The 144179-nt window shown below is 40.7% G+C and overlaps 1 protein-coding gene across 3 annotated transcripts; it reads right to left on the reverse strand.

Annotated features, from left to right (window-relative positions):
• Positions 1 to 41819: 41819 nt before the first annotated feature.
• Positions 41820 to 89401, reverse strand: RB1CC1 (RB1 inducible coiled-coil 1). Of its 3 annotated transcripts, none has more exons than XM_033155199.1 (24): positions 89248 to 89401; positions 82263 to 82381; positions 81152 to 81281; positions 80453 to 80579; positions 80198 to 80368; positions 77828 to 78030; positions 76445 to 76880; positions 75022 to 75192; positions 70535 to 70719; positions 69198 to 69384; positions 69011 to 69092; positions 68688 to 68749; positions 67937 to 68040; positions 65792 to 65918; positions 61834 to 63740; positions 54854 to 55007; positions 53939 to 54047; positions 53599 to 53839; positions 52301 to 52355; positions 50144 to 50191; positions 47022 to 47080; positions 45548 to 45684; positions 43932 to 44002; positions 41820 to 43054 (listed from the first exon to the last, which is right to left on the reverse strand). In XM_033155199.1, the coding sequence occupies exons 3-24, from the start codon at positions 81220 to 81222 to the stop codon at positions 42977 to 42979; spliced, it is 4785 nt and encodes a 1594-aa protein (XP_033011090.1). In that variant the 5' UTR covers positions 81223 to 81281; positions 82263 to 82381; positions 89248 to 89401; the 3' UTR covers positions 41820 to 42976. The 3 variants fall into 3 exon arrangements, with proteins under 3 accessions (XP_033011090.1, XP_033011092.1, XP_033011091.1); XM_033155201.1 differs by having other exon boundaries at positions 45557 to 45684; positions 89248 to 89400; XM_033155200.1 differs by lacking the exon at positions 89248 to 89401 and adding an exon at positions 88173 to 88441.
• Positions 89402 to 144179: the final 54778 nt, after the last annotated feature.

Raw genomic sequence — 144179 nt, forward strand, 5'->3', positions numbered from 1 at the left:
TTAAAGACTGTCCTGACAATAAGCGAAATATAAATAGATGGTGATTGTTTTAAAACTCCTGCTGCATGGTAGGGCCAATCCTTTTTTTCAGATAAGTCATTTTCAATGCCATCTTTCCAGTCAAATCCCATTCAATGCAGCTCCCATTGCATAGTAATTGTATGTCTGCAGCTTTCTCTTTGCAGTTCTGACTGCACTCCCTGATAATTCTCTTCTCCCACTGTTTTTTGAGCAAAGCAAATACTCTCAAATCATTATTTATCTGTATTTAGTGTTTTATCAGGTGCAACACCATGATAGAATACAGGCTTTGCCAGATTAGAATATTGATAATTGCTTTGGTTTTGGTCATAATTTACCCTTAAAGCTTATCTCATAACAATATCCTTCAGGTCAGCCGATAAGGATGGCTTCAGAGCAAGAAATAAATGAAGGGTTGAAATTGGGAGAATAGAGTATTACCCCTCAGGCAAGTTATGCACCAAGAGTGGGGGCACTTGCTGAAATCTTTGCTTTCAGTAAACAGAAAGCTGTTTGGATAAGTTCAGGGTGGTAAGCCTTTCCAAATTGCTGGAGATATAATTGCAAATAGGTTTTACAGGCAATTACAGAAAATTGGATGCATTGAGTTAAGTATCGGTAACAGGACAATTCCTCTTGAAGTTGCAATATGATCTGGGTTGGGACAGGGTTAAGGGGGAAAAGGGGGGATCATTCATCCAATTCACCACAAGCTCTCTGGCTTACAAAATTATGATGGTCACCTCTCCATCCATATGACTGACAGAGCAAACAGAAGCACCACTGTGAACTGTTCAGCCTATACAACTAGCACCCTGTGTTGGCACAGGGGTACCCCACCACCTATCTTTCTAGGGAAGCTTTCCATAGCTCCTTGTTGTGCATTAACATCACCAAACTGGGGGCCTGAGAAGCTGTACAAAATGCATGATTAATTTGGTGGTGACAGTGCACTGGATGTAGGAGTGTGTACACATCCCAAGTCATCAAAACATGCCCTCCTGGTTGCGCTGCAACCTGTAGAAATCCATTTGGCTGCAGCCAGGGGGAGAGCCTTTGGGGTAATGACCCCTTTTCCTTGGAATCACCTCCTCTCTAAACTAAGACAGGCACTGATATTGTTGCCATTTTGACACCTGCTAAAAACTTATTTATTCTCCCAAGCCTCTGCTGGGCATCAGTCCCAGTTGATTGTAAGTACTTGTTTTGCCTGTTTCGGCCTGCTACACTGTCTTCTATTTTATTTATTCTGCAATAAAGTGTAAATGCATCACACTGCATTGCGGTGCTTAAGTGGAAAGTGGTATAGAAATCATGTTAATTGATAAAGAATAGTAAATATGTTTGGTTCACTAAAAAGTAAAAACTGTGTTTAGTAAATAAAATATTTATTGTTTAACTAGCCTTTCTAAAGTTGGATGCAATTAAGCCTAACAGTCCAATTACATCCCATATGTTTTTTGTTTTGTACATTGGACATCCTGTACTGTTTTGGACAATGTTACAGTTCTGTTTCATATGAAATATTTTTGTTCCTATGGTGGAAAAGAAAACCTCAGCTATATCTAGTTGGCATTTTCAAAATTCTTTACATATTTTGTTTTTACTGATTAGGAAGCAAAGTTTCCGTAAAATCCCTCCTGACACACGATTCTCCCAGTTTGGTGATGCCCTGTGTTCCTTAACCTTCCACTGCCAACTGAAATAAGTCTATAAGGTGCTTTGGAAACAACTGCTAGAGTTTAACACTCAGATCTACTGCTGCTGCTATGTCATAATATACCCAAATCACATTTAAATTCTACTACTGCTTACCAAAGCCCTATAGAGAAGGAATGTGGAGAGGAGATTGCCTTAGTATTATTATTTTAGTGTTTTATTTATTTATCACATTTATATATCACTATTTCCCACCCAAAGTGGGAATACAAGTTTCTCCCCTTCCTCATTTCACCCCTACAAGAACCCTGTGAGGCAAGTTAGGGTCAGAGCGAGTGACTGGTCCAAGACCACCCAGTGAGCTTCATGGCCAAGTGGGGATTTGAACCAGGGTATCCCAGGTCCTAGTCTGACACTCTAACCACAACACCAGAGTGGCTCTCTAATGTTCTATCTCACTGTCTGGGGTAGTGTATGCCTCTGAATGCTGGGAATTGTTAGTGGGGAGAGTTGCTGCTGCACTCAGGTCCTGCTTGTGGTTTCCTAGAGGCAACTGGTTCGCCACTATGTGTACAAGGGTCTTTGCACTGTGTGTACAAGGGACTAGTTGGGTCTAGGAGGGCTCTCCTTCTGTTTTGTTGTGTCCTTCTGGGCTGTTAGTCTCCTCCTGCTAGTGTAGGCAGGAAACAAACAACAATCCTTTGCTTAGCATTCCATCTGAATCAGGGATGGTGGTATGTTCCACTCCAATGAACAATGATCAGTAAACCAAGAACAACCATGGCAATAGATGGTGGCTTGTTAGGGATTGAAACAAACATAATATCTGGTTCAGATGTGATGCTAAGCAGGGGCAGATTTTGGTCTTTCAAATTTCAGTGTGTAAAGCCAAAATTCCCCCTGCCCATCTGTCACCTTCCATTCGGCTCAGTTCAATATGTCATAGTTGGAATGCCCTGCTGCACAGATCTTCGGTTTGGTGCCCAGTGTGGGGAAACCAGTCGTGCTGCCCTAAATCTGCCTCTGAGCTAAGCCAGAAACTGTGGTTTGTTTCCTCCTAATGCAAACGAGGAACAGGCAAGTGGTCAATATTGACATGTTCAAAATGAACCATTAACTATAGTTACCTGCGATGTGTGAACAAAGCCATTGTCTATCATGTATGTGTGATATAAGATTGCCATCATTTGTTATATGCCATAATGCTTTGCCCTCTTACAAATAAGATGCTACAGCCCAGATCCACTAACTGCTCGTGGGTGCTTCTTCTAAACGTTTAGTGGGAGAGAGTGGATCTATATAGTCAAGGACATTTTCAACCTGATCAGAACCGGGTTCATTTGGAAATATTTCAGTGGGACTTCCAAGTAATAAGGATTGGGAACATGATGCAAGTGTGGTAGGAATACCCTGTTATGCGGTCACATTATGCCTCTCAGATAAATGCCACAGTTTCTACAACTCTGCATTGATGAGAAGGTAATGCAATATTCCATTTATTATCTACCAACAGATGGCAGTGATCCCCTAGTTTGCTGCAAGCTTAATAAAACTCAGGTGTGTTCAAGTGGTCCATTGCATATGGATCAACATTAAACCCAAATGACGTTTTCTTACCTGTGATTTAATGTATTTGTGTAATTGTGCAAACATTGATATATTTTCCTCATTTTCAGAGATGAGAGACCAACTTAATGCTATGTCCTAAATAGGTTGATGTTGGGAAAGATTGAGAGCACAAGGAGAAGGTGATGACAGAGGACGATATGGTTGGACAGTGTTCTCGAAGCTACCAACATGAGTCTGACCAAACTGCGGGAGGCAGTGGAAGACAGGAGTGCCTGGCGTGTTCTGGTCCATGGGGTCACGAAGAGTCGGACACACCTAAACGACTAAACAACAACAAATAGGTTGTCATTACTAGTTTCAAGTTTAGAATCTTTCCTGCTTCAACTTTATATAGCCTGGGCTAGATCCAGGCTTAGTCATATTAATTTAAGTTAGTCTTGACTAGCTTAATTCCCTGTAGTTCCAGTGACTTCCCCTAAGCATGATTTAGCTTATGTTTGGGACTACAACTCCCCTCACCCATAAGTACTGGTGATGCTAGACTGGTGATGGAATTGTAGTCCCCATCATCTGGAAAGCACCACATTGCTCTGTGGTTTAAATCCAACTTCCTATGCATTTTTCCATTGTTTTAGTTGGTCTTTAGAATTACTTTTCTTTAATGTACTCAGTAAACCAAACCTGTCGGGGAAACCTCTGGTTTTTTCCTCATGTTTGTTTTTCTCATCTTTCTATGGAATATGGCTGCAAAGAACAATTGGCCACTAATGACCAGCCAATATGGTTGGGAGGGATCCCACAGTTGAATGTCTGCATGTACTTAGTTTTCCAGTGAAATGTTCCTGAGCCATGACTGATTTAATACTTGTTTCATTCTGTCTTCTGCTTCCTTTTTGTCGAGATGCTTAAACAGTCAAAAAGAAGCAAACAAATGTCAGTTCTGCTGTGGAGCCAACATCAAAAAAGGAAGAGAGAGAGAGAGAGAGAGAGAGAGAGAGAGAGAGAGAGAGAGAGAGAGAGAGAGAGATCCTATTTAAATCATATCCATCAATTTGACTGATGCTGAGGAAAGACTCAACTTTGTACTTGAAGCACTGATGAACTCATCACCCTGATTAAATAAACAATTCCCCCCATAACATTGGTGAAAGAATGCAGCATAGATTTCTGCTCTCTTCAAGAAGAAATTTTTGGGACTGTGTACAAGAAAAAGTTCAGAAAATGATGCACAATTTGGGAAACTGGACACAGGTAAAAATTTGGGGTTTTCTTTAATGCAGCTTACTGCTAAATTTGGGAAGGGATCACTGTGTACATGCACACAGAAAAGACATGCCTATGCTATGACTCCCTTTCTTGACTGAATCTCATGAGCTGAATTCTTGTTACTCACCGCTTTTTTTCATAAATTGTTCACTCACAATCAACGCATTTGCATAAAACATTGGTAGCATATCAAGACATTCCTGTCTCTAGATAGCAACAAGGAAAGTGGGGAAACATTCTTGTAAATTAGTCAGTGTCTGGATATAATTTCCGATAACCAAAGGTTATTTTAACACGTTTTGGGTACGAAAACAGGAACCTCTAGACATGCGGGAGTAAGTATCTGTCTGTGCAAATGTCAGTTTGGCCCAAAGGATTCTAAACTCTGACTGGTGACCATACTACAGAAAATTCATGACCTTGACATGGCCCATAAAAGTGTACAAGAAGCGCACTTCTCATCTTAGTGTGATTTACTGTTGCTACGAATTATCTGGAATTCCTAAGCTAGTGCAATGTGTCAGTGAAAGGATTTGCCTTATCTGCCAGAACACTGGAAGATAAATGGAGATAATTATGAGGTTACTTTGCAGCAGCTTCAGCTAAAAGAAATTTTGAAGTGAAACACTTCAAACACAGAAGCAAATTGAATGGGACAGTTTCCAAGCAGTTTTGTTTCTTTCATGAGCTGAAACGTAAAGATGTAACAGGAGTGAGGGGAGGGATGCTGATTATTTTTTGTAGAATTTTCAATAGGCCAGATCAGGCAATATTTCTCCCCTGATCCCCACACAAAGTACTTGCTTGGAGTTCTGCAACTCTAGGTTGACCATTGGCAGACTTTGGGCTCTAAAATTTTTGTGGTACCCTGTGTGACACTAAAATTTGGTGCCCCCTGCCTCTCACTCTCTGTTCTCTGTCATTGTCGCAGTGCTACCTGTAGCGCCAGCACCCAGTGTGACCGAATTGGTCATGCCACCCTAAAACCTTCTCTTGATGTGCTGTGTGCAGGGCTGTGTACAGTGCCAATTATTCTCCTCACAAGTATAATCAGAGACTCCACAGTGTCTCATGTCACTCTGTCACTTTGTTTTTCTGTACTCTCTAGTTTGCTGTACACATTATTTGTTTTTCCATGTCTCTATGTGTCTCTGCCAAAGGTTTTGCAATAAGTGATGTAGCACATGGCCTTTTAAAAAGTTATTTGTAAGCCATTAATAATAATAATAATAATAATAATAATAATAATAATAATAATAGCAACCTGAAATGCATTTCTGCCCCATCCCCATGACCGATCTCTCAAGCACAACTGCTCTTGCATTTTATGGTTATTTCAGAGTTATCACCTTAAGTTATAGGATTTGCATCACAGTAATTCTTCTCAGTGCTCTCCCACCGCCTTTTACTACAAAACAACACATGCCACATGGGCAGGGATGGCCCAAGACATTTTGGCATCTGAGGCAAACCACAGAATGGTGCCCCCCCACCCCACCAGGGAAGAAAGCATGAGTGAATATCTACATCAGGAACAAGCGAGAAATAAAGATCTTCATCAGGAAGAAGGAAGGTGGAATCAAATCAACCTTATCCAACAGCTGAAGTGGGAATCCAAGGCTGCCCCAGGGGGGAAAGGGGCCTGCTCTGAATCATGTCAATTAGATGAAGACCCCAGAAGGCAGCCCCTGCCATTTCCTGCCTAGGGTGGAAGGAGACCAGTTGAGCCTCCTATTCACCGAGAGACCACTGTAGAGGCGGCATGGAGGAGGGCTGCCAAGGAGGAAGCAGATCTGGCCTCCAAGGACAGCACTGCAGCCCTTGCTTTCACTACAGTAACACAGCAGCAGCAGCAGCAGCTACAGGTGATGCTTTCCTTGGAGGATGGATCTGCTGCCCTGTGAATTCTGCCACTGGAGATGGTTGCCTCACCTTTCCTCATGGGTGGGCCATCCCTGCATATGTCGAAGCTGGAAAGTGTCTAGGACAATCACAGCAATCATTCTTGACTACCAATTCAAGTTTCTAGCCGATTCAGAGCCAACAGTCTTGTATAAAAATTCCACAAATAGGATTAATATTGGGAAACAGCCTTTAACTATGGCCAAACCACAAAACCACAGAATAATGGCCAATTTGCAAGCCTGTTTTACTGTTTGGAGCACTAGCATGGGAAAACATGGATAGTGGCCTCAATAATTTTGGTCATGTTCCCAGAAGAGAGCCACTAATACATCCTATTGGATTCAAAGAATGCCTTGACATGGTCCAGGATGGAGTGACTTTTTCCTTCTCCAGAAGCTATACTCTGGTTTTCATTGCACACAGTTTTGAAGCTGTTGCTGGGGTGGGGGTGAGAGGACAAAGTTTAGTGCCTCTCAATTGCATGGCTATTGTGAGGGACCATGCGGAGGAGGGCTGCAATGAGAAGGAATGGTGGGAGCCTCCCCCTCCCCCTGCTTGTGATCAGGATCCTGAATCTTCCGAGGAGCAGGAGGAACAGTGGTTTGCACAGGCACATAGTTCAGAAGGCAGAAGCTGGGAAGTACTGGGTGAGGAACAGCTAGGAGGAGAAGCACTGGGAGAGAGAGAGTTAACAGACTCATTGTCACTGGAAAGTGTGCATCTGCTCAGCCCAAAGTCGAGAAGAGCAGATAAGGTGGCAACACAGAAAGCACAGTGGTTGCGAGATCAGGTTGCAAGATGCGAGAGTGATGTGGGTGACTAGGGAGGAAGTGGGTGGAACCCTGAATTGGGAGCACCTTCATTCCTAGGAATGGATTCTTTGTTCTCTCGCTGTGATCATTAAAATTTCTAAGTGGTAAAAGACTCCTTTCTCTTTGTTCTGCTTATCTAATGCAAAAGGGATGGGGGGGGGGGAGAGAGAGAGAAAGCCAAGTTCCTGAAGCCTGACAGCTATTTACACCATGGCCTATGTATCAGATCAGCATCTTTACCATGTAGGGGGGAGGAGGAAGGATCAAAGCGGGGGGGTGGTGGATGAAAAGCCCTATGAAAAAATAACCAACATTCTGTTTTCCCGTGGTGTAACTCATCTGTAGTACCGGTAGTTGAGAATACATTCCTGTGCATGCTTACTCCCAGGTAAGTATGTACAGGACTGTATTCTCAACTACTGCAGATGACTTGAACCCAATGGCGCTTACTTCTTCTGAGTAGACATGTAAACTGGGATTCACTGCTAGACTATTACAGATTCTTCCTCCCTTTTAAACTATACAACAAACAGGCCCATAGGAACCTCTGAACCACCAGCTTTTCAAGATTAGGTTCCTTGGAGATGTTATTTGAGATATAACATTTTTTTTTTAATTTTGATGTCATTGTTGCAGATGAATGTTCCTTCAGTATGTATAAAGTGCATAATAATACGCAACCAACAGTGCTTGAAATGACCATGCATACAGCAACACAAGCTGTAATGAAATCCTCAAAAATGACAGGCGGGAGGGGTTAACTTGGTTATTTTCAATTCAATTGTATTGCCCAAGGACAGGACTTCACTGCAAATGATTCATTTTAATTATTCCATCACACGAGAAATCATCTGCTGCTGTCAGCAACATATGTCTTCCATGTCAGAGTTATATATAGATTCAAATAACAAACTTATTAACAGAGAAACAAGAAAATAATTGTAATTGATGTCCATATTGCAAACATATCTTCTCGTTTTAATTAATTAATACATGCACCTCTCTGTGTGTGTACGGTGGTACCCCGGGTTATGCACACTCCGTGTTGCGGACGTTCAAGTTGCGAACGCCCGCAACCTGGAAGTGTTTCCGGACCGCGCGCGATCCGTGCGCGACCCCCGGATGTGCAGAAGCGTTCTGCGCACTTCGCGCATGCACAGAAGTGCTCAAATCACACTTCTTCCAGGGGGTTTTGTGTGTGTGTGTGTTCGTGATACGCACACCCATGTTACGTACTGCGACCTAAAACAGATCATGTATGTAACCTGGGGTACCACCGTATTCAAATTTTCATTTTATCCTACTCAGTATCCACTAGCGCTTTTCATAGGTTAAATGACTTTGAAAATTACTTACCTTAAAAAAAATTATACCACTTACCTTGGTAATTGAAGGATTGCTTGTTTACTTACTTATATCTCGCTTAATGCCAAAATAGGATTCTAAGCAGTTTACCAGTATAAGAACCAATTACATAAACTTTAGACTATAAACATCCAAATTAAAACACATAAGAAAACTATCCCATTAAAACATCAAAATTTGTATTTGACTCAAGCGAAAAAAGCTGTATGATTAAAACTTGCAAGTAATGGATAGGGGTCATATTTTCCTGTTTCATGAAACAGTTTCTGGGATGTGTGCTAATCTCATTGGGTAGGCAATATGTCTGACTCTGGCTATTCCCAAGTTATAAGATGCCTGTTTTCAGGCATTTTATTTTTGCCTTCCTACAGAGCATCAGAATATTGGCAGGAAGGCAACAGGGATGCAGGGTGGCCTTAAATGCCTTTGTCTGAAACGTCTGTAATTGTTTTATGGCACAATCTTATACATGTCTATTCAAAAGTAAGTCTCATTGAGTTCAACAGAGCTTCCTCCCAGGTAAATGAGTATAGAATTATAGCCTTTGGTATCTTTAATTTTTTTCCCAGAGAAACAACAACTAACATGAAAGAAAATCTTAAATGGGGCCTTGATGAAATTACTGCTTTCATTCTGACATTTACAGCTGCTTTCCTAGAATCTTCTACAGTTCAGCCAAAACAAGTGAAGGGGTTACCACAGTTCTTTCCCTCTTGAGCTAATGTTGGCGTCAGGTTCAGCAGAAATACTTGGGCAACGTCATCAAATAGTTCTGGAGGCCTTACAAAAATAAGCAGCTTTCACAGGCATAAGTGGCAGAAGGTGTGGGTGATATCCAAGTAAGTCATATTCGGGGGGCGGGGGGGGGGAGAGACCAATTGAAATCAATGTACTATTGGTTTATTGATTTCAGTGGATCTACTCTGAGGATGACTTACATGGATACAACCCTATAACAATGGATGGTATTGAAATCAGGCAAGGTACAATAAGCAGGTGTGAAGGTTGGCTGCCGTCATATTAGCCATGGCAGAAAAGTCAAAAGAAAAATCTTACCCAGGCTGGTCTTTTGCAGAGTTATGATACTGCACTTGGCCTGAGCCCAATGCTGCCTTGATGCTGCTTGATTGGTATTAAGATTTAGAGAAAGCATTGCCAATTACCCTGATTACACTCTTCTCTTTCCTAATCTCATCTCTTTAATCCAGCTCCATTCTTAGTGGGCGAGTCTTGCCTCCAAAGCCCAATTACAAATTGTCAGTAAAAAAGAAAGCATCAGCCAGAAGCAAAGGAACTTCAGCATGGCTTTATTTTATTCATGACGTTTATATCCCAGCTTTCTTTCATCATTATTTCCAGGAGGTTTCTCATCCAGGTGACCAGACCCAGACACTCTCTGCACCAACAGGGGCACTATATCATTTGGTTGGGCAGCTAGGAAAAAGTAGCAAGCCCCTATCTTTTCCTTCCTTCCTTCCTTCCTTCCTTTCTTCCTCTCTGTCTCTCCAAACCTTTCTTAGGCATTACAGATATAGACCATCTTAAAACATCCATATACAAAAAATTAAAATATATACAAAGAAACAGCCATATAAGATATATAGTAACAAAAAATTTCATTAGAGTGTCTTCCCGCTAAACCATGCCATTCACCACTCTAAGAGATACTATTGGCAGAAACTCAGCCACCCTTGCAGTTACCTCCTGGTTAGTATTAGACAGGTAGAATCTGAAATTTTCATTGTGCCATGATATTAAACTACCCAAATAGGGGGATAACACGTGCTTAAGTAGCTGGTTGTACAGTGGACAGTAGAAAAGAATGTGTTCTACAGTATCCGGCACATTCAAATAACATCTGCAATGTCTATCATTTAACTTTATCATAGTAAAGTTCATTCTGCAATTAGGGAATGGAAGCCAAGTTCTAGCAGTTTGCACACTACTACCCAACACTGTGGTTGTGCAAATTTGGGACACTATGACTTGATACTACACAATCTTTTTTAGCTTTCATGGACACAAAGGTGTTTAAAATGAGTGTGAAATAGTCAAAGAAAGTAGACTGCCATCTAACTACCCTTCTAAAGAAAAGAATATTAATATGCAGTCGATCTCGTTCTAAGCTGTAAATTGCTATAAGAGCTTAATTAAATTCAATGTAAAACTTTCATTTGGAAGGAAAAAAAAACTCTGAATGAAGTGGCTATCAGAACACACAGAGAAAATTGACCTTAGTAATGGGTAACATTTGAAAAACCTGCTGAGCACTTGAACCTCTAGTCTTTCTGATATGCCCTTACATTTATAATTTATTGTAACACTGAGGAGACCCATTCAATCAGGAATCTCACTGGGTGACTGTGAGCCATTCACTATTCGTCCAGGCTAACCCACCTCACAGGGTTGTTGTGAGGATAAAATGGGTGGATGGAAACCATGTAGACTGCTTTTGTGCAGACTTCTAAGTGCCCTCCTGTTAATATCATGGACAGTAGTGGCACTGTTCCAGCTTTGCTTTCCGATGCTCCTGAATATAATTAAGTGAAAGGGCATTTTTGCAAGCCATATTCTTCTAAGAAGTATTTTTATATGCAACAGATCATTTCTTTATGTTGTTAATGCAATACAGAAAGCCACTATTGAATAAAATGTACATTGTTCTGATCAATGTAGCCCTTTTATGTGTTTACAACTGTGGGAAATTCAGATACTCTTATTAGCACCACTTGTCCACAGTGGTTAAGTGCTTTAAGGCAGTGGCTTTCAAACTATGTTCCAGGGAACACTGAGGTTTCTTAAAAATCTCTTAGGCATTCCTCAATGAGAAGATCAGCAGTTGAAGAGAAGCTCCACTTAACAATAGTTTCCCCATCGCTACCAATCTTCCACTACAATTCACAATGCACAGGAGAGTTAGGTGTACTGGTCAAGGGCAACCTCTTTGTTGATGTGTTGTGACACAGTGAGGCACAACACGCTTGGCTAGTGGTACCAGGCAATGGTGGACAAGGGTTCTGTGGTAGATGCACAAGTGTTAGCAGACAAAGCAATGTGAAAAATGATTCATTGAATCTTATGAAAAGCTCTAATGAAACTTATGAAAGCTCTACGTTTGTCTCACTTGGTCTGACACCAAACAGATGCCACCAGTCAAATCTTTCGCAAACCTAGACATTAGCTAATGGGTTTTTGGAAACCATTCTGTTCTGCCGTATTCTATAGGCCAGGCATGTCCAACAGGTAGATCGTGATCTACCGGTAGATCACTGGACGTCTGCGGTAGATCACTGGTAGATCATTGACTCCCCCCCAAACAAACTGAACAACTGTGTTTCCCCTAAAAAAAGTTGAATATTTTATCTCCCTGAAAAAACTCAACAACCTTGACCCAAACCCCCCCAAAATGGGCCTTGCTGCTTCCTTAAAGAAAAGCTCAACAACTTTGACCTGAACCCCCCCAAAAGGGGGTAGATCACTGCCAGTTTTTAACTCTGTGAGTAGATCGCAGTCTCTTAGGAGTTGGCCACCCCTGCTATAGGCCATGGAAATAATTGTGAACCATGGTAATTCAAAATGGCAGCACCTGACATTTCCACTTGAGTTAACATAACAGTCGCAAAAGACAGAGTTGCAATAATTCTTCTCTTCATGCCATTTTGACAAGTACACAATAAAAGAGGCTTGAAAATCACCATACAACTATTAGTGAAGTGCCTTAAGCATATAAGGAAGACAAGATGTGAAGAATGATAAAGCAGGAAGGCACATACTTTAACAATTACTCAAAGACTTCCAGGACGCAAGTGAATCACAGTGTGTGTGTGTGTGTGTGTGTGTGTGTGTGTGTGTGTGTGATATATATATCATTGCCATTATGAAATCAGGTCACTGCAAGCTTTTTGGGGTCAGGCATAAATTATCAGCTAAGACAAGGTTTTGAAATTACCCGGATTTTTCTTCCATATCTGATCATGATGACTCTATCCTAAAACCCCACAACAGATTACTTAAATTATCAGTTGGTTGCTAAATTGTTGGCAGATTATGAACACCCCCCCAAAAAAAAATCCATAATTTCATCACTTAGGAAGTAGCCTCCATCAGTAGCAAAGGCTCCCTGGTGCAGAGCTTCCAGCTGAAATATGTGAAGGACAACAGGTTGCAGCAACAGTGGCATGATGGGACTACACAGACAACACAGTGATGGCTGTTTTCTTCTAAATAAAACAGCAACTTAGGAAGGGCCCATTCTGAGTACTGAAGCCTGGTAGCAGAAGGTCAGTGTCTAAGTCAGGGGTCCCCAAACTAAGGCCCAGGGGCCGAATCTGGCCCAATCGCCTTCTAAATGCGGCCCGCAGACGGTCCGGGAATCAGCGTGTTTTTACATTAGTAGAATGTGTCCTTTTATTTAAAATGCATCTCTGGGTTATTTGTGGGGCATAGGAATTCGTTCATCCCCCCCAAAAATATAGTCCGGCCCCCCAGAAGGTCTGAGGGACAGTGGACTGGCCCCCTGCTGAAAAAGTTTGCTGACCCATGGTCTAACCCTTTCTCTACTGCCAGTTTTCCTGCTTCTGTCTCTTCCATCCCAGGCAGTCTTCCAAAGGTAGATAGGCACACGCTAGAAACAATATATGGAGAAAAGCTGCTGGCAGTGGAGTGGAGGCCACTTGGAGTGGGGAAAGGGATGGTGGGGAAAAGGTTAATCCCCCTCTCCCCCATACAAGATCTATTTTCAAAATGGGCCCCTGGCAGGAACTGGCAGGGCTCTAAAGAGTATGTGGTGGAGGCAAGGGGTCAGGGGACCAACCCAGGAGAGGGGGCCAGTGATTTATGGGGTCTGGCACTACCTGCAAGGCAGGAGCCAAAGCAGAGGGAGGAGGAAGAGTCTGGGCAGTGTAAGATGGAGGGAGACACACAGGATGTGGCAGAGGAAGAAAGGACTGTGCAGGTGAGGGACGGACCAGTAAACTCCCCATCTTCTGTTCTTTGGCAATCAAGTAAGATTGTCTTCCATGAACATGGTCTTAACAGTGAGTCCGTAAGTGACTGTGGAGATTCTGGATCCACACATCCTTCCACAGTGGGGACATTGGTTTCCTGGCAGGAGTTGATCACAATGAGGGTTTGCCAAATGTGCCTTCCTCTTTGCTCATTTCTCCTTTTTGCCCTGAGTTTATGCTTTTTCAAAATCCATTACACCTTTGGTAAAGGCTGTTCTCCAGTTGGAGCGCTCGCTGGCCAGGTTTCCCAGTTATCAGTGCTTATACAGTCGTACCTCGGAAGTTGAATGGAATCTGTTCCGGAAGTCCGTTCAACTTCCAAAACATTTGGAAACCAAGGTGCGGATTCCGGTTGGCTGCAGGAAGGTCCTGCAGCCAATCAGAACCCGCAGAACCCACGTTGGACGTTCCAAAGTATGTTCGCCAACCAGAACACTCACTTCCGGGTTGGCGGCATTCAGGAGCCAAAAGGTTCAAAAGGCAAAGCGTTTGACTTCCAAGGTACGACTGTACTACATTTTTTTTTTTTAAGATTTGCTTAGAGAGCTTCTTTTGTTTCTCACCAGTATTTCACTTTCCATTTTTAAGAAGGGAATAGAATAGTTGTTTTGGAAGACGGCACTCAGGCATCCGAACAACAACTCACCACCATACCCCACCCCACTGTCTCCTAAAAGCATGAGGGGTGTGTGTGTGTGTGTGTGTTCAAAACACAATAAAAGTGATAAGTGTAACCAATACAAATGCATCCAGAAATACAACAGGGAGGAAAACTTGAAAGCAACTGAGAATACAATACAGCATTCAACTATCACATTATTATTTTTAAAGGGGGGGGGTGAGTCAATTCAGTTCTCAGCAAAGCCTTTCCACATGTTTATCTGTGGAACAGGGGGTTTAGTGGGCTGTTTGAGTGGGTTAACATAAGAAAAAAACTTATACCACTTACACCATGTCAAATAAAAAGGATCTGTTTTTAACGAACCATTAATAACTCTCTGTTTATATGTCTGATGTTCTGACAGCACAGTGTCCACAGCTTGTTTTCACCTGGAACTCACCAGAACTTGGTTCTGGCACCTCTCAAATTGGCCCCATTACCATTTTAAGAGAACAAGGGAGGTGTTCATGGTGAGTTCCTGCATCTCTTTTTCTAGAAAAATAGCACGGGCAGTATCCCATACTTTTGCTAGTCACTTCTCTCAGGAAGGAGTTGATTTGGATTTCCAATGGGAGGCAACTTCTTCTTCTTCTTCTTATTATTATTATTATTATTTAAAATGCTTTACTTACAAGGGGCTTTAAGAGGGAAGAGTAGTAACAGTATCCGTGTCAATGGAGTCTCAGGTTGTGTGCATGTGCTCAGTCAGATGAGGGCACATAAGCTCCAGGTTGGAGGGGGGACATGATTCCCCTGTTGCTACAACAGCTCTGCAAGGCACAGACCTACAGACAGCTGCCTAGAGGCTAGAAGTGTGTGTGTTTGTGTGTGTGTATCCAGATCACCATGGAAGCTGCTGTGTGTTTTTTTGTCAATTAGCTATCAGATGTGTGCCTTCCTTGGCTGAGAGGTACCCAGGACAGCCCCCCCCCACAAATATGCTTTTCATCAGAAAAAAAAAACTGCCGTGGGGACCACATTACTGTATTTTCTGGTCAATGTGCAGTTTGCTCCCAGATAGAATCAGATAAACCATCTCCGAGGTGAAACATTCCCTTTACATCAGAAGTATAAACTATGCCAGTTCTTCAAGAATCTGAGCTGTATGCTACTTGTTAGTCTCGATTTCATTTTAAAATAACTGGTGTGCTTCAAAGTATGAATATTTCACAGTTTAAATAATCTCTCTCTCTCTCTATTAGATTGGGAGTTTATAGGGCAATCCTGCTATATGTGTCTTCTCAAAAGCTAGTCTCTTTTAATTCAACTGGGGTTACTCCCAGGTAACTGTGTATAGGATTGCTGCCTTATTCTTGTGATAAATGGACTCCATTGTTTCTAGATAACATGAAGACGTGTCACGTGCATTTCCAATCAGCAGAAATATATTCCTTCTCAGTTACATGAATTTAGGAAGCAAATCCATAAAAAAATCCAGAGAACTGAGATCAATTAATGTTTATCTGTTGCCAGGAGCAAGCATATGTTAGGACACAATGATGTCACTGGTGGTATCTGCAGGATTAAGAGAGTGTCATGTTGGGAGAGGTAAAACATAGCTAACTTTATTTTCCTTGTTGCAACCTCTAACTTCTCTAGTGCCACCTACTGGCCCTTGTGCTTTTACATCTAAAGCCACAACATCAACCAACCCTGCACAGCCCCAGGCAGGGGTGCCAACTTGAATAAAATATTGTGGGGGCCCAGGTAAGCCTCTCCCCACATAATCAATCACATGACACAGTGCACATACACCATTTGAATGGGAATGCCCATCAACTTCGTGGGGGCCAAAGACCCCACGGTGCTCCTATGGCCCCAGGGAGGGGCAGAAACACAAACCTGCTCCCTTGTGTAGGGGACCAATATGCAATGAATGCTTGTTTTCCTTTGCTACAAAATTCACTAACCTCCTCTCATTTAGTGTGTATGTGTAATCTATCCCTTTCTTCAAAATTCAAACTATTTGGAGCAGATTCAGAGGCAACTAAACCAAACAAGCTCATTTACATTATACAAAATTCTACAATCTTACATCGACTTACCTGAAAGCAATCCCCTTTGCACTCAAGGACAGGTACGTCTAATAAGTTGTGTGCAATGTGGTGCTGTTTGGGGATTTTGCAGAAAGCTAATTCAACACAAGTTTATATGACTCTGGAGGCAAATTCACACAGGCAAGCAGTTTCCACACTATCCCTTCCAAATGTCCCAAGTACAGTGATTTGTGGGGGCATGTTTTAGATGAAATAGTCCTTCACACAGACACCCCTGCTTTGATTTCTAGGACTGCTGTGACGAGGTTGCCCATTTGTGCATCACCAGAGGGGGGAAAATGTTATTTTAATCTTTAGGTACAGATGCAAATTAAAAAATAATTAGTAGTAGCTGCAATACAGCTGTGGACACACTATACATTTAAAGCATTTCCCCCAAAGAACCTTGGGAACTGTAGTTTGTAAGTACTGGCACATTTTTTTTCTAGAAAACAAAGCACTACGTATAGTAATTGTCAATCTATATTACATCCCTTGGTGGCTAGATCTGTGAAGGCACCTCATGACAGCAGGATGTAACTATAATAAATAGCTTAGGAGATGTGTGTTTAATTGGAGCTAATTACAAATCAACAGTTAACCCCTTAGGTGTCCTAACAGTGTGTATCATGTAATTAGCAGCTTCTTTTTCTTCTTATTTCATTGCAAATTAAAATAATATACCCATGAGACATTTGTGGATGCATGCTATTTTTTATGTTTTAGCTTTTTGGATACTGTAATGTAAGCTAACTCACAGCATTAAAACAGATGTAGTTATTATTTTTAAGTAAAGTCGTGTAAATGCCCATGCATTTGCTCCCTATTTATGTGCAAGTAAAATCAGGGAGACCTACATTTCTATAAGGAGATCTGACTACTAGTACAGTGGTACCTCGGGTTAAGAACTTGATTCATTTTGGAGGTCCGTTCTTAACTGTTCTTAACCTGAGGTACCACTTTAGCTAATGGGGCCTCCTGCTGTCGCCGCACTGCCACCACCGAGCAATTTCTGTTCTCATCCTGAAGCAAAGTTCTTAACCCGAGGTACTATTTCTGGGTTAGCAGAGTCTGTAACCTGAAGCATCTGTAACCTAAAGCGTCTGTAACCCGATGTACCACTGTATAAGGTTACCAGACGTCCCTGTTTCCTGGGGACAATCCCTGGATTTACAAATCAGTCCCCTGACAAAATCCATCTATTTATTAGGAAGTTGAAAAGTGTCCCCGGATTCATTGAAAAAAATCTGGTAACCTTATACTAGTACTGCTATGCAAAGAAATGTTAGGACTGATTCTTGCACCATAGTCCACACGGAGCATGTTTGAGTGTGTAATATGCAACCAATGAGACAAAGTTCTAGGCTCCTTGTTCAATCTTTTATGTAAGTGCAAATTTGAAGAAAAAGAAGAATAAATTATGCAATTTGTACAGAGTTTGCCTTTGTGACCTACTAGATACACCCTTGTGACTTTGTGGTCGTTATTTATAGCTAGCAGCAAACATAGAAACATAGGTTCTGAGATTCTACATGCATGACCAGAAATCACTAGGTCATGTTTTCCATAAAATACCAGAATGTTACTCGTGATTTTAGCCTAATATCACAATGCCAACTATCTTTAATCAAGTTATGTTACTTTCATGCTCAGATTTGTACTTTGTGTTCAGCAGTCAGCTGCTCCTCATGTAGCAATGCTGTAGTATTATTGTCAGGGACTGGAAGGAAACTGATGAATGTGCACCAAGAAAGGGGGCTAAAGTCTGGCTCAGGAGAGGGGGAAATGGTTTGTGGGGACTTGTACCAGCCAGAAGGCAAGAATCAGAGGCAGAAAAGCAGCGGGAGGAAGAGGAGGAAGAGGCAGGCAGGCAACTGAAGGGCCAGGTACTTCCCCACCCTCTCCTGCACCACTGACTCCAAAACCCAGGAGAGAATCGAAGCAGGAAGAGCAGAAGAAGAAGCCTCCACACTATTTGAACATACTCTCTGTTTGAAGGATGTCCAGTCCAAACCATAATTTGGAATCTAGACAAGTAGAAAAACTAACCCCGATTCCAATGCAGTCATAGTCATACCATTTGTGCAAGGACTTCAGCATGCACAATATGGAACTTCCCTTCTCTCTGCTTTGCCCAATCTTTTCCAAATCCATTCTGAGTATTCTCCTAACCTAGAGCATATTTGGGGAGGGGGCATGAGGAGAGGGAGGGCAAGTTCTGCCACACAAACACAATACCACTCCTGAATACAACCCTTCAGCTACATATTCTGTAATGCCTGACCAATATGTGTGTGAAGGGTGGAGGGAATATAGGAACATTACACTTTGCTAAATATAGCCTCTATTTGCTAGATTAATGTTGCTTTTACTTTTGACATAGCTTAGGTGTGTTTATTAGCTTTTATTCGTTCTGGGAAGTTCAGTGGAGTTAACACCAGCAGCAGGGTGTTCAGACAGGCTAATGCAACAGGGCCCTCAACTAAGAAGATATCAGCGCAATGGAAGCTGTTCCACATCTGGCATTTGCTAGCTGAACTGAGACTAGGTGCACAAATGAAGAGATCCACACAGTAGAGGCCACTCAATTGCATCTCCCCAGTGGTCTAGTCTTTCATCCTGTTTCAAGCCAAAGTTCCCCTTTAGCTCTGGATTCCATTAGCACACAGTGGCAAAAAGTTGTTTGTATGGCTTTTTATTCTACCACCCCCTCTCACACCATGGGCAGCCTAATCCAACGAAACCCCACTCTGCCAAAAGAAGCTCTAGCTCCTTTTAATGCTTAGCATATGCATTGCTTCAGCCCGTGAGATGGTTCAGTTCAGGCGCTTAAACCTGTATGTTTGTTGATATGCTCTGTAACATAACAGAGCTGGAAAGTGCGGGATCTTGCAGTATTAAGCCATAAGAATAAAAGGAACAAGTTTGCCCTGAGTTGGGGCGGGGGGTGCTACACAATTGATTCCCTCCCTCATAAAACATACAGTATTAATTCAGGGTAAAGTGTGCATAAAAATGCATGTATTAGTGAAAGCATCATACAGAAGTACATAATATGAGAGAAAAATGGTTTGCAAAAATGTGTAGAATAGGCAAAATTGCATTAAAAATGTGTATATATGGGGGGGATGCGCTAAGGTGCCAATGAATTTTCGTGGACATGAATTTGCAAACTGATGTGAATATGTGGAGAACCAGACTTAAGACTGGACGCATGAGAAATTAAGAGAAACCAAAGTTGGCATGTTCTCCCATCGCTACATATAGATCAGGTCAGTTTACATTGAAATTTGCAATTGTCATTTCTCTAATTTCCACATCCCGCTGTTTCCTAGAATTCCCTACCACCCCACTACTGCCTTATTACTACTTTTGCATAGTTCTCAGATGGACCTCTGGCTTTTATTAAGCCCTGCGCTAAGTGATCATAAACCTTCAAGCAGATGTGAAACTCCAAAACACCTACCCAGTAGTTCAAGGTTAATTCCCCAGCAGCTACTTCAGCTTGCAGTGAATGAGTGTGCAATGCAATTTCATGGCAAATCAGGCTTAGCCCATATGTATCCATTTACTTATATGAACATTCAGAGCCATAGCATGGGGGGGGGACTGGAGCGGCCATTGCCCTGGGTGCAGTTTAGGGGGGGGGCGTCATGAGCTGTCGTGTCCTTCTCAGCTGCCCTCCAGCTGGAGGATGGCTGAGAAGGATGCAACAGCTCACGGTGCCCTGAGTCCAGCACTGTTTTTGCAAGTCTTGCAAAGTGATGCTGGGCTTGCAAGGCATTGTGAGTGCACCCCTCAAAGCTGGCTGGCCAGTGTGCAGGTGTTGCTCTGGCAGTGCACCCCACCCCCATGGCAGGCTGAGTGTGCATGTACCAGGCACCGGCAGGAAATGCTCCGTCACTGTGAGCATCTTCAATCCCACTCTCCTAGTGTCCATGGCACTCAGTGCAGCTCTTACCAGAAGGGTGCAAATGAGGACAGGGCAGCGCTCTTGCACCCTTCTGCCCTTTCCCCATTAAAAAAACAAACAAAAACACTTTCCTCTCCCTTTTGAAACAACAGGAAGGAAATAAATGGGACTAATTTACACCAGATCCCGAGCTGGCCATAATTGCTCCTCAGGATTGCACAGGCATTGGCTCCTTCAGATCCAAGCCTTCTTGTGGTCCTTCTCTGAGGCCTGCCCCCTTTTCATCCTGTCAGTGCCAGAGCTCTCTTTTCTGTAGGGTCAGGGCTGCAGAAATTGCCTCAAGGAGCTGAAATCTGACATGAGCTTCCCCTCTCCATGGTCAGAGCTTTCTTTCCAATCTTGGAGAGGAAGAGCTGATGTACCATGACACCCTCCCATAAAAGCATAGCTGAAAATACAAGAAATACAATGACCGCTCCCCACATTAAACGGGGGGGGGCGCCGTTTGCGTGGTCGTGCGCAGCCCCTGAATTCCTGGGTGACACCTGGTAGTTCAGCTGGCTGCGCCCTCCCCCAAAGGGATACCTGGGGTCTCTGCCTGCCCAGTTAACCATCCAATCCCGCCTGGGGGAGCCGTTGCCAAGGGATTGGCCAGGTAAGGGGAGGGACTACCCAGCCCACACAATACAGATTGTAGTTTACCTGAGAAGCAGCAGCCGGCTCCAGACCTGCTCCCACCCTCCACTCCCTCAATTCACGCTTACTTTGCAGGTTAACCTTTTTTCCACAGGCACACAGGCATGCAGGCGCTGCTATGCCTGTTGAAGGGCTGGAAAGGAATTTCCCTGCATTGGCAGGTTTCGCCTTTCCAGTAGCAATTCGTCACAACTTTGGCAGTTTCAGGCCTTGGGCAGAATCCTTTAGTCATCTTCCTAAATGGGGAGAGGGTGTGTGGGGTGGTGACTCTGCACCCCCAGTGTGGTGGCGATAACAGGGTTCCCTGTTAAAGGGGTATTGGGGGGAGGCATTGTCCATATGCCGAGAGGTTGTAATTGCCCTCCCCCTCCAGCGACGGTGAATGTGGGGCGGGCTCTCTGCTTGAACATATGTTCTCCAGAGCCAGCCCAACCCCCACACATTCTGGGTAACCCTGATGTTTCCCAGATCCCTGGCTGGGGGCTGGGAAGGATAAACGCCCAATGCCTGAGCCAAGGTCTCCCTACATCTGAATCTTAATAAAGTTGTGGCCAATTTTAATCCCATAGCACGTTGTCGTGTGTCATTATTCTGCTCGGGGGTCGCCTAGGGTTTGGGGGACTCTGCCTGTCTGCGCAATAATAAAAATGCATAAAGTACAAAGGGGGGGGATTTTGTTTCCTGAGGGTGTGCCCCACCAATCACCAATCCCCACTCATCCTTTATCTTGCCCAACCAAAGGTGGCAACCCTAGAGAAGGACATCTGCTTCTGATCTTAGGAAGTGGACAAGATTGTATGGGAGGAGAACTCTTTGGTCTAAGCCATTAAACACAGATTCCTCTCTTGGATCTTCATTCTACCTAGATCTCATTTTTAGGGGCATAGATTTAAACCCTATCTTTAGTTGTTATTTTGTACTGGTTTTAGCTGTTCATATGGTATGTTTGTAAATAACCTTATAAAAGAGAATTCATATATTAAATGAAAAAGGAATTAAGGGCTAGAAGTTATTATATACAAAGCACCTATTATTATATTACAGTGTAATATTATGCAAGCTGACAGTGCTCAGTGGGCCTTGCACCCTAGTAAGTGTACATAGGAATGCAACCTTAGCCTCAGATTCTGAGTTGTAGGGTTTTTTGTTTTTTTTTATAACCACCTGATAGACAATGCTGCAGCTGAGCATATTTTGTATAAAAAGGCTCACTGGACCGTGGTATTTAAGGTCAAATATGTGGCATCTTGATCTATTTATTTAATGAGTTGCAGTGATGTGATCAGCACTTTCATTCCATGCATTCAAGGCAAACAAACACTGTGTGTAAAATTGTTTGCATCATACAGATGGCTTGCTGAGTTATCTAACACTTGCAATTTCGAATTTGGCACTCAGAATAAAACACCAGAAAGCTTTCAGAAGCGTGTCAGAATTATGACATTTCTACCTTTGAAGGACAATTGGGTTCTCGCAGAGGAATCTATGGGGTAGCAGAAGAGTTGTTTCCAAGGAAATAATCTAATTTAGGTTATAACATGCATGTGGATCTTTTACAGCAGTTTGCATTCTTGCTTCAACCCCAGGGGATTCCTTGGTTAGAAGGTTTGTTTCCCTCATTTCTCACTTTTGTTGTTTGTACGGTACTGGAAAGGAAAGAGGCAGCGGGAAGGGGAAACAGCTTCTATGTTTTGATCTGCAGGAAGCGTGAAAAGAGCGCACTATCCACATTGGAAGGTTACAGCGGGGGCACTTTGACAGGAGGGGGCTTCCATTGTTACAGCCCCGCTTGCTCTGTGAATTAACACCATCCTTGTGGCAAAGTTAAACAGCGGCTTGGTTTATACCAGCTGACAGTGCAGCAAATATTCAGACGTTTCTATATTGCTGTTTTACTGGTTCTAAGTTGAGGTTTTGTTTAGTGTTTTTTTTTAAATGCTTCAGTGATATAATGTGTTTTAAACTGTACACCACTTTGATACTTTAGAAATATTGAGTGGCATAAATGTGCTTTAAAATAAATAAAATAAAATAAAATAAAATAAAATAAAATAAAATAAAAAAAATAAAAATAAATCATCCATTAGCAGATCACAGATGATAGGGGTCAGGAGAAACCCCTGCCCTAAGACCTTGTAGAGCTGCTATTTGTCAGAGAAAAATTACTGGGTAAGGTGGACCTACTGCCTGCTTCAGTTAAGTAACCTCCTCTGTTCACTGATAAAACAGGTCCTGGTGAGGTCATACAAATCAAAGAGCTAGTAATAAAACAGAGCTCATACTAGCCACCTGCAACAAATCAAAGCCATTCTTCCAGCTGTCTCAAGATTATCTTTGGCTGTCTTAAACGAAACTTGGAATGATGATACGTGTTCACAAAAACAAACTCTTCTGTCATCAGCTTCCTATGCAAAAGCTAGACAAATTCTATGCAAATTCAAAACTAAATCCACTGGGTTCAATAGGGTTTACTCTCAAGTAAACCTAAGTCTGCAGTCCTGGAGTAAACCACAATGAAGTCAATGGGACTCACTTATGGGTAATCATTATTCAGTTATGCTGTGGATTTTTTTACAGCTCCATTTATAAATACAGTTACAGAATAGAGGTGGTGGTATATTTCTGTTTAGATCTGAGTTGTTGTTTTTAAGATTCAGCCATACTTAAGTGGCAGGATGGAGCATTTGTCATTCATACATGACAGTTTACTCAGGAAGACATCCTTGGCATAAACTATCAATAGGAAAATGAAATACAAGAGATTCCTTTCTCCCCAGTGCACGCCACACATTAGTGCCACAGCACTTAAGGGATGTTTCCTACATTGTGTGAAATGGACCTCCAGATAAAATGCTGTCTGCAGGAGGCGCTCATCTGCAGAGTGCACAATTAAGTTGGGTATATAAGGGGTCAGCCAATGACAGAGCAAGAAGGTGGAAGATGAAGACATGGACACCAGAAACTGGGGAGTAATATTGCCAGGTCCAGGCCCTGAAAAGGCTCCTGTAAAATGAAAGTCAGACTGAATTCTCATGTGCGACTTCCCTGGTAATTTCAGCACTTTGAAAAGAAAATTGTACACGGTCACAGTCTCTTTATAGATGTTATAGAAGTTCCTTCAATGCCTTGGCCTAGCAACCAAGCAATGGAGGCATAGAGACATTGACTAAGCTCCACATCTCACTACTGAAAACTAGTCTACTCCGCCTCTGCAATTGGACACTGAACATAATTTTTTCTCAGCATTCATATAGAGTAGAAATATTTTGCAAAACAGTAACCGATTCGCAGGAATTGCATTGCATGTTAAGAACATAGGGAGCTGCATCTTGTCATATCAGACTATTTGTCAGTCCAGATCAGCATTATCTTCTGTGACTGGAAACAGCTCTTTTGGGGACATGGGCAAAGGTATTTTACATCATTTTCTACTTGATGCTTTTTGCCTGGGATCAAACCTGGGATGTTATGAATGCTCTATCTCTGAATCCTCCCTGGTTCATTGTGCAGAAGATATGCAGCTCTGTAATTTAAGTGTCAGGGCTATTTAGCTACACTTGACAGGCATATTAAGCGACAATCTTATTTAGGCTGTCAAATTAATGAAAACTAAGGCACACAATATCTTCTGTGAGTTTGCTGACTGCTGTTTCCAGATCTAGGTCTGCAGAAACTGGAAATGTCAGTGGCTCAGCTGTACAAGATTTAGATGGAAAACATACACTTGAGTACTGACTGAAAAGGTCAGAACCTTGAAACAATGTTTCCCCAAAGCCTAATTTCGATGCCATTGAATAATTGCAAGAGGAAAACCTTTGCTACTTAGAAGTATATGCTACTATATGAACACTGGTCTAACCATAGTTGTGCTACTTATATCTAGCTTTTTACATTTGATTAATGTCACTACAAATAAATCTCTCCCAAAGAGGTGCCTTGCAAAATGAAATAGGAATATGTCTTCTATTCAGAAAGAGCTCAGTGACACGGCATCTCTGCATTCTCTCTATTGTCCTGTTTATGTTCAAGTCTTTTCATTGCTCAATACGTCTGGGAAGCAAATAGCAAGTTAGTCTTCTTAATTCATCTTTGAGATGCTGCTGAATAGAGTTGGAGTGAAAAGAAGCCAGTCATTGTTAAGGAAACCACAGCTAAAGGAAGGAGAAAGAAAAACGGGCAACCATAGACTGGCAGTTAGGAAGAATAGGACAATTAAGTGGGGCTTATGCTGGGCTGGCATGTGAGCAGAAATGTGCAAATTACATACCTGGAAGCAGCTACTTACGAAAGAGCCTATTCAAGTTGTGTGTTCTTCATACAACAAAATGAATCCACTATACCGCCTTCCCCAATCTGGATCCTTCCAGAAGCTGCTGGACTACAGCTCCTATCAAACAACTTGGGCCCAAAGTACCTTAAGGACAATCTGATCCCATGCTCCATCTCAATCACTGAGATCCTCTGATGGGGAATTAGGGTAGTTCAACACACTCCTGAGGTTTTGTTGGCCTTTGCAAGGGACCAAGTTTTTAGTACTAGGCAGGGAAACCTGGTTTGGATTCCCAGTGGATAAGTTAAGTCCTAGAAAGTGCTGAGTGGTTGTTCTTGGTTAGAACACTGATAGCCATTCTAGGTGGGAAAAGTCTACCTCTGAGACTTGGTGTCATGAACTGGCAGGATGATGGGGAGAAGGAAGAGGGTTGGAGCCAGGACTGGGACACGCTGGGAAAGCAGAGGATGGGGAACAAAGTACACACAGGGCAATGGAGGTTGGGGAGGGAATGAAGGTCAGTGCATAGAAACCAGAGCAGCAGGACTCATGACCAGAGGGGCCCCTGTCCCCACGAACACAGCAGACTCTGAGGCATTGGGACCCTTCTTCAGTGAGGCTGTCTGTCACGACTATATTGTGAAAGTAACTGCCCAGGTTTTATTTACATTAACCAAAGGGAAGCAATGCTAGTTTTCATTCTCTGGTTGTATTTTGCTCCTGTTGTAAATGTATACCACCCTGGAATATTCTTTGGTTGGAAATGATTGTTGCTCAGTAATACGTCAGCACATTTCAATTTACCAAGACCATGATCAAGTGCAGCCAAACTCACCCCCCCCTTGTGAAGCAATTTATTTAAGGCCTCCTTGAAGGCTCTTTCAGTGGACCTCACACAAAGGCTTTCCAGCACATTTATTCTTGAGAGGTTGAGTCAGTCACAAGGAAGTTTCACAATCCAATTTCTCCTTCCTTAAAGTAACCCATTGAAAAGGGCAAAAGTTCACACAACCCACTACTGTGACCTAGCACTTGAAGCAGGATGTGCAAACAGCCAATGCAATGGTGACAGACTTGCTGCCTATGCTCCCCAGTTTAGCAAAAAGCTTATTCACAGCATTACCTTATTTACCTGTCATTTCAGAAGCAATCGTAGAGGGGAGAAGAGCTTCAGAGCAGAGTTTTATTTAGTATTGCCTCTCTGTTGGCAATGTTTTTAAAATTTAAAAAGTTGAATAAACATTTATTCTTCCTCTTTAGTGCAATATCCTGAAAGGACAAGTTGTCATCAGCTTTGACTATAACTATAAAACATAATTTGTTCATGGTTTTTATATTATTAAGGACAGACTTGCGTGCTCAAGTCTGGACTTTCACAATAAGAGGAAAGTGAGATAATGAATTTAAAAGAATGCATTAGGACTCCGTTAGATGCCAGAAAGAATATGCTAATACACCCATTTTGTCCTTTCCTTTAAATAAACAAAGGGATTCCTTTGTGATGTCATAAAATATCCCCAGTGGGATTTGCACCATGTTTGTAGATACTGCGCTACTGAAATAGAAGCTCATAAACAAGCATTTGATTTATGTCATTCCTTTGGGAATTTAATAATATTTTTTCCCTTGGAATGGAATTTTGGCATATTTTACATTACAGTATGTTTAGTGTTATTAAACACATCCCACAGGAAAGCATTATTGGTCGTGAAAGCTTGCAATTCATCACAGATACTTTCTGCATGCAAGAGTGCCCTCTAGATATGGCACAATATTGCCATATGCAAAGACATGTCTATAGCATGAGACTAAACTAAAAGGTATCAGTTTCAAGAGTTACAGAAAACCGATATACATAATGGGTTGCACCTATTGACAGTGGGTGGCCATTTAATCTGGTGAGTTGGAGGCAGGCCCCATCACACAATCTGTCTGTGTGTGTGTGTGTGTGTGTGTCTTTCTCTCCTGACACACACTTTTTCTATCCTCCCTAATGCTAGCACACACTCATGCACACACACACGGGGGGGGGGGAGAAGTGACAGTAAGTTGGCAGTAAACCACACTGTTCAAGTTGGAATTAACTCTTGATTAGCAAGAACACAGTCAAACAATAGGAGACTGCCTGCACAAAGCTGATCTTTCCATGCCTCTTCTGGTTCTGGGAGACAAGGGGAGGGGAGCCTGTCACAGTAGGAAGGGGAGATACCCAGCCTGGCTCATCTCTGCCTCTTGGCCTTCCTCATCTCACTCTGCTGCTTCAGCTTCTTCCTCTGATTCCAGACTACTCTCTGCCACAGCCTCTTCCTGCTTACTAAACCCTGCTACCTCTTCAGCTTCCAACACCTCCTTCTCTTAGTCATCCCTCTCTTCTCCCTTTGACAGGTCATCATTAGCCCACAACCAATCCCCTGGCTCTGAGCCTTCTTCCCTTGGTAGTTCCCTAGCTGGTTCCTCCCACCTTCCCTCTGCATCCAACCGGTCCATGACCTGAAGCTAGAGTCTGCGAGGAGGAAAAGAATAAAGCTTGGGAAGGAGAGCATTTATATAGTTCCTGGTCACCAAATTGCACATGCTGTAAGCAAACCAGAGGAGCTGCTTGGGGAAGAAGAGGACAGCCTCCCCTTCTTCCCTGAGCAAATCACACCCTTTCTTCTGTGGCAACAAATACAACATCTCTCGTTTAGACCAGTTTTCAGAAGAAAAGCTTTCCTCAAGGCTTGTTCTCTGCCAGAGTGAGTTGCAGCTGACTTGGTCTCTTTTCACCTCATGAGTGACATCTTTTATTTCAGTCAGATTCAGTCTTCCATTTCCCTTCCTTCTACTGCTGTCTACATTTATATCTTTTTCTACTAAAGTTGTGCTCAGGTTAATAAAAGTGAAGCTTGGTTTACAGGAAAGTGTAGATGGATAGATGTTTAGTTGACGTGTTAAGCCTTAAGGCCAAAAATACCAAATATTCAAGTTCTTCTAGCTTTATGAAAGACTGGGTGTATAAGAGTGCGGCAGAGGGGAAAGTAGCATTGTGACATTAAAGGAACATAGGTGCAGTATAAATTTATGTAAGACAGCTCCCTTATACAAACTGGTAGATAATAAAATGAATGAGGGTTCAAGGGCTGGCTGCGTACTTTTAGTCCTGAGAGATACAATGTACATGTGGTTTTCATTTGGCAGTCTGCCAAGCAAGAGCTAGGCTAGTACAGTTTCTAGAGGTGTCTATGTGCTTTCAATGCATTTTCTGTTATGTCAGTTGTCATTAGAGACTTTTTTTTCTTGTAAGGTACAGTAGGATCAAAAAGGGCAGACATCTTTTAGTGGGCATTGCATTCAAACTCATTGGTCCTTAGTTGCTTTTTAATGACATGTCAGAGGGTAACTTTTGATTGGTTAAAGAAAATAACATGGCAGCAACTAAAGGAAATAACTGGTGTTTCAACATAATTAGAGAAGGACTGTTTCCTTTGCTATATATAATTGACCCTATCCATGAGGACTCGTGACAAATAATTGAAAGAGCAGAACTCTGGCTGTATTAAATGCCAGGCATGTGTTCATGGAATGCATACAAGGTGCCGCTGATGATGAAAAATTAAACACTCAATAAACCAGGCAATAAAGCTTCTTTTATTAAAACGCTCGGACAGCTGTTACAAACCAAATGCATTTTCCTGACATGTAAGTGGAACCTTGGTACAATCTAGTTGGGACATTCCTTTTAGCTATGCGCTGGCAAAAATAAGAAGCAATTCCTAGAAGCTGTTTTGCTATACAAATATCCAACAGCAGCTGGCATGGTGGGTCAGAGATACCCAGAGCTCCCTCCTGACACCAGCATTGCTACAGCAATGGATGGAGATGGAGCAGCTCTGCCCACTCCTGTATCATCCAGGTAAGGTGAAGCAGCACCAGTCATGGGGTGGTGGGTCTGCCCCATCACACTGGCTGCTACTGCAATATTAACAGATGTTGGCAATGGCCCACCTCAGAAACCAAGGGGGACTTTGAGACTGCACTCCTACACATAGAAGTCTCATTGTACACAATGTGGCTTAACCCCAGGAAAACAAGTGCACACAGGATTGCAACCTATATCCCCCCCCCCGTAGTACAGTATTCTGAGGAACTCTGGGATTCCTCAGTTAAAAGCTCAATAGTGGAAGACTATCTGCCTTAAGGGCTTTCCCTAGGCATCTGGTTGGCCACTGTGAACAGGATGCTGAACTAAATGGGACTTTTGAATGGATCCAGCAGGGCTCTTCTTAGGTTCTGTGCTTCAGAGAAGCTTGTCCACCACAACTGATAGTGGAATGAGCTGTGTTTTCTTGAAGGACAACTTTCCCTCCATCACTCCATCACTCATCTCCCCTTGCAGTGCACAGCTGCAGAGGATTGTTGGATATGTTCTGGAACATTCAGTTTCCACAACCCAATAGGCCAATCCAGTGAATCAAGAACACATCCTAAACCATCCTCAAGACTTTTCTGTGGTTATGTAGCAGATGTGTAAGAATTTCTCAGCAGATCAATAATCTGGAAAAGTGGTTTTCTGTAGACTGAAAATGTGAAAACCACTTCTGTGCAGTACTTTGTTCCCTTCTATTACTATATAATCCCCTTGTAGGAAATATATAAATGTTTTAAGTCTTTCTTTTTTACACTGGACACAGCCAAGCCACAGCCAAGCCCTCGGAAGTCCTACTGATTTCAAAGGGAAAGTTAACCCTCTCATGCATAAATGAATCTGATTTCGAAGCACTTTGCTTTAGTTGAATTATGTCCATGGTTTATTGTATTTTACAGTCTTGTTTTGGTGCTATTGGTAGGGAACTCTGTAAATAACAGTCACTATTACTGCTACTCATTCAGAGATATACAAAAGTTCATACCCATTACAAGTATCTTTTTATAATACCCTGAAATAAATCAGCTACTTAATCTAAAAAAGAACAAAGGCATGAATAAGAAAAGAAAAATAAGAGAATGTGAAAGAAAAAAAATTAAAGAAAGATAAAGACTTCCGGTTCTTTGCCCTGCAGCTAAATATGGTATCCACTCATTAAGAGCCAACCATTCTATCCTCTGTAGACCAGTATTTTTTTTCAATCTTCAAATCACTATACTACAAGTTCATTTTCTCTTTCACTCAAGAAGTCAGTAAGAAGTTTCCAGTCCTGAATAAATGTCAACAATTATTTGCCATCTCAGCCAAGTTTAATAATTTTATCAGCCAGGGATGTATTTTTTCATCTTTGTGCATATAATAATCTTGCCACTGTAATCATACATTGGAGTAGTCTTCTATAATTCTTTTCCAGTTCTGTATCCATTAACCCTAAAAGAAAGAGTTCCAGCTTCAATTGAATACAGCATTAACCTTTAAAATCTGCTGTATCAATGTATGTATTTGTAGCCAATATATTTTAGCCTTTCTACATGTCCACCTTGGAAGTACCATTCCTTGAAGGCAAACACATTTCTTGCCACTGATTAGTGTCTGAAATTATTCTTGCACAAAAAAAATTGATTGGGCAGCACTGACTCTTGATGCACAACATTGATTTAGCTTGACTGCTTTCTTAGTGTTGACCTATAGGTTCCCTGGTGAATTCCAAGTACCATTAGAAACAACTTTTCAGAGCATCAAATGAAAAGGGAGTTACACTTACAAAAAGCATCTGTTGCCATGCAGGTTTAGGTTAGGACCATGGCGCAGGAACGAAATCCAATCATTTGCTCCCATACTAGTTCCAGAAGCAGGCCCATAAGTCTTCTCTTCCATATGTTCCCCGATGTGATTCAGGGTCCAGTTTGGCATTTTTGGAGTGGCTTGGGATGATCTAGGCTCCAAACTGGTTTGTGGGCCTTTCATAGCCATGCAATCGGGGGACATGGGAGAGATATGCCTCCCCTCCCTCCTCTCTGGACCATGTATTTAATCAGGTTTTAGGACTTTGTGGTCAGGGGTGTGATGGAGAAGGAGACACATACAGGCTGTCTGGGTGTTTCCTTCTGTCCCACACTGTTTCTTGCTGCCAGACCATCTCCCCCCTTTCGACAGACCTACATCACTCTGGATGGATCTGACCTGACCCAGAGTAATCTGGGACTGCTGAGAGTTATTGTCCTATGTTATTTATCCCAAAGATGCTGAGGATTGGTACATAAATAGGGATGTTCCTGCTTGAAAGGGGGAAAGTAGCAGCATAGAGCAAAGCACCAGCAAGAAGAATGAAATCAACAATAATATAACTAATAAATAAATCAGAATTGATGTAATGTTTGTGAAACCAGTGGAATGTTTGTCACACATAATAAGTGTGGGATCCAGCAACATTTTTTTCTCCACACATTTGTGCATAAATTATGGCAAACCATTCTTTTTTGGGATTTTGTAGGATTGCAATGACCAAGCTACCCTGGGACGAGAGCTCACTAGCTTGGTTATCTTTATAGGCTTTGAGTTCTCATATGTTCTTAGCTTAATTTCTGTCTTTGGTGAATATTTTTGGCAGGGTGTATTAAATGTTAAGGTGGTTGGAGTGTCTAAAGTGTCCCACAATGGATTGAGATCATGAGCACACCAGATGTTTCACTAACATTATTTGCAGTGGTGTGCTAGAGTTTTATGCATTCTATAACATGTCTCTTATAGGTTTTGAGTGCCTCATTTTAGTAAGCAAGACAGGTCATGCTATACTTCCCTGCTACAGAATGTAAAGGTGACTACTCTTCAGCTGAAGTTAAGTTCTGTATATAAAAATATTACAAGGGAGAAGGATCACAATGCCTAATAGAAGATATGAGGATGAATTCTGAAGAGCTCTTATGACTAAACCTAATGTAATTTACAAGAAGGATTGCCTTTAGGGAATGAATTGTAGATGCTTGGGTATTAGAAGGGGGAGAGTAGCAACCGATATTTGGATTACTTGAAACTTCGTTTTACAAAATGTCAGGAGGAGTTTTAGAGAGCTCTCATGCCTATGCCTCTTACTTAGTGCCCCAAGACAGATTGTACTCATGGAATGAAATAAATGATAATTCCATGTGGACATACGTGACATCCTGCACTAGGTTCAATACAAAAGAAACAAGATCCTCTTTGAAATGGTGAGGTGACCATCCAGAAATGACAGCTGAGTAATTTGCCTTGTGATTACCTGCTCATGTGAGTCATAGAGCATGATGCACACAAAACATTACTCATGTTTGAAAATCAATGGGTACAAAAATAAAGAGATGGATTCTAAAGCCAGATAAGACCCAGCTTTGCCATGGCAAATCATACCACGTCCTCCATTCTCCAATCTGCAAAGACTAGTAGTATTATAAAGATGAACATGAAGTTGATAGAGTACTGTAAGTGTAATAATAAAGCGGTTGCTACTACTACTAATTATTTTTAATTAAACAATTTTACACCACAGTTCCATATTAACAAACCCTGGCTCACATTATTTCAAGTAAACCTTTTAATACATCTCAACCATTTGTGGGTTTGCAAATTACAATAGCAATTTGGACACAGGACAGAATCTTCAGCACTTCCACCCATGCCCTCTTGGCCGGAGGAAACGGCCCTTTTGCCATCAGTATCTGAAGATAAGCAGTTACAGGTAGGTAGCCGTGTTGGTCTGCCATAGTCAAAACAAAATAAAATAAAAAATTCCTTCCAGTAGCAATAAATAAATAAAATAAAATAAAATAAAAAAATCCTTCTAGAGTTGGTCTCTAAGTTTGTTCTTGATATGAGCTTTCGTGTGCATGCACACTTCTTCAGATACACAAAAGCTCATACCAAGAACAAACTTAGTTGGTCTCTAAGGTGCTACTGAAGATAAGCAGCATCTCCAACATTCCCATCTTGTAAAAGGTTGTGATTACAGAACAAGGGATCCTGCCCCTTGTCCAGGCAGCTCCCACAGAAGGGCAGGTCTTTCCAGCTTTCACAAGGCTTCAAGCAGCATCTCTGCTATGGCAACATCCCTTTATTACCCACAATGAAGAGTGGGAGGAAGGGCTATAGGCAGAACTCACTGGGAGCTATCCATGGTCCTGATAGGGCTGCCTGAATCTGGACATACCCTGCCATGTCAAGCTATAAGTTTATTTAATACACAGCCTTGTAAATATGTCCTGCATGTTACAAACTTTTTGTGGGGTTTTATAGTCAGTGCTTCAGTTCAAAGAAGCACTGTGCCAAATAAGTGCATGCCCGTGCACTTAGAAATTGCATGCCTTGTTGTTTGCAAAGGCCTCCACAAGTCAGGCCACCTTTTCAATGACATCCACCAAAACCGCTACCCAGGCTGCACCAAGTCCTATGCCTTCAACCACTTCCCCAAAAGGATGGCATTGAATAGAGACTTCTGTTTGAGCTGCTCCCTGACTTCTGTCTGTGACAATAAGGGGAATACTAACACACTTATTAAAACTTGGCTATTTAATTTGTTACAAGCAGACATCAGTAAGCACAAACTGGTTGTTCCTACACGTCAGTGTGGAATAATGAGGTTAAGCTAATGGCAACTTCAATCGGAGCATCTCTCTTAAGTTCCCACCCTTTGTAGGAAGCTGCTGTCTCCTGGATGAATTTAGAGCTGATTTCCTTGTGCATTGATTAGCATCTGAATAACAGTACAATCACATTCTGTCCTCCCCTGCCCCATTGCTCATTCACGTACTCTCGGTATGAGGCAGCACTCTTTCCTTGGAGGTTTATAAGCACAGATTGGATGGCCATCTGACATGTATGATCTGGTTGAGATTCTTGCATTGCTGGGGGTTAGACTAGATGGCTATTGGGATTACTTCCAACTCTGCAATGGTATGACAGGCAAGTTATAGCCCTTCATGTGTCACTATAGAAATGGCAAACATGCAGGCCAGCACTTCTACTACCCCAAGCACTTGAAATAGTTTGTAGTTTACTGTGAGGCTATTAGTGTGACATGAGAATAGCTATTGCACCCTCATGGGTATGAATTTTTATTTCAGAGCCGAGGCTTTAAAGGTAGTGTATGCAAGGGAATGTATTCCTTGTGACACTTGAACAGTGTTATTTGCATTCTGTTGGTGAGAAAATTCTACTGGTTCAATAACATAAGTTAATGATTTTCATTTGCTTTTTTGCAATACGTGGGCTGGGTTTTCTTCATGGGTGCTGCTAGTGTATTTTCTCCTGGAGCTTGAGACACCACATAGAACAGATTGTCTCCTTTTCAAAATGGCTTTGATTTTCTGTGGTGAGCCGCTACATGCCAACAGTTTACCACAGAGACAAATGCTATGTGATGTGAAGCAGCCTTCGTCTTGCAGCTGTAATGTGCGCAGCAATCTTAACTTTAGTTATTTTGGCTCCTCGCTTGACTTCTTCGGCTCCTTTTCTTTGCCTTGACACTATAATATGACCCCTGGCTTGGCTACTAGGCTTGCTCATGGAACTGCCAAAATGTACTATATGGACTGGGATTTCTCACTACAGCTTGCTTTCACATGTTACACCCTAAAGATGTCTTATACAGACATTGGGCCAACTAGCTCAGTATTGTGCACAATGACAGTCAGTAGTTCTCCAGAATTTTAGACAGGATATTCTTGGCTCTTCCTGGAGATGCCTGAGACCTTTTGCTCTACCACTGAGCTAAGACCCTGAGTATACAAAATCATTTTCTGCTACTGCTGTTCTGCAATGAAAAGCGTTGTGGCGTTTGCTTTTCTAGGGAATACATATAAGAGCAGGAGTGAAAAAGGGGTTAAGTGGCTGGCCCTAGGCTGTCCAATAAACAGAGGGGGGAGGAGCTAGGGGCAGCTGAAGGAGTCAGTTAGAGTTAGAGAGCAGGGAGTAGGGGGAGTTGTTGAAGAGCAGTTGATCGAGGGAGTTGGTTGGTGGGTGGTTGTTGATTGGGAGGGTTGGTGGTGAGGTATAGTGGTGAGCGTAGGCAGGGTTGTAACCAATATCTTAAGTTGTTGAAGTTTTTAAAATAAACACTTATTATTTTGTTTAAAATTGCACCCTGACTGTGAAAGTTATTACCAGGGAGGGGATCCTGGTTGGTGGCAGCGAAGCGCGTGGTGGCACAGGGATCAATAGTCCGTCAAACGACCGGGGACCCTGTGTGATCGCCACAAAACTGGTGGCAGCGGCGGGATAAGATCAATACGCCGGCAGGAGACATCAATAAGCCCGTGGAGGGATATTGAGATCGTTGTGCCTGTTCACCACAAAATTGGCAGAAGCAGCTGGGGGTTAAACAAGACACCTGGAAGGGGAAGGGTAAATCTGTGAAGTGATAACCTAGCCCGGGGGGTGTAGTTGTGGTTACCCAAGGACGCTGCAAGGCTAAGATAACAAAAGGAGAAAAGAGAGCTCACAAATCTGTTCTGGCAGAGGGTTTTGACTTGGGGTCGGGGGAAGTAAGCTTAACGGGTAGAGAGAAGACCCATAGCAGAACTTTGAGACCCGAGTCTGGAGAAACCTAGCCAGGGGGAACAGTGCTGAGAGGAGATTTCTCTTATTTTGTTAATTTAACTGTCAATCCTCAATCACACAATATGCCACCTAAAAAGACAAAGAACCCTGTGAGGGAACCAGCTCAAGATAGCTCTGAAGGGGAGGAAAATGGGAATCCTCTGAGGGAAGAGCAGAGCTTAGAAGATGAAACTAATATTGTACCTGAGGCGAGAGAGCCACAAGTTTCTATAGAATTAGAAAAGTGGAAACTAGAACAACAATATAAATTAGAATTAGAAAAAGAAAGAATTCGAGCTGAGAGGGAAAGTGAGAAAGAAAGAATTCGAGCTGAGAGGGAAAGTGAGAGCGAAAGAAGTCGAGCTGAGAGGGAAAGTGAGAGCGAAAGAATGCAATTTCAGTTGGAAATGAAGAAACTAGAATTAGCAGCCATGGAGAATCAAAATAACAGTAATAACACCAGTAGTCAAACAACAGGGAAGGTAGATTTAAAGCGATTCCCTGAGTTCAAGGAGAAAGATAGCCCAGAGGCTTTTCTGATATCATTTGAGAGAGCCTGTAAAGATTTCCAAGTGAAGGATGAGGAGAAAATGGTGATCTTAAGGGCTAGAATTAGTGGGGTACTGGCAGAAATATACGCCCAAATGACAGAAGAACAGTCAACAGATTTTGAGATGTTTAAACAATTAATTTATACGAGGTTTGGAATTACCTCAGAACAACTAAGAAAAAAATTCAGGAGTGTGACAAAGTTGAGAGAAGAAACGTATGCTCAGTTGGGGGCAAAAATTACGAATTACCTCAAAAAATGGTTAGAGCAGGAGGGTGCGGATTCAATTCAAAAAATCAGAGAGGTTATTGCGTTGGAGCAATTTTATGCCACCATAACTGGGGAGCTGAAATATCTTGTAAAGGAAAGAAGTCCTAAAACCATCCAGGAGGCAGCAAACATAGCTGACCAAATTAATGAAATTAGGGACCATGGATTTGATAGTCCAAAATTTGGCGGGAAATTGTGGGGGAACCCCAGAAACCAATTTCAATATGCTAAAGGAAGCTCTTCTCCGGCAATGAAAAAGGGAAACATACCACAGTCAAAAAGCCCAAGTGACGTGGGCCAAACTAACACCCATACCTCTGAGGTAAAAGAAAATAAATCTAATTATACTGGGGGAAGAGATATGAGGTGCTGGTCGTGCAACAAACTGGGCCACAGAAGCTTTGAATGTAAGACTGGTGAACAAGTTAAATCTGGGAGCACAAACACTCAAAAACACTCTTATTGTATCCACTCAGTAGGGCAGGGTGAGGCTAAGCAGGTTGCCACGGAAACCGAAGCTTTAGCTAGGCCTGAGACAGAGGAGATTCCTGAGGCCTCAGTAATACACTGTTACTTGATTAAACAGAATGATTTGCTCTTGAGAAGGTCAGGAGAAAATATTTGGATTGAAAACAAAAAATATCTAGGGTTAAAAGATACCGGATCCCAAATCACGATTGTTCATCCTGAGATAATCAATCCCGAGAGAATAATTCCAGGAAAAACTATAGAATTAAAAGGAATCGCCAAGGAGCCAGTTAGACTCCAAATGGCTGAGGTAAACATTAAGTTACATGACTGGAGTGGAAAGTGGCAAGTGGCCATTTCAGAGGAAATCCCCACTGCGGTGCTTATCGGTTGGGATCTCCTGGAGCATGTACAGAGTGCGTTTGTTATTACCCGCTCCAAGGGGGGCCAACTGTCAACTGATACTGAGGGAAGCGAAACAGTTGCCAATGAGGGCAGGACTCAGAGTCCTCAAGTTGAAACTTTGAGTGAGCCAGGCTTCCTAATACCTTTTAAAACTACTCAAAAGACTAATTTCTCTCAGGAACAAAAGAATGACATGGGACTAAATGGCTGTTTTGAGGCAGCAAAATCTACTGTTCCATTAACCCCTGATTGCCCAGAGAGGTTCTGCCTAGAGGAGGGGCTGTTATATCGTGAAGCCCTCAGCACACCTTATAAAGGGGGAGGAGGAAACCGCAGACAACTAGTGGTTCCTCACATGTACAGAGAAACAATCATAAAACGAGCCCATAATAGTATTTTTGGGGCACATATGGGGATAACTCGGACCAAACGAAGAGTGGCGCAAAATTTCTATTGGCCAGGCATGGGGAAGCAAATTAGAATGTATTGCCAAGCCTGTGACATTTGCCAGAGGCAGGGATCAGGTCAGGACAAAACCAAGGCAAAACTGTGTCCTTTACCTGTAATCTCCACACCAGCCCAGAGTTTAGGACACGACGTGGCACAACCCGTGCCTAGAGCAACCAAAAAGGGGAATGAAATGCAACTAGCCTGGGAGGAACCATCCCAAATCGTGTCCAAAATAAATAATGTAAACTACCTTATCCAGCAGGGGGATGAGGGGCGCAAGGTAGTTCACGTAAACATGATTAAGCCTTACCAGAAAACTGAAAGCTGGGCTCCCTGTGCTATCCGGGATGACCCAGAAGAAGCAGAAATATCATGCTGGGAAGGGAGAGGGGAGCAAGAATGTAATATACAAGAAGTTGAGCTAGCCCCTACCTTAACCCATTCACAGCAGGAGGAAATAAGAAACATCCCACAAAAATTTAAAACGATTTTCAGTAATACTCCAGGACTAGAAAAAGGGGTAGTCCATCACACTGACACCGGGATTGCAAAGTCTTGTGATTTCATATTTGCTATGCCGTATGATGAACAGAGTCAGATGTGGTTGCAATGCAAAGCCAGAGCCAATGCTCCATATAACCACACCATAATGGAATATGAAAAATACATTCACATGGGCATTAATCCAAAGAAGATTGTGATGGGTGTTCCATGGTACGGCTATGATTATACCTGTCTAGGTTCAATTAAGGCCCGTATTTGTTCAATTGCAAACGTTCCTTTCCGAGGGGCTCCATGCAGTGACGTGGCAGGACGTCAGCGCCCATATAAAGTAAACATGGATCTAGTAAACAGTTTTATTTCCGGGATCCTGTGGGATGAGGAACAGAAAGCCCCATATTTAGAATGCAAGGTCTTTATATTTGACATTGGGGGGCAGGCCTGGAAAGTTTATGACTGGTCACATCTTACCACAGTGGCGATTTTTGGAAAATATGACCCTGAGCTTATGGGTTACGCCCATTCAAGAGGAGTCAGAGTTGTTTTAAAAAGTGACCTATCTGTGAGATCAGTTAGAACAACTATTCAAAGTTATGATAAAACATTCATCAGTTGGAAATATAGAAAGAAAAACATACTGAAAGTTATAGTTGCCAGGGTGTCCCATCAACTTTCTATGAAAGTGAAAGTGTTTCCTACACTAGAGGTTGTGTGGTGGGAAGTTGGGTACCCTGCTGCTCATGCAACACAAATAAATGCCCAAGATGAACGTGGTTACACAGCATTAATGTGGCCACCACGTCAAAGACATAAAAAAGTAGTCTTCAAATTGCTTGAAGTGGGAACTGATAATTCAACACAGACCAAAGATGGACTGACAGCCAGGGAGATTGCTAACAGCAATAGGCAATCAGAGCTTTTTAGTCTACTTTCATTGAGTAAACACGTTTGTCCAAAAAGCTTCAGCAAGCTGACTAAAAAAGAAGCTATCCACAAACTTCTGAAAGCAGTTCCCAATGAATTCAAAAGCCAGACAACCAGTTCTTATGCAGCTTTTGGTGACATGGAGACGTTTGTACAAGACCTCAGGCTTCAACACTTAACAGAGATCCTGAAGGAGAGAGAGGGTGATCCAAGAGAGCTTTTGACCCTGAGAAACAAAGACTCTACACAGATTGGAATCCACAATCGTTACAGACGCATCGACTGCAGGGATCGGTGTGGGACTGTGTCATTGGCGGAGGAAGACAACTCGCATCCCATCACGTGTGGCAGAGAAAAGACTGGTGCCCAGAGAAAGACACTTCTTGTGGCGGTTAAGGACAATAAGGAGCGTGAAAGGATCCTGGACATCGTTGCAGATGCCTTATCACGAAGACCCGAAGGCAAAGATTAAAATGGACAGTTACAAATTTTCTTGCAGTTAACTAAAGGTTTAATATTGCATGATCTATTGTATATAATGTGAAAAAAAACAATTATTAAGCCAGTATAAGATGAGGAGTTAAGGTTAGTAAACATAGAAAATGTTTGTTTGAATTAAGGTGTCACGCAGTTTGATCAGGAGAATAACTCTGTGCAGTTATCCCTCCTGAATCAAACTTATTTAAGGGGGGAGGTATGTGGCGTTTGCTTTTCTAGGGAATACATATAAGAGCAGGAGTGAAAAAGGGGTTAAGTGGCTGGCCCTAGGCTGTCCAATAAACAGAGGGGGGAGGAGCTAGGGGCAGCTGAAGGAGTCAGTTAGAGTTAGAGAGCAGGGAGTAGGGGGAGTTGTTGAAGAGCAGTTGATCGAGGGAGTTGGTTGGTGGGTGGTTGTTGATTGGGAGGGTTGGTGGTGAGGTATAGTGGTGAGCGTAGGCAGGGTTGTAACCAATATCTTAAGTTGTTGAAGTTTTTAAAATAAACACTTATTATTTTGTTTAAAATTGCACCCTGACTGTGAAAGTTATTACCAGGGAGGGGATCCTGGTTGGTGGCAGCGAAGCGCGTGGTGGCACAGGGATCAATAGTCCGTCAAACGACCGGGGACCCTGTGTGATCGCCACAAGCGTTAATGAAGGACAGTTGATTAGCTACATATTTTACTATGATCAAGAGAATGCATACTAGCACTTTCTCATCAGGGACTGATACAAGAAGCTAATGGAAATGAGAAACGTATATAAATGGCACATGAGAAATGGAAAGGAACCACTGAGTAATTCAATACCTCCTCCTCACTGTGCGTGTGCTGTTTATTCAAATTACGAAGATACAGATGACGTTTGTTGTTGTGGAGTTAGATGAAGCAAGGTGGCAGTGCATAGCACTCATACTTCCATAAGCTAGTCAGGCTGCGATATCCAACAAGTATGTAAACTGCATATTTTTCAGCTGACTGTTCAGAATCATTACTGAATATGTTAGGGTTTTGTTTGACAGAATTTCCATTTTAGACACACATAAAGATTATAAAATGAAACAGATGACAAATATTCCTGAAAAGCCAAGGCCATCACTGGGTGTTTATATTTTAAATCTATGACTTAATATTCTTATAGCTCTTCTGAGAGCCTGGTGTAAGCAAGGAACAACTTCTTCCCAGGGTGAGCATTTACAGGAATGTATGTTCCGTTCTGAGTAATTTAAAAGAGGAGTGGCTTCAAATGTTATGAGAAATGCTGATAGGTGGATGCACAAAGTGGCACCCGCTTCTGCCTTCTCACTTTCAGTGTCCTCAATTAACAGGGTTCTTTGCAAGGAGGAAGTGCAACTTTAGCTACAGATTCCCTCTCCACACAAATTATCACAGCCAACCGCCACTTTGAGACCTTACAGTCTAGGGGTGCCCAAACTTTTTTCAAAGAGGGCCAGATTTGATGAAGTGACCACAGCTGTTGAGCTATTTTTACAATTTTAACCCAAAGTTGTTGAGCTTTTTTTTTTTTTTTTAAAGGATTTAACCCCAGGACATATACTGCCACGGGGGCCGGATTAAGCCCCCTGAAACGGACTTTGGACATGCCTGCCTTACACAGAATATGCAAAAGGAAATATATCCACAAACCAAGGTATGAAGATAGGATCTGACCCTGGCTTCATATCATAGCTCGGCAAGAACTCTTGAGTCACAGTTACTCAGTTTGGATGTCATGGGAAACTGGGGAATTAAGAAACAACCAAAATATTCACTGAAACCAGGGATGCAAGGACACAGCTTGTTTCTGGCCCACTGACCCACAGTTCATCAGACTGGGATAACATTTGAAATGGGCCACTGCCATTTTTGCTTATTTTACTTCTGTGTGGTGAAAAGAAAAAGTGCAGTAATGTGTATCTTTGCCATCAAGTGTCTATTTATAGTGCCCCTATATCCAGAGCAAAGAGCTCAGGGTTACATACAGTTCACAATATTTCCAGAAGTTTTGAAACTCTTGGACATTAAATGTAGATTGAATTCTACAATTATTATTCTATGGAATTACAAAGAAGCGTTAGGAAGATACTGTGCATGAAGAAAAATGGTTAGAACAAACACTATTTTGCCTTGTCCCAAGCAATTTATTTGAACCATTTTACTTAAGATGTTTTGCTGTGCAAACATGAACTCTCATTAGAATTATGAGCTTTGCCATACACTGAAAGTTTCAGAATGCTGTTTCTTTTGAAATAATACAGGCATTTTATATTCATACAAATTATCTTATACATTTAAATTTTAAATTTACAAGAACAGTCTTGGATAGAACTGCCGTACCACATGGGCATTTAAAAAGCATGCAGACCATTTAGACATTTACAGGTTCAAATCTTTATTGTTTTAAAATTCTACGTGTCTTTTACAATACAATAATTTGTTACTTCAATGACCTTTTCATAGTTAATGTACAATGGATTCTTCTTTTTCCTGAACCTCAGCCATGAAATATAATTTTATCAATATGATTTTTTTCTAAATAGATTAATACAAGACTTCTCTGTGGATTGGGAAGGTTCAGGTGCTTCGTTTAAATACAAGAGCACATCTGCTTCCCTTCAAAATTCTGTGATCAATCCTTCGAAAAAGCTTTCGAAGACTGCAGCTTTACCTATTGCTGTTTCGTATCAGTCTAACATTTTTCTTCTCTCACTTTTCGGTTAAAGGGCTTTGTAACGCAAGTTGCAGTAGTTACCTTTTCATCTACTGAGGCAAACTCATGTTGAAGAAACTTATGATTATCTGCATGCAATGAACACTCCTCTTTAAATAACTGATGAATTTATACATATTATAAAGAATCTGTTAAAGAGTGCAAGTATTTTGATAATGATTTCACAAAAGGTCATATGCTGGTAATAATGGTAGCTAACATTTAACACCTAATAGGAACTAATGTATATTTAACAGGCAATTAGCATGGCTAGTAAATAAGCCATGATATGTAAGATTTGCCCTTTCAGAAAATGAACTCATTTGGTCCACACTTCTAAAGTTATCCGGGTAAAAAAATAGGAACAGTTAGGCCAGACGTTGTGATGAAATCCTTGTTTCTAAAATGTAACACATTAAAAAGAAAGAAGGGGGGGGACAGTATTACATTGTGGAGCATTGTCATGGGACCTCAGTATAAAAAGATGATGGCCTGCTACTTGGGAGTGGTGAATGAGCACTGAAGGCCAGGCCAGAAAAAATGGTGATGAGGAGTTTCCATCATGTGTTATACTTTCTTGTTCCATGGCACTGCTTTTACTCTGTAGAATTTTGTACCCAAAGGAACTTTAAATCTGTTTTGTGCCTAAAGCAAAAACAAAAACACACATATGCAAAGAATTATTTGAAATATGCCAGAGCTAGACAGAAGACAATACTTTTTCATCTCATTTCTTTGCTTGGTTGAGCTGGCTTTTTTGCGTGGCATTCCCCCCCCCCCCCCAGTCCATAATCACAGCTTGTTTTATTCACAATAATGGTTCACTAATTCATGCAAGCACAGTAACACTAGCTAAATATAAATCAAGCATCCTTTGACAAGCTTAGTATCTGTGAATGGGCAATGCAACTAAATCTACCCAATTTAACAGAATAAGATATTTAATGTACATTAAGTGAAACTGAATCTCCTTTTGAGGTCAGATAGTATTTCACCATCTAGTGGGCTATGGGTAAAACAATGTAATTTTGTGACACCTCAAAGCGCTTGCTTCTTGATTAGCTATTGTCAGCAGCTCAACAAATTACTGAAGTACTTGCCCCAAGATAATTAAAAGTATTTCATGGTTAGCCAAGCTTTTAGACTTAAGTTGATCCAGAGCACTTTCATAAAAATAGTAGTGTTGATGGCTAACTACGATACGTGCGGGATGAATTAAAAAGTTAACAATTACTGTATTTTTCCATGTGTAAGAGTAGGTTTCCCCCCTAAAAAATAATGTCAAAAATTAGGGGGCGTCCTATATACAGATACATCTCCCCCATTTTCTTAAATCTGAGTCCCCCAAAATAGGGGGCGTCTTATACAGAGACAGAAAAATACAGTACTTTAAATATTACTCCTACAACTGAGTTTAAAACAGAGTTATGAGTAAGAATGATGGTAAGATTCCCTCTTAACTTAAAGGAACTCTTGCAACTATTTTCAATGAGCCATGCTGAAACTGAATATCTATCCTTACCTTTTTTGCCTGACAATATTCCTTTTCCATCACTTTTCCCAACACCCAGGGTCTTCGAGATGCTCCTGAAGCTGGAAGAAGAATATTTATTATTTATGGCATGATAATATCCAAACTACTTTAGGCACAAAATTTATCTAGCAGGCACATTATAATCTTAATTTTAACTATCTGCCGGAATAAAAAACTTCCGTATACAAAATGTTACCTCAAATTGGTACAATATTCTAAACTCATAATCTTGCTTTTGAATTTGAAAAAAGCATATACTGGCAAAAATGTGTATGGTGGCATATTCTCATCTTTTTGCGACAAACTGACAAAAGAAATTGGTTTATTGCATGGTGTGAAAGAGGGATCTACTCTCACCAAGGCCAAATAGAAGATTAAAGCAGGCAGACAGCTCACCTTCATCTCTGCTGCACTTCCGTTGCCCAACCCCGTACCATAGGAAACTTCCTTAGGCAACTTTAAAGCTACATGGACATTTATTAGTGGGGCATACTTTGATTCTTCATATTTTTCATGCCAACTTCCTCAAATCCATCCACCCACAGATATTGCTTCCTTACTACTCATTAGAGAAGCAAAGCATTAAACCTTCCTCCTCAATGCTGCTCAACTAATCTACCCAGAATACTTAAGTAGCAGGAGAAAAAAGACTGCGGCTACACCCTCATTCCCCCACTGCTCAGTTCATCGGCAGGAGGAGACACCACAAACTGCATAAAATTAAAAACAGTGGGCTGCACGTAGTATGTGGCAAGGGATTGCCCACCTCTGTACTACAGATAGAAACAAAGGGTATGTTTCTTGATACATATGCATAAAGGTAAAGGGACCCCTGACCATTAGGTCCAGTTGCGGACGACTCTGGGGCTGCGGTACTCATCTCACTTTACTGGCCGAGGGCGCCAGCATACAGGTTCCGGGTCATGTGGTCAGCATGACTTAAGCCGCTTCTGGCAAATCAGAGCAGTGCACAGAAACGCCGTTTACCTTCCCGCTGGAGCGGTACCTATTTATCTACTTGTGCTTTTGAACTGCCAGGTTGGCAGAAGCTGGGACCGAGCAACAGGAGCTCACCCTGTCGCGGGGATTCGAACCGCCGACCTTCTGATCAGCAAGCCCAAGAGGCTATGTGGTTTAATCCACAGCACCATCCGCATCCCTTCAATACATATGCATAATGGCTGGCAAATGTGCACATTGCCCAGAAAATGTAAAAAATGCAGTTAGGTTGTGTACAATGCCCCACTCAAATACCTTTGGAGATAATACATGGAAAATATATGTACAAAATAGTATCAACTTGTAAGCATTCAATAAGTCCTGCTGGAAAGTATCTATATTGACTGGAAAATGTCCACAATTCCCTCTTCGTGTTCACATTTTTCATAAGATGTGGTAATCATGCACTAGCCAGCTGTTACATATACATGTTGGGGCATATATATATATATATATATATATATATATATATATATATATATATATATATATATATATATATTACATTTATTCATATGTTCAAACATAAATTTTAAGCAGATTATTGCAAGACTGAATATTTAAATGCAGATGAAAAACATTCTCTTGAGAGTTATGACACTTACCACACTCACCTGGTTTGAGATCCAGTGCAGCAAGAGATTCCGAGTGTAAGAAATACAAAGTTGGGCTAACAGTAAATAATACATAGTTGTCGTGACGTTCATCCAAAATAATGAGAACCAAATCGCCAACCTGAAAACTGGATAAAAAATACAAGGCTCAGAAGAAAAGCAGCACAATCGTATTTTTGTTTACTCAGAGGAAAGCCCTACTAAGTTCAGTGGGCTTCCTCCTAGGAAAGGGACCACAAGATTGCAACCTGAGTCATTATGCCCTTTACACACTTTGGTGCCGTGATATGCTTTTGAAGCATTATGCAGTTTTTGCTTTCACCAGCTAGGTATGGACATGTTGCCAGAATAGGGGACTTTTGTGTTGAACCAAAGGTGAAATGTTCTGGAAGGCCTGCAGATGCTGTCTTGGTAGTTAAGATAATCCCAAACTAATTGGCAGTTGTTGCACAAATGAGCTCATAGATGTTTATATTCACTTGCTTTGATATATGCTAACTGGCTTGCTTTGATGCTGTGCTTATCTGTGGGCTTTGGGGTGCTGGGTTCTAGGCTTTGGACAGTTGCCACCTATGGCCTCACTGGCCAGGTGTGATGGGAGGTTCTGGGTAAACTCACATATGTTGCTTTGTGTATAAAGGATGTCTGCTTGGGTGCGGACAAGCCATCATCTTACTGTGATGTCCATCCCACTTCTGTAAAGGCTGGGAGACCTGGCAGGCTGGTTGGCTGCAAGTCCCCACTTTTTTTAAAAAAAAAAATAAAGCACTATAACTGGTCACTCTGGTGTTTTTGACATCCTTCTTTGGTATCCCTGCATCTGACCAGTCCCACAAGCCCTCCTTTGGGCCAGTGGATCAGGACAACTTTATAAAACAAACTGCAACCCATTATGCCTTTCTATATGACTTTGTAAAACAAAAGTACATATGTAGTGGGCTGTTGTTCTAAAAAATACAGCCAGTGCTGTGCAGTAGGTAGAATCGGACTAGAAGTGGGAAGACAGGTTCAAATCCTCACTTTCAGTTGCACAGTTGTAGTGTGTGGGGAACCTCTACTGGAGAGTACTCCCTTAAGGATGCAGACCAGTATCTCTTGAATGACATCAACCAGGTTTTTTTGTATTTGGCAGCAAATGTCCCCTGTCTACACACCCACCTATTATGTCTCATAAGCAAGCTGTTTTCAAAGAAACAGTCTAAGGCAAGTTTAATTCTAGAATATTATCTATCCCAACACAAACAATGGGGTGGGGCAATTAGATGCTTGCCTAAAACAACAGGTACAATTAAATAAACCAAGGCAGAGAATTAACTCACTCAATAGCTTTTCAGATATACTGTTTTCAGTCTGCACTCAATTAGAACTTTTAAAAGCATCTACCAGAGGAGGATTTAAAAAAAAAAAAAAAAATTCAACAAAACAGAAAAAAAATTCCTTGACCGTTATCAACACCCATACTTACTCTCTGATTGCAATTTTCTCAGAATGTCTTAGAGACACCGAAGACATGCTTTGAGACATCTGCAAAAATGAGACAGCATTATTATTATCCTTTTCTGAAGGGTTTTTGCAACATATTCTGGCTATAGGGTCAATATTGTAACATATTTCTATTACCACTTATTAGACTGCCTAGGGACACACCAGAGGAGGATTTCTTTCCAGTATGAATGAAAGCTTTAAAGGAGTACTCTTTATCAGGACCATAGCTGGAGAGCTCTTTAACCAGGAGCCTGGATGCAAAACTGGTTCACTCTCCACGGGCTATTTTTGACAGATGAGTGGGCCCACAAAGATTCCTACCAAAAGCACATCTTGCATTGGCGCTAGATTTTCTGCAGGGATCAACTACACTCAGGAGTTCCAACTGGGAGTCTGCATATGGTGATGATCATTCACCTGTACTGAATTTAACTTTGAATGGCATTAACTGAATAGCTGGTGCTGTACTGACCTGCCACTGTGAAACTTAGTTTTAAAAAGGAAGGCAGTGAGGACAGAGGCTCAGTAATGAAACAAAAATGTGTGAATGCACTGGGATAGTGGTGGTGGCAAGTTCATTTTTACTATTACTTGTATGAGAAAGTGTGTGATGGGAAGGTTGTGACAAGGTTTCTGTGTGAGGATGTGTGTGGCAGTAGGGCATGTATGTGCACTTGTATCTGAAGAAGTGTGCATGCACACGAAAGCTCATACCAAGAACAAACACAGTTGGTCTCTAAGGTGCTACTGAAAAGAATTTTCTATTTTGTTTCGAACAGAAAGTAATGGGGGGAAATCACCTCTTTTACATTGTAAAAATCTTTCATGGCATTTTCAGGTCCAACCACCATCAATAACTTTATTAACATGCTTTCTTATTTCATCATAATTTTAAATAAGGCTTTTAAAAACATTGGCCTGGATTCAAAGATCTACATGCTCGACAGGGCCATTAAGAGGCAACCAATTTGTGTTCTGCTATATTGACACTGTAACTTTTTGTCCATATGGAACATAAAAGCTGAATATATATGCTTTTGCCTGGTCACCCCACACCTTTTAGAATCTTTCCATTATTTTATGACATTTAAACTCAGGGTTTTTCATAGTCAAAGTCACAAAAATGACATGTTCCAGTGACTCTAGATGAAAGAGGTCTGTTTCCTTACTGCATCTAACAGATACTAAGAGGGTCCTAAAATAACACTCAATCAATGGAAAACTGAACTTAAATCCTTGCTCTCACAGTACATCCGAGCTGAGAGAATGTACTTCACATCTCTTCTTTATGATGACGTAAATGAAAGGAAGTATTTGCTGATAAAAACTTGGGAGTATCAAAAAAGAATGAAGTCATGCTCTTCGCTGCTTCATTAGTTGCTTCAAAACGAAGTAGTAGCTATAATTACCACTGGCAAAAACTGGCTTTAGATTATTCGTGCTTACTTGTGAAATAATCAAGTTACTGTTTTCCTCTTGTGAAACTTCTGTTACTGATAAAAAACAGTCTTTAAATCATACATCCAACTGCTAAAATTCTCTCTTGTAGCTTTGTTAGTGTTCAGTTGAACACAATTCAATATAAGATATATTAGACTTCACACGAGGGGGAAAAGGAAAGTTTGCCATTAAATGATGGTTTGGTTACAAGCATTTAGAAGCAAGTTATTTAAATCAGTGAGACGTACTTTTCAAGTAAAAATGGATAGGATTACATAGGATGGTAGTCAACTAAATAACTGCACTCACACAAGGATTACCATTAACACAATGGGACTCACCCAGTCCCATGGCCTGCACCATCCCCAAATCTGCTCCAGAGGGTTATGAGAGCCTCAGATCAGATTTAGGGGGTATACAAGGGGAAGAGCAGGGGAGAACATTCTGTTGTGCTGTTGGAATGTTCATCATAGTACTATGTTGGATCCAACCAATAGTATTTTAGAATGCCAGTGAAAAGTATCTCCAGTGAAAACTACTTTTTTACTGCACTTCAACATCATTATTATGCAAAACTATTATTGTATCACGGATTCTTAGTTTCAAAGTAATTAGAAACCTTCTATAATACTTCTATTCCTATAAAGTGGTTACAAAATCTCATTAAAGGAACCAGGCAAGACTCCAGCTTGCCTGCTGAATATTCTGTGTTTTGCAGAGCCTTCTGGGATGCATCAATAGCAGGGGTAGCCAATGTGGTTTCCTCCTGATGTTGCTGGACTATCATTTCCATCAGTCCCAGGCAACATGGCTGACTGACTACAACACCCATCATCCCTGACCGACTACATCTGGAGGGTGCTCTGCTGGTTACCCGTTCTAAGGCATGTTCTCTATACTCCCAGCACTCCTTGATGGCTGTACACTGTAGGGAAGTTCAGCAATGAGGGACAAGCCTTCTTGAAATAATATTTAATCAAGAATGATTTAATCAACTGATCAATCAATTCTACTGCCAACCATCCCTAAATGAATTTGACACACCACTGCATACCTAGTCAAAGTCCTTTACACAAATCACAAACAGAAACATAAATAAATCTAATAAACACTCGTAGTGCTGCAATACCAGCATCTTTCATGAGTGCTATGTGTTCCAGATCCCCATGTAGCCACATCTCTCCTGTTATGACATCATACTTCTAGACTAATGCATCACAATTCTAGATCATACATATTAGACTAGATCAGCTCCTGGCAAATCCCATGGAACTGCTTCTGGCAAGGTTGTTCCTCACTATATATCTTACTAGCATTATACTCCCATCCTCAAATTCTGAAATATTTTTTTAAAAAGAGAAATCAAATAAAGATAACAAAAAGAATTTTTTTTTAAAGCAATTATTTGCTCTCCCCACCACTTTGAAAGCATTGGTTTAATTATTATTTTTTACTCCTCAACAGTTTTCTTGGGCCTCTCAATTACAATGACCATCACATCCAAATGTAGCCTGGCTTAACGCTGTATTACAAAGGTATACCCTCTTGAGTTAAGTCTCATTGCCACAAGCCAAGAATTCTAAGAGTGGCAAAAACTTTGATTTTAACCTACCTGTTTAACCACATTTGTTTTCTAAACACATAATTTTGTTATATGCTTACCAATCTTTGATTAAGCCTCTTATTTTCCTCCTCTTTCAACTGCAACGTCTATAAAACAGCATAACACAAACCTTTCAACATTTTGTTTAAATATAGTTTTACATATATTAGTTTTGTAACTTCATATGCATGTTTTCAATATTTTAAGACTGCTGTTCTATATTTATGTGGGAGAGGATGGCTCATTTATCTCAGTGTGACTTAAAATCTGAGTAAACAGGTTTAGGATTGTGTTGCTAGAGGCTCAATTTTTTAAAAAACTCTATAGGTGTAACTGTGTGTGTGTGTGTGTGTGTGTGTGTGTGTGCGTGCGCAGTTAAGTGTATGACCCACCCTGATTTATTGTGTGCTATATACTTTAGTGGGTTTGAATATCAGTTTCAGATCAGATCTGGCCTACTGGAACAGAAGTTCATACCAGCTGTGCCATCTATTAAGTATGACCTCAAATAATGGTGTTCATAGCTGAATCATTTTTCTTTTGAATAGTTACATAACTTGGAAATTACGGTAGCTTTGATTTTATGAAAGTTAAATTTTCTCTCATTGACTAGCAAAGAAGTTGCATGATAGAAGAAATTCTAAAAGCTTTGATGCTGTTAAATTAATTTGGCCCATGGTGTCCAAGCTTCCAAGACACCTCCCAACCATAATTTATGACCTACAGTCTTGAGGGCAGGGGAGGAATTTGAAAACAGTCATCTCTATAGATGAGCTCTCCCACCAGCACCACACCAGCTTTAATTGGAGGTGGGTGAGATCCAAGTATTCATCTTCCCTTTTTTACTGGTATATGGCTGGGTAGGCGAGATCTGTATTACAAGTTTAAAAACCAGTCAACACATCTACAACCAGCAGTTTTTTTGACATCTTTTTAACTGCAGATGTTAGGGATTAAACATGGGGCTTTCTGGATACAAAGCATGTGTTACATCCCTGAATTTTCTCAGTAACCTATGAAATGTGTATAAATTGGAAAGCCAAAGCAACCACAATAATTCCTATGTTTCGAGTTTTAACAGGAATCAGTTTAAATGTCCTCATATAAAAGGGTAGTATTGACTCTGATCCAATAGTTCTAAGCACCTAAAATGAGGAAATGCTTTCAGTCATCCAGCTGCAGAATAGCAGAAGTAACAGTTGTGTTACTACTCAGTAATACTTAAAAAGATGTTTGTCAATGTAAAACTTTGGAACTCACTTGATTTAAGAATGGGACAATTAATTTACATTAGTTAAGAATTAATAGGCCACTTAACTTACAGATTACATATAACACAGTAACAGGTTTGCTCGATAAACAGCAAACATGGTAGCAAGGTAGGCTTGTGCAAAAAACAAAAACACAACAGGCTCCTGTGAGCAAAGGTCATGCTGCTGTGAGCATATCTTTGGCTGACCAGGATCCACATGTGCAAACAAGTGCGGCACATGCAGTTCCTGGGCTAGATCTCTGCATCTTGCACTTCGAACTGCACGCACAGTTTTTGTCAGTGCTTTGGGAACTGTTTGTGCTATGTCAAATAGCAACCCAGGCTCATCATGCATCCAAAATAGAATTCAACGTCATTAAAGCTGCTGTGTATGACTCTGGATAGGACCAACTGCTTATGAACATGGATGAATTTGTCTTTCTTCCAAATAAGCATCTTCAAGTATCTTAAAATCAGAGGGTTCAAGGGTGGCATCCAATGCACTCACTCCATTAACACAAGGATATAAGCTTGCACAATGGAATTCCCTTCTCCGCCTGAGCACAACCCACACCCTTCCCAAATCTGGGATAAACTCCCAGAACAGATTTAGGGTGGAGGGGAGTAGAGTTCAATTGTGCTAGTGTAAACACTTGCACTAAGGGAACAAGTCGCTTAGCACTACATTAGATATAGATAGCCCTTACAAACATTCTAAGCAAGACAACAACCTGAAATCACAGGCAAACATTCCCTAAATAACCAGTAGCAGTATGCATAAGAAAAAGGCAACCACAGTGGACGAGAAAAAGTTAGGACTTTTTCTTTTGTTAGCTCCCATGTGGTTCCAGCCCACCTTATTTTAGCAAATGTATGACAATACATAAATACATGAAGCTGAACAAAGCGATTCCTAATCTCTCTTGAAGGCAATAAATAGTTAACCAGAGCAAAAACTACTCACTTTTTCTAACATCATTATCCTCTGTTTTTCCTCTGACAAAATCTGCACATTTTCACTAAAAATAAAATAAGAAATGGTTAACAAGATGTGCAGCTTCATTAATGAGAAAATATGTCAAATAGAGGGTTTTAGTAGATTAATATGTCACAAGAAAATGAAGATAAGACATATTATATTCATCTTGACATGCTACACTGTGTCTCGTGTATCTGACATGCTGTATATTCCCCACTCCTAAATAGCAGATGACAAAAAGAATGAGGAATCCAAGCACATTAATTAATCACAATGCCTTTGAAAACATGCATGGTATTTCTATTGTGCTCTTTTTATCAAAGGCAGTTCAGCAACCATTTCTGAGGTGGAAGAGTGAGTTCTCTTTTTAGTTTTTACATGATAACACAGTTCAGTGAAAACACTTCCATGTGCTAATATAGTAGGGCTGTGTCCAGAAGAAATATTACTCAGGATCTTTCTGGTTGGTTTGAAGAGGGGGTTGCTTTGGGTCAGTGGCTTGTACTGACATGATGTTTCACTCTGGATCCAAGACATAGGATAAAAACCAACAATTCCTATAACATCTACATTATAGTCTAAATTTTCATTTTTTAAGACAGAATTGTATGATATTTATAGGCACAGTAGTCACGTCTGAGGGAATGAAGCTCTCAGATTTTGGACCCTTTAAAGTCTGAGGTGTTTTCATTTTCTAAAAAAAAGGTCCAATGATTTCCTATGTACTTTTGCAAGCAATTTCCATGAACATGACAAAAAAATGAAAAGGTGCCACTTAAGGTCCCTGCAAAAATTATAGAAGGATGGTGCATGGGTTAGAGTGATGAATACAGAAAATTAGTTGAGGCATTTAAAAAAAGAGTATTGTTTTCTGTTCAAATTTGCACTAAAGTCACATGCTGCCAAAGAGGAAGTGTTTTATCCCTCACAGCAAAATAAACACTGTAACCGGAAGTAAAAGGAGAAAGCTGGGAAATAAAGATGTCATTCACAAATCTATATACTCCTCTCTCTGTCTGTCTCTCTGCCTAGTGTTTTCCCATTCTTGAAGAGCTTGGAGGAGATGTAAAAATGTATCAAACCAGATCAAAATATAAATACAAATTCCCCCGAGAATTCCAGGTTGTCTGAAAGCCTTGCACCCACAGCCTATTTCACTTCCGATTTGAGTTGCTTCACATGACAGCGGAGTGGGGGGCATTTCCAAACATTTCAAATAAGGCATTCCAAACAATGCCTACTGACATTCAGATATACATCTATTTCAAGACTTGTTTACTAACTTTACAGCCATCATGCTTGTTTCCAGTGTGGAATCCATCTTTCCTTCTTCTGTGGTATCTGAAGTTAATCGCTCAGTTTCTGCTGTAAAATCAGCTGCACAAGCTCCGGGAGGTTCTGAAGGAGGAGGTAAACAGGGTGGTGGAACAAAACTGCTACTTCTCAGCTTATTAACCTCTTCTTCAAGTTTCTTCTTCTCTTCGAGTAAACAGGCTCGGTCTTCAGAAAGACTTTCAATCAGATCTGAGCAAAAGGCAGCCAACAAGTAATATTCAACATTCTGATAATCTGCAGAGCAATTAATTGGATTCAAACTAGAAAACATTTTGCAGCAATGCATACCCTTATCCCTTTCTTGCTGCTGTATTATTGCTTTTAATTTGTCACTGAGATCATTTATTATGTTTTCCTTTTTCATTTTCTCTCTCGTTAGAACAGTGTTAAACGTCGTCTGAAAATACAGAATCAGCATTATTTTAAGCAATACAATGTACATATACATGACATGGAAAAAAAATAGGTACTGTAACTTTTCAATCTCTACAACGCTACAACATACCAGCTTTGGCCTCCTCTTTCAGCAGCCAACTATCAGAAGCCATTCCATCAGGTACAGGAGAGGGAGAGAGGTAAGACTGAAAGACTGGGAACTTTTGGCTCTGCTTCTTCGTATTTTTCAATTCCAGCTTGCTTTCCCCACCTCCTTCCCCGTTCCTTTTCTTTTTGTGCTATACCTCATTAAAACTGTGAGCCTGCAGGGACCGTCTTATCATCATCAAAATTTGTAAGCTGCTTTGTGAGCCTTCTTTGACTAAGCAGGGTAAAAATGCTTTTTTGAAATAATAATAGTGATTTATTCCTTTTACTTTCTAGAAGCATAACCCCAGAATGCATCCAATTTTGATGTTCTCCAAGCTGCTCATTTGTCTCCTTGTGCCAGCATCTTTCAGATGTAGTGGCACAATTGCCAATCATGCAGTGGAAGTTGTTTGGGACCCCTGTGAAAACTCCACTCAAATGAACAGGGATTGTTTAAGAACAGGTAGTGGCTGTATGTGACATGTCAGAAAACCAGTACTGGCCTGAAATGCTAGGCAATAATCCCTTTGCAAGCTAAAGACATAAGGAAACCATCAAAAGATCCTGGAATTTTGAGGAATGGGAATTTCTAAGAAGGCTGTGAAAAACAAAGCAGCTTCCAGTTACTTTAAAGCATCCTCACAAGTGTATCTAATCTGAAATCTTGAAAGAGTCTACCTGCTGTTCTGCGGTGAGTGATGTTCGAATGTTCTGCATTTCCTCATTTTTTCTTTTCTCATGTTCTTCAAGCTGCTCCAAAAACTTCACCTTTTCTTCCTGGAGTTTTTCTTGAAGTTCTGCAACTAAGCTTGATGCAGATGATTCAACCGAACTAGGAAATGGAAAACATTGAATATTTAAATGACCAGCCCAGTATGTTACGAACAAACTACAAAGGGAAACCTTAAACCTCAATACCACTTTATCTGGTGTTTCCCTAGTTAAGAAATTCAAAATTCTGACTAGTCAAGGGGAAACATGCCTGATAAAGGTATGAAAAAGCCTTTCTTATTTTTTTAAACAAACAGAGCAGCAAGATTCTTAGCACACGGTAAGTGTGTTCATCTTTTTCTTGACTTGGCAGGAGAAAGTTCAGATACTGTGCAAATAATCTGTGTGTTCATGGAAAGATAGGAGAGTAAAAAATAACACCTAAAAATGAAACTAAATCTTGAGGTTATAGGGACAACAACAATAAATTTAGTTTCGATCTAAACTTGCATTAATCCCTATATTACAGTATAATAGGATTGCAAAGGTGGAATTCACTATCAAGCAGTTTGCTGCTCTAAAGTCAGAGAAATTCAAGAGTTAATAGCTGTCTAAATATATTCTACTACAATAGCAGGCAGGGAAGCCTTTCTGAATCAGGTACACCACCAGCATTATTCAAATGCAAAATAATCCAGCTACAGACACGTCACACAGTGGTCTTGACATGCCACATAGGGAGCACAATGTATATTCTTGTTTTAATAAAGAGATGGGGAACACTCTGTAAAAAATGGATGTGCTTCCAATATTGTCTTTCTTGAATATTATCCAAGATTCATTTCTCATATGTTAAAGACAGCTAAATTATTCTACTTGTAAAGGTAAAGGTAAAGGGACACCTGACCATTAGGTCCAGTATTCTACTTGTAAAGTAACGTATTAAGCAAGTCATTTCAATTACACAGTAAAAACTCCAAGCTTACTGAGATTATAGTACGGAAACACTTCAGTCCGGTATTACACAATTCCCATGCAATTCAACAAACTCAACTCACGAAAATTACATTTAGAATTTTAAATATGATGAAACAACTTGGCAATAAGCACATTATGTCTTGATGTGGCCATGCCTCACAAACTGGCTTGACCCCCAACAACTGAAAACGTACTATTTTTGCTTTTAAAACTTTGGTACCAATGAATCCCTTCCACAATCCCCTGAGATTACATATAGTTCAATCAACAGACATATTAAAAACAAAACAATATAATAAAGCTCAATTAAAAAAAACTAAGTTCTATAATCTACAAGTTAAGGCTGCAGCTCTGTGTTTATTTCCAGATAAGAAACAAAATCCATGTGCCTCCCCTTTCTCCTAATTCCAGGACTTCTGCCAAGGTTACTTTCAAAGAATCTCAGGCTCGCATTATGTTCAAACGAGGAATCCTGGTTAAAAATAAACCCTGCCCTTCCTCCAGCATGCATAGTTCCTTTCCGTCCTCATAACAACTCTGTGAGACCTCCCCATCCTGCCCACCTCTCCCACTTTTCTTCCTAATGTCTCAACAAAACTGATGTGTAAAAATGTTACATGGAAAAAATACGAGAGACACTGCTCCTTTGTAAATCAAGAAAATCTCTAATAAAAAAAATACTTTAATAAACAACAACTCTGCGAGGTATGTCACAGACTCAAGATCTGCCAGTGATCTTGGTGCCTCACTAGGGACTGGAACCAGGCTCTTTTCAGTCCTAATCGGACCCTCTAACCACACAATAGCTCGCCACCGTTTTGCTTCTGGTGCTTAGCACACCCAGTTGCAAACAGGACAGAAACTGGAAGCTGTATTGTCCCACCACGTTCCCACCTGTCCCCCCTCCTCCAAGTATTCCTGCACCCAACTATATATATGCGCAGAGAGGTTAGTCTTCATCTGAACAGTTGCCTGGGCATGGCTTCTCTTCTTGCTCTATTTGTCCCCAACAATGCCTCGGACTATCTCTACAAAGCACAATGCTTTAACCTTCTAAGTGGGTATAAGTATGAACTTTAGGGACAAATAATCTTCTCCTCTGACCAGGAGGAGTGGTGAGCAGATACTCAAGGATCTTTGCCATGGGGGCACTGGCTCCACTCAACCATGCCCTAAAAGTTTTGGATTGCCTTTATCCCTAGAAAGCACCCCAGATTACTCCTGCATCGAATGGTCTAAAGTTGTGTACTCTTGGAATGGAGGAAAAGGACAAAGTTCTCTTTCCCCCAAGTAAAAGAGAGAGAGTATAAATAGATATATACAGATTTATATAAAATAAAATCTCACTTGCATCTATCCTATCCCCCTGGACTCTGGACTCACACTTTGCTGATTAAAAGGCATGGGGTTGCCCATGTGCAGGGAGAATAATACATTTTCATACACACACACCCCCCCCCCCACAAACCACCACTTTGTGTCTATACAGAGGATGACTGCATAAAATTTCACCCTAGATGGAGGTAGCTGGCTCAACTACTAACAAGATCATTGAACAAAGTTCCTGTGGCAGTCCACGGCCCCAGACTGCACTATGTGAAAAGTTCCACACAAAGAGAAAAATGCAGGCTGCCTAAAGAAAATCATTATGTCTGACTTGACCTGCATGTAACAGTCAAACTTATCACATAAGGTTTCTTCAGCTTTGAGTAGAGAATGGCTTGGATTGCTAGTTTGTTTGTTTGTTGTTGCTGCTGCTGTGGTTTTAAAAAACCTTTACTTCATTAACCCATAATACGGTCAAAAAGACTTACATTGTCAACACAAACAACTTAAATTCATACTAAAACCAACATAAAGTACATATAAATTATTAGCTAAAGAACCTTGAAAACAACTAAGTAGTTGATAATTAATAAAGCTATCTTAGACTTACTTTTCATCATTCATGTTCAACAAACTATTGACTCATGGAAGAAAATACTTTGAGTGGAGATGGAGGAAGTCAAAGTCTAGCTAGCTGAGTAGGTCAGAGTTGTTAGGCTAATAATGTCAAGGTTGTGAGTGCAAGGTCCATACGAGTTGGGTGGGGTGGATGGAAGCCTGTGAGATTTTCTTTGGAGTAGAATACATTGCCCACCTGTTCTGGACTTTTCCTTATGGCACATTTTGTAGCTTTGGAGTGCTATAAGATCTGCCACTTACTTAACAGCCTGCGACATCTGTGGTACAAAGTACCTAAGGCTGCTGCACAGTTTCGTGGGTTGTCCAGATACCACTGAATTGTAAGATTTTCTATGAAGATTAGGGTAATCTGCATTTTAAAAAATAAAGTATGCCCTAGGTATATGATCTAATTTTGCATTGGTGGACATGTGGGTTTTTTTTTTTGGGGGGGGGGGTATTTCATAAGGTAAAGGTAAAGGGACCCCTGACCATTAGGTCCAGTCGTGTCTGACTCTGGGGTTGCGGCGCTCATCTCGCGTTACTGGCCGAGGGAGCCGGCGTACAGCTTCCGGGTCATGTGGCCAGCATGACAAAGCCGCTTCTGGCGAACCAGAGCAGCGCACGGAAATGCCGTTTACCTTCCTGCTGGAGCGGTACTTATCTACTTGCACTTTTTTTTGACGTGCTTTCGAACTGCTAGGTGGGCAGGAGCTGGGACCGAGAAACGGGAGTTCACCCCATCACGGGGATTTGAACCGCCGACATTCTGATCAGCAAGCCCTAGGCTCTGTGGTTTAACCCACAAGCGCCACCCGTTTTTTTCCATAAACAAAGCTAAAAATTGAAACTACCATGCTTGTCTAATATTTATTTTCAATTGGCATCAATTCATTGTAAATTAACAACTTACAAAACAGGCATTTTTTTGGCCATGGAAAAATATCCACCCCACATCACTACTATTGTGAGTGTTGGGACTCCTTGGTGGACAAAGAATGGTTATAGTAATTCAAGCTCTAATATCAACCAATGTGTAAACTACAAGGTGTTGTACATGTGGCTGCCTCTGAAGACTACTTGGAGGACCATGACTATTCCAAAATACATCACCAAGACCATTGATAACAATAGATTTCTTTAGTTGAAACTAGCTTCCCTAGCTCAATATAAAAAAACAAACAACAATGCTGACTTAACCTATCGCACACACAGCTTGCAGTCTGAGGAATAGCCTGATCACATGTGAACATGTTCACTCATTAACATTTTCCTCCAAAGCCCTTCCTCTCTGTTACCCCATTAATAAAAAAATGAAAAGCAGTTGGTGGTATTGCATTCTCTGTGTGGGTCATCTATTTAAAGAAAAAAACAGCTGAGTTTTCCACTAGGCTAGCAGAAGCCCCTTGTATTAGCCAAAACAGCTTCTTGGATTTGTAGCCCATGTTTTTATTCATTGCAAGCAAATTCTTCTGTCCAGAGAAACTTGGTTGGAAAAAACACACACCTATGCATACACTTCTCTTTCTTCTTTTCCTTCTTCCACCACCGCTACCCCACCTCCGGCCCATATAATAACCATGCTACTACTGATCACTTGTTGGAAGATCAGCATGCCCGGATTTAGACCCTAAACATCCCCACACCCGTGATCAACATTAACAAGCCTGATTACTACTTACAGACATATATGTAATTGCTCTTCTATATGCTATCTAATGAAGCGAACAACAGAAGAGCTCTTTCAGTTGCAAGTAAGCAATTGTACATAGTGCTTTCTTATTTTCTGAGGAATGCCCCTTCAGGCATGAGCACTGCATGTATTCAATGCATGAACATAAATGTCTAATTTATATAAATTGACTATCATAAATGGCCTAACATCCATAAAATATACATAGGACATCATTAGACTGCATGATTTTTAACAATGTATCTTCGCTACTGAAAATTAGTAATTATAACAAGCACAAATACCTAGCTCTATATCACATCACATTTGAATATGGCCCATGATATTTCATTTGAGGAAAAGAACATAGGTCATAATGGCCCTTTATGTATAAAGAACCTGTTTAGAACATAATTTTAGTTCAGGCTACTTCTGAACTGTAGAAGTGAATGCATTTGCCAAATTTTCAGCATCTTAAGTTTTTCAAATACAGGTATCTGGGTTTTGTTTTGGTTGTGACATTGTGGTGTCCAGTGATCTTCGTAAAGTCACTTCTGGCCTCCCAGAAATAAAGTATCAGCTGCTCCACTGATAACTTTACTTGTAGAAAAGCTGAAACAGTTACCACTATTATTTTGCTACTATATGCTTCAAAAGGTAGGAAATGAAGCCTGAACATATTTTCGTGCCACTTTAAAGACTTTGATTATTGCTGTTGCATTCATTTTCATGAACCAGAGTGCGCCATCTGACTAACGTGGCAACCCTTCAGGAACAGTTCACTGTATGGCTCATTTAGAAGTAACGAGAAACCACAGCTTGTTGCTGAAAAATGGACTGTATTAAGGCTTGGGCTTCTACACTCTCTTCCCCCTAGAGTTTTCCATTTTAAAATGACAGTGGTTCCCTGTGACATCCAAACACAAATAAAGGTAGTTTGCTTAAATGACGGCTTGAGAAGCCTCAGTTTAACCTTTGCTTATTTTCATTAACCAAAGTTTAAAACAAATTATAGTTCTTAAGAGTTCAGAAGATACTGTTGAAATTTAAACCAGAAGTTTTTCATCTCCTTTTATGGGTAACAAGAGGGGTGGAAAGGGAGAACCAGGCCTATGTGGAGTGTTCAAATTCCATCCATCAATCAAAAGTTCAATTTCACTCTTGGATAGGGGAGCTTCAAAATCTAAAAAAAGCAAAAACACCACTAATTCCTAAAAGGTATCTGGGGAATAAATGTGTCCTTTGAATAGGACAAAAGCAAGTGCCACGGTTTTTAAGCAGCCCTATAGTTATATTTTAAGAGCAATTTTGTGTAGTATTTTCTCCCTGATAAACTTCCAGACTGATTTTTAAAAAACTCCCTCATGCTGCTTTCCCATTAAATTATAATTTTAAAAAGCCAGATTCTCAACTAATAAAACTCACTGAATCTTAAAGCTCTTTGTGCGCAGCGAGAAACATTGTTATAAATATTACTTTATGCTGCCAATGACTGATCTTAAAAAACAGAAATATTCTTTATTCATTTAAAAATGTTTTAAATCTTTCACTTAAGGCATTCAGTCTGCTCAGCTTGGACGGATGTATCACTCCCCTTCATGATCAATAAACATTATGAGCTGGATCCAAAGGTTCCCTTTCACTATGGGGAGAATTGCTTTACTAGAAAAATGAGGGATTCTTCCCTATCAATCAAAAAGAATTTTGAATTTAGATGTGTCAGTTTTAAAATAATGCACATTGTGCTTGATTAATGTGGCAAGATTGTGTGAAGGTGCTTCTCTTATCCAACAACTTTTCACCCTTGGGGAAAGGTAATTTTAAAGTTATTTATTCCACACAGCTTGTGTTTAACATAGGGACACCATTTTCATGTGGTGATTGATTGATGGATGGCCACCTATTCATTAGAAGATGAAAAAGAAAAAAATCTACACCCAACAGGAAGATGTGAAAAGCTGTATTAAGGAGGTTTGCATTAGTCCTCAACTCAGGAACTTGAACTATCTAAAAAGCAGAAAAGCTCAGCATTTTTGCAATCACAATGCATACTTACTAGCTTGAATACAGAAGTTCAATAAAAAAGAACTATGTGCCCCTGAGCATAAGTCATGCAATGATGGAATTAGGGACTGGTTTGAGCGAAGGGAAAGGATAAAGATATATGAGGAGGCAAGATGTGTCTGAGCAATAGCAGAAACCAGAGATCCAAGAATGGAGAAAACCTTCTATAGTTTGAGATTGCACTTACTCAACTGACTGCATGCACTTACTCAACTGACTACAAATTATATTAAGCATTGTTGGTTTATTTTATTTCAAACGTTAGAGGGCAACTTAATTCATACAGTACCTCTGATTAACTTGCATCTCTAGTTGCTGGATTTTCCCCAAAAGTTCTTTTTCAACAGCTTCCCTCTGCAATTCAAATTCTTTAAGGGCATTTCGGACTGCATCTTCTTTTTCACAGTTGAGCTTTTGAACAAGCAGTTTCCTGTCCTGTTCATGGTTAGCTAATAGTAGCTCTTTTTCTTCTGCAAATTTATTGATAGAGGCTTCATATTTCTTCTGCTGTTCACACAATACCAAATTTTCTTCTTTTTGCTTTTCTAGGGCATTTACTTCCAATTCTAGCTTACCTTGCAACTCTGTTATTTGTTCTTCCAATCTTTTTTCTGCTTCAAGAGCTTGTTGGTGCAAAGAAGTTACTTTACTTAATTCAGTTCTAAGCAAATTTGTTTCTTCTTCATGCCTATCAATTAATTCTGAAATGCACTGATCTTTCTCAATTGTCACTAAAGTTCTTAGCTCTGCTAGACCCACCTGATATTCATCATTATGAATTTGTATTACATGGTTCAAATTATCAATCTGTTTTCTTAACATTTCAGTTTCCTTGTCAATAAGACTTTTTAGATTATCTTGCTGTTGAGTTTTGTTTTCTTCTAAAAGTATTTTCATTTCATCTGTTTCTGCTTCTTTCAGTGCAAGTTCAACCTCTAATTTGCATCTTAAGTCAGACAGTTCAGAAACCTTGACCTTTAATTCCTCAATCTGTTGTTCTTTCTCATGGACATTTGCAGCATGAGTTTCTTGCATTTGTTTAAGTCGGAGTTTATTCTCCTTTTTCAACTGCTCTAAGCAATCATTGTGTTTAGCCATTAGTTCATCAAATTCTTGTGTATGTCTTTCCTGTAGATTAGATTCCAGTTCCTTTAAGTGATCTTGCTCCAAAGTCTGAAGTTCTGCTCTCAGAAGCTGCATTTTTTCATCACTTTCAGTATGAAGTTTTTTCAAACTCTCCAACACCCTTTCACGTGACTCTCTTAGTTCTTTAATTTCACAAGTCTGATTCTTCATTTGACTTTCCAATTCAAGCAATTTTTGCTCCTTTTCATTTTGTAAAAAAACAACTGCCTCCTTTTCATTCTTTACTATTGCAAATTCATTATCTTTATCATGCAAAACATCCTCAAGACCTTTTAAGTCACCTTTTAATTTTGTGATCTTTTTTTTGTTCTCTTCACCATCTTCAACTAAAGTATTCATTTTGCTTTCATATTCAGTTTTTACCAATTGCAGCTCTTTCTGGTGTTTATCTTTTAGCGTTTGTTCAAGAGAAAATTTTACTTTTTCTATAATATTCTTTATTTCTATTGAAGTACATTTTAAAGAACTGGAAAAGTCACATTGTTCTTTTTCTACAAATGTTCTAAAATGACAAAGGTCTTCTTTTATGTTTATTAAATTTAACCGAGATTCCTCAGCAACATCTCTACATTTTTCCATATAAACATTTATAGCAGAATTTTCTAAAGCTTCCGCTTTTGCACATATATTTGTGTCTTGCATCCGCCTGCTGTCAATTGCATTGATAACTGAGGAATAGAGAGACTCCACCATCATTTCTGGACTTTGAGGATCACTTATCACATTCGGTGACGTTAGGTTTTCTTCTATTATGAACTCATTAACCGCTGACATAAAATCAGATTCTGGACTTTCTGCCAGTGAGTCCAAGTCTAATGACCCTTGCTTAAGGGCTTGTTCAATGCTTGGATGGGCAATCGTTTCAAAATCAAATGTATGAGCATCAATACTGTCTGGGGACAATTCTTCTAAAGGACCTGGGGGGCACACAGGTGGGCACAAAGGACCATGAAGACTGAGTGGTGGTGGAGTTCTAGGAGAGGTAGCAATTGTTGTACTTTCCATCCTTGGTGTAGTGACAGACTGTGGTGAGGCTTGACTGTTGGAAGCCTAAAAGTAAAAAACACAGGCCAGAGTTAAAATACTATCGTTCAATAAACATAAACAATTTCTAAGATAGGCCTCAAGCCAAATATAGCGGGCTCCATACATGTGGCAGTATTTCACTTTAGAGAAGCAGGAATTCATAAAACCTTATGACATCTTACTGGCAGCTATATGTAGCAGAAAGTAAAACCATGGTTAATCCAGGGCACACCAGCAAATCAGTACCCCAATCTCATTTCATGCACCTTCTGAAGCTGCCTCATTCTTGCATCCCATCAGAGTTCCTTTCATTCTGTTTCATCCTTATTGTTCCTAGCTTGTCTCCCCCATCCACTTTTATATCGTTTCAGAATATTTGAAACGGACAGTATTTTATCTGATAAAAAACAAATGAATTTCTAAACAACTTTTTTCCTGCTGGCATACTTTGGAGAAAATAACCCCCCTTCCAAGCTGTCAAAAAATAAATTGGTATGCTTATGCTCCATTTCAGTGTGTGTGTGTGTGGGGGGGAATTATTTTTACTTCCTTTCTAAAAAGGGCCTGAAAACTATATGTTTGTTGTACTAAAAACAAATGTTTTTATATGTAATGAGAAGTAACATCAAAACCAGTGGGGCTTATTTCTGAGTAGACTTGTAGAAGAATAGAAATTCTAATCTGAGGTAGCCATAATGCTATTTGTGGCAGGGCAACCTTTATTCTAAATCAGTTAAATGAGAACATTTTTGTCTCTGGTTCCATCGACCACCAGCATGCAACCCACAACAAAGGTTGCCCACTCCTGTGCTAGAACATTATGTAGTAAACGGGTCATAATTAGTGTATGATAGAGGTTCTGAAATACTTGTCAGATGGAAAATTACTCTTTATTACTGGGATTTGCCCGTTTACATGCATTTATAGAAGTACAATTTTATTTAATAAGTGAATCACATAACACAAAGATATAAATGGAATCTAGCCATGATCACTCTCTGTAATTTCTACCTTAGTTTCTTTCAAGCTGTATCTCCTTAAATTAATTGTTTATTCAGGTTTTATGCCGTGCTGACAAAACAAGGTGCAAAGACTGAGTTCAGAAAAAGCACACTATAACTAGGATGTGGATTCTGCTTCATTATAATATTTTCTTTCCATTCAATTAGTATATTAAAGAAAAATATTTCCAATATTGGCTATGCAAGCCTAATTTAGGCTTGTAGCAAAATGCTTCCCAATTAATATCAATAGTAAATTCCCAAGAAAAAATATCCTGAGAAGCAGAAATATGAACATAAGCAGCCCTTATGCACTGAAAAATAACACAAAGACAAATATTTTACAAATTTTCTCCTTGATTTAAGTCTCTCCATATGTTACCTTTCTAGGAAGGGTGGTGTAATAAACAATCAAAGGACGGACCCCTGATGAGGTGACAAGCTCACGGATTTGCAACAGATGCTTTCAGAAATACATAACTGACACTTAACTATGTTTAAACCTGAAACGTTTTGTGATTAAGTATGTTACTTCAAATAAACGTTGTGAATAAGAGGTCCTAGGTACTGTACTTCAGAAACCCAACATATAAGCACCACAAAATATCTTTGCAGGTTAGGGAAAGCAACTTTTAGCTGACTGTTCCAGTATGTCCAATAAGTTGTGTTAACTTTACAAAAAAATATGAAAGCATTTAAAAAGAGGTCTATTGTTTGGCAAAATGCCAAGAGTCAAAGGATTGAACCCTTCTAGTTTCTCAATCAACGATTTCAGGGCAGTTGATTGAGATATTATATAAATTGTGGGCAATAAGCTGCCAACTGCAGTTTGCCTTCTTGCAGAGAGAAGAGACACTCTGCAAGAAACATCTACTGAAAGTTGGGTACTCTCAGGAAAGGCCGGGGAACTTAGAAGCAACTTTTTTTTTTTTGTTCTTGTTCACAAAATACATTTCTCAGAAATATTTCTCACTGATTCACTTCACAGCTAAGTTTATTTCTAAGTAATTGTGTTTAGGATTGGCATTCAACAATTTATCCATATACGAAGTCACACACATAATACAATGATACCTTTTGTTCATTCAGCAGATCTGTAATGGTCTGTGACATTTCATCCAAACTTTGTGCTGCTTTGACCAGATTATGTAGAGCAAGTACATGCTGGTGGAGAGGTTCGAAATCACAAAGTATAGGAACCCTTAAAAATACAGAGTAATTAACACAGATTACATTAAACAGATATGAACAGATTACAAATGTAAATTGTGTTTAAGAATATTTATTTATATATAAAATTATACCACTTAGAATATTCAAACTCTCTAAGTAGTTTAGCGGTCGTGGATTTGAGTCCCACGTTGGGCAAACATTGCAAGGGGGTTGGACTAGATCAGTGTTTTTCAACCTTTTTTGGGCAAAGGCACACTTGTTTCATGAAAAAAATCACGAGGCACACCACCATTAGAAAATGTTAAAAAATTTAACTCTGTGCCTATATTGACTATATATAAAGTAATTCTCTTGAATTTTTCATTTTTTTCCCACGGCACACCAGGCAACATCTCACAGCACACTAGTGTGCCGCGGAACAGTGGTTGAAAAACACTGGACTAGATGACCCTCATGATCCCTTCCAACTCTACAGTTCTATGATTTACATAAAACAACACAATATTCAACAAAAATTTCCAAACGCTAAGATAAAAATGACAAAACACAACTGTATGATCACAAATAAAACCAAACCATGCACAAAACAAAAATAAACCTAAAAATCAAGAGTTAGGATGTTCAAAAGTTCACAACTGTCTCTGTCTTACCAATTATTCAAAGGAGGGCAATCCTGTGCTATCATGAAAAAACTTGCTGCCACAAAAGTGTTAAGTTTGAACCCTAATTGCTAAAGATCAGGGATTCTAATACATAGCCTCTAAAACTAGGTAATCAAACCACACAAATACCTGGCCAAAGGAAATAAATGAATACTATAAAGCAAGGCTAGTTATGGCAGATTTTTTTCCTTTGAGCCACCTTGACTATGTCGACCACAGCAAACCATGGCAAGTTCTTAAAGAAATGGGAGTGCCGGATCACCTCATTTGTCTCCTGAGAAATCTCTATGTGGGACAAGAAGCTACAGTTAGAACTGGATATGGAACAACTGATTGGTTCAAAATTGGGAAAGGAGTACGACAAGGCTGTATATTGTCTCCCTGCTTATTTAACTTATATGCAGAATTCATCATGCGAAAGGCTGGACTGGATGAATCCCAAGCCGGAATTAAGATTGCCGGAAGAAATATCAAGAACCTCAGATATGCTGACGACACAACCTTGATGGCAGAAAGTGAGGAGGAATTAAAGAACCTTTTAATGAGGGTGAAAGAGGAGAGCACAAAATATGGTCTGACGCTCAACATAAAAAACTAAGATCATGGCCACTGGTCCCATCACCTCCTGGAAAATAGAAGGGCAAGAAATGGAAGCAGTGAGAGATTTTACTTTCTTGGGCTCCATGATCACTGCAGATGGTGACAGCAGTCCCGAAATTAAAAGACGCCTGCTTCTTGGGAGGAAAGCAATGCCAAACCTAGACAGCATCTTAAAAAGCAGAGACATCACCTTGCCAACAAAGGTCTGAATAGTTAAAGCTATGGTTTTCCCAGTAGTAATGTACGGAAGTGAGGGCTGGACCATAAAGAAGACTGATCGCCGAAGAACTGATGCTTTTTAATTATGGTGCTGGAGGAGACTCTTGAGACCCCCATGGACTGCAAAAAGGTCAAACTTATCCATCCTTAAAGAAATCAGCCCTGAGTGCTCAGTGGAAGGACAGATCCTGAAGTTGAGGCTCCAGTACTTTGGCCACCTCATGAGAAGAGAAGACACCCTAGAAAAGACCCTGATGTTGGGAAAGATGGAGGGCACAAGGAGAAGGGGATGACAGAGGATGAGATGGTTGGACAGTGTTCTCGAAGCTACCAACATGAGTTTGACCAAACTGCGGGAGGCAGTGAAAGATAGGCGTGCCTGGCGTGCTCTGGTCCATGGGGTCACAAAGAGTCGGACACAACTGAACGACTGAACAACAACACTGCAATTTTACTAGTTTATTGTTATGGGAACCACTGCCAATCTACTACAAATTGCCCAGAGATCTAGCAGAAGATCCCAATCTATTTTCTGCTTGCCCACATGCTTAGGAATTCATTTTACCTGAGTAATGGTTGGACTTCTGAAGGACAAAAGGACTGCAAAAATTGCAGATCAGATAATGAGATATCAGGAAGTTCACCATCAAACCTGCGAGGTTTTCGGGTCTGTATGTAAAACAAATCAATGTGAACATGATAAACAGCAAAATAGATTGAACAACTGAGATATTTTTTAAGCCCATAAATAAAGACCATTGAGATATATTTTAATTTCCATTTATCAGTTGAAAGACTGTGCAGGGCGCTTGAAAGTCTCCTGATCACTAGAACAGCTGCAGCTAAAAGTAGGAACATCTGAGGCTTGTAAACAAATCTACAAAAGTAGCTTGCCCACAAATAAATTTGTTAAACAACCGACCTGATATTTCTAAGAAAATAGTATTCAAGGTTTGAGAAGCTTCCCAACCTGGTTGCTTCTTCTGTGCCTCAGACAGCCAGGGTAGAGACTATTTATAAGCCTGAAATATTTGTCTACACTTTTAACTGAAAACATACACATAAATGGTTATACTGGATGAAAGATCACTAATCTATGCTACCAGCGCAATTACTGTAGGGCAAGTATAATATTAAATCAAGAGGCAGAGTAATCATTCTATACCACCAAGAACCTAAATACCCCCTTCTTTACAAGCTAGTTAATACAAAAAGTAGCTACACACTTGCTTCTAAATTCAAATTATACTAATTCCTCAAAGTGTTTGGGAAAAGCCAAAAGTCTTCATTAAAAATAAAAAGCATGGTATACTCACACAAAAGGATGGGGGCCAGGCATCAAGTCCCCTGAACAAACGATTTCTTAGAAAAGATTTCCCTGTTCAGAGAAATAAATATTACTTCATTTATTCACATGTGTATGTATCTGTATGTGTATGTCTCTGTGTATGTGTACACATAACAAAACAAACAACAACAGAAATGGGGAGGATGATGATGAAGGGACAGTAGGGGGGAAATTGAGCCCAATGCATTTCCTAATAGTTCTTTCTCAGGACACTATTAAGAGGAACAATATAGAACTACATTGCAAGTTATTTGTGCAAATTTAACAGGGGCAATTTCATTTTATACTTACTAAATAGCTTTCCAAAAGATTCCCTTTTGGCCTTTTCTGCATCATAAAGATGTTTCCCATCTTTTATTAAAGCACCAGCCCACTATAAGAAAAAAATATATATAATTATATTAAACGTACATACACAGTCATGTTCCCTCCTCTAGTCTTCAATCCGAGAACTAGGTTCTGTACTCAAGTTGCTTACCTCCCTGTAGTGTTTTACAAACATCTTTCTCCTTACAACTTCAACAACAGCCAAGCAGTACATCTGAGGGACATTACTAAGCTTCTCTACAATCTTCACTCTTTCTAGCAGCTCTGTTACGAGACGAAGCAAGGCTTGAAGTTTCTCTCCATCCTGGTCAGCATGAAGCATTACAAAGCAGCACCACCTATGGAATAGAGTTTCACTGTAGCATACTGAATTGTTAACAGCAATAAAATTTCTCCACTGGATGTGTCAGGGAACTGCCACCTGGCCCGCTGAGGGGAATGGAGGGTCCGTTAGCTTACAGACACCCCCCAAACCCTTTTGAGCAGCAGCGCCTCTTCCAGTGCGCAGAGCAGCCACACCTCCAGTGGGGAGGAAGGGGAAGGGGCAAGGCAGGAGAGGAGAGGGCTCAGGGATGCTGCTGAGAGCCCCAGCACCTCACCTCATCCTGCTGGTCCGGAGGGGAGCATGCCATTTCCAGCACCCCAATTGCACAGAGGGGTGAAACGCAAGGAGGGTAAGAGGAGATTTGGGGTGCCAAAGCTCTTATGCTGGGGAAGGAGCAGGAAGGGGCCACTCCCGGATTCTGCCAGCGACAGAGACATACATGCCTTTGTAGCTCTGCACTGTAAATAGTTTTCCACAATAAAACTGCCAAAGGACTGTTTTGGCTCCTGCTTCGTTACTCGTAAACACCATCACGTGAACCTTACAGGATGTTTCTACCAGAACTTCTGTTTCCAGCATTGTATCAATTTGCTCATTTGTAAACAAAAGAGAAGTCCTATGTTCATTTTCTGCCCCAAACCAGAATATAATACAGAGTGCCAAAAACCAGCTCTACAAATCTACCCACAGTTGCTTATATGGCATATTTGTCAAGCTTCTATGGCATGGTAAAAATACAAAAACGAAACATCTGAGATTCTCATACAGTTGATTTATGCATCATGTACCAAGTTCAAGATCCCAGAACTGTCCCAATAAGTCACATTAACAAAATTAAATCTAAATACAGGTTTGACTGTCGGATATGAACTAAATACATTTCTTGCACAAGACTAAAAGCAAGCCCCCACCCCACCCCCCAAAAAAGATGAGCAAACTTTACGGATATCTCCAATCTTAGCACCTAGTACTTAGATTGGTGACAACAGATCTTTGTGCTTGACATAGGCTATTTAGTTACTGACAATTACGAATTGGAGTTTCCCATCCCCGCATAAAAACATAATTTTAGTAGCATTGCATGCATGACAAGCTGGTGACAAAAAAACAAAAAAACAAAAACATGGTTGAGAAGCATATAGCACTGCAGCAGCATCACTTACTTCAGCCGGACTTGTAGATTATTTGCAAGTTCTTGTTTGGCAGTAGTACATTTCTGTTTAATATCTAAAAGTTTCCGGTGGTTAGTTAACATAATCATCAATTGATTTGCATGACTCAAGCACAAATCAGGTAATACAGAAGGATCTTTCAAGTTCTCTGCTCTCTTCTGATTAGCCAAAAATCCCTGTAAGAAAACAGGTTTAAAATTCATTGTTGTGACAAGATATCAAAACAAAAGCTGGACAAATACACTGTCTGGTCTTCACAGCACATAATCACTTAATTATAAAACATCTAAATGCTCCATGATAGCCCAGAACCATGCATATCCCCAAACCAAGCTAAACAGTGTTAGTTATTTGAGCTGTCACATTTAAAACAAGACATTGTGCAGTTTTATAAAGAAACACAATTCAATAGACAGGGTAGGACTCAAACTAATGGCTTCAAGTTACAAGAAAGGAGATTCCGACTAAACTTTCTGCTGATAAAAGCTGTTTGACAGTGGAACAGATCCCCTTGGAAGGTGGTGGACTCTATTTCCTTGGAGATTTTTAAGCAGAGGTTGGATGGCCATCAGTCATGGATGCTTTAGTTGAGATTCCTGCATTGTAGGGGGATGAACTAGATGACCCTTGGGATCCCTTCCAACTTTACAATTCTCTATTTCTATGTTTCATTTGTAACCCACTCTGCGACATTGAAATGATGAAGGATGGTATAAAAATGGAAATTAATACATATTTATTATCTTGTCAAATGTTCTGCGCCAGCTTCATATACGCAAACCAAGGACAAGAACACTATTCAGATCATTTAGTACTCCATGCAAAATGGGCACATCTTCTGGAAACCATAACTTAATTTCTGGCCTAGAGTAAAAAACCTCATTTGTTAAAACCTACTTATATAACTGCATGACATTAAAATAGAACCTCTGTCAACAAGACTAACAAACCATACTGTTCTGTCACGCAAACTGCTAATTTTAAAACTTATTTTTCCTACTGTTTCAAGGATCTTACTCCATTTTAGTGAATTATTACTAAAAGAGTTTCAATTATGTTTTTTACTTCTGCTACAGTGCAATCTTATGCATACTCAGAAATAAGCCCCATTGAGTTCAATGGTAGTCCCAGGTAAGCATGTACAGGATTGTATACACAGCTACATAATGAAATTGCAAACTACAAAAATTCTACATCTTATTTACATGAAGTAGCTTTTTTAAAAAAGTAATAATCCATGGTTAGCTTCCAAGGTAGCCAACAACAACAAAATTTAAACCACAAAACAATAAAAGCAAGAAGAATAAGACTGTCCATTAAAAACTAAGGAAAATATGGTTGTCTTCTTTTAGTGCCAAAAGGTAGTGAAGCGGACAGTAATGAAATGTTTAAGGAAAACATTGCACCATCAATTGGGAGTCGCCACTGAAAAAAATACACTAGACAGCTAGTAAACATGTGGAAATACATATGAAATCATTTTATACTTATGAGGTGAAGCTGAGTATTTGTCTTCAAGAATTATGTTCCACATAGTGATTTCAATTAACACAAATATTGGGTGTTGAAAGCTACACACAGAGTGTGTCAATTGTGGACACAGCTGTCAATGGCAGAATTGCTAGCACATAACCAGCTGATTGTTTGAATCCTTCAGAACTTCATATGTCTCTACATAAATATGGGAGAAGGCATTGTATTCTACATATAGAAATGGCTGGATTTTGAATAAAATATAGCTTTTAATATTCATAATACAAAGATTTTAAAGAAAAGCAAACAATCAATGCTGTATTCTTTCTAGCAACAGGCTTCAACCTTTTTATTTGCCCAGGGATTTTAAACTGCTGTACTTTTAACTGGCTGAATAGTTTATTCCTCTCAATTTTCCTATATTTTTGTTTCACGACTTTTCAGTTTATTTCAATATTGAGTTTAATTTTTATGTACGCCACCTGAAAGGCATTTTTGGATAAAAGATGTGGTACCGTGTTTCTCCTAAAATAAGACACCGGCTTATATTTTTTTTCGCTCAACAAAACACAGTATGGCTTATTTTCAGGGGATGTCTTATTTTAACTGCGTTGCATCGGTACGCTACATAGCCACGCCTCTCCAGGCTGTTTTAATGGGAGGTACCACGTCACTATGGCTTATTTTCGGGGTATGGCTTATTTTTGGGGAACGGCTTATATTTCGCAAATGCATAGAAATCCTGCTATGGCTTATTTTATGGCTATGTCTTATTTTAGGAGAAACAGGGTATATGCATTACTGAAATAAACACAACCAAATGAAAGTAACAAAATGAAAGTAAGTAGCACAAACATCTCTACAGCTTTACATTTGATTTAGGAATTGAGTGGAAGTAGCCTTATTATGCATTGCCACCTACTGACCATATTGATGAAAATCTAATGGATGAATTTCTTTATAAAATCAAGAACTTATTTTTATTTTCACTCTGTGTCATGCACAATCCACATAGCTATGTGGAAAATTTAAATAATATTGTCAGCATTTATTAATGGACCCCAGTTCCACAAACAGGATCGAATCCAGTTCACAGCCAATCCCTGCTTTGAGGCAGCAGCTTCAACACATCCTCCTCTCACAATAAACCCATGTGGCTCAGGCTCACTGTGGCAGAGAAATGTTTACTGAAGAGTAAAATCAGGTGGCTTAAAGCAAGCAATTAATTACAGTTGCTGCAGGAGCAACAGAGGTGGGGGTTATGGGAGTGAGAAACTCGAATCCCAATTGTGCTGTAATACTGTAACCTGCCCTGGGACCTTAGGGTGAAGGGCATGCAATAAAGAAATAAATAATGGCAACAGTGCTGGAGCCTGCTTCACTTTCAAGAAAGAAAAATGCAGAGAACTGGTGCCACAGCATGCTTTACAGCAGGGACACAAATTTATCCACAAATCTCAGTGACTAGGATACAGGAGGAAGAGGTGACTTCTCATATCCTTGTCCAGAACTGTATAGGCTTTTTACAGCAGTAATAAGAACTTGGATGTAGCTCAGTAGCAAATTGGCAGCCAGAGCAATACTTTAAGTAGAAGCTTTATTATGTTGCCTCAAAAAGCTACCATGCAACAGCCTTTTTGCACTAGCAGCAACTCTAGATGAAATTTAAGGACAGCCCCATTTAAAGTGGACTATAGATCTAATAGTACCATTGTGTGTACCACTGTCACCAAACTATCCTTGTCCAGAAATGGTTGCAGCTGGTGTTATCAGCTGAAACTGGTAATAGCCATTTCTAGATGCTTGGGCTTCCACTGGCAATGCTGGATCAAGGATCAACCCCCCACGTTATGCACCTGTTCTTTCAGAGGAAGTGCAACCCCATCCAAAAGAGGCAACAGACCAGTTTTCATGTCCAGTATCCACTCACGCACAGTGCCTCTATCTATCTTTGCTGGTGTTTCATTTCAGTTTGCTGTCCCTCAATCCAGGAACTGTTTCAGGACTTCCACAGCACCTCTTGATTCAGATGTTACCGAGAAATAGAGCTGTGCTTCAATACTTCGTAATGACATTTAATCCCACTGGCCCCTTATACTGAATAGCACCATGGAACTCCTAGGGAACTGAAAGGCATCACCCAATGCTACCTTCTGCAAACAGCACTCCCTACTCCTAAACCCACAGTGGTGATCCAGTGGTACCAAAGGCCACCAAGAGATCTAAGAAAATCATTAGTGTAACCCATCCCTGGTTTCTCTCTCATGTGACTGGAGCTGGTAATAAAGACTGGAACTGGCCTACAAAATCTGTCTCATTCACGAGTGCCTGGAGTTGCTCTGCCTCCACCCCAGAGCTGTCGAGACCTGTTTTGCTGCTTGAGGTGAAACAAGAAGTACCACCTTTACCTGCCTAGCTTCTCTCACCACTGCTTCTCTGCCAGCCCTGACACCAACACATATTTTAGGGGAGATTCAGTGAGATCTTGCACACTCACAAGATCTCATGTTATTTTTTAGCCAATACAGTGGTACCTCCGGTTGCGGATGGGATCCGTTCCAGAGCTCCGGTCGGATCCCAAGGTTTCCGCAACTAGAGGGACCGCTTCTGCGCATGCACGTGTGGCGGTAGAACGCTTCTGCACATGCACGCACAGCAAAACCCAGAAAAATACTTCCGGGTTTACCACGTTCGCATCCTGAAGGATATGCAACCAGAGGTGTGCATATCCAGAGGTACCACTGTATCAGCACAGATGTGGCAGGGCAACTATGGGGCTCCACTTTGGGAGCTGTGTTTTCCATCACACAGGCTAGCTTCCAAATCCATGTTCTGATAAAATACAGCACATTTCCTAGCCTGGGTTGCACTAATCTAGAGCTTAATACTAAATTATAAAATAGTGATACTTTAAAAATAGTGACATTATTTGGGGGGGGATACAGTGGCCTTGGGAAACTGTATCATCCACCTGCCACTCACATAAAAACTGAAAGAGTCATTACCTGAGCAAGTTCTTTTTGTTCATTTACCAGTCTGCTACAACTAGCTATCATCTGGTCCAATGCATAAAGCCTGTCCTCAAGTCCCTTAATGGCTTTCATGTTCTGATTATCTAATTTGGCAATTGTTTGTCGACAGTCTGCCAAAAAGGGCTGAATAATCCTTGGATCAAGCTGAAAAACAAAAAGGCAATTGGCATGAATAATCACTTTTAGTGCAAAAAATACTTTGAATGGATTATGGAAAGATAATTTTACAAATGCAACTTTAGAAACCAAAAGCTTGAAAGATTTTAAACTGCAGATGAAAATGTCATCTCTAATTAGTTCCTTAAACCTTCTGATTAACAACACAATCCAAATGCATGTTTACTTGGAAGCAAGTCTCACTATGGTCAGTGGAGCTTACTCCCAAGAAAGAAAGTGTGCATAGGATTGCAGCTTCAGTTTCATTTGAACAAAAAAAGCCTCCAAAATATGCTTCTTTTGGTCTTTTTTCTTAAATCAGGCCTCTAAAGCTTTCAAGCCCATGTACCAATCAGGTATGTGCATTGTTCAGATGAATCTGAACTGAATTGGGTAGATTATGAGAGATTTGGGACTTGTCCAAGGTGAAGTGGGCTCCCTCTGAAACAATTCCATTTCAATCTGGTTTCAGGAAAAAGACTACTCTGTTCACCTTGGTGGATGATCTTTGCTGGGAACTGAATAGAGAGAATGCCATCCCTGTTGGTTCTAGCAGACCTCTTAGAAGCTTCAGATACCATCACCTACAACATGCTTATGGACTGCAAGATGGAGTGGGACCATTTTGCAGCGGCTCCAGTCCTTCCTGGATGGAAGGTTTCAGAAGGTGGTCCTGGGGACACTTGCTTAATGCCTAAGGTATCCCACAAGTTTCTATCCTGACCCCATGCTACTTTTTTAAAAAAGAAATGCTAACAATGGGAGAGTCTATTTTCCCATAAAATAGTCTTAAAATATATTTCAGAGTTAGCATCATGGGCATATTGTGACAACTTAGTCAAATCTGAAGTGGACCCAAGGCTCATTTCCATTTTCTAGCAATGACAATAGTAGCAAGTGGCCACACCTAGCCTCTCAGAACATGATTGGCTACTGAACAAGAAAGGAAAAGGATATTTGTTCATTACAACTCCTACGGGGAGTGACTATGTTAGAGAGAAAACAATATCTGTTCATGAACAGTGGCAACCTCGCTCAAACCACAACCACAAACCACAGCAAGATCATCATGCAATGTAAGGGTAAGAAAGAGGATTGTACAACTATTATTAAAATCTGATTCAGAACTCCTTGTAATAACATCTCACTGTATTCCTATGAAGAATGCTTAAACTTGTAGCAAGCTGCAAAGCCAGAACGCAAAAATAACCCAATGGCATTATTTGAGGCATTAACTTACTCTGCTCATGGAATCAAAACATTTTCTGACTAAGGATTCAACATCATTAGGTCTATCTTGAACATTTATCCAGTCTAAAAGGGAGACATTGAAAGAAGGCAGATCAGACTCCTTAAGTTCCATTGAAGCATCACTGTCCTGAACAGAAGGATTTTGACTGGCTTGGCTGTTTTCATCCACTTTTTCGGAGGATGTGCCATCTGGGATTGCGTGCTCTACCGATTTGCAAAATGATGCTAACAGCGATTGTTTGTTCATTTTAAGCATGTCAGGAGAAAGTGCCACTTCAGCTGACTTCTCATTCTCAGTGTCTTCACTTTCTGTCCCACCACGTTCAGCAGAATAATCTAGTCGTTCTAAACATTCCCGGTAACTGTGTCTGGTTAAGCTTTCCAAGAGTGGGATCTTGGCCATTATCGTAACAGCAGCCCCTAAACTTGAGAAAAGAACACCAAAAAAAATCTATTAAGTACTGTACAAAGAAACTGAGGTACAGTGACAAACATAATTTAAAAATATGCTCTCAACTGTGTCCTCAATACAATTTAATACTCAAGTCTTCAACTTTTTCCAATTAAGAAATGCTTCCTTATAAAATTAAATATTCAAACATATTTTGAATTGGACTATGACTTGAGCCTTATTCAGATGTTCATTAATTGTATCCATGGAGGGGTTGCAGTGACCCTGCTCTCTCCACTCAACCACCCAACATTATGAAGGAAGGTCTGATGGGGAACTGTAACTGCCTCCAGCTGAATGTGGGTACAGTCTTCCATGTGACTGAGAACCCTCTGTAACTGGGGTCAGCTGAATGTGCTTACAAGCCCCTTTCAGAAAGGACAACAGGGAAGGGGCAGGGCTGTCACAAACAACCCTGTGGATTCAATTACTGGATTCAATTACTGAATTGGATTATTTTTTACTAGAGCTAAAACTTTTACATATGCATGTGCAACACTATTTAGCAAACGGTTTCAGATGACGCAGTGTAGTGTGATGGTTCGAATACTGGACTACTCCTTAACTGTGAAGCTTCCTGGGTGTCCTTGAGCCAATCACAGTCTTGCATTGGAATGTTGAAGAAAAAAAGGTTAGGAAAATTTACATTTTTTTTAACAGTGCAATCCCAGTACATATCTACTCAAAAGTAAGTCTCTTAAAATTCAGTGAGATTTAAGTATGGGTTTATAGCCTTAACTCCAAAATTAGATCTGTATAAATAATATCATTAGCACTATTTATTATTTCAATTAGTGCAAAGACACTGGAACTGGATTAAATTTAATTTACTGTAAATGTAAAAAACCATAAAACCTTAGTTTTCAGTAAAGCGACTATGCAGAGGTAGCTTCTTATTGAGGAGTCTAATGGTAAACCTACTGTGTAAGTTTCAGTTTAATATCATCTATGGACTGCAGGTAACTTGAATATGCATTTTCAAACTTGAAAAGCAGCTTTTGGTAAGAATATGTGCAATCTTCCAAATTTGCCATTATGGCAGCCCAGCCTTGGTGCTGAAGATGTTCATCATGGACTAGGCCTTCACAGAAGGAACAAAGTTTCTTGGCAATCTCATACATTTCCTGTACAAAAACAATATAAACATTAACGTGTTAGCGCTCCAGACATACATATCAACTTGTTGCAAAACATGATGCAAAAAACTCTGACATTTTCAAGTTAAGATATATGGAACACTATAAAAGCATTTATTAGATATTCCTTCAGAGGAAAATGATTCATTGGTGCAAAGACAAGATGTGAAGTAGAAGTCTCTGCAAAAGGAATTTGAGTGGGGGTAGTTGTTCTGGAAGGCTCAGAACAACACAGGCTCAAATGCCTCACCCCCTGTAGATCACTTGTCTGCCTTAACAAGGTGATATGCTGTGCAGTTTCCAAAGCCAGCCAACACATCGGCACTGCATGTTTTGTTAATATGCAAGAAAGCATCTAGCAAGAGCAAGAGAAAAATCTCCTCCAGCTTATGCCTTTTTCAGATATTCCCAAATCCTGGCTAGGTGCCAAGAAGCATTTCCCACCTACTTCCAGACTGTGTAAAACTCCAAGATCCTCTCTGATTGGCCCTCATCAGTACATCAACAACAACCAGTTCTATTTTTCCATAGCATGTGAATCAGGTGTGGCAGTGCAGGAATTGCACTGATGCCTGGGTGCTGCAGTGAGCTGGATGAGGGTCAATAAACTAAGTTTGACTCCTGCTATGATGCTAGCTCCTTGTAAGCACCTGTCCCTTGGAATGCACTTTCAGCGAACATCAGATAGGCACCTATTACATTGGTATTTAGCACCTGTCAAAATCTATTCATTTCTGTGCAAGGGGTGATCCACCGATGTTGATGTATTAATCAGTTGATGTATTAATCAGATATACTGACCTGTAATATATTTTGTATTTGTTTTACGAATGAATTTTTATTCACTTCAAGCTGTTGATTGTTATATTTTTTCTTAATGTTGGTGGCATAATTTTTTTTTGGAAATAAAACCAACTGACTTCATTAAATATGATAAATTATCCTCTTTTCAAAGAGCTCAGGATCACTGAATGAAGGTGACCAGCAGCAGGCTCAGTGCAAACTAACAAGAAGAAGTACATTTTCCTATAGTAAATTAAGTTTATGAAACTCATTGTCACAGAATTTCATGAATGCTAGGGTTAAATAAATGCAGGCAGGACAAATTGCTTTGTTCAGAAGTAGCATACCTTTGATTACTCACTGTGAGGGAGAAACGGGATATGACTATAGGAGCATAGGAAGCTCCACCAGACTATTTGTCCATCTAACCCAGCAGTTACTTTGACTGGGAGAGGCTGCACAGGGTTTCAGAAAGAGTTTTCCCAACCTCCTGCTAGCTGATCTTTTAACTGAAGATACCACACATTTTACCTGGAATCTTCTGCAGAAACTGAGCTATCAAATCACCCTTGTCCATCACATGCTACTTGTTAAGCTTCTTTGAAACATTTGGTTGACCACTTTTTGATGCACTTTTGGAATGTACTGGATTCCCACAGTATCAAAGGATTTATCCACCCAATCAAGGCAAAATGAAATCTGTTCTTAACAAACCATCTAAAATACCTAATTGCAATCATATTTATTCCATAAGATTTACCGTTATATACCAACTTCAAAAACAACCTCAAAGCATTTTACAGAAAGTTATGAAAACCTATGTAGTTTTCATGCAACACATATATCTATTTGCACTTCCATAAACAGCATAAAGTGCATTTGCATCAGAAATACCACTTCTGTTGCAAACATGGTGGTCTTCCATTCAAAGAAAATGTAATTTTGAAAAATACTCAAGAGAAAATGGTACTACTAAAGGCAGGTGCAAATGCAATGTTTTCTGGGCATTTACCAAGATTAAAAGTTCTAAAACAGTCTATGGGATCACACATTTCTGTTTCATGCCACAATCCCTTTCTTCTTCTACACCAGTTCACCCTCTCATACCATACCAGCCTTCTTTATCGTTACTTCTAACCTTCTACAAACAGAGGACATTTCAAAACTTGTTTACAGACTCCTGGATTAACACAGTATGTCAAAATCCAAAAGATACTATTCCATCCCCACAAAATGAAACAGAAGAGTATCAAAAGTAAAACTTTACACCATGAAAGCAGCTACATGTCAAGCTAGCTTCAATTTGAGAGAGTTTACTGAGTGCTCAATGCTTTAATACAGCCCAATTGTTAAAGGGTCTGAAATTGCTTACCACAGCAAGCTGTGTCCGTGAAGCTACCGTGTGAAAAACTGCAGGCATCATAAGAGATTCTTCCACTTTTAATTCCATCTCATTTTCTGCTGAAAATGTTGTTTTTGGAATAGCTGGAGGACGTTCACACAAGATCATTTCTTTGTTGAAGAGAAAAATTGGGTTTGTATCCTGTGTTAAGATAAGAAGTATTACTTTCTTCTCCTTCCAGTCTTTTAAAAAAATGAAATAATGGAAAGAGAAGTGAATATTTACCGTTCCAGCACTATAACTACAGACTTTCCTGTCAGCTGCCATACACTCTCCTCCATTGACAACTAATACTTGATGTTGAATAGCGATCTTGTACTTAGTTTGGATAGCTTGTTTAAGTTCTGCCACACTGATTAAAATGACAAAAAAAGTTTCAGTATCTTTCACAGATCCTTAAGAATTATGCATTTACAGAGTACTCTAAATGTTAAAGACTTAATATAGATAATGCAAAGTTCAGTTATTAAACTGTTACTTCCTACACTAGGACAATGACAGAGGTAGGAGTAGCTGCCCTTTCTCAATCCATCACCAATGGCATTTTATACAAGAAACCATCCCAATTGTTTAAGGACAGAACAGGCAACTTAAGTTGGCCCTGCTGCCTTGACCATGCCATATATCCAGCACAAGTGCTCTTACTTTAGAGTGACTGGCAAAGGAAGAAGGATCTCAAACAAGGATGAAGGGGATGAGCTCCAACAAGGTTCATGTAATGGTACAAAAACCACATTAATAAGAGAATGTTTATTAAATTATCTAAGTGTCTCAGAAAAGCTGGAACACTACAGGTTCATTGTAATAGCAGTTTTGCTTAAACTCACATTCCCTAACAAAACATATACTGTGAATTAAGAGATGATTTTGCTAAGAACAGTCCAGCAACAGACTACTCACAGAAGACCAGAAAGATTTACTTACTTCTGTACGGCAAGTTCTGTGTCAAAGGTAAGGGTGGTTCCAGTGTTGACCAGAAATACATATAACTTCATGGTGACTTCTTTAGGTTCCGGAAGTTTATAGCTTCGACTCTGTGATTATTATTTAAAAGCTGAAAAGAAACCCAAGTATCAGCTTAATAATAACACATAATATTTTTTTTCAACTTAAAGGCTTTCAGTGTCAACACGTAAGGCACATTCATAGTAGCATACAGCTATGAACTGATGCTGCAGCAGTTCAAGGACATAAGAGAATCATTCCATGACAGTATATGTATGTGTGGTAGCCTTTAGCAGGGGTTGATTTGCTTTGTGACATTTTGGGGGAGGTCAGAAGCAACTGTGTCAGTGACCACCCCACGGCTATTAGTAACCAAGGCATGGTAACATGGTACAGGGTATCACTGTATTCCTAGCTTATTCTGCCTCTTTCAACCATTTCTTCCATGCATGCCCTTCCCCCAAAAAATCCTGAACACAAGAACTAACTCAGATCCCGATAATTGTATGTCCTCCTGGGACATGCAGATGACATTATTTCAGAGTAGACCCACTGAAATTAACATACCCAAGCTGGTCTCATCCACCCATTTCAATGAGTCTTCTCTAGAGGAGGACTAACACTGGATACAACCCCATGTGTGTGGTACCCTAGGGGACCGACGCTCTGTAAAATCCTGAGAATTCCAAATTTTTCACACATACTTTTTCATATTTTTTTGCAAAAGAACTAGGAAACAGACTGCTTTGTTAGCCTACTGTAGAAAGGTAATCTGTACATTTATTGCTTCACTCACTTTCGCCTCTAGCCCCAACCATCACTGGCAACAAAGGTTCTATACCCAGATAGGTTATATTTTTAAGATTTTAGAGGAATTGTTTACATAACTGCTACAATTACTTCAATGTCTGGATGATCAGGAGGAATCATTGTAATAAATTAATTAAAAGAGCAAAACCTGGCAACTTTAATTTGTTTATGATGACACCAATCACTTAGAACCAAATTCTCCAAAAAAAAAAAACTGTAGCAAATAATTTGTTTTGAGTTTAAACTTGAAAATATTTGCTCTCCGGAATGAAACAGTTACCTTCAGGCACTGCATGGAGGTTCCACCGTCTTTAACAGCTGGGTTGCAAAACCACCTATTTTCCTCATTTGACTTTGGCAAGAGAATGAAGTTTCTATTAAACACAGAGCATCAAAGACCTAAAAAGTAATGGGGGGGGGGGTGAGAGAGAATGAAGGGTGAATATTTGTGCAACAGGAAGCAAGTTAACAATGACTATTCAAATGTTCATAACAATACTGCACTTCAAAAACTACTATTAAAGCACTTCCCCCCCCCCATGCCAATTGTATACTTTGTACTAAACAGAACAAAAAACAAAATTGCCATAGAAAGTTTACAATAAATATTAGGTGGGGAAAACTAGGTGACTGTAGAGAAAAGAAATGTGAGACTGATTAATACTGAAAAACCTCATTTAAATTATTTCTGTACTGCATGAACACAACAATTTCATCTAAGCTGAAATAGAAAACTCATACTCATGAATACCACACGTATCTATGCTAGTAATTTGGTGTATAGTGGGATAGCTCAGTCGGTAGAGCATGCAACTCTTAATCTCAGCTCCATGGGTTCAAGCTCCACATTGGACAAAAGATTTCTGCATTGCAGGCGTTGGGCTAGATGACCCTTGGGGTCCATCTCTACAGTTCTATGATTCTAAGAAGAAGGAGAAAGAGCAACTCTTCTGCAATTTACAAACACTTCCCTGTCTAGTTGCCTGGAGGAGAGACTAAATTACCACCAGTGACCAGGCTTTGTTATTTACAACTGAACAAAGCACAGTCCTTAGTTGTCATCCTATCCAGAACCACTGTGGGAAGAAAAACAAGTGCAATATAGCACTGGGATATACTTTGAGAGGCTTCATTTGAAATGCAGTACAAATACTATATATTCTTGCCCTAACCTGGTCCAAATCAAAGTTCTGATGATGATACCGAGATGAACAAAAAAATCAAGCACATCCAAACATAATCAGATCACAGGTATATTATGAACATTGCTTGGAGACTTTCGAGTTGCATCCAATCAAACAAGTTTCTCTCTCCTTCAACCACATTCCACCCAACTCATTTCCAGAGCTTCCCAGAGTTCCCTGGGAAGAAGCATCCATTGTTAAACCACTGAAAGTGTAGCTTTGGGAAGCGAATGGGGTTTCCTAGCAACTCTCAACACCCTTAACAAACTACTCTTCCCAGGATTCTTTGAGCGATTCTGTGACTGTTTAAAGTAGTATGTTTTCAATGTACAGTGTAGATGGGGCCTGAATCCTGAGTAGTGCCCTGAATCAGATCAAGGATGTGTTGCCAAACCTCTTCTGAAGAGCAATTACAACTCTATCAGATTCAACACACACATGAGCAGAAAACTGCCTAGCAAGTCCAGCACAGTTATACTTCATTTCAGAAGAGGCAGCTCTACAAATGGGAGATGATTTGTTTAAAGTAACTTGGTTTGGAGATACAACGAAGGCCCAAATCGTCCCAGAAAGCTTGGAGGTTATTCAAACCACTTTAATAAAAATTCAATAAAATAAGTACATAAAATAGAAAGGATAGGAAAGGAACAAATCCAAGAGACTATGTGGTTAAATGTCAAGAACACCGTAAAATGCAACAAGTCTTTTTTTAGAAAAATGGAAGCACTGTTCAAAAGAGGTAAATTAACCAGATTGCTTACTGTGGCAAATACACGTTGAAGCAAGCAAAGAAAGATGAACAACAACAAGAAGAGAAGAGTTTGGATTTGATATCCTGCTTTATCACTACCCGAAGTAGTCTCAAAGCAGCTAACATTCTCCTTTCCCTTCCTCCCCCACAACAAACACTCTGTGAGGTCAGTGGGGCTGAGAGACTTCAAAGAAGTGTGACTAGCCCAAGGTCACCCAGCAGCTGCATGTGGAGGAGCAGAGATGCGAACCCAGTTCCCCAGATTATGAGTCTACCACTCTTAACCACTTCACCACACTGGCTCTAGGATATAAAAAAACCCACAAGCACTTAAGTTAAGATATTAAGTGCAGAAAACCAGTAAAAGAGGCATTAAGAACCTTGGATAGCAAATGGGTGAAAGAACTACTGTAAGAAGATTGGAGACTGCAGTGAAATAAAATGAGTTGTTTCCACTAGTATTCATTGTAAAAAAAATGCTGATGAGAGCTCCATAGTCAAACCACTCCTTTCGGGGAAGAAACAGCTATTCCAAATAAAGGTGCTAAACAATCTCATTATAAAGTTAAATGTCACATCAGAAGTTTAACAAATCACTGGAGCAAGATAGCATTCATCCAAGACAGGCATAGGCAAACTCGGCCCTCCATATGTTTTGGGACTACAACTCCCATCATCCCTAGCTAACAGCACCCGTGGTGAGGGAGGATGGGAGTTGTAGTCCCAAAACATCTGGAAGGCCAAGTTTGCCTATGCCCGATCCAAGACTTCTTTACAAACTCAAAAGTGAAAAGTGCCAAAATTTCACAAAGAATGCAACTTATTAAAACCAGAATCAGAGGGTTAGAAGGCTATTGGTGTAATTAATGCCAGTATTTAAAGGGAATCTAGCAAATTACAGACCAGTAGGCTTAAGTAATGTTCTAAGTAATTAGAAGAAAGCATGATTAAAGCTAGGACATAAACACACCTAAAAGCATAAGCCTTGTTGAAGGCAAGTCAGCATGGCTTCTTCAGAGCTTATAACTTGCCACTTTTATTTCAGAGTGTCACAAGAATACTGTATACACTGGGGTAATCAGTTAAATTTTATGTACCTGGAATGTCCACAGAGCTTTTTTACACTATTCAAGTGCTTCTGAGCAAACTTAGCAGTCAAGAAGCAAGACCAAGGGGTACTCTTACAGGTTGAAAACAGGTCAAAGGACAAAATGGCTGGAAAAAGACATTTTTTTACAAGGAAGGAAAATAAGCAGTAAGGTCCTCAAAGGCTCCGTATATAGACCAGTGCCATTTCATATTCACAAATGATCTGGAGATTAACAGTGAGGTGCTTAGGTTTGTGGATGATCCTCAATTGTTAAGGATTGCTGCAACACGCGTAGACTGAATTGCTCCAAAAAGAGAGCTATCCTAGCTGGATGGACAACAAAATAGCAAATTAGTTTCAAAGCAGTATTATATTATAAATCACTTCAGGATTCCTTATGGGAGTGATTCGTAAGTGAAATAAAAACAAAACACAAAATATTGGTTACAGCTTGTGGTTAGCAAGGAGACTGTGTAACTCACAAATCCTGGTTTGATGACAAACCATGGCTTAACTCAACACAGGGCAGCAGCAAAAAAGGATCAGGAGAAGAAAAGCAGCTGCATGCTCCTCTCTCGGAGCCCACATTTGGGCAGTTTCAGTAAGCTATCATTTGGCTTAATATATTGTGTGGTCTAGGCCAGTGTCTGTACTATTCTTACCAAGGGTGTGTCTAAATAGAAGCAATAAAAACTCCAAGAAAACTAGAAAAATCCTAGGCAGCAAAGTGTTTTTAAGAGCTGGAGCCCAGGAATTTCATTACCCCCAACAGTAAAATACAAAATGTGCTATTAATATTGTTTTGCTGTGTGGAACACAAAAAACTGCACCAATTCCAAAAAAATACCGGTAGTTTTCTGTTAGACAGGGTGGGCGTGGGTCAATGCATAAGACTAGAGCTGGGAAACGAAAATCAAAATTGTGACTAGGCTATGAATTCATTCATTGACCTCAAGCAAGTCACAACATTCTCATTTGTGACCTTTGCCTGCATTTTGCAGACAACAGCCTATAAGCAAAACTGTTGTGAGAAGAGTTTGGAATGCTAATTCACTATAGAAAGTAAGTACCGGTATCTAGCCCTCCTAGAAAGAAAGTTATGAGGCAAAATGTCCAGTATGGTGTGGCCACCTTGTATATTTTTCTTGGTGCTGAGGAATGCTCCCATTTCTATTAGAAAACAACACTGTCAGTGTGTGTGTAAAATTGATATTGTACAATCTCAACAATCAGGACCAGCAGGACATAGCTGACTTCCCATGGTAAGCATAAGGTTGTTGGAGGTTACTGTTTCTCTAATTTAGTGTTATGCCATGCAGCCATTTTGCACTACTAGCAACTATTTGGTGACTAGTGACCCCAGAACCCTTAAAATTCAAATGCACCTGGTGGTCAAAAAAAGTTGGCAACCCCACACTATACAAATAAGGTATTCTGTCAAGTAACAATTCACATTTGTATGGATTCTTAAGATTTATGGATACAATTTCTTCCCTCCCCCATGCCAACAGTTTAAATTCTTTAACAATTCATTTACATGTAATCCCAAACTCTCCTATTGCAACCAGTAAACCTATTTTTACTTTAAAATGTAAGCATCATGAAATTTCATTGATAATAACCATTATTTTAAAAAAATCACCAAAGTGTTTATGGATCAAGACAGATACATGTTGGATGAAAACATCTCTCCATCCATACTGAAATTACACCAGAAGAGCAATCCTATACATCCACTTAGAAGTCAGTGTTGTGCTGGGATTTATTCTCAGGAAAGTATATATAGGATTGCTCAATAAGACCTCCATAAAGGAGACCCACATAGGGCGTCCATGAAGATTCCTAATGAGAATCAAACAAGCAGAGAATACATAGGACAGAACACCTTACATGGAGCATTAGTTTCTCAATGATATACTGGAGCTGTTCAAAAACAAGTACATTACAAATTAAGGTGAAATACTTCACAACTATGATACCTATACCTCTATATCAGTACAGTTAATGTAAACTATGAGGCCAATTGAGTCTATAGCATGGTACAACTGTGAAACCATAATTTCATTCAGGCTATATCATTGTCTGGTGTGTTCCTGTATCATGGGAATACTTTAATACCAACATATTAAATAGTTTCTACGTCAGCGCTAGACTAAAATGTCTGATCAATAAACTATAATAAGCACACAGGTACAAGCAAGTTCCTTACCCTAAATAATAAATAAATCCAAGAAATACTTGAATGCAGCCCTTGCCTATTAATACACCTAAGATTCACTAACTGCTAGTACTACAGCAGTAGTTGGTTATGTAACTGCTATGTACTGTTCTATGTTACATTAAGACAATACTGTGACAGTTCACATTAAATTCCTGATTTCCCAAATATATTGTAGGACTATTTGCCTTTACATAGTTCCATCCTTATTACAGACATCATGATATATCGATATATTGCTATGTTTAGCTGGTAGATATATCATGGTGCTCAAAACCTGTAGGTTTAATCTTAAAGAAATGTCTAATACTATACAGTACTGTATACAGGAGGAAAAATGATTACACTCTAAATAAATAAATAAAAATAAGTCCACACTGCCAATGACTAAAATATTTGTCAACTAAACACAGTTTTACAAAAAGAAACACCAGTCATTGGAACTCATGTGAACACCACACTATGCTTCACAGGTTCATAAAACTAAATTTAAAGAGTGCAATCCAAACTCCCATCTCCTGCCAATGGGGTTTTGCAGAACAGTGGAGCCACTGCCACAATGGAAGCCCTGCCACTCTCAGTGGACACAGTGGAAAGTGGGGACACAACAACTGGGCCTGACACCACTGAGCAACAGCAGTCAGAGGCAGCTTGCCACCTGCTCAGCAGCAGGTGTAAGTCGGGAGGTAGGCAGAGGAACACCTCCACCTAATGCAACCCCCACCCAGCATAAAGGGGAGGAGATGTTGGATTGCTCTGCTTGCTGTTAACACTGATCGGGAAGGCTATTATTCTTCACATTCTACATTTGGCAAAGACCTACAATGCACCTCAAAGCTTCAAAACTTAAGGACACAAAGAAATAGCAGCAAATTTTGCAATGCCACTGTCTGAAGTTAAAGCCAGTGTCCGAAGTTACAAATAAAAGCAGTTGCAATGCTACTCACACTGACAGATGTTCCAATAGCTTTCACTTCACAGTAGAAAAATTAAATACTTTTTGTAGTATTCATGGTAAAAAAAAGGATTACAGTGATTTACTACACACCAACTTTTCATAACATGTTCAGCATAACCTACATATCACTTAAACCAAACTACTTTCACCTGACCCAGTGTCAATGAATTACATTATGGTGTCAATGAAATACAATGTTCTATTATGCTTATCTACCAAACAGTCATTTAGTTGTCCCAAACAATTTCATCTTGTAACAGCATGCTTATGTGTATTTTGTCAACATGCTCAAACCTACAACATAAACGAAGCCTACAAAGAGGCAATCGCCTGGATGGTGTGAATATCACCCAGTCAGTGACACACACTCTCACACACAAACCGTCAATTTGGGCCAAGCCCACCTAACTTAGAAGACCATTCAGACCCAATGTGACTTGGCATTCACACAGGGCCTTCAGCGCAAAAGGAAGGGGGGGGAGTGAAAGTTGGGGGTGGTGGTGGAGATGGAGCAAAAAAACAAAAAACAAACTAGAAATCCTTCGCTAGCATCCGTGCCAATTAAGGCTTTAGGTAATAAGCCTGCCCTGGGTGAGGAAAGAAGAAAACAAAACCACCCCAGCCACCACCTCCTCGGAGCACGCTGCCTTTTTCGCAACAAGGTGCTGTGGGCGGGGCTGCGAGAAGCGCAGATGGGCTGAGTCATCCCCCCTCGGAGTTAACTTCAGGACGAGCCGGTCCCCTTTCCGAGCTACGCGGGCCAGAGGCGGGGAGGGAGAGGAGGAGGAGCCCCAGCTCTGAGCCCCCAAACCTCGAGGTTCTTTAGCCCACGGACGGAGATAACTCCCCACCCCACCCCGACTTGAGGAGGTGGCGGCGGCGGCTCCGCCTTCGCAAGCAGGTGCGCCCACCCACCCCACCCCCGTCACGAAAAGAGGGTCCTCGCCCCTCCCCTGCCGAGGGGAGGAGGGGGAGGACGAAGAAGGCGGGCCTTGGTCGCCCCGGCGACAGCAGCAACTGCCGCGGCCGCCTCGCTCCCCCACCGCGCCCTTTTCCCGACGTACCCGAAGGAGAGCGAAACAGCGGCGGCGGCGCCAGCGGCAGCAACAGCTGGGCGGCCCCGCGCACCATCCCGCGCCGGTGACCGGCGGCCGCGGAAGCTCCTCCTCCTCCTCCCCTTCGCTGCGGCTCCACAGGGCAACCTCAGGCGCCGCCGCCCGGAAGACAAGAGCGGGAAGGGCGGCGGCGGCGGCGGCGGCGGGGCTCCCTGACAGGAACAGGGAGAGAGGGAGGCGCGGAGGTGGCGCGAGGGGAAGGGAAGCCACACAGGCGGGGATTCCGGGCGCTCTTTCTCAGGGCCCCCCGCTCGCTTTACGCGCAGCCCTCGCCGCCGCTGTTTGTTATTGTCGTCACTCTCTTCCGCCGCGGTGCACGCTGGGTAAGGCACAAGCCGGAGGACCTGGAATGGGGTGGGGGGAGGAGGAACCATAGAGAGAGACGGTAACTCGGGGGATAGAGTGGCACGGAAACGTCCTCCTCCTCGGCTATGAAGGGGAGGTCCATATAGTTTCCCTTCCAAATGCTGGAGAGGTCGGCTTTTGAAGAGGGAAATTGTCCCTCCTCAACTCCCCACCCCAAAAAGGAAAGGAAATGGGTAATTTACCAGGAGCAGAAGCGTAGTTTGGCAGTGACTCGACGTAATATGTCATGTGTTGTCTATCTGAGGATGTATTTATCTAATTTTGAGTCCTGCTAAAGAACAGGAGATTGTTTTTATGTCTTCATAAAACCACAGAATTCAAAGAAGATGCCCTTTCTTTTTCCCATGACTGTAAAACCAAGGTCGAAACAAAATAGAAAATTCTTTTCAGTAGCACCTTAGAGACCAACTGTGTTTGTTCTTGGTATGAGCTTTCGTGTGCATGCACACTTCTTCAGATACCGAGGGTATAAGAAAGAGGGAAATTTTGTGGACAGGAAAAAATACGCTTACACTCCCCATTGCTACCATTCAACATGTGAAGAATACCTTCCTGTAAGACAAGACCAGGACTGCAATTCTAACCCCACTTAGCTGGGAGTAAGCTCTTAAATTCAATGGTGCTTGCTTCTAAAGCAACAAGGGTCCCTGACCAAAGGGTCTGCAATCTACTGCTACCAATTTATCTGAATAAATTAGTGCTGTGCTGAGGCATGAGGTTACCTAATTAGAAATTAGGCCACTATGAATAGTGGGTGTTGTTTTGTAGAGCTGAAGGTGCAATTATGTAATATTTGATCTATATTTTATTTTCCCTCAGCTTTCATTTAAAGAGAATGTAAAATGATACTGTCTCTTTTGGTTAAGAATGAAAACATTTGGGCCCCAAGATTCACAATTCTGGTCTGTTTCTGAGCCATTCTTATGTTCTTTTTCCAATCTGAATTCAGCTCATGAGCTATTCTGTATAAAACAAAGCTCTGAGTCCTCATACACTATAACAGGGAATATAAACACAATAACTTCCCTTTGGGCCAAACTGAATGAAATTTGCTGGCACAAGAATCCTTATAGTTTGGATTAAGTCTCCCAAATACAGTAGTACCTCAGGCTACATACGCTTCAGGTTAAGAACTCCGCTAACCCAGAAATAACGCTTCAGGTTAAGAACTTTGCTTCAAGATAAGAACAGAAATCGTGTTCTGGCGGCGCAGCGGCAGCAGGAGGTCCCATTAGCTAAAGTGCTTCAGGTTAAGATTTTCAGGTTAAGAACGGACCTCCGGAATGAATTAAGTACCTAACCAGAGGTACCCCTGTAGTAGCCAAATAGGTCCAGGGGTGTTGGGGTGGTGAGAAAGTAAAAAGGATTCACTTTCCTAAATAATAATCCCTTACGGGGAGAGTGGGTTTTCCCCTCTTTCTAATTTTAAAGTAATTCAGAGGTGGCCAAGTGATGTGTATTCTTGCCTCTACATTAAAAAAAATTAACTTGAAGGCATCACACTAGCCTTTCTTTCTAGTCATTTTTCAAGTCCTCTAGTAAGCTATATAGGTCTTCAATAGGGCTTACAATGTGAGGCTGTCTAAAATGCTATGTGCAGAGTTCTGAAGAGCTCTGGGTTTTGTTTTGTTAAAGCAGAGCAAAATAGGATTCTTTAAAAACTTAAATTTAGGTTTTTGTTTTTTTTGGAAAAAAAACCCTTCATTTTAATTGTTCAGAACTCTTCAGTGCTCCATAGACAACATTTTAGACTAGGAGTGGGAACCTTTATGACTTCACAGGCCAGATCCTTCTAGCCTTGCAGGCCACATATGAGGTGCAGGCCACCCACCAGTCAGTAAACCTGACATCACAGGTGATTTAGCACTTTGAAGTCCTGAAGTTGGAACTTCAGAGAACCATGAAGGGCTTGCAAAGAGCCTGTGGCTTTACCATGCCCAGGGAAAGGTGCCAGCTACCTAGCCACCAGAAGCATAGGTGTGCATGTTGAGTGCACCTCATGAGCTACTGTAAATTCCTGCTTATCAAAAAAGAATTAAACTACCTGCCTGCCATTTGTCCTCTTGGACTGAGTGTGCTCAGGGCAGATAGTGAGTGATATGTCATCCTGCCCAAGCAAGGGAGGACTGTATGCCCACATCAGGGAGGAAAGTTGTGTGTGACTGTGAGGCACGCTATGCCTTGTTTAAAAATGGGAGGATTCTGCTGTGTATTTATGAAAACACAGGTGTGTGTCAGTGTCTGTGTGCAGGAAGGGACCAATCAAGATATTTGTCCTTCCTCTGTCCTGCCTTATTTCCCCACTACACACATCTCACATTTGGTACTTCCAGAAATGGTTTGTGTATGTGTGTGTGTGTTCATGTGCAAACACAGATTCCCAACTCTGTTACAGTTGTCTTATAGCATTTCCCCATGTGTGTGATTCTCCTATACAGACTGTCATCTACAGAGCTGTCATATTGCTGCATATGCAGAAAACTACCCTTGTGGGATCTATTCTGATGTGTCGGTGTGTTTTTGCAAGACAGCCTTTGTGTTACTCTTGTGCCTGCTAAAAATGTTGCTTAAGGTGTAGTTTATGATCAGATTGTGGAAACTGGCAACGCTGAGTTAAATAACATGGGATTTGAGGGCAAGGCAAGACAGCAAATAATAGATAGGTTTAAGCAAGTATATGAGCTGCTTAAGAATTCTTTTGGGTATGAAGCAAGGCATGTTAGGATGTAACCTTCTTGTTATATTAAAGGTCAGTCTAGACTAGGCTTTCCCAACTTGGTGCTCTCCATATGTTTTTGAGTACAATCCACATCAGCCCCAGATGACTCGAGCTGTTTGGAATTGTACTCCGAAACACCTAGAGTGCATCTGATTGGGGAAAGCTGATTAAAAAAACAGTCCTTCTATCCCATTGCCCCACTTTAACAAGTTCTTTCACTTTTTCTTACTAAATATATATATATCATTACCGTAATTTTAAAGCACTGGAGTGTGCTGTAAGTTCAATGTCTTGGTTTAGAGATAATCATTTGGCAACTTGGTGCCCTCCAGGTGTTTTGAACTACAATTCCCATCATCCCCAGTCAGTATAGTCATGCTTGACTGGGATTGATGGGAGTTGTAGTCTGAAACCTCTGAAAGGAACGTGGTTGCTGAAGACTGGTTATTGTTCTGTGGTTGTTCATTATAGGTATATAATTATATGTAATTGTTCATAATTGGTTCCATTTTGTATTTGCTGCACAATTTAAAAAATGCTGTTTAACTTCTGCCACAATAGGACTATTAGGGTACCACCTGTGCCCTGACAGTCCCAGTTCCTGTCTTCAAATTGATCCATCCTATATTTTATTATAACAAGAGAAACTAATATGTTTACAGACTTTAATTACACAAGCAAAAGCAGTAAAGTATACGTGTAACTACAGAGCACCCAGTAGAGCTTGTTGATGTAAGCAAGCAGGGATGTCAGTAGTCTATTGTAGACTATATGTCCAAGTGATACAGAGGTCCTCATGTAAGCTTCAGTGCCAGCATTTTACACAAGCTTCCCATAAGCATTTGTTTTCTGCATGGCTATTGAGCAGTTGTCAAATACTCCTCCAGCCAATAAACAAACAAAGGCCCCGGAAGAATACTAAGGAGTGCTTGGTCGGATGTGCTTGTTTATTTGTTTTGCAGTTGCTAAATAAAGCCTGTTGGCCTGAGACAGAGAAGCAATCATGGCTGGGATAATCATGGTGTTGCATGTTTTTATTTTTAAGCTGCCGCTTGCCAATTGTGTCTCAGTGCTGTCTGTCTCTATTCATTTTCTTTTTGTTCTGTGTGAACAGAAAATATTAAGGAAAGAAAAATCACTCTCTTCCTTGATGGTAGCTGGCTTGCAAATAACTCATTTTCAGAAGCACTATTCTTTAACTAAAGTTCTTGAGACACACTGCTGCATTCTAACTTTAGCCTTTCTGGGTAAGGTAAGGTCTGTTTCTTTGCCTCCCTTTACTTAGGCTACTTGTTGGTCCATACTCTATACACCTTTGAGAGTGACACAAGTGTTTGTTTGTTTGTTTGTTTGTTTGTTTGTTTCTTGCATTTATATCCCACCTTTTCCCGAAGGAGCTCAAATCAAGGTGGTGTGCATGGTTCTTCCCCTCTTCATTTAATCATGTGAGGTTAGGCTGAGAGGCAGTGACTGGCCCCAGATCACCCAGTGGGCTTTCATGGCTGCTTGGGAATTTGGTGTTCCGGGTTGTAGGCCAGCACTAACCACTACACCACGCTGGCTTCACTGGGGATTACCAGCAGGTTGCCCATGGGCACACATGTGCTCAGAGGCCTTTCCAGTGTCTTATTTCCCTCCACCACATTGAAATTAGACTTGAAAGAAGAATTCTTTCATGACCAATAGAAAAAGGTTGTTGTATGTGCATGGTTGCAGACTGTGTGTAACCACTGCAATTTCTCTTGTTTGTAGATGTGACCATAAACTCAAAAAGGTTAACAAAGCCCTACTCTGAACCATGATGTAGGTGAGGGATGGGGAAACTCTTTTCTGTCGAAGGCCACATATTCTTGGCCAGGCTTCCTCAACCTCGGCCCTCCAGATGTTTTGAGACTACAATTCCCATCATCCCTGACCACGGGTCCTGCTAGCTAGGGATCATGGGAGTTGTAGGCCAAAAACATCTGGAGGGCCGAGGTTGAGGAAGCCTGTTCTTGGGCTTTACATGTACGGGAAAACAGATTGGAGTTAGGGGTATTGTTCGGTCTGCAATACAAAAGAATAGCCTACTGGATCAAGCCAGTGGCCCATCTAGTCCAGCATACTGTTCTCTCAGTGGCCAACCAGAGGCCTGTGAGACACCAGTGAGCAGAACATGAGTACAAGAGCACTGCCCTCCGTGGCTTCCAGCAACTGCTATTTGGAAGCATGCACTGTCTCCAGCTGTGGAGGCAGAGCATAACCATCATGGCTAGTAGTCATCAGTCGCCCTCTCTCTCCTCCATGAATTTGTCCAATCCTGTTGTAAAGCCATCCAGGTTTGTGGCCATCACTGCCTCCTTGGGAGTGAATTCCATAGTTTAACTACGTGCTGTGTACTCCCAGGCCACCCCCTAACAATGCCCCATGACTTGTACATTGCAAGTCAATCTTCCGAAGGGCACAGATTTCATTGGGGTCTGTCTTGCATCTAGAGTGATCAGCTGAGAGCAGGAATCCTGAACCTGAGAAAGAACAACCTAGTGCTCAAATTACAGGGAAAGGAGAAGAATCTTGGCGCATTCCATTTATGATGCCCCACCACCACCACACACTTAGGTACTGCTTTTAAAAGCTGACCTGTGATTTGTCTAAAACTGACAGTGGGTAGGGCTTGTGAGTTTCATGACCTTTAGCCTCCTTCCTCCACCACCCCAATAGTGTGAGGATGAGCAATCCAACGTGATTTTTGTGTTACTATGGGTGGGATTCACCTAACATGCCCTGTCAGTTGAAGCCCTGTGCAAAGACTTCCACCTGTGCAATGGGGTTCCCGCTCCCCTCCTGCCTCCACGTGTCCACAGAAGTTGGCTGGACATTCAGAATAGTGTACCGTGGGGGTCACTCCATCTGGCACACTACAATCCTTGCACAGACAGAACACTAATACTATCATAATGTTGGATTCCACCCTTTGATTCCAACTCTGTGCTGGTGGAGATGTATCTGTTTCTTTGCCTTGGAACGATCACACACAGCCTGCTATATATGACTTGTGTCATATATCATATGTCATTACAAAGCATCTGCCGTCACTGGGGTGTGTTTGATTGACTTGCTCTGTGAAAACCTTGCTTTCTTCTCTCTGCATTTACGGTGGTGGTTCTGTATCGGTCCTTGCAATGTTGCCTTTAGCTTGCTTAAGCATCTTACCTTTCAGCACCAAAAGTGAGTTAGACGTATCCATGAAATATAGCATTCAGAATGGTGACTTTTCCTTTTCTGGGAAATGATGCCATGCCAATAGCAATGAAAGCGTACCTTGTTAGCTAATTAGCTTATTAGCATGGCTTAAGTAATGAATGTTGGAAATGTAAAAAAGTAGAAGGTACCTTCTATCACATGTGGTGGACATGCCCAAAGGTAAAGGACTTCTGGGAGAAAATTTACAATGAACTTTAAAAAGTGATGAAAATCACTTTCACTAAGAAACCAGAGTCCTTCCTGTTGGGCATGACCAATCATGAGATACCCAGGAAAGACAGAGTGTTTTTTATGTATGCCACAACAGCTGCTAGAATTTTGATTGCAAAAAACTGGAAAGGTGAAGAGCTCACGACAGTAGAAGATTGGCAAATGAAGCTAATGGGCTATATGGAACTCGCAGAACTGACCGCGAAACTCCGAGACCAGAGGGAGGAGAAGGTGCAAGAAGAGTGGAAGAAATTTAAAGAATATTTAAAACAACGTGAAAAATTGGACATTTGAAGTGAAATCAGTGAATGCAATAGGCTTTAGTTATATAATGTTAGGTTAAAATAGTATAGAAGAAGTTAAGATTGTGTTTTAATTATTTATGTAAAATATTATGGTTAGCAATAAGTTGATAGAGATAAGATAAGATGTTATTTGATTTTGATTAAGGATAATGGTGAATGAATGTTAAAATAGTTACAAAGTTACTAAAGTAAATTCGAACTGAACGCAGATGAGAGAACGGAGGAAGTCCCCAAGTAAGATTGGAAACAAGGTTTAAATAATAATTAATAGGTGTGTTCCAGTGTTCCTGTGGTGTTAGGTATGTATTAGTTTTTTGTTATTTGTATTTGTAGTGTATTTATATTTGTATTTGTATTTTTGTAGTTTGTACGTTTTTATTTGTTGTTTTGTGTGGAAATACTAATAAATTCTTTTTTTAAAAAAGTGTACCTTATTAGTCAGCTTACAAACTGCAAGTGGCAATGCTACAAAGGCGCCACTAGAGGGAGCTTCAAACCATTGTTTGTATTTCAAACTTGTTACCATTTCTGGCAAGGACACAACAGATTGAGTAATAACACTTTTCTGGTGATAAATTTTTTAAGTATCAGATTTTCTAGAAATTACTGCATGTGTGAATGGAAGGTATTATAACATCCCAGTATACTTGGGACTTTGAGCGAGTTCTGCTGAACACAATGATGCTTACAAATGATAAATCGCATACCAGTTTAGGAAAGAACAAGTGGTGCATTTTCCTTCACCGTGTAAGTATTCTCCATATCATTGTGTGTTCATCTTATTCTAAATAAAAGCGGCAGCAACAAATTGTGCAGTTTTAACTGAAATCTAGTGATGGAACATGTCGTTCTACACTTGTATCATCTTCACTGGCTGCTGGTTCATTTTGGTGCAAAATGTGATGTCCTAGTTATCCATTTTAAAGCTCTAAAGCAGTTTGGGGCCAGGAAATCTTAAGTACCATATTAAAGACAAATAAGTGCATAGGTCTGTACACAGGCCTCCCATTTTTCTTCCCCTTGACTAGTGGCAAACAAATATTTTAGCAAAACAGGTGCAATGCTGCACTGTCACTGCATACGCTACCTTTTTAGGGCCACATAACACACTCTTACTCACCCAGTGAGCTCTACCAAACCTTTTCTGTAGAAATCTCAAAATAAGATTCCATCTACTTCATGCATTTTAATGGACATTTGCCGGGGGGGAGGGGGGGGGACTTCGCAGCTGAAGAATGCAATGTGCAATGCTAACAAGCCTATGCTCTCAAGAATAAATGGTTTTCCCCTTTCCAAAGCTGTTGTTCCTAATTGACTTGAATCATGTTATCTTGGTTGGTAAAGCATGAAAGGGTTGTGGGTTTAAGCCCCACATTGGGTAAGATTCCTGTATAGCAGGGGGTTGGACTAGATGGCCCTCATGTTCCCTTCCAACTAAACAATACTATGATTCTATGAATTCATATTCCATAGGAATATAGATTTGAATGCAGTGTATCTCTGAGAAGTATCTGAGATATGCAGCAGCCTGGGAATTAAGATCTTGAGTTTCGCTCTGCTTTTCCATATTCCTCCCAGGGTGTTTGTTTATTTTAATAATTTCCATGTTGATTTCATTTTTTAAAAAAAGAATCGAAGTCCAATATAAAAGCAACAAAGAATTGCATAAAGTATCATTATGAAACAATAAAAGCTGGTATCAAGCAAGTTCAAAATATTGAATGTCACCAGGCAAATTAAAATCCCGCAGAGCGTAAATTTTAAAGCCTTCCAAAGTAGTGAAACGATTTGTGTGTGTTTTCAACATCCTTGTGATGAAGTAGCACTGTTACTGTTTCGTAATCGAGGAAAACAAGGAAAGGAGCAGTTAAATGTGTGCTAAAGGTACACATGCACAATGCAATCCTATACATGTCTACCCAGAAGTAAGCCCAACTGGGCTTAATGGGATTTATTCCCACCTAAGTGCATATACGACTGTGGCCAAAATCTCCAGACAATATGAAAATAAAACATGACACCCATGGCCAAATTTCAGTCTGTGCTCTTTTGTTTGCTGTCTCAGGTCAGAATCTATTGATCTGTGATGTGCCAACTTGCTCTGCTTTCATGCTTATTTTGCTATCAAATACAGATATGGACCCAGAAACAGCTTCAGGCTGTAATGTCATGCCAGAAAGCTTGATTTGTATCAGGGAGTCAACATCTGGCCTTAACTGAGCACACTGATGCTGGTTAGCCAGAGGCAAAAAAAACAACAACAACAACCCCACCCCACACCCTTCAAACCACAACCTAATGCAGTCCATTATAAAGCAAAACATGGAGAATATTTGATTTATCCAGTGTTGTTGTTCTGTACTGATATTGCCCCTCCTACCTAATCAGGCAAAATAGTCGTCAATGCTGGGGGTTGGGGAACCGTTATTCTATAAAGGGACACATTTCCTGAAGAGAAATAGTTTGGAAGGTGCATACTGGCAGTGGGCAGGTCTGGATCTGGGGTGTGTGGGGCTGGCAACAGTGGGCAGGGATAGAGGCCAAATTATGTGAGGCTCCTCTCTGCCACCTCTACCCTGCCTCCACTTCCTTGCCAACCACCTCAAAGAAGGTCAAGGGCCACATGCATTCATTCCTTGGGCTGCAGATTACTCACTGCTGCCCAGACACAACAGAGGGCAGGATGCAGAGGGCCTTCTTGGTTGTGGCGCCTGCCTTGTGGAATGCCCTCCCATCAGATGTCAAGGAAATAAGGTATCTGAAGAAGTGTGCATGCACACGAAAGCTCATACCAAGCACAAACTCAGTTGGTCTCTGCTACTGGAAGGATTTTATTTTTATTTTTTATTTTGTTTTGACTATGGCAGACCAACACAGCTACCTACCTGTAAATGGAAATAAGGAGCTATCCTGTTTTTAAAAGACATCCGAAGGCAGCCCTGTTTAGGGAAGTTTTTAATATTTAATGCTGCATTGTTTTTAACACTCGATTGGGAGCCACCCAGAGTGGCTGGGGAAACTCAGCCAGATGGGCGGGGTATAAATAATAAATTATTATTATTATATTATTATTATAAGCACGTCTACACCCCCAGGCTGCAAAATCTGAACTCATCTCTAGCAATAACTATAAGGCTGAGTTGTACCCAGTGTGGCATCTGAGCCAGAGAAAATGCCAGTGCTTTTATCAGCAAAATGCAGAGCAATTGAGCCTCGGAGGATTAACTGGGTTTTATCCCACAGGAAAGCCAGCACTATGCCACTGTAGCAGCAAAAAAATAAAAAATAAAAATAAAGTCTGCTGGACGGCAACAAACAAACACAATGGTGACAAAATTAAGTTCCCTTCCGTGTCATCCCTGCTGTGGAATTTGCCACCAACTTGGATCGTGTTAAAAGGGAGTTGGGCAAATCCTTGGAAAATATTCCAGTATTGGAGGCAGGATGCCTCTGAATGCCAGTGGAGAGAATGTTGTTGCCCTCAGCTCCTGCGTGTAGTTTTGTCATAGGCCTCTGGATGGCCACTGGGAGAACAGGATTCTGGATTAAGGTGGGCCTTTGGTCTGTTCTGGCAGGGCTCTTTTTATATATATTTTTGGCCACAGAATATTTGGCCTGTGCTTGGTCTGATTTGTCCGAGTTTTCCTCCCTTTTGTTTTGATTTTTTTGTTTTAATTGCTCAGAAATAAGACAGTCATAACAGTAATCACCTGATCCTTTCAGAATCACTGCCTGTAAAGAAACAACAACAAGGCTTAGGTTCCCAAGTGAAATAGCGTCCATTACAGAGTTATGAGTCATTAATGGTGTGGTAATGAGAAGGGAGGGAAAGGAGCCAATCAAAGTTTGAGCAAATCCTCTTGTGCTGGGAATGTGGCTGACACACGTGGCCCCAACTAGCCAAATACATGCATGATTCATTAACTCGGAGCCACTGCATGCTCATCTTTCAGCATCCTGGGATGCTTAAAGAAGTACTCTAATGCATCTTCCAAGTGGAGGGTAACTTACATCATGCTAGTAGGAGTGTAGGGAATAATGCCACCCAATGAACAACATCAGAGAGGCTGAGCTATAAGAGCATATTAGCGGGAGGAATCTAGGATGAATAACTTCCGATTCAATTTGCAGGTGAGGGATCATCTAAGAGCTGCCGTGTCTTCAGGTGTCATTTGAAAAGGGCTGTCCCTGGACATCCTCATAGTATTAATTAAGTAAAGTTATCAATAAAAGCAAATGAATCTGTAATTACTTTACTGTTCTGCTCCCTTGCTGGAAATCTTCCCGAGGCAAACTGAGCCATGCAAACCCAGCAACCAGACACATTCTCACCTAACTGAATCAGGCACAGTGTGATCAGTGACCACTCTTGCACCAAACAAGGTCAAACTAAAGCTGACCTTGGCTATGCAAGTGAATTTTTTAGGAGCATGTACCTTCACACAAAGTAGGGAGATGTGGGAATATGTTTCACAGGTGCCTTTGCACCTGGTTATTTAAGTTTATTTATGTTTACTTTATTATATCCTTCCGCCTTGGAAGGAAAGGTAGAAAAGGATCCGACAGGCAGCTCACTGCATGGATCCTTCCGTGGGTAAAAAAGGCGCTCTAACTTTAAATAAGGTAACGACCATTAGTCTTCTTCCCGCCTAAACTTAGCACAGTAACAGGACTGTAATTGGTTGTTATGCTTGTTATGACGTTGGTTGACCCTTTAATAAATAGTGGCCACTCCCTGTTTGTGGTGTGGAGAAAGTGCAAGGCAAGCCAAGTAAGAACATCGTTGCGTGGCAAGCATAGAAAGAAAGAGAAACTGAAACCAACCACGCCGGGTAGCGGTAGGCTTCTTCACCAGACTGCAGTCTCCGTTGTATTTATTTCATTTTCATTTTGAAAAACCCTTTATTTGGCCGCCTAGTTTCTGGCCACATTTTAGTTTAGTTCTTCTTATTTTCCGGAACATTTTGGAACTCACAGACGCTCACAGAGAACTTCCGAGGCAACAACAATCCGAACTCACAAGCTAAAACCTTCAGATCGTGGCCAGCGGACCTTTTCATGGCGCGGTGGGAGCAGGACTCCAGCATTACCGGCCGTCCCATCTGCAGGCTATCCCCACAGGGAGAGTTAGCAGGCTGTACATGAAATGACTCATTTTTTTCCAGGTAAATGGGAATGGTAAATTCTGTCTCATTCCCTTGCTCCCCATCCAGTACAGATACAGGCATAGATGCACCCTGATACACACAAACACATACACACATTAATACAGTGGCAGGAGCATCCTGGCTTGCTTGATGCCTTTTAATGAGAACATCATTAAAGCAGTGTTGTTGCAGGCTATGTAAATCACAAGGTATGTGAACACACGGGGTGGGAATGGCTCTTCTGAGACAGGAAGTTGCCACCACCCCATGCAAAGCCAAGCCTCAAAAGGATGTTTTCAAGTAGAAAGATGCAAAATGCTCACAAACTTGGATGGCTTTTGAAGAGGATCAGACAAATTCAAGGAAGATAATGATCTGACTCCATAATTGGAGGCAGTAATGCTTCTGAATACCAGTCCCAGCACGAAATTACCCCCACGGCAACCTCCATCTTCCTCCTCCCAGAGATTACTAAGCACTGTTTTCACCACCCGCCCAGTTATGGAGCCACCCTCCCCTCCTATTCCTCAGATCCTTTCATGCTCCTGCTTTCAACTTCACCCCATTCTCCTGCTTCCTACTCCTCCCTGCACCCCCATTCTCACCTTCACTCCCCTTTCCCTCCACCCTCCTCACTTTCCTCAGCTCTCCCTTGCACATTAGATCAACCCATTTCTGTGCCTTAGGCTTTCTGACGGTGCAGCCCAACTCAGGATACACACAACATTCTCATCTTCACCCTCCCTCCTCCCTCCTTTTTCACCTTTCCCTTCCCCAGCGACCACCCCCACCTTAATACTTCTCCCTTCCATTCTGCACCCCCCTTTGCACACATCCCACGCTGATATGTATCTTCAAGGTGAATAGTATCTTAAAAGGAAGCCTGTTGGTTTACATGTTCAGTTAGAAAAGGTTCAGTTCTCTTGATAGACGTTGCACCTCTATAAGTGTTTGTTTATAAAATACATCTTATAAATTACTACATGACTACTACTATGTTGAAGATAACGTATGGTACCAGGAATAAAATACATTGTGGGGAGGTACTATGAAATGTTTTGAGGGCTCCACATCCTTTATCTCTCTCACATGATGTGCTGATGAATGAAAACAGCCCATGCTCCTCCCTTCTTGCTAGGCTGAAACAAGAGCAAAAGTCTGAGTAAAGGAGGGATACTGAGGATTGCTTTCTAAGCCAGTTTTTACAAGGAAAAATGTACAACACAGAAGCGAACACGAAAAAGCTGACACAACAGAGACTTTCCCAAATCCGTTCTCGCTCTGCTCAAACCTTGTTTTAAACTGTCACACACTTTCACGCATGTCACCTCTGCCAAAACCTACTTGCTTAAAATGGCCACTTTGCCCCTCTCAGTTTCATCCAGTTAAATTGCCATAGATTGCACACACATTATCTCAGAAAAGCTAGAGATGTGGAGGTGTGAAGGGCACATATTTCTGCCTCTGGTGCACATGTCTGAAAGTGGCGGTATTCTGGTGCTGTGTATTCGAGTAAACGAAACAGAGTACAAATCAATACGTGCTTCCAGTTTCCTCCCTGGCAATTTTAAATGTCTGGGATGAGCAAAAGATAGACCGTAAGAATAAAGAATAAATAGTTCTCTGTTGCTGACGGCTACCAGGGGTCAGCAAACTTTTTCAGCAGGGGGCCGGTCCACTGTCCCTCAGACCTTGTGGGGGGGCCGGACTATATTTTGGGGGGGGGGAAATATATGAATTCCTATGGCCACAAATAACCCAGAGATGCATTTTAAATAAAAGCACACATTCTACTCATGTAAAAACACGCTGATTCCTGGACCATCCACAAACCGGATTTAGAAGGTGATTGGGCCAGATTTGGCCCCCGGGCCTTAGTTTGTGTACCCATGGGCTAGATTAACCACTGCACCATTTTGGAAATACATGGAGAAGGCCACATTGGAACAGTGGTATAGCAAAATATGCTTTTTGTCCATGTGGGGAAAGGTAACTCAGAAAATCTACAAGGGTTGTCAAAAATACACATTTATCCAGTCTGATTCAACTTTATTAAGTATACAAAATTATTTATTATTTGTTTCATAAAATGTATATACCGCTTAACTGTAAGAAAAATAAAATCCAAAACCCTCAAAGTGGTTCAGTGAAGAGGTAGCAGCCTCAGACACCACAGCAAGATAGGCAAGCTTGTGGAATGCTTAATAAGTGACTGGATATTTGAGACCAATGAAATGTCTTTGGAACTCTCTGCTGCATTATTGAATCCCTGTGAAAAGAAGTGTACTGATTAGATTTGACAATGACTGTTGTGCTATATTTTTTGTCTATTATATTCCTTTGTTATAATTTTTGTTATCCTTAAAAACTGAATTTAAAAAATACTAGTATGACAGCTGCTTTCCTCCATTGAGACTTCAGGAAACAATTTAGCAGGCAAACAGCACAACCCTCAGTATGTTCACTCAGAAATAAGTTCCACTGGATTGTCTGGGAATTACTCCCAGGTAAGTATCCATATAAATGCAGCCATTCACTTCAGTGCACTATTTAAGAAGTTTTAAACCTAGCAAAGTGATTTTATGTCCTGTTAAAAGAGCAAGAGGTTAGAGAGAACTTTAATTTAAAGATGATGCCTTGTGGGAGCTTGGGGGACGAATGATTTGAAAGGGCAATCTATGTCAGACTGACATTGGTGCCATTGCTTGCTCAAGGGAGTTGTGATAAAGTGCATCTAACTCCTCAAATTTGCTGACTAAACTGTTGTTACAGTCAAATACAAGTTTTGATGCCTTACAGAGAAGTAAACTGAAGGGTAATCTTTTTTATGAATCACAAGAAAATAGGGCTTTGTGTCATCATGCAATATTGTATTGTGATATTTGTGTGACATTATTTCACATGCCAAGTTGCCATGTTGAGCTGACTTTGTCATGTCAGTATTACAGCTCACCATACCCTGTCTCAAGATCCTCTTGTTGTCAAGGAGATCCTCAGTTTCACAGTTTTCTCTACAATTTTCTAAATAATCTATCCATATGGGTTTCTGATTCTCATTATGTGTGTCTGTTTTCTGAAGACCACTGTTGTAGATGTGAATCCACAAAACTAGGAACAATGTGCATTTTTCATTCAGAGCCAATGGCACAGTCCTGATGGCAAGAAGATGGCAGAGAGGTGGTACAAATAACCTCTTTGAAAGGTTAAATGGGTTTAAACAGAGGTTGGATGGACATCTGTCAGGGATTTATTTTTTTTTAGCTGTGATTCCTGCATTGCAGGAGGTTGGACTCACTAGATGGCTCTTTGGTTTCCTTCTACCTCTAGGACTGTATGATTCTATAATACCAACAAAAGTATCCGTTGAAGCAGGGATTGGAAACATGTGGCCCTCCAGATATTGCTAGACTACCACTTCCTTCATTTCCGACCATAGGCTATTCTAACTGGGGCTGATGGGAGTTGGAGTCCAACATCACCCAGAGAGCCATGGGTTCCACACCCCTGATTTCCAGCCAATGAAAGGCCTGTAAACAGGGTTGTAGTTCAACCTCCATTACAGAAAAATGATGCTGACACTGTCACTATACTGGCAGCACATTTTGGCTACTGGTCATTGGGAAAGAGGAGAAGTCATTTTATTTAAAGGAATCATCTGCTGTGTGCTACATATCTGCTGTGTGCTACATATATGGTGGAAAGATCAGAAATGCAGATTCACTCATGCACCCTTTCAAAAAAGCAATTATTGCAATATTTGAAGAAGCGGGTGGTGCTGTGGGTTAAACCACATAGCCTAGAGCTTGCCGATCAGAATGTCAGTGGGTCAAATCCCAGCAACGAGGTGAGCGCCCATTGCTGGGTCCCTGCTCCTGCCAACCTAGCAATTCAAAAAAACGAAGTGCAAGTAGACAAATAGGTACTGCTCCGGCGGGAAGGTAAACAGCGTTTCCGTGTGCTGCTCTGGTTCACCAGCTCCCTCAGCCTATAGAGCAAGATGAGCACCACAACCCCAGGGTCGTCCACAACTGGACCTAACGGTCAGGGGTCCCTTTACCTTTAAGAATGACCCGCCACATCTGGATGTAACATGAACTAGTGTAAAAATGCAACTAAGCACAATCCTGTGCATGTATACTCAGAAGTAAATCCCATGATTATTGGGACCTAAACAGTTTCAGCCATGGTTTATATTTAACACCGCTGAGGTATACCAAATTATGAGTCAACTTAGTACACAACTTACATGTTATGGGAGAGGCCAGTAAATCCTTAAGACCACAAAGAATTTGTTTTGCTAATTATTATACTGTATATAGTTACATGCCTTCTTATGGCTCATTTATCCATGCTAATATTTTCTGAGTCTTGCTGCCCTTTCTTGTAGGACAGGCAATGCAAGACCAGGAGAATTAAACACTGTATCTGATTGTTTTATGTTTGTCTCAGCAAAATACTACTATATATTGAACTGGAAAAGCAATGATTTGTAGCCTTGGAAACAGCTAACAGAAGACAAAAATGAGACAATATATACATTAGTAATACATATTTACAAACAATACATATGTTTAAGGGTCAAGGTTAGCACATTTTTCTCCTACCTTTTTATTATATTGGAAACACTTTTTTGTTTTTAACTGCAAATTAAATACAACAGTCTGTTTGGAATATTGGTATTATCTTCAATTCATTGCTTACAGGAAGAATATTTTAAAGTACAGCATTTAAAACTTTATTTTTTGGTAGCATATGTATGTGATATATTATTTTAAAATAATTACACGGTCAAAGAAGTTACACACTTATTTCTACTTTCACTATTTATTTTTTTCTTCGATCATTAATAGTTCCCTCTCCCCATTGTATTATTGAAAAAACATTCTTGGATATAATGAGTTGTCTTAATAATGTGCCCTTATCTTATGGAAGAGCTTTTGTGAATTGATCTTTCTTGGTGAGACTTCTCCATTATTTTAATTTTGCTCATCCTTCCCTTTGAAGTTCACAGCGCTATCAGCTTCATTTATTTCTCTGTGGTTCCTTAGAAATGCAGCCATCTGTACTCCTGGGATTGGCTGAGCAGATTCCCCATTCCCCCATCTTTCCAGACATGACACATATGAGCCCAGAGGACTCTGGAGAAAACAGGTCAGGGAGCAGTCTGGAACAAGATGTGCCAGAGCAGGGGATGGACAGGCAAAGACAATATCCACTCAAAGGAAGGAAACGGGATTAGAATGCAAGAGAAGTCAAAGTCAGGCAGGTCCCAGCAACACACACACCCAGCACACACAAGCAAAAATCACAGCAACCAATTGTCTGCAACCAACTATGCCTTGGACCCTCAGGACTCTCACACTGCCAGCAAAAATAAAGTACCTGTTTACATGATGCTGACACAAAAGCTTTGCTCATATACTACGTAAAAGAGTGAAATGTTACTGTCTCCCCCTTTCCTCCCCCCTCCCACTTCCTTTTCCCCTCAACCCCATATTGCCTATAACAGTAATGTCTCAACCAGGGCCGTCTTAAGTAAATCCTGCACCCTGGCGTGAAGATCCTTCCGGCGCCCTTCGCGCTCCGCTGGGCAGGGACAGGTACAGTGGGCAGCCGGAGGGCACGGCGTGGCGGGTGCGGACGCCAAACTCACTCTCCGCCGGGCAGGGCCAGGTGCGGCGGGCAGCCGGAGGGGCGGGTGGGGGCGCTGCCAGTTGTGCTCCACCTCTGCTTCCACCTGCTCAGCTGAAGCGGCGCAGCGCTGCCATCCAGGGAGCCCTGGCTGCAGCGCCGATGGGAGGCTCGCCAACGGCATCCCCGCGTCCACAGCCTGAGAAGAGGTGGGCGAGAACGGCGCTGCCGGCGGGGCTGCAGGGCACAGGCACCCTCCTCAGGCCATGGCGCCTTGTGCCAGTAGCCTCAATGGCTAAGATGTCCATGGTCTCAACTCTGAAAATGAGCATCACTGAGCATTCATCCTGATTTGTTTGCAACAGCTGGCTACTTAATGAGCATTCACGCTGATTTGTTAGTGGGGAGGCTAAATGGCATTTATTTATTTCATAAAATTTATACATCGCTTGATTGTTCAAAACAAAACAAAACACCCAACCTCAGAGTGGTTTACAAAAAAATAAAAGAATCAGTAAAAATAAAAAGAATCAAAATCAGCAAGAAACTAAAACAGATTAAAATCCACATCAGTATTCAGGCTATATGAATAGACCTTTCATCAAAGCAAAGGTGCTTTTGCACTTTTCACTACATTTTCGCATCACTTCTTTTTCTTTTCTTTTTCACAAAGAAGTCTGATCTTTTGGGGAAATGGGTTTGTTGCACAAGAGCTCCAAATCACCTTTAATTGTGTAAACCTGAATATGCTGGTATGTGATTCAAGGCCACCCAGATATAACAACAGTCTGAAAGCACCCACAGTGACAAATGAGATGATTCAGTTTATATTTGTTTATCTCAAATATAAACAGCAGTACATGTGAGTTGCTGTTTATTTACCTTGTCTGAAGAAAAATAGGCCCCGACAGCTGAACTGCTGAGCTTCCAAACACCGAAAAGGCAATTTCAGCACAACTTTCATTTCATGCTACATCTTCTGCACCTCCCCCCCCCCCACTCTTTTCAGGTTTGTTGGTTTGTTCATTTTAGTTGTGCATCTAAAATCCTAATAGGCTGCCTTCAGTTTCACGTTCTGTTTCTTGTCAGCTTCTTCCTGTGTGGTAAATGTTTGATCACTCTCCTCTCCCCATCCCAGCCAATTGAAAATCCATTCTTTTCGTGCAGACTTACAGAGCTGAAAATTCAGGGTTGTTTTTTTTAAAAAAAAAAAAAATGTATAGCTGTGGGATTTAACAGGGTGTCATAAAGCCAACAGTAATGATTATCTTGGCTTCTTCTCATAATTAAATTACAGCAGAGCGCTGAATTATTCACCAGAATTGTGAGCAGACCTCTTCAAAGTCAAGGTGGCAGGTCTGAAAGTAAAGCACCAGCTGACAATTTACGTGCAGGATTTCTGTTCATGCCACCGCAAGCTCAAATGCACTTTGAGTTCAGTGATCATGACCATTTAATGTGATGCTACATTAGAAACCCAAGAATTTACAGAGCCTTTCCCAAAACAAAGACTTTGTAGAGCAAAGGGAGAGGAAGGGGTGGAAATAGATAGCTTTTCAACAAAGCTTTTGGATTAATGTTTTACTGTTCACCCAGCCAGAAATCAAGTCTAGGTGTAGGGGGCCCACATGAAGCCTTATACCCATGGAAAGCAGGTGGGAGGGAGGTTGTGCCAGCTAGACCTGACCCAGCTAAAGGAAAGCCACCTGGAGGTGCTTCGCAACACCTGCTGCATTTTCAGAGCATCAGATGGACCAACATAATAACTCAATAGCCTAAAGTATTTTGCTCTTTTTTGGAATGTTTGTACATAGCAGCTACTTCCAATATAGAGGCGTGGAGCTTTCCCCCCACCCGCACGCTGTGGGACAACTTTTACCCACCCACCTGTCAATCACTTGAAGGATGAGGTTCTGGAAGTAGGTGGATTGGGGCATATAAACAAACAAGGATGACTCATCCAGAAGGTTTACCTTGTGGATGGCCCTCCTCAATGGCTTTACCTATGGAGGACAATGACTATGGCAAGTGGCTTCATGGTGAGTCATGCTGTCTTGCCTGCAGGAAAGGAGCACCATCAAGAAATTATCTTTAGGTGGCATCCTGAATGTATTACCTGTCAGAGAACAATTGCTGTGGCATGAGGTTGCCTGACTCATCCCTGAAACATTATTGTTCTCTCTGGTCTGCACCTACATTTCTATGGAATTTCTATCTGAGGGTGGGAGCATGATGGTTTTAGATAGAAAAACCTGAATCTGCTGACCTTTTGTTCACCAATCATTTTACTTTATTGCCATTATTTGCAACTTAGCTATCTGGCTGAGTAGGGATTTGAACCTTGGGCTCTGAGGTCCTAGTCTGACACACTAACCAATACACCACACTGGCTCTCACTGAATCTATGGAAAGAAGTGATTATGTTTTCCTTAAACCTATACTCCCAACCAAATATAAAAATTGTAACCCATTTCAAACAGGAAAGGGCTTGCAGAGATATAATCTTTGCTTTTCATTATTATCAAGACAGGATGCAGGATTGATTGCATCTATATTAAACATTTTGCAGCTCTTAAACTTATGAGGCCTTATCTGGAGAAAGTTAGTTGTGCTAAGTCCTCTTGGAAATGAACAAGGAAAGTTAATATTTAACAAAGTGAAAGCTTTGTTCTTTCTCAGGATCAAGACCATAGAACGAATTTTCAAATTGATGCAGGTGAAGGCAAAAGTTCTCATTAGACAATTAGCATATCCAACAATTTCCTAATTGGGGGAAAGAAATCTGAAATGGTATTTTATAAGGTAAGTGCTTCTTTCTGAAAATGTGTATCTACCTCCCACCAAGTAGTAAACAAAGGAATAGAAATCTTGTCTACAAAGAGATGCTTTCAAGATATTCACAGGAAAACAAGTGCAGCTGTCTGCCAATTCATGCTGGTTTTGACGAACAATTTTTTTCTTCTCAAACAATGACAGCATTTTTTTAAAAAATGGCATCAGTATGACCAAGCTCACACAATCTTGGTTTATTTTTGTGACACTTGAGAACAGACAAATATGTTAAGATAATGGTTGATTTTTGGTGAACGATAGTTTGTGCTGCACAAGCTCCTCTTGAGATCATTTCATCGTTTCATATCAGCAGTACAAGCAAAACAGCAAATCTGTTGCTTAGGATGCCAGCTGCATTTAAATATACTTGGAAGAGGAAGGAGTAAGCAAAAGTAAATCTAAAGATTGACAGACTCCACTGGCAATTGCATTTTGCATAGGAGCATTAAGTATTTCACAGACCAGTGCATTTCTAAATATCATCTAAAATGAAGTACATGTGTCGATATATTGACTCTTTTAAAACTTCAAAAGAGCATGTACCCAAAAGATGTTTCTTCCTCAATTATTGGCTTGCTTCAATTTTAATTCCCCTAATCCTTGAGGCCCAATGACTCAAAGACAAGATTAATTAGCTGTATCCTGCTTCTTATTATTTCTGTAATGAATTTGTCACCTTAATATGACTTCATATTTTAATCTGAAGATAGTATATCAGTAGTGAGAGTCAAAAACCAGCTGGTGTGCCCTTAAAGTCTCCGCCTCCTCCTTTTCTTCCTCGTTCTGTTTTTTCTTCATTGTCACATCGGAAAATGATCATGAGTGAAATAGGCATCATTCAGAAAAACAGATCTTGAGGATCTGTCCTGTCTCCCCACCCAAAAGGGTCAGTCAAATAATCCACAGAATGAAGGCAAAATGAAATTCAAGAGGCAGCATTCCTAAGTAAACTTTGGTTTTAATTTGAGAGTGCAGATTGTCATGCAAAAGGCAAAGGTTTCTATGCACACATCTCTACATCCAGGAAAGCAAGAGGCATGATCACAATTAAAGCAGACATTCTAGGCAGGGAAAAACAGTCAAGAATAATACGAGGCAGGGCTGATACTTCATGGAGATTAGAGAGACTCCCGAGGAACAGATGACAGACACCGAGAACTGCATTTGGCCCCTAACCTGAAGTTCTCCACCTGGATGGTTTCTCCCCATCTCTGATAAAGTGGAACTGAGTCTACAAGCTGACCTCATGATTATAATGTGAGTCGTGTGTGTCTTTCCTCCTGCTTCGTGTAATACGTTGCCTGATGAAGACTTATCCAGACCATTGTGACATTTCGGTTGCTCCCCCAAATTGTATTGTTCAACTGTGGATTTTGGAACTGTGGTTGTAAATGTGGTAACTTGCTGGACCTCCTCCTCTCCTCTGTGCCTGCCTTGGAATGGAGAAGAAGAAAGTTCAGTCAGCTCCAAAGAGGAAGGGGCGGGCGGGCGAAATGAAAATCGGGTTGTTAATCTACAACCAGAGGAAGATGGTTTTTCAGCACTTGGAGATGGACTTTACATTTTGATTTTACATCCTCTCTCACATGAGGTGTACTGTACAATTTCACTTCAGATGACTCTCTTCGCCTGGTACGCAACCCAAAATTCATTCCTAGCTTTCCTAATAAGCCATGTCTCATGTTACTTCTATACTTTGCCTACTCCAGGAATCTGTGTATTTCATTTAAGGTTTGGGAGAGATCTGGGTTACAAGCCCCCCCCCCCAAATTTTTTTTTAGCATTTACCTTCTTCAGCTGGATGAATTTATTTTCATTTTTATCTTATAAAGCTGCCTAAGCATTTATAAAGCAGATCACCGAAGAATTGATGCTTTTGAATTATGGTGCTGGAGGAGACTCTTGAGAGTCCCATGGACTGCAAAAAGATCAAAATTATCCATCCTTAAAGAAATCAGCCCTGAGTGCTCACTGGAAGGACAGATCCTGAAGTTGAGGCTCCAGTACTTTGGCCACCTCATGAGAAGAGAAGACTCCCTAGAAAAGACCCTGATGTTGGGAAAGATGGAGGGCACAAGGAGAAGGGGACGACAGAGGATGAGATGGTTGGACAGTGTTCTCAAAGCGACTAGCCTGAGTTTGGCCAAACTGCGGGAGGCAGTGAAAGATAGGCGTGCCTGGTGTGCTCTGGTCCATGGGGTCACGAAGAGTCGGACACGACTGAACGACTGAACAACAAGCATTTTATATCAATCAATTCAATAAGCAGCAACCTAAAACCATTAACCATAAATAGCCTCACTACTCAGCAAGTCAACAGTAAACAACCATAGCTACCTTCTATTTATTTTGTAATATCATTCCTTAATGGGGACATGTTTTATAAAATAGAATAGACAGGCATCTTCCCTGAGTGACATGCACCTCTCAGTCACTGGCAGTGTTTTATTGCTATGCAGTTAATGAGATAAAATGTTGCTTCGGTGCATAGGAAATACATTTCAAAAATCAATAATGGCCTTAGAAAAATGCATGTCAGAAAAGCTTGAAAGCATGCAGTTTTGAAAAACACACTTTAACAGTGCAGCCCAATGCATATTTATACAGATTTAAGTTTCACAGTCAGGATAGGCCTTACCATTAGGTAAAGTAAGGCGGACACCTAAGGCAGCTGATTTGGATGTCTATTAGAGATAAGGGAGAAATTCAACACAATGTGTATTTAAAAGGTGGGCCTTCCTTGACAGTTGGACCTACCTAACTTACACTTTCAACTCTCCTCTTTCTCTCAAGACTGTGAGACTTCTGAGGGAAGGAAGTGTGGAAAGAAGGAGCCACCAGGCTGGCTATGTTATCCCATCATCTAGTACAGTGTTTTTCAACCACTGTTCCACGGCACACTAGTGTGCCGCGAGATGTTGCCTGGTGTGCCGTGGGAAAATTACTTTATATATAGTCAATATAGGCACAGAGTTAAATTTTTTAACATTTTCTAATGGTGGTGTGCCTCGTGATTTTTTTCATGAAACAAGTGTGCCTTTGCCCAAAAAAGGTTGAAAAACACTGATCTAGTAAATGGAGATGTTTGTATCTTCTTCCTTGTCCTGTCTTCCTTGGCTGGGAGTGGGAAGTAGAGATATTGTGAGCATTCAACCAGGGGTGCTTGCATAAGGAGAACTGAAGAAAGGAAAGGTAAAAAGGGCAAATTTCATGTCCTCCAAAACCTGTTTTCTTTGAAAAAAATTGAGCAAAAAAACCCTGCATTGTTCTAGATATGGTTTCACTATGTTTCCTGGATAGATAATGATCCCTGAAGTCAGTAAGTGCTGACTCATACTGGCGAATATATCATGTGGAATATTAATGAACATATAAAATAGGAACATATCACATGAAATCTCCATGTGCTTTATGAAGTCCCCTGCCTGATGAAACCAAAGGCTCACCTTAGACCAGCAGCTAGTTTTCTAAGGTGACCAACCAGATCCATGGGAAGCCCTGTAAGCGGCACATGAGCACCATTACCCTCTCCAACTGTTGATCTCAAGCAAATGGTATTTAGAGGCATGCTTCGTCTGATCCTGGAGGGAGCATATAGCTATGATGACTTGTAGCCATTAATAGCTGCATGCGTGAATTTGCTGGTGGCAGCAAATTTGACAGTTTAAAGTTCTTTTAACTATTCAGGAAAAGTTTGGGCATACAAGAATCTCAGGAAACAGTGGACCACTTGAGGTAGAGGACTGGTTCTTGCATCAGCTTATTTTAGGACCTAAATAACAAGGCTGACCCGCCCATGAAGGTATGTGAGGTGGTGACCTCAGGCGGCTGATCTGGGCCTGAGGAGTGTGCTGCTTGCCCACACCTCCACTGCAGTTGTGGGCACACCTCTGCTGCTTCAGTGTGCGCCCCACCATCTCCTCCTCTGTGAGTATGCCATGCCACTGTTACACAGCAGGGGCACCTCGCCACCCCTACACCACCACCATGTACATGCCCACAGCAAAAGAGGAGGTGGCAGGGAGAAGGAAGAGGGGCATTTTACCTCTGTGGCAAAATGTCCCTGGTCGGCCCTGCCAAATTGGGTTTTTCATTTTCAGATCACCTATTTCAGATAAGACATAAATCTTTCACCAGAAAACACATTTCACCACCTGAACCTACATTAATGATTACAGCCAGATTTAAAGGTCTGAGTGAGGATTTATTGAAGCCACGAAGTTAGCTGCTTTGAAGAAGACAGTGTTCTTTGCCAGTTAAAAAAATGATTTACCAGAAATGACATTTTGTAGAGATGGAAGAGAATCTAAATGCCTCTTGATAAGCCCTCTTCAAAAGTGTTTCATATAAAAAGTGCTGAGATTTTTCTTGACAAAATGATTGAAGAAACCTGTAGCCGAGCAACTAAGTAAAAGTGGTATGGGAGGAGCCGATTTTTTTTCTTGCCCTTTCATTTTTTTTCTTCTTGCCCTTTCGTTTACTTGTGCTTTAGATTTTACTATTTATTTTTGCTGTTGATCTGTCTTGCAGTTCAACCTTATGCATACCTTCTCAGAGTTCAATAGGACTTACTGTACTTCCTGTTTATGGGCAGGAATAGCCAATGTGGTGCTCTCCAGCTAATAGACCCCAACTCCCATCAGCCCCAGGTAGTTGTCAGGGATGATGGGAGTTGTAGTCCAATGACACTTGGAGGAGACACCACACTTGGTCAGCCCTGGGGTAGGGGATTACGCAAGAGTGTAACCCTATCAATGTCTACTGAGTTCATCTGAGCTTTCTCTCAAGTAAGCAGGTATAGCCACCATCACTTCCAAAGCCCCACTGCTCATGCCAGCTGGGCCTGTTCTTCATCAGCCTGGATGGTAGTGAGGCTGGCTCAAGATCCACCCCTGGAAACTGCAACTAACCCAGAAACTGCAACTAATCCAGAATGCAGCAGCTAGACTGGTGACTGGGAGTGGCCGCAAAGACCATATAACACCAGTCTTGAAAGACCTACATTGGCTCCCGGTACATTTCCAAGCACAATTCAAAGTGTTGTTGCTGACCCTAAATGGCCTTGGCCCAGTATACCTGAAGGAGCATCTCCACCTCCACCATTCAGCCTGGACACTGAGGTACGGTGCTGAGGGCCTTCTGCCGATTCCCTCACTGTGAAAAGTGAGGTTACAGGGAACTAGGCAGAGGGCCTTCTCGGTAGTGGTGCCCGCCCTGTGGAACACCCTCCCGTCAGGTGTCAAGGAAATAAAAAACTATCCAACTTTTAGAAGACATCTGAAGGCAGCCCTTTTTAGGGAAGTTTTTAATGTTTGAAGTTTTATTCTGTTTTTAATGTTCTGTTTAAAGCTGCCCAGAGTGGCTGGGGAAACCCAGCCAGATGGGAGGGGTAGAATTATTATTATTATTATTATTATTAATAATAATAATAAGGCTGTCACTGGTAGGAATCTCACAAATGGCACTTGCCCATGTTGGGCAGAGTCCCATGCAACCCTCAATCCCCAACACAGTGGATTGGGGAGTCTGTATTGTAACACTGATTATTTATTCTTGCTAGAGATGTGGATGATTCAGATTTTCAGAGTATTTAAATAATTGATCTGAACACCATATGGTGGAAAGGTGGCATGCAAATTTAGCAAGCAAGTAGGAAGCAAACAAACAACTAACTATTGTGAGTAGGGTTCTGTCAATTTCAGTTCCTTTCAGTTTTCCCATCTTAAGTGCAGTTCTCCACATTGCCACATCAGTTGGTGATTTTTCTTGTTAAAAGCCCTCTTAAAAGCACATCAGGATTTTAGTGCAAATATCTTCCAATATACACATTTTTGTATGCAATTTTGCCTCATATACACATTTTTGAAAAGCAATTTTCTGTAATATAATGCATTTTTGTATGTTATATTGCCTAATATATGTTTTTGTATGCATATTGTACCCTTTTATATGCATCTTTGCAGACATTAGTTGGCTTACTAAACTGGAGAATTGAATTGCAAAATTTCAAAGGATGGCTGTGTTTCAGTTGGCTTATTTTTAAACGTGAAAAATAGGTTGGCTCACCTTTAAATACAAACTGAATCATTTTTTTTCCTCCATGCTTAATTGTGAGAAAGTTATGATGCTTGCAAAATATTTCTATATTTTAAAAATCTTCATACCATTCCCTTTTCAGTTGCTGTTTGCAACCCACCTCTATTTGTTCCTGTTGTTTCCTACACTAGGCTTCAGGGAGGGACAGAGCTTCACTCCTCATGCATTTTAATTTTTCACTCATAATGTTAATTTGATTTTGCTGTTGAAAAATATATTAAGCAGTCATTCTCCTTACTGCCCCTTTGTCTATCATCTGAAGTAGACATAGGGGAACTGTGCAATGCTCCCAAGGGTGGCATATCAAGGTTTGTTGAATTGTTAGGCTTGTGCATAAAAATGTGCTAATGTTTTCTGTCGTGCACACACCAGGGTCATTGTTAGAGACATATTAAAGTGGTATTTATGTAATCCAAACAAGCTCCGGGATCCTAGCGACATCTGAAAGAGAACAACCAAGGCACCAGCTCTCCTGGGATATATATTTTTTAATACCTCGGTTCTGCAAGTTATATACAATATGCCTTCTACTACCTTCTACTACCATTGTCTGTGAATGTCATGAGACTGATCTGAAAAATAAGGGAGCACAAATATGTATCCTCTGTATCTCTATATAAATCTTTACTGCTCAGAGCCACAGGCCACCACAATTCAATACATATAGAAATGCAAAGTGCACAAAGAAGTACATATTGTCTTGTCATATTTCATCAAACAAGCACACACACAAAAAGGAACTACAAAATAATAATACCTTCCCTCCAGAACACAAGGCACACTGACACACCACATAAATAATACATTGGTGCTGCAAATACAATGGAACAAAAGCACATCCCACTCAGTCCGCTCACTAGGGGCTTTACTGATTCCTGGTTCTTATTTTTCCAGCAGTCAGAGCAAATTGCGCAGCCTGAATAGTGGTAAATGTGCTGTTGCCTGCAAGCATTGTATGGATCTGATCCAGGCATGGTTTGTCAAAAAGCAGAGGATGCTAGTGAGAAATGATGCCTTAGGGGTTTGAGAAAGGGGCAGCTTAGATAATAGTGTGAGATATCCTCAACTTCACTGGACTAAAATGTATTTTATTACCAATTTATCAGACTGATCAGAGGGCTTCCAGTTTTTAAACAGAAAATGTAAGAATTTCATTTTGTCAGAGGCTCTGTTATTGTGACTTGAGTACATAGTGTTCATTTCTTTTAGCCATTTGTGTGCATATGTATGTTAATGCCATCAAAATGTTGTTCAATATGTGATAATATAGCTACAATAAAGCTGAATCAGTTTTGGTGGCACAAATAATAGTTGTGTCTTATGCTACTTAGCAAGTCAGGGTAGAGCCACAGAATCAAGGAGAATAATAGAATTGGAGGGGGCCTTGTAAGTCATCTGGTCTAACCATATCTAGTAGTTGAAGCACCCATTGCTATTTGGAGCTCCTTCCTAGCCCAGACAAGCAAACACTGTGTATCATCAAGTCTAGCACTGCAGCACAGATGCCATGAGCAAGTCCTGGCAGAAGGTAGCAGATCCAAAGAGCCAACAATGGCTTCTGTGATTATTGTATTCAAAATACAGTGAATCAACTGTGTACAACTACTCCCTGAAGTACAACCAATCCTTCCTTTGAACTAGTGTAGGGATGGTGAATATGTGACCCTCCAGATGTTGCTGGAATCCCACAACCATTAATCTGTATCTGTATCTGCAAAGCCTACAAGCTGTATGTATATATCAGCATCCAGAACTGCATTATTGAAGCTTAATCTTCTACAGCAGTAAACTAGTTTGGACCTTAAGCTGTCTCTGTGTGGGGACTGGAACTGGGGATAACTTCTGCTACGTAGGTATCACACCTCAGATTCTCAACATAGTCCAGTAACATCTGAAGGGCAACAGGTTCTCCATCCCTGGACTAGAAAAAAAATCACTGCTGCGGGACTGTTTTTTGTTCAATATCTGAGGCAAGATAACCATGAAGCAGAAGTTGCCCCCATTTCCAGTCACCACTGTGAAAAACACCAGCTGTGTTTTTCATTGTATTTTTGCATTTGTGTTTTATTTCATGGATGTAAATCATTCCGGGAGCATAACTGAAGGACTATATACAAATTCATTAAATAAGTAAATCAATATGTAGCCAAGTTATCGAAATGTACAGGCAACCCTGCATGCAACTGGCCTTCACTTTTTAGTAAATGTATATATTAGATTGACTTATAAATATTTTTTCCCCATGCAACGATTTTAGCACAAGTTAATGAATAGAAGCCTATTAGCAGCATCTACTGCATTTGATTAGTTAGATTTGTTAATAATGACTCATTCACCCCTAATACTTGGTCAAATAAAGTTGTTGTGCTGTGGAATGGATTTCTGGCCTTGACATCAAATAGGCACCAGAGTGACATGGAATTGGCTCCGCCACCCACTATTGCACAGAAGGCTGTATTGATTTGTTTGCTCTGCAGAGTATAATCACCAGCACCTAGAAAACTACTCAGGAGATAAATTGGAGAATACAGTTGGCAAGAAACATTGGGGAGGTTTGTTGCTCAGTACATTCAGAATTAAAAGTAATAAAAGCACCATGGGGGAAAAAAATCACTTTGGATCCTGGGTCTGTTCCAGATTTATGATGTAAATTCCTCATTGACAAGTGTAGGTTGCCAGATTGTGTGTGTGTGTGTGTGTGTGTGTGTGTGTGAGAGAGAGAGAGAGAGAGAGAGAGAGGATTTCACAGTTCGCATAAAATGAGTTCACATAAAATGAGGGGTTCTGTTTAGAGCAGGATAATAGCTATGCAGGCCACAAGGCATTTGTCATTTCCACAGCTGCTCTTCTCATCCACAGAAATAAACCAAGAACAGCTCAGGATGAACTGAGTTTGAGCGCAAATGAGGGACTCATCAAGCTGCATCTGTCCCCCAAAATAAGTGCTATCCAGACAGGCCCTAAAGAAGTCTGTGTGGCACTGGTGGTCCATGAACTCCATTAGGGGGTCTGCAGACAGGTTGGTTAGAATTGTGGCAATGAAATCCCTGATCCGGACCTTGTGTAGATATGAATTCTCTCCACCACAAGAGATGAGTTTCAAAGCTTTACTGGAAACAATCTTGGAATACATGGAGGGTAATGTTTGACCAATACAATTCTCTCCCTGCTGCCCCTACTGATTATGTCTGTTGATTCTAGTAACTGTATCTAGTAAAAGAATGATTCCTAAAACTTTCAAATATATTAAGCTGTCATTGGTGCATCCAGTCCAGTATTGTCTGTTCTTTCTGGCAGAGGTTCTCTGCTGCCCCCAGCTCTGCTACTTGGAGATGCAGTAGATTAAACTTGCTCTTCATGCAAGTATGTGTTCCACATCTGAGTGATGGCCCTTTTTAGCTCACAGGCGATTAAGCATCTGAAAACTACCTGAATAAAAATCTAACGAATTCCAGATTTCCATAAATGAGTCCTATCAGGAAGTATTAAAATGATGTTTATTTTTCCAACTCAGCAAAAAATATCACCAGAAACAGGACATTTTGGGTTAAAATGGATGTTCAGAGTCTATCTTGATGCTACTCATGGGTGAAGAACCATTAAAGTGTACCAACAAAATAACATGCCTACAAATGACTTCAATCTATAGTACAGATTTGCAGTGCAATCATTTTTACATGCCCCATTTAGTTCAATGGAGCTTGCTCCCCCCAAAAAAGACAATTGGTAGAGGCTTGCACCCTAAAGGAGCAATCCAAGCCCTAGAATGATGCACTTGGATGAGCAGAGCTTGGAATAGGCAGAATTTTGGCTGAAGTCCCTCATCCCAGCTCAGTCAGAGATATACCCAGGTTAGTCCTCCATCCTGACTCAGGCCAAAGCTGGCTGAACTGAGACCAGGCAATTCCCCCAATGGGGCGTTCCAGGGAAGTGGAAGGGGTGTGGTGAGGGTGGAATGGGGTAAGAGGGAGATTACCCCTATTCTATTCCATTCCATTCCATTGCATTCCCCCTGTTCCATTCTCCATTCAGCTTCCCAGGGAAAGTTACATTGGCAAAAAGGATGGTACAGGCAAAAATATTTTAAAGGCTTGTTTTCCCTCTGCCAGGCTCAGGCTGACTAAGCTGCATGGAGTTTGGAATGGGGTAAATTGCACCAAATAATTTCCCCAGGAGTACATTATGCTGGCTTCCAAAAGTTTGCATTCCCTTCCTCTGTTGTAGCAACTCTCATATCTAAGAGTGAAATAAAGCAGGAGGAAGAGTATTGCTGTGGTTGAAAATTTTTGTGAAATCTTCCAAATAATTGTCCTTAAAACTACATTTTAATTATTGCAAATAGGTTATGAATTTAAACTTTTAAGCATGTTTTTTTCACGAGCAGCATATCACAAAAATGCAGCAGTTTGTCACAAATAATGACAAATAAAGACTTTTGGACTAGTGCCCCCCCCCCTTCCCACTCTCTCTCACATTGTCTCACAGGAGTTCTCATTTAAACAGTGCCTCTCAGTCAGCGTAAAACTAGGAACAGACTGCAGATTCCAGGGCTGCTTAGCAAACTACAATTTGCTATGCAGAGACAATCACTGGGTATTTAAAAACCTGGTTACCAGAATATTTTCTGTTGGGCACAAGAGAGCTGTTTTGCCACTGTATACTGAGCGAGCAGCTGGTGCATGCAAGAGTGACCTGATCCATCCTTACAGCGGGAAAGTACTCGTTCATTTTGTAAAAGAATTATATACCAACAGTGTAAAGAAAAAAATATCATGGTGGCGAATAGCATAAAAACAGCAATTACATTCATAAAACAAGTGCCAAATACTGACAAACATAGTTCTTTACGTTCCCATTTTATTCTTAAAACAACCTTGTGAGGTAGGTCGGGCTAAGAGACAATGACTTACCCAAGGTCACCCAGTGAGCTTCATGAGCAAGAGGGGATTTGAACCATGGTCTCCCAGGGACCCAGGTGGCGCTGTGGGTTAAACCACAGAGTCTAGGGCTTGCTGATCAGAAGGTCGGCGGTTCGAATCCCTGCCACGGGGTGAGCTCCCGTTGCTCGGTCCCAGCTCCTGCCCATCTAGCAGTTCGAAAGCACATCAAAGTGCAAGTAGATAAATAGGGACCGCTCCAGCGGGAAGGTAAACGGCGTTTACGTGCACTGCTCTGGTTTGCCAGAAAGCGGCTTTGTCATGCTGGCCACATGACCCGGAAGCTGTCTATGGACAAACGCCGGCTCCCTTGGCCTATAGAGCGAGATGAGCGCCGCAACCCCAGAGTCGGACACGACTGGACCTGATGGTCAGGGGTCCCTTTACCTTTACTCCCAGGTCTTAATCCAACACTCTAACCATGACACCAGCACCTTCCAATGTTCTTATCTTAAGGTACCATGGAAAACATTATGCATGCCACTTAACATTATATGCAAGCATCTTTAGCCAGTAAAGGCCAACAGATAAGATATTTCTTTGACAAGACTATAGCACTTTTCAAAAATGAAGGAAGACATCTGAAAGGCCTTTGTGTAGCTTCCATGTGTACCTTCTTGAGAGTGCTGGAAATTGAAGTTAATTTATTCTCCTCCCTCAGGTTCGTGCTGTGTTTTTTGATAAGTTGTTTACATGCTTTCCTCCTCCAGAAGGAGACCTGCTTCTTTATCCTAATACTTGTATATAAAAAAGAGATAAATACTTCAATTTATTTTATTGCTCCCAGGCTGGCATTATCTTATCAATAAAATACGAGCAATTCTAGTGTTTAGAAACCTAATGAACATGTGTAGCAAAAATAGTGTTACAAAATGTGAAAGGAAGTAGATGCTCCAGAAACATTTGATGAAATCAGATTTTCTATTAGAGACAAAGCTATGCAACCCAAAGCTATGCAAACAAACACCAGATGGGGTTATACACCTGTGATACAAACTCAGGCTTTCAGAGAGTCTAATCAAGCTTGGGAAAACTGGGCACAACTGAGCACCAGAATCTTCTTTCAATGCCATTACTCCTATACAAATAACCTCTGATCAGTGGCAAAGCTCCTTTCACCAAAAGGTAACAACATATCCTCCACATATTGATTTAAAAAATATATATTTCTAACATGATGCCATCACAAATCATGGATTGATGTTAATGAGATTGAGTTGTCTCAACGTTAGCCTCCCTCACTATGGATCAGTATGCTTGTCTAGCCTGATATCTATATAATGCACTCACACTCTGTGGAAAACAGAAAACAGTCTATTTTAAGGCTGCTCAATTGACAGGAGAAATGCCTCATGGAAAGATGCAATACTTAACTAACAGCTTTGGAAGGATAAAATGTACTGACTCCATCTGTCATGTACCTGGCCAATGTGTTCTGCACCAGTTTGCTTATGTAACATGCTGGATCAACTTCCCTATCAAAGCATGCATAAACCCAGTTCTGATTAATAGTACTTATTTGTACAGCTTCAGAACATCTAGAGCCTACCCAATCCTTTCAAAGGATCTCATATACTGCAATTTAATTGCAGGGTATGTCATTCATAGAATCATAGAATTGTACAGTTGTACAAAGAAACAAACCTTGAGTATATCCCAGTGGACACCTACTCAAGAACACTTCTTATCAAGACTGTTGGAACTAGGGGTGGACAAGTTATCAATGACGTAATAATATACATTTACTGAAAAGTGAAGGCAAGTTGCATGCAGGGTTGCCTGTACATTTCGATAACTTGGCTGCACATTGATTGACTGATTTAATGAATTTGTATATAGTCCTTCAGTTATGCTCCCAGAGTGATTTACATCCATAAATAAAACACAAATGTAAAAATACAATGAAAAAACACAGTTGGTGTTTTTCACAGTGGTGACTAGAATTGGGGGCAACTTCTGCTTCATTGTTATCTTGCCTCAGATATTGAACAAAAAACAGTCCTGCAGCAGTGATTTTTTTTTTCTAGTCCAGGGATGGAGAACCTGTTGCCCTTCAGATGTTACTGGACTATGTTGAGAATCTGAGGTGTGATACCTACGTAGCAGAAGCTATCCCCAGTTCCAGTCCCCACACAGAGACAGCTTAAGGTCCAAACTAGTTTACTGCTATAGAAGATTAGGTTTGAACAATGCAGTTCTGGATGCTGATATATACATACAGCTTGTAGACTTTGCAGATACAGATACAGATTAATGGTTGTGGGATTCCAGCAACATCTGGAGGGTCACATATTCACCATCCCTACACTAGTTCAAAGGAAGGATTGGTTGTACTTCAGGGAGTAGTTGTACACTGTTAATTCACTGTATTTTGAATACAATAATCACAGAAGCCATTGTTGGCTCTTTGGATCTGCTACCTTCTGCCAGGACTTGCTCATGGCATCTGTGCTGCAGTGCTAGACTTGATGATACACAGTGTTTGCTTGTCTGGGCTAGGAAGGAGCTCCAAATAGCAATGGGTGCTTCAACTACTAGATATTGTTAGACTAGAATCTAGTCCAAACCCCCCTCCAATGTAGGAGTCTCAACTAAAGCATCCACGACAGGTGGCCATCCATCCTCTGCTTAAAAATCTGCAAGGAAGTAGAGCCCACCACCTTGAGATGGAATCTGTTCAACTGTTGAACAGCTGTTACCAACAGAAAACTCTTCCTTTATCATCTTGGTCACCCTCATCTGCACAAGTTACAACTTGTCAATATCCTTCTTAAAATATGATGCCCAGAACTGGACATAGCACTTCAGTGGTCTGACCAAAGCAGAATAGAGCAGGAATATGACTTGGCTTGACTTGAGCACTATACTTCTGTTGATGCAGCCTAGAAGAGCATGAACTTTTTCTTCTTCTTTTTTGCTGCTGCTACATCACACTGTTTATATTCAAATGCAAGTAGGTCATATTAAAGACGAAAAAGACACTTCAACCTCTGAATTAAGCTCAAAAACTTCAGTATGTCCTGGCTGTAGCTTTATACATTCAGTTCTTTCCCAGCCTGGTGCCTTTCACATTTTGAACTACAATTCCTATCAGCTCCAGCCAATGTGTGTTGGTTATGGCTGATGGGAGTTGTAGTTCATACCATCTGGAAGGGTCTAGGTTGGGGAAAACCGTTAAAGAAGAAAGACTCTTTAAAAAAAACCATATTAAATAACATAGATAATTAAGAGCAGACCTTTAGTTCTAACAACCTGTTTAGATTTGTACGAGTATGCTGCTTAGGACATGAACAATCTGATCCTATGCACTTGTAGTCAGAAGTAAATCACACTGTGGTTTAATGGGCCGTCATTACCATGTGCATAGGATCACAGCCTAAATGACAAGAGCTCATTCCGTTGGTATATCAACATGAGAAATGTTAATGTTTCTTCTGATTGACAAAGGGGAAATTGGATATGTCATGTAAGAGCCCTATATCAATTTGTTCATTTGAAAATTAGACTTGGGCATTTAAAGATATGTTCTATGATTGTGTGGATCATAGAACATATCTTTAAATGCCAAAATATTCTACTTTTCAAACCAACAAACTGATGTGGGGCTCTTACATAACATTTCTAACTTCCCCTTTAACACAGTCACTAGAAAAGCTTGCAAGTAAGGAGGCACCTAACAAATCATTCCAAAATAATTTCTTAGTAGTTTTGGCCATTTTGTTTTAGAAAAGCAAAGTTTTATTGCTGATTGTATTTATTTAATGACTTTTCTCTCTTTTTTGTTTATTGATCAAACACAGGCTGTGTGTACACTATACCTTTGAAGTACATTTGAAGCACATTTCGCCCCGTAATGAATTCCGGCCAACATAGTTTCTTAATGGTTTACAGGAATTATAATTCTGCGAGTGTGTGAAGGGTTGACATGCTTTCTGAGGGAATAGCCAGCAAAATCATCTCCATGTTGGAAAACACTAGCTTTAACAGAGTTAGAAACACAGAACGTTTTATTATATTGAGCCAAACTGTTGGCCTGTTTAGCTGAGTGTTGTCTACATTAATTAGCAGTGTCTCGCCAGGATTTCAGACAGGGGTCTCCTAACCTTACCTGGAGATGCTGGTGTTTGAACTTGAGGAACTTCTGCATGCAGAGCAGATGCTCTGCCACTGAGCTATGGCCCTTCCCCAGTTGTCATAAAAATATCCAAATACTGAGAAGTACGGATTTGTTGCAACACACATTATCTCTGTGTTTTCGGCATCTAGTTGTATCTAGTCAAACAACGTTGCCACTGATTTCCCAGCAAACCTCACAAGGAAACACTGTATGTCCAGGGACAGGTGTTAAGCTGCATTTGCTTTGGTCTGCTGGGTGATACGTACATTAGCATTTCTGTTACAAAACAATAAAAAACAAACTGCCCAGGTGGATCTGGTGAAAATAATATAAACACATGTTGCAGATGAATATTGCATTTTCCAGTTTCTTTCAGTCAAGACAATGAGTCACCCTCTTCTTTGGTAGATAGACTGTGCCTCTTGAGAAACCAGAATCAAGGAGCAATTCATGCACTCTATACAAAGTGGAAATGAGCTAAAAGTAGTACGCAGATTGTTTTATCTTAATCATCCTTCCCCAGGAATAAGGTAGGCTGACAAAGATGAATGAGTATAGGGAAGTATTGAGCATTTGAAAGCTGAACATCCTGGGGTTCAGCAGAAAATTGGACCACGCTTTGGGGAAACATTATTTTCTGATTAATGTATGGAACAAGTAGGTAAAACTTATCTGCTTCTGCTATTGGCTGTGACGTGGAAGGGGAGAAGGAGGTGATGGGGCCAAGGAAGCAATTATAAAGTGAAAATATGCCCTTTTTCATTTGTGTGCAAAGTATGTGATTAAAAGAAGAACTAAAAACCATGGCCACTTCTGCTGCCAGCTGCTGGAAATCACCATGACAGGTGAATGAGAAAGAGAACCACATTAGAAGCTGGTGATGTGGAGGCAGGGGGAGGGAGATATGAGTATCCGATAAGGAAAGGGAGAAGACACCACAGCGATGCATCGGGTTACCTGGCAACTACAGCTTGTAGTTGGATCCTATCCCTGCCTAGATTATCCCTGGAATGAGGAAATTCAAATTCACTGCAAAAAGAGAGAGATGTGTATTGGGCACTGATTGAGGGTGAAATCATATGGATGGCACTCCCAAATTGACAATCAGCTGAGAATCCAGTATAAACACAAGTATGGACAGTTTTCCACATTTCTGCATCAGTCTGCAATTTTAAAATTTGAAAACATTTAAATGCATACTTCCCCTAATATGCACATTTTTAATACAGAGCTTTCTCCTATGTGCACATTTTACAAGCTATTTCCCTGAAGATAATGCATTTCTGTATGCTATTTTTCACTAATATATGCACTTTTGTACACATTTTTGGGTTAGTTCCATATTGCATATGGAAGAACAGCTATGTTTCAGTTCACATATTGCTTCAGGAAGTATGAATGAGATTTGTTAAAATGCAAGGTGAACCAAATTTCTCCCCTATCCCTACCTTAACCAACTTAGAATCCACCCAGACCAGAATGCAAAGCATTAAACATATTCATTTAGAGGGCATAGGATCCAGAAAAAGAAGTCATTTGACAAAAGAGAAAAAGAAATAATATTTCTATTTGATATCTTAACCCACAAAGCTGGCTCCTCTTTTCAACAGCTATCCTAACCACCAGACTTTTACTTGCCTATGCCTTTTCTCCTAACTCTCTGTCTCTCTCTCCAGCCTTCCGTCTCACTTGCCACTTCATACATGTCACAGACTCTCACGTTGCCCACCATTCCATCCCACTTCCTTGCTGTTACTCACTCCTCTACACATTCTTTTATTACACTTGGGTTATATGGCTACTCATTTGACTAATTGCACAAACTGATTTCTGATTAATTATGTTCTTAGTTTCTGGTTCATAAACTTTCTTGACACCCATTTGTTAGTTTCACCCCCTTGGGGGCTCATTTGATGCTACCCAACAGAAGACTTATAAATATGTGGCATTAATCTGACACTCCAGGTTTGATGCTAAATTACGTCTACATAAGGTGGACTAGATTAACCATAGGCCTCGGGAATAAAGCAGAAGCCTTGATATTCAAATAAGATTAAGAGAAGCTGCCCTGCCTCTATATCATGTCATGTCATTCTCTTAGTTGTCCATAATGAACCTGTGGACCAATGATTTAAAACTGATTATGGCTCATTCAAACTCAAGAGGCCAATTACTGGCTCAAGAAAGATAACGTGGAGTTACAGAAAGGCATTCAGGTGTGTAGCCAGTCCCCACAAAGCAGGAATAAGCTTCTGTAGCACTGACAGCTCCATCAGGCTGGCCAGGTTTTTGCTACTCAGTAAACTTGAGGGTGGGGTGTCCCATCAGTCTAGCTGCATGTTATGTATGGGAAATGTATGTGCACAGTGTTGGGTGCATCATGTAGTTGTGCCACTTGACTTGTGCTGGTCAGTGCCTTCCATGCTCAGGCAATTGGGGGTGAGATGGGGCAGGGAGAGGAGGGGAGGGGAGGGGAAGGATACAATCCATACACAATGACAGCCAGTGCACTATCCAGAGATGCTATGGGCATGTATGTTTTGCTGGTGCAACTGCCAGGAAGAGCGACATACTGTAATATTATTGGGCTGTTAGTCTCTTAACAATATATGAAAAGGAATTGTATCTGCTTCAGTGTTCGAAAAGAAAAGAAAAGAAAAGAAAAGAAAAGAAAAAAGTTCACAGCCTGTCAATTACCGGTACATTCCCTGCATTGTGTGAGATATTCCGAGAAAGATTGCAGAAAACCCTTTTTATTATTATGTCTACACTACACATGACATCCATATATTCTTTCAGGCTGAGTTCCTGACATTTAGGAAATTGTGTGTTAAACTGTATCTTCAGTCAATATCAAAGAAATCTCATCATTCTAGCCATGCCTCCTTTTGAGAAAGGAGCATATGAATTGAACGAAGTCAGGGGAAAGTGGGATAGCCAGACAGATAGAGAAGAAGACTGGCAATAAAAATTAAAAGAGAGAGAGAGGAGGAGAAGAAAAAGAAGGCTGGCATAAATTAAAATACAAAACATAGGTTTCTGAGTCCTTAAAATAACATTTTATCCATTATAGAATATCATTTATTATATCATTCATGCCAAATATCATTTGTAATAGGATATCTATAATTAAAATTAAAGTATTTTCCCATAATTGTTTGCATGCATAGAATAATAGAATTGGAAAGATGGAAGAGACCCTGAGGATCCCCTTGTTCCACCCCCTGCAAAGCAGGAATGTCAACTAGATCACACATAACAGATGGCCATCCAACCTCTGCTTAAAACCTCTTCTGGGAGTCTGTTCCACTGTTCAACAGTTCTTCCAGTTCTTCCTGATGTTTAGTTGGAATCTCCTTTCTTGTAAGGAATTTATTGGTTCAGGCCCCACCCTCCGGAGCAGGAGGAAACAAGCTTGCTCCATCTTCCATGTGGCAGCCCTTTAGATATTTGAAGATGGCTATCATATTTCCTCTCAGTCTATTCTTCACCAGGATAAATATACCCAGTTCCCTTAACATATAACATGTCTTGTTTTACATTAAATACTATACATATTCAAATACCATTTCATGAAAACATATATTTTAACTTGGATTTCCCACTCAACACCTGGACTCTGGAATGAACTCGATGATATGCTAAAGGCATGATTTCATTTCACAACTTTTTTCTTTAAAGATAAACACTGTGAAATATAGACACCATTTTTAATATCCAACATTAGTCAGTCTCAGAGTTGACCAACTGAAATTAATGGACAAATCCTTTGCTTATCATAGGTCTTCTCTGAGTATGACTCAATGGGATATCACCCTGTGAGTCTAAGCTGTTCTTTATAGTTTGCATCAGACATGCTTCCATGCTGTGATCAATCAGGATCAGCTGCCATGCAATCAGGCTTATCTAGCACAGATAGCTAAGCCCCTTTCCAATGTATTTAGACAGCTGGATGGTCAGGAAGCATGTTATGCATCTTTAGGATGCTTGCTGTAGTGGCAGCTATTTTATGTTCAGAACTTAATTCTGGAAGTTGGCCAGATGGCAATGTAAACCAGCTGAATTTGGACGCACCAGGCTGTCTTCTGTAGCCTGTTGCTACAGGATCATAAGTGAGCATGAGTGGGTTCAAATTATTTGATGAATGTTGGGTGGGGGGAGATGCCCATATAAAATAACATGTTAGCAAGCACTTAGATGGAAAGAGGAGTTTTCTTTATTGGGTAACAGCCTAAAACAAGTGTAGCTAATGTGATACCCTCCAAATGTTGCTGGACTACAGCTCCCTCCCACCCTAGCAAGCATGGCCAATGCAGTGTAGCTGACATGTGAAGGGCACTGTGCTGGCTAGCCCAACCTAAAGCATTCTAAAATCACTTTTCAAAAACTGAATATGCTATTTAAATAATTTCTTTCTTTCTTTCTTTCTTTTTGGCTGTTGCTGAATTCCAAGAGTTGAACTTAGTTTAATATGAACATAAGAACATATGAAGAGCCTGCTGGATCAAGCCCATTGCCCATTAACCCAGCACCCTGTTCTCATGGTGGCCAGCCGGATACATGTGGGAAACCCATAAGCAGGATCCAAGCACAAGATCACTCTTCCCCCCCCCCCTGCGTTTGGTCATTCTAGCTACTAGGTCCTGACAACCTTTATTTCCCTGAATTTGTCTACCGTAATTCTCTTTTAAAACCATCTAAGTGGTTGGCCATCACTGCCTCCCATGGGATTGGGTTCCATAATTTAAGTATGTGCTGCTTGTCCACCTCCTGAAGCCTTATTAACTGAAATTCATCCCAACACAACAGGCCTAGACAGTGCTCTGGACCCTCCACAAGATTCATCTGCTACAACTGCAGAATCACAGCAAAGAAGTCACAGCAAGCTACCATTGGTTCCACCACCTACTTTGAGCCAGACTGTAAGAGGCTCCACACCACCCAGAACAATTCTGCCAGACGGCATAGGGAGGATGTGATGGAGGCAGCAAAGTATGCTTTCTTTGATGCTTTCACTTCCGCTAGGTAGGCTTGATGATGAGCCCTTACCAATGTTATTAGAGAAAATAACAAATGTACCATAGGAAACAGATCTACAATGATGATGATGATGATGATGATGATGATGATGATGCTAGTTATAGATTATAGGCTATTTCTGTTCCTTTGATGTTGAATAGGTATCTGTAAAGCTCCAGCAGATAAGTATCTGAGAAATGAATGATGAGAATGTGTGAATGTGTCTAGTATCTTTTACAAAGTGGTTCACTATCAAAGTGTGCAGCTGCAGCCTCCATCCCTTTGTAGTTAAAGCTGTGAAACAATCCAACAAAAGACAGACTTGAACAGTTTTCAATAGCACCACAGGAGCCTTTTAACTATGCATATGTGGAATCCAAGTTGCTGTGGAACACAGCATGGGAAATTGCCGAACTCCACTTAGTACACCTTATGGGGATTGAACAGGATGTCATTGTTCTGCAGGTGCATTTGCTACACTTCTTCAATTTACAGATAAATATAGTCCTTGGCCACATGGAAAAGCTAACAAAACAAAGTAAGTGAGATGATCTGTACTTTTTTGTATAACTGGTACCCATTAATCTCTTCTGTAAATAATGAGCCATTGGTTAAATATCTTCCTGAGAGACACATGCCCTTCTGGTGACATACATTCACAGCATAATTAAACTAAGTACCAATGTAATGATTAAGGAATTCTTATCTCTTCAACCATGCTTCAGTTATTATATTTTTCTTTTATAATATTTCTCTTTTCTTATTGCCAATGGGAGCCTTTCTTCAAAGGCTAAGTAGTGTAAGGGGTGTGGGCAGTTTTCACCAGGATTGTGGTGCAGTATGATACCAATAAACCCCACCACACACCAGTAGTTAATTGCTTTTTCAAAACAATAACCATATGACGTTAAAGTAATATTGATTTGTGCATGAATCCTGTCCCTATCAAGGGTATTAATGTATGGTCTAAATCTTGGCATATCATTTGGAAAAATCATCTCATCATCTGTGTCGTATAGTAGGTTCCTTACCACATCCTGCTAACAACAAATGGATGTTTATACACATTCTGAAATCCATTTTTTAAAGGATAAAAGAAAAGCACTTTTTTAAAAGAACATATGGTGCTCCTGGAGCTATTGAAAATATTAATTATCTATGTATTTTAATTTCCAGCGAACACCAGGCCTGCTAATCTTTGTGAATAACTAAGCTATCACTTCTGTCAAAAGAATGATAAATGTTTTCATTTGAATCCATTTGTTTCTAGAAACTCTTGATGACTTTGTCTGTGGTTTAATCAATACCAGCAAATCCCATTTGCTTACAGCAAATTATTTCTTATTCATAGTACATGTCTTTCCTGCTCCAATTTGTCAGGTAGGAATCAACACAAACTCTTAAAATTGACTAGATAGAAAAATTGGTGAGTTTACTCTTTGAGTATCATTTCTCCTAGTTTGTAAATAAGATCCATGTTTGTGAAACATGTGTTAGCAATGTAACTTTAAAGCAGAGGGGACTGCTAATGTTATCACTCATGTAGCACATAAGTAAAACTCTCCAAATATTACAAAATAAGTTGCATTGCAGAGATGAGGAGCCTGCAGCTCTCCAGAAATTGCTGGGATACAATTCCCATTATACCTGACAATTAGCCCTGCTGACTGAGACCGATGGAAGTTGGAGTTCAAAAACATCAGGAGGACCATGGTTCCCCACTTCTGTTTTATTTTATCACCACCAGAATAAAAAATACAATTAGAGAAGGGACAAATGAAATTAACTTGCAACCACAAATGAGATCTAATCTGGATTACAATGGGATAAAATCACACTCTGTGAATGGTCCCATAGTGTCATGATCAGAGTTAAAAAGATGTATCATACAAGCCTGTCTATGGCAATTATGAAATTAGCACCCTTCAGTGACTTGCTGTACAATTCCATGTGCATTCACTTGGAAATGCATAATGGGGTGAACAAAACATAAATTTCAGTTTGGATCAATTCAATTCAGAGGCTGTCCAATTTGGGTCTGAATTCGAATCCTCATGTAAGAAAACTGAAACTTTGTGCTTCCTTCATTCACTAATGTGAGGAAATTGAATTATTATTTTTTACAGAATTGGATGAAATTTGCAGGGATGGAACACTTCCCAACTTTAGCAACTATACTGCTCTTCTTGAAAATCCTATTCACAAGAGATTAATGACCCAGAGAGTTGGACACTCTAAAATAAGTTAAAGGGTATGAAAATGCAGGTGAGGAAGGCTAGGTGCAGGATTTGCCCTCAGAAGACACTATAGTGCTAGAAATGTCTGTGCAGGAAGAATCCCAGCAGCCAGTCTGGCCTATTTGTCCTATTCTTTGGACTCCAGTATCTCTGTTTCTCAGTCCTCAGCAGATCTGAAGACATTCCATTCCTACAGGAGCCAGCATTGGGAAATAGCCTAACAAGGTTAAACCCCAGCTGTTTCTTCAGAGTGATGTGGAACTGGGAGCACCAAAGCTGAAAGCAGACCTGTTTAAAGTGACTGTGCTGGAACAATAACCCAGATAACTACAACAATCATTTCCCCTGTATAGTTCCAATGTAATAATGTGTTTCTTAGAAACTGGATATCTTCCTATATTCTATGCCTACTTGTAGACTTGAGTATACAAGGACACAGAAAATGCAGAAAACATAGTGCACTTCCACATGGGGAACTTCTGGGTTATGTCACAGATACTCTTCATTTAAATTTAGTTACATTGCATACATAAAGAATGTAATTTATTAGCATTTTCCAGTATTCAATAGCCTTATTGAATTAGCATTCCAGATTAATATTTCATTTTCCAGGGTTGCCTAGAAGGTCTTGCAGCTTTTCCGAAGAGCTAGAAAACAGCGGTTCTGTGTGTATGAGCATTTGGTAAAGTGGCAATCAAATTTTAATTTATATTTTAGCAGCTGTGACCTAAAACAGAATTATTAACTTGTGCTTTATAAACATATTTTTAAAAAAGAATTTAATATGGTGAATATAAACTAACATTTGTACCAACATAGTGAGGGTGATGACATTTTGGATTTTATTTTTTTTAATGACTGAAGTGTATTGTTCTTCTGAACACTTAAAAGCCATTTAAGTAGAGTTTTCGTGTTTAACAGCATTGTTTTCAAATAAGGCATAAGCTGTTGTTTTGCCTTCACTGTCTGACTAGTATTTATTTCTCATTAATTAAAATATTGAAACTAATACAATACACGTTAATAATATTGCTAAATACTTAACACTATGAACTGCTAAAAGGCAATACAGTCCTATACCTTCCTAATGTGGAAAGAAATACAATATTTTGTCCCCTGAGTCCCTCTTCAGCAATCTGTCCACAGTATCCCAAGTTCCACAACCATTGACAAACAAACAACAAAGGAAGTCACTTTATACTGAGTCAGACCATTTGTCAGAGACCAGGCTGAGGAGTACAGCTCTGATGAGGAATGGTGGGAACCTCCCCCTCCCCCTGCTCCTGACCAGTGCAGTGGAGCAGTATAGGTTCGGAACACTGGTTTGCAGAGGGGCATAGTTCTGAAGACAAAAGTTGAGAAGAACTGGGGAGTGAACAGCAAGGTGAAGAAGAATTGGAAGAGAGACCTAACAGACTCTCTCTCACTCAAGTGTCGAGCCTATCAGTCCAAGGTCATGCAGAGCAGTTAAGGTGGCAATACAAAAAGCACGGTGGTTGTGAGATCAGGTTACATGCAGCAGAAGTGACTAGAGGGTAAGTGGGTGGGAACCTTCATTGGGAGCAGCTTTCCTCCAAAATGGACTCCTTGTTCCTGAGCTGTTATCATTAAAATCTCTTTAAATGATAAGAGACTATTTTTGCTTTGTTCTACTTATCCAAGTTGAGGCTCCAATACTTTGGCCACCTCATGAGAAGAGAAGACTCCCTGGAAAAGACCCTGATGTTGAGAAAGATGGAGGGCACAAGGAGAAGGGGACGACAGAGGATGAGATGGTTGGACAGTGTTCTCGAAGTGACTGGCATGAGTTTGGCCAAACTGCGGGAGGCAGTGGAGGATAGGCGTGCCTGGCGTGCTCTGGTCCATGGGGTCACGAAGAGTCGGACACGACTGAACAACTGAACAACAACACTTATCCATGGCCAAAGGGAGGGAGGAAGTCAGTCTCCTGAAGCCTGACACCATTGGTCCATCTAGCTCAGTACTGTCTACACTGACTGGCAGTGGCTCTCCAGGATTTTGGGCAGGGGTCTCTCCCAACCCTACCTGGAGATTCATCTGAGCTATGGCCCTTCTCTATGTTGTTATAAGTTTTTTCATAGTTTTCAACCATTCTGATCTTGGGCATCAATTATCTCCAATGGAGAGGGCAAGAATTTGAAATCTTAATTGAAGCTATAAAATGAAGCACTTGTTTTACTTAATGCCTATGATACGAAATGCTATACATCTGTAATTCAGCTTGATGTATCGACCAATTCACTATGTAGATATTTTAGCCCTCAGCTATGATTGACTGCTTAGTCATAAGCAAAATAAATGGGAACTGTGAGCTGGATTAACTTGTAGAACATATTCTTATGATGTTTGGATAGAAATATAAAAGTTATATTTCAGCTAACTGTTGCATACCCAAACGAAAGCAGACCACTGAAGGGCATTGTGATGAATTATAGTGTGACTGTATGATAAATTAGTTCTGTGCAATAAAAAAATACCCTGATGTATCTGGGACACTAATATTTTAAAGATATAAGAATTAAGCCTGAATGTTGAAATTACTTAGAAGATAGCTCAGAATATACCTTCCAATATTATCAGACCTGACACTACTGCCAAATAGGACAAGTACAGACAAATTGCCTAAGCCAGACCTTACAAACACCATTAGCACATTTAATGGATGCAGCTTCTTTGTTGTGCTGTAGGCTGAAACACAGCTGAACTTTCCAACTAATCATTTCAGATAACCAAGCCTGCAGCAGAAAGCAACTAGAGAAAAGAAAGGGATTTACTTGTAAATGCTGTTCTGGGGAAAGAGACAATGTCCTTCTATTCAAATAGACCATGGGGATTCCCGAATGGCTAAAGCCAGCTTTAATTGCTAATATGACAATTACATTTGCCTTTCAAAGTTTTACATAGCCCCAATGGTAGCCTATAGAGAATTCAAAACAGCTCATCCTTGGAGGAGGTGGTTAGAAAGGGCTGTGTTGGTAGTGTGGAAAAGCTATCAACAGAGGGGAACTGTGTCATTCAATAGATATGATGAATGGAAGACCTACATTTTGGGGTTCCTGAAACTTGAACTGTTATGGGGGGCCCTTTGCAACTAACCAACTGTAATGGGTGACCACTTCTTCAATGGGGGTTGTTCCATGACAGAGCCTCAAACCTTTATAACATCTGTGGTATTGTTGAAATATATACAACAACAAAATCAATTTGAGTTATGCAACTCAAATTGTGTCAACTACACCCAAAGTTTTTAAGCAATGTGGACTAAAATTACTTTAGGGCCCCTTCAGGATTAGGGGTTCTGAAGCTGAAGCTTCAATAGTTTCATAGTAGATCCGTCCTGGCACATGGTACTGGATTTTGACCTGGATAGTATTATGTAAAATTCCAACTTAATGGTTTTACACTTGTAAGTAGACCATGAAAATTGACAACCATGTCAGCCTCAAGGCTTATCTGTTAAATGGAGATACTGATTTTACTGTTGAACTGTCTGAAGACAGAGCTAATGATTCTGGAGCATCTAACACATTCCAAGAACTATGCAAATTGGGATCTAGCCAACAAAGTTAAATGCTTTATTAAGTCTCATAGGCATTAATTGTAGTGAGTTAAAGCACATTCCTAATTATCCCACTGAACTCAATGGGTCTTCAAGGTGCTTAGCTTGGGCTGCTTTGCATGCATATTCATACTTCTAAAGTTGCTTACCGGTAGTTTCTTTTGGTTTACACCTATGAATAAAGCCAGCTTTAAAACTAGATGGCAGCCTCATAAGCCATACATCTAACAATGCAACATGATGTAGTCAACATTAGAGATTTTAAATTATATGTTTATGCAATTATGAAATATGAAAATTATATATACCATATTTTTCCGTGTATAAGATGAGGTTTTCTCCTTAAAAATGTCAAAAATTAGGGGGCGTCTTATACTCTGGGCCATCTCCCCCCATTTTCTTAAATCTGAGTCTCAAAAAATAGGGGGTATCTTATACATGGGGGTGTCTTATAGACGGAATATATTACGGAATATATTACGGTATATTTTCAGTAATCCAAGACTTCATAAATATGAGGCCTTTAATGAAACTCATATCTTAAATCAGTATATTTCACAGTAGTGGCTGGTGCCCGATGGGACTGGTAGGGTGGAGCTAGGGTGACCAACAACAGGTGGAGCCAGAGTCAATAAAAGAATGAACCACTCCTCATTGGTTGTAAGTAAGAAGACAGGCATGCAGGGGCTGGCTGAGGGCTGACTTAGATTGGCCCTAACAGACCGGTCTCCACTGTTAAAAAGGAATGAATTTTGACCAAATACTTTTTTATTATTGGGGAAATGTAGCACATTTCTCATTCTTTGACCCAAACATTTAACTTTTTTCTTGTTATTTGTGTCAGTAAAGAGTCAAAACGAGCTATTCAAGAGTCTCACTGAGGGAGAGTTGGGAAGGTAATGGACCTTTTCATACTCTTGATGATGCACCACTTTGCCCTGGCCTTTGACACCTGAATTATATATTTTAGGTGCTAAACACAGCTATTTTCCAAGTTCATGGGAAGTAGTTTGTATCTGTTCCAAGACCATTCTGAGCCTGGCTGGAGGAATTCTCTCCATCATTAACCTTAATGTTCCTATTTCACAGACAGGGAATTGAAGTGGGAGAGATGATTTGCCCAAGGCAGCCTAATAGGTTTAGGACTTCTGCTAGGATCTGAGTGCATGTCTTACAGGTCTAAGACTATTAATTCTTGTGTTAGACCTGACTAGCTCTCCATCAAGACTGTCACATTTTGGGGGCACAGTGGTGCTGAATTCTGCTTTCAGCAATCTACTTCTTCAGAGCTATTAGCTAGCTGAAGAACATAAATCATCTGTCATTAAGCATTAGGAACTTCTGGAGCTGATCTGAAGGAAGTATAATGTCCCTTACCATTCTCAAAACCAAGTAATTCACACACTAGTTGTATTTAGAATGTGAAAACTTGAATATTTGAAATGGTTTTGCATCCATAACACAAAGTGCAAGCTATATGAATATATGAATTCATCCAACGACACATCAATTACAGGTACTGCAAAATGGAATGAGTCATTGACATCAGTTGAAGGGCCAGTGGAACTTCAAATCCTCCGTCTATTTCACTTAATAGAAGACATGGAAAGGCAGGGATTAATATGCTCACCATGCTGCTGATTTTTTTTTTAAACATAGCTTCATCACCTTTGAAGTATAACTCTCCCTTCCTATAAATCTCTCTGAGTCTTTCTCCTCCAGGTGTTGGAGTCATCGATCAGCTAACGTCCAGGTTAATTTTCCTTTCTTCAGCGTAATGTGTTTCACCAGGCTCTTGCTTTGGAGACACATTGGCAAGATTTCTTAGGCCACTCCACCTTCTACAAGAATCCACTCTCTGGCTCTCAGAATGCTCCCTGCTCTATCCTTTCTCTCCTTCTTGCCTTAACCAGTCTTTCTTCTCCTCTTAGTCTTATAATTAGTTCCTTTCTTTAAAAAAATAAAATTTTAAAGGTGCCCTGCATCACCACCTCAAAGTATCTGTTTATAAATAGGTAGGCTTAATCAACACTGTGCCTACAAATTTTATCCACTTTTGTGAAAAGGAAAAAACAGCCGTACCTTGGAAGTCGAACAGAATCCATTCCGGAAGTCTGTTCGACTTCCAAAACGTTTGAAAACCAAAGCCAATCAGAAGCCGCAGAAGCCCCATCGTACGTTCAGCTTCCAAAACTAGTTTGCGAACTGGAACAGTCACTTCCGGGTTTGCAACGTTCGAGAGCCAAAATGTTCGAAAACTAAGCTGTTCGAAAACCAAGGTATGATTGTAAAGCCATTTTAGGTTCCCTGTTCAGACTGCTTCCCAAAGGTACAGATACAAGTTGAATTTTGTGTCCAGTACACACGCCTGGGAAATTCCCCTTTAACACAAAGTTTAAAGGCACAGAGTCTAGATTGAGTGTGCATGTGTGACAGTAAAAGCTCCAGTCTGGGGTGGGAGGAGTGCTCCTGAAATCACTACCCCATTAGAGACATAGTGATAGGGCTCATGACCTGTTTATGGGCATCTGACTATCTGTGAGAACAAGATGCTAGATTAGATGGGTTTAAGATTAGGTAGCGGAATTGAATAGTGGAATTAGTTAGGTAAACTGTTGAGAAAAAAGAATATGTTCATTGAATTATATATCAGTTCATTCATGCTCAGATATAAAGCAATGCATAGGAGCCAATTCCTAGGGGCCACAGGGGCTTAGTACCCCACAATAAAATATTTGAGGGGACCAGGCCCCCACAAAATTGATGTGCATTCCTATTCAAATGGTGTGTATGCACTGTGTCATGTGATCAATTATATGGGGTGGGACTTACCTGGCCACCTACAATATTTTATTCAAATTGGTACCCCTAAAGCAATGTATGTAGAATTATGTTTGAGATCTGGCATGCATCTGCATATAAAAGTATAAAATGAATGAGCCTAATATTTTAGGAATGAACCAAAATGAGAAATTTCACAGTCTTGCAATGTGATTTAACTGATCTATAGTAATAAAATGATCTATGGTATCATCTATTCACATGTTCACAATAGGACAGATCATCCTTTAAGTCCAATTTCTGTTTGTTTGTTTTAAATTATCCTCATAAAAGAAACAATATCTGATTAGATTCAAGAGCTCCTTTATTTATTATCCACATATTTCATCCACTTTTAGCTGACAATCTGTCAAGTTGATGCAATCAATGATTGACAGTTTGGTAAAAGTTGGAGTTCAAACTTTAAAAATAATGAGAAACCAAGAGTATAGAAATAGTAGTGAAGTTATTAGTCTTTCCAGCCACCGAGTAACATTTTTTTTCCATTTACGAGCTTGATGGGTACCAATTTAAAGTAAATAAATTTTCATGGACAAAGCTCAGCTCTATCCATTTAACTTTGCAAAGATGCCCTACAGTGAAATTAACTTTGGGATATCAAGTGGGCCAGGGAATATTTTAAGAAAAATTAAATATTTGCAAATAATAAGGAAAATGAATGCATATCTTTACAATAGGAACTGCAGGCACATTTTATGTGCCTGGCATTTCTGCAATAAAAAGTGAGAGCTGTAATTTTTGCTTATATTCATTCAATGTGGCATTTTTAGAACACATTGGGCTGATTTAATTTTTCTGCCTCCAAATTACTAATTTATCAACTTCAGTTCTTCCACAGTTGTATAAACACTTGTAATTATAACCCTCTGAGAGCCAGTGTGGTGTAGTGGTTAAGAGCGGTAGACTCGTAATCTGGGGAACCGGGTTCGTGTCTCCACTCCTCCACATGCAGCTGCTGGGTGACCTTGGGCTAGTCACACTTCTTTGAAGTCTCTCAGCCCCACTCACCTCACAGAGTGTTTGTTGTGGGGGAGGAAGGGAAAGGAGAATGTTAGCCGCTTTGAGACACCTTCGGGTAGTGAAAAGCGGGATATCAAATCCAAACTCTTCTTCTTCTTCTTCTCTCAAATCAATTGTGCATCATTTCATCAATATCCTTGGGCACAACCTCTAAATGTTTGTATGTGACTGTGTTTGGGTGGGTGATGTTCTGTCTATGGTCTAGAACTCCAAATGTAGTTTGCAACTGGAATTTGACCTGATCATCATTTCCTAGCACGTTACTGGTAAGTAACTGATGCCCACCACTCCATAAGAGTAGGTGAATCATAGAATTATAGAATTGGAAGGGACCCAGAGGGTCATCTAGTCAAAATTTCTGCAATGCAGGAAATCTCAACTAGATCATGAATGACAGGTGGCCATCCAACCTTTGCTTGGAAACCTCAAAGGAAGGAGAGTCCACTACCTCTTGCAGGAGTCTGTTCCATTGTTGAGCAGCTTTTACTCTCAGAAAGTTCTTCCTGATGCTTAGCAATTCCTGAACACAATATTTTGAGACTTTAGGCACATTTTGAATGGATTACTGCATGAAATTATTGAATTGTTACAATACCCAAATGAAACAAGAGACTTGGAACATTTTATATTTGTGATTCTTTGTTTCACAAATAACTGTTCATAGCATGTTAAATCTGTCATATTTCTGTCTGTCTATATCTATCTATCTATTTATCATCATCATCATCATCATCATCATCATCTATCTATCAACACCAACTATCTATTTTGTGTGTGTGTGTGTGTGTGTGTGTGTGTGTCTTTCTCTGTCTCTGTGTTTTGCAGGGGTGTTTGCACATTTCATTCAACAAGTGAACAATCTGTGTTCCCGTGTGCACAATAGTTAAGCAGTATACTCATTTCATTCACATGTAATATTAAATAAGAATACAGTCTAGTACCTTTATAAACAAAGAGTTGAACTGCACAAATCAACAAGTGTACACTCTTTCACACAAACACTTGTACATGCGTAGAGACAGCTTGTACTTGTGTACAGTGTGTGTTAATCTGATGTTTCTAAAACAAACTCTAATTGTATTGGCTTCCTATTAAAGTTATATGCTTCACTTTCAGTATACAAAATGCTGCATCCTTACTGCATTAAAAGGAGAAACTTCTCAGACCCCAGTTGTTTCCCTGCAACATGCATAGCTGCTCCCACGTGGCAGTAATTTCCGCCCTCCCTTCCACAGGTTGGCGGGGTTTGCGGCACCAGGCAGGATCGCCTGGGCGGGTTCACTCCCCACTCAGGTGGGCCCTTGGGCCTGCCCCCGGCCAGGGAGGATAAACGACAAGGCAATCTTTATCCTGACATGTTCCAGAAATGTTATTTATTCATTTATTATTACTACAACTGCTGCTCCTGTTTAAGCCATCTGCCTCTATAAAGACTGAAAATGCGCTTAGTACAGAAACCTTGAGACCACTCGGTTCCTTTTTGCATAAACAAAAGGCCTTTGCATGAACAAAATATATCTCAAAATCACTTGTTTTGTTTATAAAGTTTGTATTCCACCTTCCTATATTAAAATGTGCTGAAGGCTGCACATGGCCTTTCAGAATGTCCTGCATGCCTTCCAGTGCTCTCACATTCTCAAGTCAGCAAAATAAATGAAATGAAAAGTAGTAGTAGTAATAATTTATCCTATTGTGCAAGATAAGTTGTTCTGTTCTCTCAGTGTTACTCTGAATATCAAAAGAAGAAACACTTTAGGGGGGGAAATAGAAAGAAAGGCTGTATGCTGACTGTGGAATCAGTCATCTGCATGCATGGCCTCCAGGCCTCATGAATATGTGTGATGCATGCTAGTCTGCTTATAGGCAATGCTACTAATGTCTTTACTGAAAGACCCTCTGGGGAAGGCAAACTGTTCAGCAAATCTTCACTAATGTTGAGTTCAGAAACCAGTTTAACATCACAGAGAGGAGATATCAAACTATCACTTTGATCATACATCATTGCATAAGCAATTTGAGCGCTGTACTTACTTGATCCTGTTACAAAAGTAGGGTGCCTCTCCCTCTCTGCTGAGCAGTAGCAAGGTCACAGGGGGTCCCAGCCACTCACTCAGGGTCTGTGTTCCTTTGGAAAATTGAGGCCCGTAGCTTTAAGGAAAATAGTGTATTCACCTATTTACACCTTTAGTCTGCATGAAGAGAATCCAATCTTACAGCACAGTCATTTGAAGAATGGCTTATTCCCCCACAGTAGGGCAGCCCTGGAGTCCAAGGCATCTCTACCAGCCATCCTTCAGCCAGCCTGCCCAAGATGGATCCCAATTCTTTTTCTCCCCTCTTATCCTTCTCCGAACACCTTGCTTAAAAAAAAACCCACAACCCTCCATTTGCCTGTCACTTCAAGCACACACCCTATCACCTTGGCAGCATCTTGTCTCCCTCAGATGGCCCATCAACAACTTTTGCCACGTTAACAGATTTGCTCTTCACTAGGCCAGCCAGGTTGGTTTGCAAGGCTGGCACAGTTATGCAGCTTGTACGTTCATCCATATCCCAATTAATCAAAATCCTACTATTTATTAATTTCCAGGCTTTAGTGGGTTCCCCATCAAATCTATAACAATACTTTGCATTTTTGAACGATGAACAACTTATGGGAAGCCAACCTTTATTCATGCACTTGTCTGGCCTGCAGCATTCTTCGGGAGGGCTCATCACTGCTCTTCCACTGGACAGACCTTTGTTCTTCACCAGCCACACACTTAGAAGGCACACAAGAAAGTCCATGTCAGCATCATCTAGAGATGGGTGAATAATCTGTCAGTTTTGGTTTCTCCCAGCTTTCAACTCTTAAGTTCACTTCCTACATTTTCACATTAGTCTGTGAATTTTAAAATAGCAAGTCCTCATGAAAATTCAGCAGCATTTTAGGGCATTTTTCTCCTAATATCTTCCATGGAGAGGAGGCAATTATTTATTTATTTATTATTTTGCAATTTCCACCTTTCTCTTGCACCCCTCAATGCCACCTCCCGTGCTCCCACCAAATGCTGCCCCAAAGGTTTCCCCAACCCTTGGATCAGATTTGGGGATGGAGGTAAGGGCTGCAGAAGGAAAGGGGAATAATAGAAAATTGCCTCCCAGAGCCCCTTCATGGAAGCCCCCACTGGATCAAAGAGCTTCTATGAATGGTTACAACTGGGGGGTGGGGGTGGGGAAAACCAATGGCTAAAATGTTTTGATTTGAAAGACAGTTAAATTGACCCTTTAATCTACTCCTTGGCAATACCTGATGGGTGCTTGTTTTTATATGTTTGATTACAAATATTGTGTATTTTAAATTCTATTCTTGCTCTCTGATTATTTGGGCGGCATACTTGGGTTGTTCTTATTATTATTTTGATTATGTATATTGTGATTTTATATTGTGATTTTATCCTGTGAACTGCCCTGAAACCTGTGAATATAGGGCAGTTTAATCATCATCATCATCTTTGTGTGCAATTTTGCCTAATATACACCTTTGTGCAAGGCAATTTCCCCTTATACAATGCATTTTTGCATGCTGTTTTCACTAAGGCATGCATTTATATACACACTTTAGGACGCACATTTTCACACACATTGTATGGCAACATTGCAAAATTTGGAGATGTATGAACTGCAAAGGATGGCTAGGTTTCAGTCGGCATATTATTTCAGAAATTCAGTAGGCTCACCTACAGATGTGAACTGAATTGCATTCTCCCCATCCCTGGTACAATCCTACCTTGATTTACTATGTCTTTGACAGGGATTCTGTTTACTCTGGGAAAAGTTCAGGTTGTTAAGCGTTGAGAAGCAGTTTTGAGTAATACTCCTTTCAACCACCCCAGCACCCACTCTTTCCCCCAAACCCACACAAAGAACATAAAAGAGCCATGCTGAATTAGCAAATTTAACTAATAGAATAAGAGATCAGGAAGATGGAGTATTTAAGGAAGATTGAAAAATCTGAAGAATCATGTTAATCAGGTTAAAACACCAGCAGGGTTATTGTAAATCCAGCAGTGTAAAGTATTAAAGGGGAAGGGAGAAATATGGGTATATGGGGAAATTAGAATATGCAGCCTTAATGGAGAAATAAATAGAACCATGGAAGGGGGGGAAGGGAAGTCAAAGATTGGATTTATGGTTATATTCAATGAAATGTGAAACACTGTAGTGAAAAATGATAAATAAAAACTATACATAAAAAGAGTCTGCTGGATCACGCCAGTGTCCCATCTACTCCAGCATCCTATTCTCAGAGTGGCTAACTCATGGGTAGGCAAACTAAGGCCCGGGGGCCAGATCTGGCCCAATTGCCTTCTAAATCCAGCCCGTGGACGGTCCGAAAATCAGTGTGTTTTTACATGAGTAGAATGTGTCTTTTTATTTAAAATGCATCTCTGGGATATTTGTGGAGCATAAGAATTCATTCATTCCCCCCCAAAAATATATATAGTCCAGCCCCCTGCAAGGTATGAGGGACAGTGGACTGGCCCCCTGCTGAAAAAGTTTGCTGACCCCTGGGCTAACTGGTTGCCCATTGGAAGCTTG

The sequence above is a fragment of the Lacerta agilis genome, chromosome 7 (genome assembly GCF_009819535.1).
Source record: "Lacerta agilis isolate rLacAgi1 chromosome 7, rLacAgi1.pri, whole genome shotgun sequence".
Classification (NCBI taxonomy): domain Eukaryota; kingdom Metazoa; phylum Chordata; class Lepidosauria; order Squamata; family Lacertidae; genus Lacerta; species Lacerta agilis.

Excerpts from the sequence above, each read along its gene's own strand:
- RB1CC1 (XM_033155199.1), bottom strand. The coding sequence starts at position 81,222 with ATGAAGTTATATGTATTTCTGGTCAACACTGGAACCACCCTTACCTTT. Across the intron at positions 68,750-69,010 it reads ATCTTTTGGAAAGCTATTTA|GGAAATCTTTTCTAAGAAAT; the intron begins GTAAGTATAAAA and ends TTCTCTGAACAG. Across the intron at positions 63,741-65,791 it reads ATCTGCTGAATGAACAAAAG|GCTTCCAACAGTCAAGCCTC; the intron begins GTATCATTGTAT and ends TTTTACTTTTAG.